Source organism: Peromyscus leucopus, chromosome 8a, assembly GCF_004664715.2.
Source record: "Peromyscus leucopus breed LL Stock chromosome 8a, UCI_PerLeu_2.1, whole genome shotgun sequence".
NCBI lineage: Eukaryota > Metazoa > Chordata > Mammalia > Rodentia > Cricetidae > Peromyscus > Peromyscus leucopus.
In genome coordinates, this window is record NC_051085.1 from 45,812,380 (window position 1) to 45,956,558 (window position 144,179).

General features: G+C 40.7%; 1 protein-coding gene across 1 annotated transcript; it reads right to left on the reverse strand.

Annotated features, from left to right (window-relative positions):
- Positions 1 to 5,316: 5,316 nt before the first annotated feature.
- Nox3 (NADPH oxidase 3) lies at positions 5,317 to 67,122 on the reverse strand. The gene is made up of 13 exons (XM_037200386.1): positions 67,060 to 67,122; positions 66,403 to 66,498; positions 66,178 to 66,288; positions 64,802 to 64,886; positions 55,828 to 55,973; positions 53,155 to 53,336; positions 47,392 to 47,521; positions 42,032 to 42,124; positions 39,725 to 39,978; positions 34,219 to 34,381; positions 20,267 to 20,413; positions 16,779 to 16,903; positions 5,317 to 5,452 (listed from the first exon to the last, which is right to left on the reverse strand). The coding sequence occupies exons 1-13, from the start codon at positions 67,120 to 67,122 to the stop codon at positions 5,326 to 5,328; spliced, it is 1,722 nt and encodes a 573-aa protein (XP_037056281.1). The 3' UTR covers positions 5,317 to 5,325.
- Positions 67,123 to 144,179: the final 77,057 nt, after the last annotated feature.

Consider the following 144,179-nt stretch of genomic DNA (forward strand, 5'->3'; position numbering starts at 1 on the left):
CCAGTGTGGGCCATTCTCATCGGATTGGTGAGCTCCAGTGTCATTGAGGGACCCTGTCTCATCAGGTGGAAAGCCATGAAGGAAGACACCCAAAGTCAACCTCTGGCCTCCACATGCTCACGTGTGTGCTGCGCGCATGCACACACACACACACACACACACACACACACACACACACACACACACACACACACCATATGAAAGAAAGAGGCCAAGGCCTCAGAAGCAGAGTGAGAACAGAAATGTGGCTTGGCTTATGCTCATTTATTTCTTCGGTGCCTTATTGGTGAGTCAGAAACTTCTGAGTGAGAAAGTTTGTTGAAATTCTTTCCCCTTTCCCTTTCTGCTGTCCATGTGTAGACTTGGGAGAAAAGAAGCAAGACAGTTGACTTTCTCTGTTGAAAGAGAGCTCCTGAGAGCCTCTCCTAATGGAGGTGCACTCACTACCAACACCCCTCACCTCTCCTAATGGAGGTGCACTATCAACACCCCTCACCTCTCCTAATGGAGGTGCACTATCAACACCCTTTACCTCTCCTAATGGAGGTGCACTCACTATCAACACCCTTCACCTCTCCTAATGGAGGTGCACTCACTATTAACACTCCTCACCTCTCCTTACGGAAGTGCACTCACTATCAACACTCCCTCACTTCTCCTTATGGAGGTACACTCAGTATCAACACCCCTTGCTTGGACAGAGGCAGGAAAACTCACTGTTGACTGCAGGGTGTAGAATAGGACTAGGTAATCTGGTCCAGTTTAAGTCTGGCTAAAAAAGACAGAGGGAGGGAGGGAGGAGGAAGGGAGGTGGGAAGAAAGAGGAGAGAAAGAGGGATACTTGTTAATATATATATATTATTATATTATTATATATATTATATATTATTTTTTTTTTTTGATTGTCAATGTTAATGGACTAGACATTTTAATGTAATTTGACTGTATATTGCATATACTTATTGAAGATAGATTTTTTTATTATTATAGCTTTTTTAATTTTAGACAAAAAGAGAGGAGATGTGGTTTCAGATATGTTTCAGACATAGTTTCAGATATGATGGGTGCAGAAAAATAATGCACAGTGTATTTACAATATGGAAAAATCAATTAAGTAACTGTAACAACTGGGTAGAAACTGTGACCAAAGTACTATGTCACCATTCATGCTGTGCAAATCTTGACAACAGGTACCTGAATAAGAAAGAGAAAAAAGACCAAGTTATGAAAGAAAGAAATAAAGGGGACAAACCAGATCGAGAGCAGAAGGGACCATGGGCCTCCATGTTCACATACCAAGGCTGAAAGTGGCGTCTTTATACATCCATGTTAATGTCTGCCAACTGTAAAGATAGAATGGGCATCACTGAAGGATGAATTACAAGTCCAAATCTGAAATTCCCAAATGTAAGAAACGATGAAAACAGAGGTTGTATTTGTCAGTTTATTTTCTTTTTGTGGCATAATGTGTTCCGAACAGAGAGAAGCTTATTTATAATTTTTGTTTATTCAACTGAACTTGATTACTAATATTTATAGTTTTCATTGAAAAAAAAAAAAAGGAAAAAAAACACCCTTGAATACTGCCCAGATTCTACTGGTAATGTTATATAGCACACCATATATTTATTTATTTGTTTCTAAAACAGGAACCAGTTTGAGTTCCAACAGTAATAATTTGGGCCAGTAAAAATTTGGAGGAAATGATGTAAATAAATGATACAAAGAGATTATAACCATTAGAATAATTAACAGAATGGAAAAGGGTCCATTATTAAAATAATTGATGGTTCTAAAAGGAGGAAACAAAGGACATACAAATGTATTCAAAGATCTAATATAAGAGAATGTCCTCGAGGTGAAGGAAACCCCACTACCCCCTGACAGCATAATATAGCAAAAAAAATTATTTGAAATGTTTGTCAAAAGTTCCGAGTCTCAGAGATAAAAGAATTATTTAACCATCCAGGCCAAAAATAAAAAAGTAATTTATAAAGTAGAAGGAAAGAAGTTAACTCCATACTTCACCCCAGCAATATGATGACAGAAAATGCCAGAGAGATGTCCACAGAGCCCTGATGGGGACTGACTATGGTCACAGTAGAGCCTGTGAAGACCAGCTAACTGGAAACGGGACAGACTGACAGCTTCACGAGCAAATTAAAGCAGAGACACACCTCACCCGGAAACAGCTTCACACTTTTCTGGATCATCCCAGAAATTAATTAAAAGCTTAGGCTCAACCAAAACTCATGGATAGAGTCACTGTGGTGCGTGCAATGGGCCATTTCAGGTCGCCTTGTCTACTTACTTACAGAACTTAACAAAGGCTACACGCAGCAGTTTTGTCTTTCCAAGCAATGAAAAGACCATGGAATACTGGATTCCAGGGTCCTCCTATCTTACAAGTGGATGATATCTAGTATTTACCTTTCTATTTTAAAAATATTCTTTCAGGGGCCGGGGAGATTGGCTCAGCCAGTAAACAGCTTGCTGTGAGTTGGGTTCCTCTGGCACCCATGTGAAAAAGCTGGGCATTGGGGTGTGTGATTTTAACTCCAACGCTAGGGAAGGAAGGACAAGGAGGATCCCCAAAGCTTGCTGGGCAGCCAGTCTGGCCGAATTACCAGTTTCAGCCTCAGCAAGACATCCTGTCTCAAAAAACATGATGGGGAGCTTCCACACATCTCTACCCCTGCCCTACTCCCACACAATTATTCATGACTAATCTTTTATTGTCCTTTGCAGTCACCATGTAGAGATTCTGACAAAACTTTTTTTTTTTTTAATTTTTTTCTTGGCTCATCTGTGCACATTGTGTCTTGGTAAATTGAACTTCCTCCCTCCTGAAGTAAGTACATCTTCTGGCAGTTACTCTAGAGAGGAGAGGGCATGTCCTATTTGATTCTGTTTGGAAAGTCTGTATTTTTGCCTTCATTTTGGGAAGTTAATTTCATGGGGCCCACAGGTACCTTAGCACTTTTTAAAACAGGATTTTCTTAGCATTAGGTCTTGAGGGAAGTTGTTGAGGAGGCTCTGCCCACACTTACTGTTGTTCACCTTCAGGTAATGCCAATTTCCTCTTTGGATGCTTTAGGGGATCCCCCTCAGGATGATTTCTTCTACACACAGGAAGTTTCTCCCTTTCCCACTTCTCTTGTCTGCTCTTTTTCTCCTCTCCCCTTTCTTCCCCTCCCCTCCCCTCCCCTCTCTCTATCTTGTCCTCTCTCTCTTTCCTTATCTTTTCCAGTTTCCATGTTTCTTCCACACACCAGCTTTTTGCTTTTCTTTTTTCCTATACTGCCCCAAGTGAACTTTAGAGTATATACTATTTAAAATCAAAATCAAGGAAATTTTAATTTAATTGGAGTATCATTTAGCATAGAAATTAATTTCAAATAAATTAATACCTTTAGAATGTTTAATATTCAAATTCAGTTAATACTACCTGTACCCATTTGCATATGTCTTCCCATTTATGTTTATTGATGTACCTAATTACCTTGAATAATATTTGTGGAATGTTTCTATTTTGAATGAATTATTTCCCTTTAAATTTGGATATTGCAATATTACTGAAATCATATTTTTATATTTTTTTTCTGTTTGGATAGGTGAGAATCTCTCTCTCCATATATATATGTATTAAAAAAAGTTGAACAGTATCTACAGAAATAATAAGCGATTGGATTTCTTACATTCTACCAGAAAAAGTTTTATTTTATTAGACATAATTGCATGACCAAACAGTACATTTTATTTTTAAATAGGCAAGGAAAGAAAAGTAGTAACCGAATATGATTAAGAGGAAAAAAATTAATGTATTTAATTTCCTGCCTAAAAGTTAGATTTGACTCTAGAAATTTCTTGCAATAATTATTGAATCAAGGTTAAATGGAAAAATAATTGCATAGTATTGCTGAATATGTTCAATTAGATTTCAAATGATTATCTATCTATCTATCTATCTATCTATCTATCTATCTATCTGATACTTTCAGATACTGAAAACTTCCCAAGTAGAGGAAGTAGAAATCATGTGTGAGATATTATCAAATATACCCAATTATATGAGTACACCTAAACCAATATGAGTGAAATCATACTCAAAATAAAAAAAATAATTTGATAATAGAAAGTAAATAATAAATTTGTATTTTAGAAATACATGAAAAAGCTTAAGTACCTGCTGGGTTTTGTAAAAATCAAAGCATATCAGACAAATTTACTTCTTCTATGATAGTCCACAATGATAAGAAACTTTTGAAAAGCACAGTCTATCCTAATTTCAGCAAATGCTTTTGTTTTATTGCATATAATGTATTATCTAGAAGGTAAGAAAATATGGTATGGTATACAGTTCCCAATGGCTGCTTATTAAACAGTTTCAGCTGGACACATATTAACAGGCATAGGGACGTCAAAGGAGTCTTCTGAAGTCAATACAATGATATAAAACCTGAATAAAAGATTTATTATGCCACTAATGCACCTACTTGCTGCTGTCTGGGGCTCAATAATTTTCAAATCAGTCTTGATATATTTGATGAAATGATTATAAAACATTAACACTGGTGGAGAAGATTATAAGATGTGAGTAATACTTTGCAACCAGCAACAGGGCATGGAAAGACTAAATTGGTGAAATTTTAAAAACATTCCTGGATATTTTATGGGATGGACATTGAGTTGAGCTATAAATATTTGTTAAAAGAGAGGGGGAAGGAAGGGAGGGAAGGAGGGAAGGAGGGAGGAAGGAAGGAAGAAAGGAAGGAAGGAAGGGAGGAAGGAAGGAAGAAGAGAGGACAGGCAAACACGAAATTTAGTTTATGTCATTTAGAATATGTCATGCAAGGTAGAAAACAGTCAGTGGTTCGACCCAGTTCTAACCATGTTGTTGACTAACATTATATCAACATTTTGCAGGTTAAATCTGGCCCTCATCCTAAGTTTAAACACCCATGATTTCTACATTTTAGTTAAGTATTCAATCACTGACCTATATGCTCAATCCTGACTTTTACATTTTTAAATTATCAAAAACACAAATTTCACGACAGAAAAGATTATATGAGATTCACCTTTGGTGGCCATGATAAATTCTTACGACAACAGAAACTCAGCTAGCCCGTTCTGATGTGTTCTCATTTGTGGCTACTTTTAACATCTTGGAACCACAGTGTTGAGCAGATTTAGGTTAAAACCATACTATTGGTGAAGTCTAAAATGATTGCTGTTTGATCCTTTTGGGGGAAAAACATCTCCTGACTCTTGACTTCTCTGATTGCAGCCACTTGCACAGTGCATTAAATTTACCTCCAGCATCTAGAAGTTTTCCTTGTTGTAATAGAAATGAACACCCCGAGGATCCGCGGATGAGTACAAACGGCACATCTTTTGCAGAGTCTTTGACATGGCTTTGGGTCCACAGAAGAACACGCCAATGCTGCTGCTGCAGGGATGGTAAGAAAAGGAGAGCGTGTTACCTGGGCAAGGCCAGCAGGAAGCCATGACCGGCCCAGGCAATTAGGAAGCAGCATGGCGGCAAGGTTATTTATTTATTTTCTTGTCTGTACCAACTTCCCTTTTTCTTAACATCCTTTCTGTTTCCAGTACATTGCTCCCATCAAGATTTCCAGAGCCTCATGATTCCCAGAATCACAGGAGCCAGGGACTCAAGAGGCCAGAGGCCAGAGGGGGCTGTGATAATAGTACAGGCGTCTGTGATACCGTGGGGTTTGGTCAGGTGAGCTTGATCAACATCTTGGATCTGTGGATAAAATGTACATTCCAGGATCAGGCTTTTGACCAGTGTCCTTGCCCTAGGATCTGGCTTAAGTAGACAAAGACTATACCTTTGCTGAAGGAATGAACAAATAAATGGTCATGTTGATTATTGCCGGCATGGTCTTGGGCAGGGCTGGAGGCCTTGTATATATAATCTAAAGATAACAATTACATTGTGTGTTTTAAAGAAAGCAAAATAAGACAGTGTATTCAAAAAGTTTTTAAAAGGGTTAGTTATGACTAATGTCTTGTTCAACCTTGCCATTTTTATAGATAATAAAATTTATATTAAAGCCATAACAACTTGATTTATTTATCCTACTAGAATTCAATTTGGACCTAAACGAAGAGAATGGAAGGGACAAAGTGTTGCTTAAGATGCAGATTCCCAGACATTGTCATCTCTGACCCTTGCACTTCAGAAAATAGTGGAGAGGACATAGCTTTGCATCACATCACAAGAGTGTTCCTATCCCTTGGGACTCTGCTCCTGTACCCACAGGGCACTGGTTCAGGGGTTCATATTGTCTCCTGAAGTCAGGACACACCGACCTCTATTGGAAAGTACAAAGGCCACAGCTCTCCTCCCTTGTATTCAATATTATTGTGCCCTGTGGCATCTTCTCTTCCTAGTCTCCAGTATATGCTGAAGCAGTTGCTCAAGTCCAGATCAGAAGTACCTGTATTACTGTGTATAAAATTGTTAGGCAGACTGTTAAATTGCAGATTCTTTGGCTAGGATCCATGAAGAGTGTGTTTGGTGTGAAGCCAGGTAATATTGAGGCAGATGGCCCTGTAAGCCGTACTGCCTCAGAGAAATTCTTCAGATCCAGGGCCAGTCCACTCTGCTGCCTCTGTTCCTTCCACCTGGCTTTTGTTAGTGTTTGGATAGCCCTTCCCTGCTTCGATTATACAGTGGCGTGATTCTCTACCATATATCAGAGCCCTGTTTTAGCAACATGCTCCAGGACCATGACACCCATGGTACAAGGTGATGGTTTAATCACATTTCAAGTTAGCTTCAAAGGAATTCACCAAATGGTTTCATTTACAAATAAGAATATTTCCAAAATGTCTAAGTGCTACTTTCATAAATATCCTTCCTATGACTTAATTTATGAAATTTTTTTTTCAAAAGATGTTTTGTACTAAATAATTTGACTTGAAGCAATTTTCAGCTGTTTGTGGAACTAGAAGGTGAATGGTTTAAGGAGGCTGATGATGTGGGATGTCTTTCTGTAGGCTGTGAATATGTGTTACTCCCATTGGCTAATAAATAAAGCTGCATTGACCTATGGCAGGGCAGGATGGAGCCAGGCGGGGAAATCCAAAAGAGAAAGTAAAATGAGAAAGGAGAGTGAGGAGAGACGCCAAACCATCATCCAAGGATCAACATGTAATGGGGCACAGGTAAAGTCATGGAGTACATGGAAAAACATAGATTAATAGAAATGGGTTAAGTTATAAGAGCTATCCAGCAAGAACCCTGACTCATAGGCCAAACAGTTTGTAAGTAATATAAGCCTCTGTGTGTTTACTTAGGACCAAGTGGCTATGGTACTTGAGTGGGAGAGATTTGTCCCAACTGCCGGCCAGGTAGAACCAGAGAAGCTTCAAGCTACAGGTTGATGTCTCCATCATTTGGCTACTGTAAGCGTTGGGCACATTAATTATTCCCCCAAAGTCCTATTACTTCATGTATATAGTCAGGAGCATTCGAGACCTTTTCTCTCAGGATCTCCTCTTCACTCCCAGCTTCTCTCTGCAGATGAAAGGAAGCATAGCAAGCCTGCCTGGGCCCTGTTCTTGGTCCATGGTGGTCTCTGTAGCTGTTGGTTCTCGGATATCAGTATCACACGTGTCTGCAGGGCTTCTCCTGCTCCACAGAGTTGAACAGAAGTTGGGAAGTGGGATGTGAATGAAGGGGATTGGTCTTTTGAGCTCTGGACAGAAACATCTGAGTGAAAAAGGTCAGGCAAGGCCCTTCCTGATGAGGAGTCATAGCTTTGCTCTGGGCATGATGTGCAGAGGTATCCTTGCATTCATTTTCAAAGGTGCTGTTATGGGTGGTGATATTTTTCCCATTAGTGTGAATGTCACCAAAGAGGTTGCCACTGGCCTGTTCCCAATGGGTTGTGATTGCCCTTTCATTCGTAGCCACAGTCACTGTTTGAGAAGCCGGTGGTGTGCTTTGAAAACCTGCCTTTAAGACCCCATTTCAAAGCATCCTGATTGTGGGCTGCCAGGTGTACCACTGGTATTCCAGTGCCTCACAGCTCTCCTGCCTCTTTGAAGCTGTGGCTATTGCACAGCACAGCTAAGTGCAAACGTTTCTGTCCTCAGGGTCCATAGCTGTCATGGTTATGCGGTCACCAGAAAGTCTCAGAAAGGCCATTCATTATCCACCCTTGACTGTGACCTAGAGGTCATCCCTTCACTGTCTCTCCTCACATTGCTGTCCCCAAGTAAGGCACAGTCCTCACCTTGATTTTTACCAACCTTGGCATTTATGACACCAAGTCTGGGGTTTCCTGGTCATGAATGCATCCCATAAAGCACAGAGCTGAGAGAATCTGCACAGAACGGTGAAGGCACAGATGTGGTAGTTCCCCCCCCCCCCTTTTTATGAGGCAGTGGACAAGTACAGCAGAGCCTTAATGGGATTGCTAAAGAAAAAAAATTCTTCCATAAAAATTTAATTATCCACAATTGCTTAGAGTTAAAAAAGAAGATTCTGTGCAAAAGAAATATAAAAACACTAGACACCGTTTATCCTCCGGTTTACAGCCTGCAAGCCGCAGAGCTTGCACACGCGTGTGGGGCTGGATCAAGGGGAACATTAATGGCATTGGCCAGTCTGAGGGGCTGACTTTGATGAGAAAAGGACAGATTTCACAGAGGCTGAAAAAAGAATGGTTAACATTCAAGTAATTATTCTGAGCTCTGATAAACAGCAAAGAAGGTTCTTTCCCGGCTACCTACCCCTTGTACTTGTTAAATAACCACTATGCTTTTCTCTGTGGGATTTATGTGGGTTTTTTTCCTCTCAACACAGTTGAGCAACGCCATGCATGAAAGGCATCCAAAATATCACCCACCAGGAGATTTCAGCCTAGCAGATAGATAGGAATGTGGGTGTGTTCCTGGGAGGAATCCCACCACCTCCCCAGATTCGCACATTCTGCTGGCACGAGTCCCTTTCTCTTTAAATTGTATGTTTGTTTTTTATGTGTTGGCTTTTATGCTTGGTAAGTTATAACCCTGTTGGGGCAGACCCTAAACCCTGTTTTAAAAAAAAAATCAAATTACTTTATACCCTGAGTGTGTTCTGCAAATAAAATCGATAAACAGAAGCTTCCTCCGGATTTATGGAGGCTTAGGACGCAGGCACCGAGAGCTACAAACTGTTTCAGACAGTGGACACACAAGTTCTGGTTAATCTTTCTCAGTGAATGTTTTTCATTAGAAATGCCTCCAAATGATTTATCACATAATTATGCTTTATACAACACCATCTTTTTCATAACTACAGATGATAGTCCTGCTGGCCAGCTCTCTCCCTTTGTAACCCATGTCTCAGTCAATGCCCAGCAGCAACTGCACTGATTCTCTCCGAGTGTACAGTGGTCAATCTTGACTGTCGACTTGATTTAGAATCACCTTGGAGTTACACCCTAAAGGGAGGTCTGAGGGTGTTTTCAGAGAAAGTTAACTGAGGAGGAGGGAAGACTCCCTGAAGGGGCTGGGCTTTCACTCTGAACACAAAGGAGGAAGCTAGCTGAGCAGAAACAACCATCTTCTTCTGCTTCCTGACCATGGGTGCAATGTGAGCAACCACCACCTGCTTCTGCCGCCATGATGAACCGCTTCTGCCGCCATGATGAACTGCATCTGCAAACTACCAACCCAATAAATCCTCTCTCTCTGAGTTGCTTCCTGCCAGGTGTTTATTTGGTCCTGGTAATAAGAAAAGTGACTAATGCAGTGTTCCCATTACTGAGTTGTCGTTCATTTGGATCTGCAGATGCCACTAACAAAACGCCTGTGCGCCTCTCCTCTGTCCCACTTTCCAACAACTGTCTCTTGACACACAGGGTGGTGTCCTTAGGATTCTTGACTCTTTTTCCTCTGCCTCATCATCCTTTGCTTGTTCATGCTTACCAGTAGATATGAGAGAATAAAGCTGCTTCCCTTAGTGGGGTGGGGATGGGAAGGAAGTGGAAGAGAAGGAGAAAGAGGAGGAGAGGGGTAGGTAATTCATAGTATTGGATTCCAGAGAATGGGGGGAATATTTTTTCTTCATTCTGTCTTTTCCTTTACCCCCGTTCCACTAAGACATGTAAAGATATAAATAACCAAAAATAAGTTTCCATAACTGTTAATTTGCTGAAATAAAGTCATCAAAAGTAAGTTTGCAGAGTAATAAATCTATCCACTATTTACTTATACCCTTAGTCTCCCTACAACAAACAATTCTAGTAATTTTCATTGAATTTTTACTAGGATAACCAGTGAGCTGGATGCCCTCTGGTGGAAAAGGTACCATTTAGATATGGGGGCAATTTTCCCTCATCCATGATGATGGCTTTATTTTTCTTACAAAGCTATAATTTGTTGTGTGCTAGATTTACATTTAAATTTATTTCTTTGAGTGTTCTGAACATTTTAGTCATATAATGAATGTTTAGGATACCCTGTTAGATAAAGGACCTTGTATGCTATAATCAGAATGCTAATTTCCTAAAAATATCACTTAACAACATTTTTGCACATATGCATGTACAAATGAGAATTGAAGGGTGTGCACACAAGCAAATGTGATTCCAGATGGACACATTTACTCAATTTAGTAAAAAGGTATTTTTTTAAACTTCTGAAAACAATGGGGGTCTAAAATACATTCATGTCAGATGGATTAGAAGCCCCCGCCTCATTGACACCTTTATGTCTGTGTTGGGTTCCTCTGTCCTAACAAACGATGACATTCTTCTTTGGTCCCTCCACCCCCCACTTCATGATTAAAGAAACACTCCTATTGAAGTTTTGAAAACTGGGAAAATCTTGGAAGTTTTTGTGGTAATTAATTACATAAAGTTCACACCTATAAGGCATGGTGAAGATATTAACAGATAAGTCAAAAGCAGCAAACTATAAATATTTTCCGAAGTATAAGATCAAAAACTGAAGCCCCATGGAAAAAAACCTCTTAGTCAATTAACTCACAACAGCTGAGCCACAAGGGTGAGTAGATATACAATGTGTGTTTGTCAAAAAATAGCTAGATATGACAAAGCTTTATTTGTTTTCACTCTGCCTGTCTTCTTGAAGATGATCTCCTGCTTTCCGAACACTTGTGTAAAGGTTGGCAGCATATTGAGAATGCTTACAGAAAATGAAACACAGCTTCCATTTCTGCACAAAACACATTTCTATAGATTAGTAAGTCCCAGGTGTCAATGCATGCATTAATTAGCCCACTGTACTTTAGTGGGAGGGTGACTTGCCTTGTGTGCTTGGAATGTTTTTCTGCACTTGTGTAATTGAAGTAATTGGCAATTGTCACATGTTGGAGAGTTTGGGCACAGCAAGAAATGACCTCTTTAAATATGTGTTCATTTGCTATTTGTTGATTGTCTTAAGAACTATACTGATGTTTTTGTAAATCAACTCGTATAATTACCAAAATTAATTACAGATAAAAACAGCAGAAGATACTTTCCTGTTTGCTTCTCCAGTCTTTGATCTATTTAAAAATTGTCTTTCCTGTTCCTCATTTGTATTCATTTTGATGCCATCAATTTGTTTCTCCTATTACTGTTATTTTTGCAATTTTCTGGCTCCCTTAGAACTTGCTCAATCCGCTTTGATCTGCTTCCCTTCAAGCTTTATTTTTGGTGCTGTTTTTCATGTTCTGTAACTTTTTTTTTTTTTTTTTTTTTTTGCACTCCTCTCCCCTCGGCTCTTTTGATTCAACTCTTTCTTAGGACGGGAACAAACTCCAGCTTTGAGTGAACAGGTAAATGTGATTACAGGGGTTTGCGCTAAGAATGCCTAGCTTTGTGCTGGTGAATAGCAATGGCTGAGAGCCTACTTCAAAGGCTCTCGAGAACAAAGAACCTTTTCTGAGGCCACTAACAAATCCAGCAATTCTTCCTGACCCATCTTTGCCAAGAGATACCAGCTAATGGCAGGACAAGCCTGTCTTGTGAGAGTTGCCAAGCGGGCTTGGGAACAAACATCCCCATGACATAATAAGGGGAGAACATACTGTTTATCTCTCTAATAACCATCCTGAGGAAAATTAATGTTACTTTGTCCTTTGTGCGGAGCGGTGATTGGATTGTGTGTTTCATTTCTATCTGGACAAAGGCCAGCGTATTGCAATACTTCTCAATATTAGATTTTCTTGTTTAAAAATTAGATTTTATTGGCATTCTCCTTCTGTGATTTCTTCATTAAAAGCTTCATTAAGCATAAATCTCCTTTTACACAGAAGAAAAACAAAAAATTATTTTAAGGAGGTCATTTTAAAAGTCTTCTAGAAGGGCGACGCTAAGCTTCACACTGGAGATTTGCCGTGTTCCAGGGACCTGGCATTCCAGAGATGAAATAATGATTGATTTTGCATGGATTTATCTAATATTAATTATATTGATGCTTGAAGCTATTTAATAAGCTGATGTGTTCCAGAGTCTCAAGCTTTACAAATCTGATATTAAATCTTTTTTTTTTTTTTTTTTCCAGGTAGGAAGTAGGCAGCAATGTCTTGGTTCTGAAGTGACTGAATTCCAGGGGTCTCTAATCTCCTCACAGACATGAAGTCATGCACCTGAGTAGGAGAGTTTGCGCAGCTGCCATGCTGAGAGATGCAGCTAGCCATTAAGGGCAACTGTGTGCTCTGATGGTGGGTTCTGGTATGGGGTGAACACGTCCCCAACAACAGTGACAGGGAAAAGCGACGCAGTTTTCCCAACTGAGATAGAACTGTCCTCGACTCGCAGGTCTACAGAACAGCATTTTCTGAGCAAGGATTGCACAGGGCTGCTTTTGCCTTTGACTTCCTGACATTCTGGCTTTCTGGCTTGCACCCTCCAAGTGAAGAGAGACAATTGAATGATCTGATTTGAAAGGCCTTCTCCACGGGGCTGCAAACTTTATACTGTGACAAAGATAAACAATGCAGGATCAATGCAGGACAATCATACTAAAGACCGAGCTATCGACATGAATTTAGAGATGTACGTTTCAAAAGCTCGCAATCTGAGGTTAGGCTAGAGAGCTATCTCACTGACTAATGCTTGCTAGAGCCCAGATGAAAAAAGTCAGGCTTGGTGGAGTGTGCATGTTATCCCAGTTACTGGGAAAGTGAAGGCAGATGAATCTTTGAGGCCCACTGGCCAGCTAGCCAGCCCAATGTACGTGGAAAATGCGGTTTTAGTAAGGAGAGACCCTGTCCAAAAAACTAGGGGTGTGTGCCTAAGGAACAACACCCAGGGTTGTCCTCTGGTCTCCACACAGATGTGTGCATGGCATTGCCCTTCATTTCTCTGTGGTTGTATTCTAATTGTACTGTAATGTGATTTTGATTGTATGTTAATAAATAAAGTTACCCAAGGGTCAGAGCTATTAGAGCTGTAGCAAGAGTGTGGGTGGGCACACTTTAACCCATAATCTCTGTGTTTCAGGATACAGCATCATTGAGACATATGCTTAAGACTAGCTGTACATACAGACAGTGATGAGTAGTCATGTGTTTGGGTTACAACCAATGAAGCAGAATACTATGAAATGACTTACACACAGGAAATACTCTCTTCGAAAGCTAGGACCACCACAGAGAAGGTGAGATTTAGCTCTAGCTCTGATCTCTTGGCTTTCTCATTTACATATAACATGATAATTTCTACATGTAAGCTTTTTAAAGGAATTGCATATGAAATTATTCCATTTTCTCTGGACAAGAACCAGATAGGTAGGTGTCAGGTGAGGGGGCGCTTCCGCAGGCCTCAGAAAGGCTTGAGAGGTTGCCACCCAGCACCCATGGTTGAGTAGGGGCTGAGAGGACCTGAGTTCTGAGATTCCTGGGCTGAGAGGACCTGAGTTCTGAGATTCCTGGGGGTGGGTTTTTGGGATGGAGGCACGTGTTTGGAGACAAGGTGGCGCTCCAGCGTTCAAAGCTGGGTACCCGCAAGAGCCAACACAAGAAGCACAGTAAACAAGTGAGTGCCAGGATGTGATGGCTGGGGAGAGTCCCCAAGGCCACCTGCCCTGGGTTGGCAGCTCTGACAAGTCACCTGTAGCTGAGTCCATGGAGAAGAAGCTAGGTCACCACATTGTGCAATGGATCCCTCCACCTCCCCTTGGCTTTTCAGTTAGAAGTTAAACTGTCTCTGACTTTCTTGTTAGAAATCTGCCTGTCTTAGATGGGTGCAAGTTTCTGCTCACTTCTCCCCTCCACTATATGCTCAGTAGTCTTGAATCACTCACAGAACATCCTTGTGTTGGGTGCAAGGCTTCCCCGGCAGGCAGAGAGCACAGGCTGTACTCTCAGTTTGCAGAGGTCTGTCTCACAGCACATGGGGCAGTGGAAGCCAGGGCGATTTCACATACTGCGATGGATGCTCATGAACCTTGACTGCTACCTGACGACTTCTTTCTCACTTCCCCTCCTCACCCAACGCCTGTCAGAATAGCTGGTTCAATAAAGCCAGACAGACACAGAGGCAGCCAATAAAAATAGAATGGCATAGTTCTGGAACAAAGGAAATATAGAGAAAAATGTGAAAAGGAGCTGAATTGACCAAAAGATGATTTATACTCACCATAAAAGAATTCCAGCATAAGGAAACTACAGAGAGCTTGAAGAAGCATGGCTCCTATGAAGGAAGACCAGTGAGAAAATGCATACGCAGTCATGGAGAATGGAGACGTGGTCAGAAACACAGGAGTAGATTTTTAATTTACAGATAAAGGGAACAGATAAAAACCCAGAACCCCTAAGTGGGCATGATTGCTAAGATAGATAAGAGTAATGCATATTAAACTTTGTAATGCATATCAAACTTTGTAATGCACACATAGAGATTATGGTTCCTCACTCCCTGGATATAATGTATCTTAGGAACCTTGCCATTCTCTTCTGATCATTTATTCTATGAAGGTCAGAGTCCAATTTTTTATTTATTTTTATTTTATGTACATTGGTGTTTTGCCATGGGTGTCAAGTCCCCTGGAACTGGAGTCACAGACAGCTGTGAGCTGCCATGTGGGTGCTAGGAATTGAACCTGGGTCCTCTGGAATACAGTCAGTGCTCTTAACCACTGAGCCATCTCTCCAGCCCCTGATCACTTATTCTAATATTGTGCCTCCATGCACAGTTTACATGTTGATAAGTTCAAATGAAGTTCTCACCTGAAATCCTGCTTCATGTATCACTTGCTGGACATTTGAATGTTTGAGAAGTATCTTACGTGAAACGTCAAAAATGAAGCTTCCCATATCCCTTGTCTACTACACAGCAGTTCTCATGGTCATGTCCATGCTAATGAGTGGAAGTTCATTCTAACTTGGGTCGTGCCTCAGTCCATCAACAAGTCATGCCTTCAGAAAACATTCAGAATCAAACTGTTCCAGTGTTCCTTGCCTACCAAACTGCCACCAAGGCCTGCTCCTCACTGACCCCCCTAACTCCATCCTAGGCCCATTACAGTCTGTTTTCTTACAGCAGCAAGGTGATCCCATGTCAGTCTTGGACTTATACCTCTAAGTGGTTTTTCTCTGGCAATCATATCCAAAGTCTTATGATGACTTGCAGATGTCCCCCGACACCTGACCTAAATGCCATCTCTTGGGATTCTTCCTCTTATGTCCTCTGTTCCACTCAGTGGCCCCTGAAACATGACAGGAACAATGTCCCTTGCCTCAGGACCTCGGCCCTTGCTTCTTTCTAGTTGCCCACACGGCACATTTCTTCACCTCCCTGTAGTCTTTCCTCAAATATGAAGGCAGTGTCAGTGCATGGTATAGATGAGGAAGGTCAGGACAAAGAATGACCTAGTCGTGAGGATGGATAACTCTCTGTCTTAGTGACTTACCCTTTACTAAGCTCTTCCACACTGCATGTGTGTTAACTTAAGAAAACAACTCTGAGCTTGAATTTACCACCTCAGCTTTATGTTTATGCTAAAAAAGAAAGATAAATTAAGCTTCCTTGTCCAAGGCCACGTAGATAGAAACTTCTAGAATCAGGAGTCACAGGTTGTACTCCAGGCTTCTGGCCCCAAGGCAAGGCCCTCCATGCATTACAGTTTGTTCTAGAGTTATGAGAATAGTAGTAACACTTGAAATCAAGAAAACAGCAGCAGTCGAAGGTTGCTGTTTTGGGCACTTTAGATGTTTCACTCTCTTTTGTTGTTGTTGTTGTGGAAGCCCTGGAGGCAAGCACTATTACTGACAGTTTTTAGAGGAGGAGACGGAATTAGCACAGGGTAGTTAGAGGACCTAGCTCTACCAGCAGGAATGGTAGAGCTGGGACCGACACTCATGTAGCCCAGTTCTAGATCTGGGTCCTTTAGCACCCTGCCGAATCCCTGCTTTGTCTGAGAAAACTTTTTCTTTTTGCTTTTCTGCTAGACGTGCTAGACACACTGTAGCGCTGGATAGAATCGAATTCTCCAGTTGGGTAATTAGAGACTAACTGTGCTCCAAAGATTATTTTGAAGGCATATGCTGTTTAAGAAATACCATCTTTAAATTGAGGTTAAGTGTGAAGATTTTCAACATAATCGATAATCGTCTGAGTCTGTCAGGCAGTTAAACAGAGTTTTGTGGTTCCTGAAATATAAGACAGCCATGGCCATATTTTCTAAGGTGGATATTTTATCTTGGATTCTCAATTCTGACTGCAGACAAACTTTTCTTCCCAGCGACAGCTTGTCTGGACTTCAGGGGGATCCCAGCAGGCTAGGGGAAGGGAGCTGGCTTTGCTCACCTGGGGTGATTGTAGGCGATCTGCTTGAATTCATCATTCCAGTTGGGTCTCCCATAGAAAGTCTTCTGCTTTAAGCCTGTGATCACATCCAGACTTTCATCCCAGTGTAAAGCTATGTGAATAGCCTACGTTAAAAATTGCAGTATCAGTTGACATTAAAGAACAACCATAAGAACCACTATAAATAAAAGATGAACTCACTATCATCATTTGTATATTTAAAATATTTTTTAACAGGGCTTGAAATGCTTTATTAGCAGATGTCCCCAATGTGCTTTAGTGCAAGTATCGTGTCTCATCTGTCTTTGTATTTATTCTTGTTGGGACAAAATGCTTCCCTGTATATAGTAGATATGCAAAGATAGCCTGGAAAGGATGGTTTTCTTTGAAAGGATGAGAGTGATGCAGTAAATGTGGTTAAGGGAAAACACTGAATAAGTTAGTTTTCTTTCTGCCAAACTTCTCAAAAATCAGTCTCCCCCTGCTGTCCCCATTCATTTAATATTAACTCTAGGGGACTTGAGAGGGGCATTTCCAGATTAAAGTGCCATGAAATGCCCAGGAGGAAGCTGGGTCTATCAATTGAATTTGCCTACTGAGTTGACATGGTTGATGGACGGTCATTCCCAGATATTAGGACTGCCCCTTCCCCCAGATACCAAAGTCTGCAGAGGCTCAAGAGTATTTGTGTGTAACCTACCCACATCCTTTCATATATTTTAAATCATCTTTCTGGTCTATAAAGCCTTACTGCCATACAGCTATTCGGTAAAGAGTTGTTGTCCTGTATTGTTTAGGGAATAATGTAAAGAAATAAGGATTTATATTTTCAGTGCAGATGTATTTTTAAAGGTATTTTTGGTCCTTGGTTGGTTGAATGTACATATGTGAAACTCAAAGCGATGGAGAGCCAACTGTATAGTATTAGGTTGTAAGCACTGGGTGATATCCTTGATGAAGGTGTGATAGAATGCTGAAGCGTAAGGGGTCTGGATGGAGCTCTGTAAGTGACTGACTTCAAATCCAGTGACCTCACCCAGCCCTTGTGTAATTAGGGGGCTGCAAAATAAGAGCCTGGGACACAATAATCCTTATAATTAACGTACTAAAGCACGATCATTGGCTTCAGCCCCTGTAGATTCTAGAAGCTGCCTTGTTCTTTCCACTTTGGGTATGTGTGCCCTGCAGCACCCCCAAGAACTGTCACCAACCCTGCAGCTCACACACCGATCTTCACCTCACCCTCTAACTCTTGATCATTGTGTCAGTTTGAATGACAGCCCTGCTGCACTCAGCTTGGGCGGCGGCTTCCTGCTTTGAAGGGGACTTGCCAGAATGGTTCTCTCCCTAGTCTAAGAAGGCAGCCAGTGCCAGAGGTTCATATCCAAGTCATAGTGGCTGTCCACAGACCAGTGGATGGGGGCAGACTGGCCTTTGGAATGCCAGGCTACAGGGAATTGCTGTCCAGCAAGTCTGACCTTAGGTAACAGTGCTCATATTGCAAGAGTTTGGGAACAGGACTCCATGCAGCGTGAAGATGGGGAAGGGGAAGAGGATGTGGACCTGTGGCATGTCAGAGAGAGGAACCACCAGGAGCAAAAGACTTGAAAGCCTGAACGCATACAGCAGGATGCACAAGCATCCATCAGTCAACAGCTTTGGGGCAATAGGAAAATAGTGAGGCTCCTCTAGAAACAGGTCAGGCTAAGGAGGCCCCTAAAGTACTTGTTAAGACATTACTGTTTTATCTCATGGGAGAAGAAAGACCTTCCATACTTATGTCTGTGGAAGCGCCCAATCTCTGGTGTTCAAACATTTGGAATTCTATCTGTTCCATATTTCTCAGCCCACTGTTCAATTAATCTCAAACTCTTTTGAGTTGCCCTTCATAATACCTCTCCCATCTGTCCCTTCTGTTCTTGTCAATTTGCCACTTTGAGGTTGTTGGATTCAGCTTCAGAACCGGCTATTTCTAAAACAGCCTCTCAGTGCTTGAGTTACTGACAGAATGCACCAACGATTTCTTTTCCTTAAATGCTGAGATTACTGATTTCCTGCTCAAAATCTGGAAGTGTGAAGAATTTCTGACATGCCATGGGAAAACTTAAGAAGCTACCAACTTTAATTTACTTTCATTTAGGGAAAAAAAAAGTATAATAGGGCAGGGCAGGGTTGTGTTGTCACAAAATCCACTTAGGAGTTCTGTTTAGAGAATCTGAGTCTCATAAATCCCAAGTGACAGGGATAGGCTAAGTGGACGCTTGGGACCAATTTGCCTTAGAAGTGGTAGAGCCACCAAGGGGCTGGGAAGTTAAAGACAAAAACCGTGGCTGTGTTTCACCAAAGGGATCATCAGTCAACAATCCCATTGGGATAGGGAAAATGTCTGTTTGGAAAACATAATTAACTCTATATAATTCATTAAGGTCTATCAAGCCTGGTTCCCAAGAAACCTGCAATTCAAATGATCCCAGAGGGTTAAATATTTAAGGAGGACTAGAATTAAGACCATAAAAATTCATAAAACTTTAGAATTTCAACCAGGGTCTTACTCATTTACAGAAGCACAAAGCCAAGGTACAATGGAGTTGAGGGGGGGCATTCACAAAACAGAGCAATCATTTGTAAATTTGCTGATTGGTTGAAAGTTCTTTAGCTTAAACATATTTCCCTTAAAAGTATATATCAATGATACCGTCTACAAATCCTCTACAGAAAACACTGTTTAAAACACACATTTTATAACCTAATATAATGGCTTTGTTAACTCCCATGTTTGGGGACTCCAATTGGATTCTGATATACTAGTCATCAATGACACACTGATCATAATAGTTCTTTTTTTTTTTTATCAGTATTGGAATAGTGAGTTGATACATAATTTTTGCCAGACTCAATCTTTATACTTCGTGACTATAGTGGCTTGCAGAACACCTGCCCAAGCAGAAGATCATCTCAGCTTCAGATGAGAAGACACACTGAACCTGCTTTCCGAGAACCCCTTAAGAGAGAGAACTCTCTATGCAAATCCTGTGTCCATACTAATTTTCTGGCTTTTCAATTTTCTGGCATGTGCTTTTCAATATAAAAGGCCGGATAAAAGCAATGGGAAATCTTTTCTGTTTTACTCTGAGCAGCATAGAATCAGAACCAATTAGGAATTCAACAGATGATACAGCCAATTAGTGACAGTCACCCATGCCACTCTTAAAAATGACAAATTCAAACTTTAAGATTCCTAATATCTGGGTTGTCATTTATTACCCAGCATGTTTATCTTTTTTTATTCCACAGTAAAATAGCTAGAGGTCTTTTTATTGCTATATCTTAACTAGTTGCTTCCAGTCTAGTTTGGTTCTGTTCTTCTCTCCCTTTTGAAGAATTTTAGAATGATTATTTGGTGCTGCCTGGTAAGCCCGCAGCTCATGATCAGAATGGGTTCTTTGAAGAAGGGAGGCAGTATTAGAGATCCTGGGTTTTACTGGTACCTGGTTTTCATCCCACCCAGTGAGAAATAGATGGTAACTCAGCAAGTCAGCCTTTCCTTGCTCACTCATCCGTGTTTCCAGGGAAAGTAACAGATCGGCAAACCACTCAAATGCCCCGGCATCCCGGCAGATCCAATAGAAGTACATCTGTCAGGAGAGAAGGTGGGGGGCTCATCGGTCCTTCTTTCCACAATGTGCTCATAATCACAGGCTGCTTTATGTCCATTAAATGATTTGAGCCCAAATGGGCAGTTCTGTTAAACCACACGCTTTTCTCTATCAGTGAACAAATCATCATACCATGATTTCTTTTGGGAGAAGAAGAGGAAGAGGAGGAGGAGGAGGAGGAGGAGGAGAAGAGAAGAAGAAGAAGAAGAAGAAGAAGAAGAAGAAGAAGAAGAAGAAGAAGAAGAAGAAGAAGAAGAAGAAGAAGAGAAAAATCCCATTGTGTTTGAAAAGGCCCAGACTGAATTCAAGGAGTCAGGGTTTCTGTGGGCTGTGCCAGCCTCTTTGGATGAGGATCAACTTTCCGCACTTCTGGCTGGCCTTCTTCTGAACAAGATTAATAATCATAACTCACGGTGCCTTTCATTGCTCCCCAAAGGGGATACGCTGCTAGACCAGCCCTCTTCATCTTTACTTATGACCTAAGCTCAAGATTTCAACTCTCTTCTCCAGAGACCCCCGAAGGGTCGGGGGCACTAATCCACTTCACCAATCCACTTCACCGGCCACAGCCTCTGGAGAATGGAGATTATGGTAATTGCAGAAGGAAACCTCACAAGACAGAAATTTCCTCTCGGTGAGACATATCAGTGTCCTCGAAAGCCCGTGAGGAGCGGAGGCTGTGCCTGTGTGTGGACTGATGTAGTAAAACTGTTTCTGGGAAGGGATCTGTTTTTATTTACTTATTTTTGAAAACATTTTCTCCCGGTTGAGCAAATGGCAGGTGACAAGAAGCAGTTTGGGTTTGCTAAATGAAAGGCTTAGCTTTGTGCTTTGAGTTTCAGATAATTGTATCTAGAAACAAACAAACAAACAAACAAACAAACAAACAAACAAACAAACGGAGACTAATTTGTTTATTCTCTGAATTCCACTCCCATGTGTCTACCCCTGATGTCTACCCAAAGGGACATCTGTGGGGCTCAACAGTGTCTGTGGGGCCTTGTCCCCACTCCAGGCACTGTCTGGTGTGTTACCACCTGACACATGCCCTCCAATGGCCAGTGTTTGCTTCCCCCTCTCTCCTGCTCTCTCCCCCTTCCCCCATCAGCTTGCAAGCTCACCGTCATATAATCAGATTTATAGATGAGATTTAATTAGTATCACAAGGAAAAGAAAATCGCAGAATGTATTTCATGGCTGAATATCTTGCCTATTCTCAGATTTAAGCAGGTCTTTTTAAAGTTAGCAGTCAGGAAGAGCAGGAGGTGAGAATCTAAGACCTCCCTCTCAAAAATCAGAGGTTGCATATTTTCTAAATGGCTTCTGCTCAGATGAAACTCAAAATATTAATCCAAGGAGAAAGACCAGTGGGTCTCAACTTGTGGGTTGTGATCCCTTTGTGTGTGTGTGTGTGTGTGTGTGTGTGTGTGTGTGTGTGTTTGCATATCATATATCCTGCCTATCAGATATTTACAATTCATAACAGTAGCACAATTACAGTTATGAAGTAGCAATGGAATCATTTTAACCACAACTTGAGGAACTGTATTAAAGGGCTGCAGCATTAGGAATGTTGAGAACCACTGCCTTACACCTTATGCACAATTACCACCTCTAAAAAACTTCTCTCGTCTTCCTGGCTGTCATCCCTCCCTGGAGTGCATGGTCCACAGTCCCTCCAGGTAGCTTCAAAGCAGAACAGAGAGGAGAGTGCCTCCTGCTGAATATTCCAAGAGTCCTCACGAACAGAAGGCCATGCCTATCTACTCACTCACTGGTTCACAAATGCTTGCACAATAATTCCTATGGGTAGGGACCAGTTTACATTCTGGAATTATGATAGTGAACAAGACAGACAGGCAGACAGGCAGACAGATAGCCATATATGTAAAATGCCCATTCTCAGAATTTGTGTCTTGGAGAAGGAGGTTGATGTGTACATACATAGAGTATAGAATATGCCAGATGGTAATCAGTGCAGTGTAGAAACAAAGCAATCCGAGGAAGGTCATGGTATTGACTCCAATGGCAAAGGCACCTCACTGAGGAGACACTTGAGCACAGCCATGGAGGGGAAGAAGTGTCAGATGGTGTTCTAGTTTCCTTCTGTTGCTGTGATAAAAACACTTGAATCAAAAGAAACATGATGAAGAATAGGTTTATCTGGCTTATACTTTCAGGTCACAGTCCATCATTGATGTAAGATCCATAACCCAAGTAGGATCGTGGAGCAGAAAACATGGAGGAATACTACTGGCTGGCTTGCTCTCTGGCTCTCTCACAGGATCATGCTTACCTAGCCTTTTTTTTTTTTTTTTTTTAAATAAAGTCCAGGACCATCTGCCCATGGTGGCCTGGGCATTCTTGCATCAATTAATCATCAAGACAATTCCTCACAGATACAGTCACAGACCAGCCCGATCTAGGCATTTCCTCAATTGAGGCTTCTCCTTTCGTACAATTTAGGCCATGTCGACTTGACAGTAAAGTCTAACCAAGACACTTCACCCCTTGTGGACACAAAAATATCACTGTTAAATCATATCCCCAAGATCTCATGTTAATATCATAATATAAAACACAGTCTGCAGTTAAAAGTTCCATAATATTTGAAAATTCCAATGCTTTAAAAGTTTAATGTCTCGTTAAAAGTCTAAAATCTCCTAATGGTGGGCTTTTATAAAAATATAAACAAGTTATATATGCTGTTATTGCAAAAGGGAAGAATTAGGAATAAAAATAACCAGATTAGTATATGGAATAAGGGGGGCATTCATTTACTGCTGGTAGGACTGCAAACTTGTACAGCCACTATGGAAATCAGTGTGGAGGTTTCCCAGGAAGATGGGAATTCATCTACCTCAAGATCCAGTAGACCACTCTTGACCACACCATATACCCAAAGGATGCTCCATCCTACCACAAGACACATCTGAGGGATAGTATGGAAACATAATACAGAAGAAAGTTCCTAAAATATACACAAAGATATAACATGTTAAAGTTAAAACCTTCCTTTTTAAAAAAAAAGAAAAAAGGGGAAGTGCTGTGGATATTGTTCTATATAAATAAAACTGATGGCATGACCAGGCAGGAGGTAGTGGACAAGAGAGAGGAGAATTCTGGAAGGAGAAGCTGGAGGAGACACTGCAGCCACGCCAGGAGAAGCAACATGTAGACTCTGGTAAGCCACCAGCCATGTGGCAAGGTATAGATTTATAGAAATGGGTTAATTTAAGAAAAAAGAACAGTTAGCAAGAAGCCTGCCACGGCCATACAGTTATAAGTGATATAAGCGTCTGAGTGATTATTTTATAAGTGGATTGTGGGACTGCGGGGCTTGGGGAATCTGGAGAAAAGCCCTCCAGCAACACAAAGACTCAAAGCCAGACAACTCTCTCTCTCTCTCTCTCTCTTCTCTCTCTCTCTCTCTCTCTCTCTCTCTCTCTCTCTCTCACACACACACACACACACACACACACACCCCTCAAGACTCCTCAGTCTTGCACCTCTTATACCTTTAAAATAAGTACTATGGTACTAGGTGAGTTATCTTTATACTCTGCCATGTTCAGCTGCCAGCTTGAGATGCAGCTCTGACCCTCTGGACCACAGCTACTATGGGCTGACCCTGAGGAAACATTTCCCAGAAGATTTCAAGAATGATGCTGATTTCTTATGAATTGTAGCTGATTCTTTAGTCCCTGATGATCAGCATCCATTGTCCTAGTGAAGCCCAGGGTTGACCTCAGTGGAATCACACCTTTTTGACAATCACAGCTGCTTCTTCAACTCCACATGACCAGCGATCACAATTCTTGGCCAAAATACTACACGAATGGCCCATAGTCCAGTTATTAATTACATCCTTGTTATCTTCTGAAACCTCATGAGCCACGCCTCCACCATCCACATCTCCCTCTGTGTTAGCTTCCACGATCCCATAAGAGTTCATTAAGCTCTGAGCACTCAATGGCTCTTCTAGCTCAGTGTTCCAAAAATAATTAAAAAAAAAAAAAAATCAAACCAAAGCAGACAATAAAAAAATTCCAGTTTCAGAGCCCGTTCCAACCTTTCTTATCTGAAAAAATGCCCACGCCTTAGCTTTCTCCATACTCTAATCTTTGTCTTTTCAAATAGGAATTGTCACTGTCCCCGCTTTCTCATGGTATAGCCTTGTGCCAGTGTTCTTAGAGCTGGAGGGCCTTTCATGCTTTTCCTCCCTTGCTATTGCCTTGTGAGTTTTCCCCTCCCTAATTGACTTATGGGGACACTGGCCTCTTTGGTGTAAGAGACAATGGAAGAAGAGTGCATTGGCCCTGTAGACGTTGCTTCAGGCAGACAAAAGAAAGAGGAGACTTTGAACAGAAGAAAGGGGGGTATTTACTTTGACTCCCTTTCATGTTTCTAATGGTGGGGACACTCACTGTGAAGAGACATCAGAGTTCCACCCCTGCATTTGGCCCAGGAGAAAGGACATGGTCAGTGGAAGAACAAGTGTCCTAAACAATGGACGGCGGCTCTGTGATCTGTGCCTTCCCCTCCTTAGTCTCCAAAAATAAAACAAACCTGGAATCAGCTCCCTGTGCAAAGCATGGCTTTGAGAATTCCACAGTAGGTACTAGAGGTCTAAAATACCCGAGGTTAAAAGATTTTATTAAGTAGAAAGTCAGTAAAATAACGTTCTGAACTTTCATCGCAACAAAAGCTACCCTACATTCTTGTAGAGAGTGTAGGCTCAGGCGTTTTAGGAATTCATTCTGGGATCATGAGATTCTCTGTGCACATGGCCTGATACAGGCTTTCACTGTCCCGTCCTTTGGGGGCACTAAAGGCCTGACCTAACTCAGCTGGGTTTATCATGGAAGTCTAGGTCTGAGCTATAGCCATTATGGTGTACTCTGTCATATCTCAACACATTTTCATGTTCTAAAGCCCAACTCCTCTGTACAGGTCAGTAGCTCATGTATAACAGGTCAGAATGATCTATGGTCAGTAGGAGATAGAGCTTTGAAAAAAAATTTTTTTGAGCAAGTCCTGAAAATAAAAAAGATAGAGCTGCTAATTAATTTTTCTATTTGGCCTCATGGATTCTCCAAGCAGAGTGTACTGTTTTCAGGCTATACCATCTCAGAAGTCCACACAATGGTTCTGTTACATATATAACATGTGAAGCCAAAATTGGTTTCCCAAGAATGAATGGAAAAAGTATTTATTTATAACCCACTGCAGAGAAGGGAAGTGTTCAGGCAGACACAGATGTAGAAATGAGAAGAACACAGCCACTAAATACAATGGACCCCTGGGTTCTGTGACCTGCCCTGAAATCCTGGCTTCGCCATGGAGGCACTGTGGAACTGGGGCAGGTTATTTAGTTCAAGCTTCCCTTACCATGTGGATAAAACATCCATACACATAGCACCACTCATGGGGGTTCTGTGAGAATAAAAAATTCGTCCCTTTAAAGTGTCTGGTCAATGTCTGAGGGATACTGTAGTGCAAAGATGTTTTGCTGCCATTCGGAGCCATGAACAGAATGGGTACAATGTACTTATACCACAGAGCAAACAGGGACACTGGCCTCCCTTGGTCTTTTTCTCACTGTCTACTAAAGAATTTTAGAGATGGCCATTGAGAAGACATAAAGCCTTGATTTTGAGGACCGGTCTTAAAATTGAAACTTCAGTATGGATCAAATGACCTAGTTTTTCAAGATGATCCTTTCACTGTGGAAAGTACACGCCAGGTTCTGTATGTGCTTAATCTGCGTGGCAGCATTCTATGGTTGGTTGTGTTTGGGAGCCAGGGTGGTGGTGGTGGCTGGGGCTTGATCTTGCTACCTTGACATTGCCTCTACCTAAGGAGCAGGGCAATGGGTAGCAGTGTGATAATACTGCTTCTATCCAAGCAGCACACCCCTGTCTCCACACTGTACAGGAGACACAGTAAAGGGATGCTCCATGCCAGTTCTGGGACGGAGACTCTGCATAGTGACAATTGTGAAAAATAAGAATGCTTATCCCTGGAAAGAGAGAGACTGCAAATGCCATTTAGAAAATGTACTATCTCCCCAGGAAATAGAACCTGCTATTATTTCTCAGGTTCTATTTTACTGTTGTTATTTTTGAAATAATCTTGAATGAGTATAACAGTATAGAAGAGACAAAAAAAATATAGAAGAATGAGTTTCTTCTTCCATATGGGACTCTCCAATATTTAAAATGTACAGCTTTAAAGCAATACAGTTATAAAATTATTTTTCTGGAATACTATTAATAAGACTAGATCAGTCACTGTAAAACACTTTTCATCCATAAGATTCTTTTTCTTAAAGCCATTATTCTGCCTGTTAACTACCTCAGAACTTTATTACTATTCTGTCATCTGGTCCATGACGAGACATCTTTGTGACTGCTCTAATTATAGTCAGTAATCCTTACTGACACATTCTACCAGTGGCAGAGTGATTATCTGGATGGTATTCTGTGGACTACTCAAAGGCATCAAAATAAAATGAGATGCAGCCTGGGATACTGGCGCACACCTTTAATACTGGCCCTGGGCAGGCAGAGGCAGGTTGATCTCTGGGAGTGTGAGGCCAGCCTGGGCTACAGGGTGAAACCCTGTCTCAAAGCAAAAATAAAAACAAAACAAAACAAAAAAATGAAACAGATTATTAGATAGTGACACTTCCAGAGATTCAAACCATGTTCCAATGGAGACCCACACCAAAACAAATGGTACAGCTCTCTCTGTCTCCTTGGTCCACACACGTACTTTAGGTAAAAACAACCACTCCATCCATGTACAAGTCAGCTACGTAAAGGTATTGAAAATTAATAGAACGAGGCATGCCTTATGAAGACTCCTTGGGGACTTACAGGTCTATGTCTAATTTAAGAAGTGATATCAATAATGGGAGATTTTTAAAAATTATATATTTTATTTAAATCTCTTATACAAGGAGAGTAATCACCAAAGCTAGTATGGTTAATCTGTCAAGGTACTGAAAGTGCTAGGGTTATCACCTTCCCGTAGGACAAGGGCAAGACCTAATGGGGTACCAGAGTCTTTTGAGGCCACCTAATAAAAGTGGGGCGCCTATGTGTGCTTGGGAGAGGTGACTGTGGCCTGAGCCACCCTGTGCAATTGATTGCTGATTGCTGGGCCTGGGAGAGGTGATCAATTCCAGGCGTAGCCAGGGCTCCAGTGTGAGGGGATGCACAAGTAAATAATTTCTCAAAGTAAACGGATTAAATTAAATGCATTTTTCATTCATTAGGAAAGGGAGCAGGCCCCTCTTTGTTTTATTAATATCTTTAAGTAGAGTATGGATTTTTGTCTTTCTTGGCCTCTTTCCCTTGTTCCCACTGGCCTGCACTGTCTTTTTATTTGAATTATCTGTTTATTATATTAGGTTAGGAACCCAAAGGCCATTTTTACGGGACACACTATAAATACCCATTATCACTGTTATCTATTATTGAGTTGATGAAGAGAGACAATTATGAAGGAATTAGATTATCTCAGCTTTTCTATAATCTATTTTATTGTATCCTGAAGATTACATATGCAGTTAAGAAAATGAACCAAATCTCCCAGTTGGCTCTTCCCTGGGAGCCGTCTCCGCGGCTGTGATATTAAGGAGAACTAAAATGTGTAAGCCAATATATTTATGTCAGCAGTCTTCCCCCTCCTTCCCCATTCACACACACCTATTTCATTCATCATTTTGACAGTTTGCACAAGCAAACTGTCCCAACTTTTTTCAAGAGTTCTTTTCACAAATTGAGTGTGATGTAGAATTAATCATAGCTGTTAGGCCGGAGTTGGAGGACTTTCATCACCACGGGGCGTTTACACTCTCAGCACATGGCTTCCTCCATTTTGCACCAGAGACTTCTCACCCACCTCCATCTCTTCCCTCACCCACGGGTCCTTGCTCTCATCTCCATTCATCTTTGTGACGTTTACGCTTACTTCGGTGCAGAAAATCTCTCTTTCAGGCAACACAACTTTTACTTTCACTTTCGTCAATCAATCCAGCTTTATGCGTGTGGTTAAATTTCCTCCTTGGGTAATTTGTCCCTTTCTCTTTTCCCCTCCATGTATTTTATTTTAAATTATTATTATTGTGAATGATGTGCATGTGCACATGTGTATGAAGGTGCACCTGTGTGGGTTTTTTTTGTGTGTGTGTGTATGTGCCTGAATGCAGATCCACGGGTGTGTGTGGAATTCAGAGAATGACCTTAGGTCTGTGTCTTCACCTTTCACTTTGTTGGACATCAGGGCTTCTTGTTTGTCACTACATATACCAGGCTAGCTGGCCCTTGAAGTTCCAAGGATTCTCCCGTCTCTGCCTCCCATCTCGAAGTAGGAACAATGAGGTTACAGATACACAGTTCCAGGCTTGGATTTCTGGGGCTTCTGGGGACTCAGACTCAAGTCCTCACATTTGAGTGGCAAGCACTTCATTCACTGAATCATCTCCCAAACCCACTTTACATCTTTAAATATAAAGACAGAAACAAAGACATTTAAAAATGTATGCTTCAAATAGACAACGTTTTTTTATCCTGCCAAGAACCGACCTGAACCTTACTGGCTATGGGAGTACCTTTACCTAAAAGGACTTTAGAATTACATGGCAAAGGAGAAGGGTGAAGAAGCTACCGTGTAGCTAGACGTAGCAACCTACACCTGTAGTCTTAGCATGTAGGAGGCAGAAGCAGGAGGATTGCTAAGTGTTTGAGGCTATCCTAGGTCATATAGTTCCAGGCCAACCTGGACTACAGTGACAATCCCTTTCTCAAAAAGCCAATGGAAGAAGGAAGAGAAGGAGGAACAGGAAGATGAGGAGGAAGAGAAAGAGCAGCAGCAGGAGGAGAGATTGTGTACAAGGGTAACAATGGAAGAAAGTTACAGCAATTTCTTTTTGCTGAGGAGTTACAACTTGCAGCTTGAACATAGAAATGTGTACCTTTATGCCAGGGGGTATTTTGCATCTAGAGGAGAAAAAAAAATCCTACCTAATTGCAGTTAACAATTTACACTGAAAACTTCAGCTCTGTATTTCTATGCTCCCGTTCCTCTCCTCTAGTTACGAAAGAGAACAATCTGAAAGCTGTAGCCTAGACCTGAAATTGTGAAGATGCTGTTAGCTAAATGCACACCACTTTGCTCCGCTGCACTTTCAAAATTATATAGACGCTGACAGTTCAGTGGAAAGGAGTAGTATTTATATCTCAAAAGCATGTAGGCGGCTCTGACAAATATTAGTTACATAAGCCTGGTGATAGCACACACACACACACACACACACACACACACACACACACACACACACACACACCTGCTTCAAAGGACAGAAACTTCCTAACCCTGTGACTTAGGAGTCAGGTCTTAAGCATAATTTTCAGCCTAAACTCTGAATAGCCTGAGAAGGCTGCCTCTTCTAACAGGGAGCGCTGAAGTGGACGTTGGAATCGCACAGTCTGGTGCTGACTCCGTGGCTCACCAGTGCACACACATGCTACATATTCACTAATGAAGAGGAAAGAACAGGACTAAGGAGCTCACCGTGTGTTCAGACCAATAAGATGCCTTAAGAATGTCAATATAAAGAAGGGAGCAGGGTAATACAGTAGGATAGCAGAGAGGCAGGGGAGGTGGAAAGAAGAGAGGTTGTCTTAAGTCAGATGTGAGCTGGGTCCCGATGGCCGATTTGAGAGACTGGCCCGTCAGTACGAGAGTCTGACTTCTAGCAGGTGCTGAATCTATGTTGCTTGAGTGAGCAAGTGAAGGAGAGACTCACAGGCTCTGCTTTCTCTGTGTGAAGCATCATGTGACTCAGGTGTCAAGGGGATTGGGAAGCAACAAGCCACCTCTACAGGTGGGTTTCACTTGGTAGACTGCAGGATGAAGATGAAGAAGGCCTTGCTCTGAGATCCGAACCTACAGAATAGTCGCTGTTCTGCTCGCTCTGCTAAACTGACTGGGAAGGAAAGACAGGTTTGGGGCCATCGGGATGGGTCAGTGGGTAAGTGTGCTTGGGGTGTGAGCCCGATGATCTGGCTCTTATCCCTGGGATCTGTGGTGGATACAGATAACCAACTCCCCACAGTTGTCCTCTGACCTCCACAGGCATGCTGTGGCACCCACCCCCACCATACACCGTATAATAATAAATGACAATTTAAAAAGAAACTGGGTTGTTTGGGTACCAGAAGGACCTAAATTCGAATTCTCGTTCTACCGCTCATTTCTTCTCTGTGCTTTGTGTCCTTCATTAGTACAGTGAAGGTATTAGTTATTTTAATTAAGGCACTCCAATAAGAAAATTGTATCATTCTTTTTAGCTTTGGGATTGGTGTGTTTTCTCTTCTGTAAAATGGAAATAAATAGCAATCACTTACAAGAGATTGTGTGATATCAAATATGTAAAATGCCCAGCTCTATACTGGCTGGTAGAGAATGCTTGATAAATCTAGGTTGGTTCTGGTAGCACTAGCAATCTGTTAACGTCTTTGTGGATGTGATTCATATTCATATTGTTTTATGTATGTGTGCACAGTAGTTCTGTATTTCACATTATTCGCCTTTAAAAAACACTCGCTGTTTGATAAGGATTCTTGTTTCTTCATTGGAGGAAATAGGAATCCCAGCCCAAAGAGATGAACAGAAGCATTGCAGGTAGTGTTTCTTTAGTTCCTGGGAGAGCAGGATTCGAGTACAGAGATTCTCTGATCAGAAACAGTGGAGATGAGGAGATGGCCTCGTTAGTCAAGTGCTTGCCTTGCAGGTGTGAGGACCTGAGGCCAGATCCCCAGAATCCACATAAAAACCCAGTCATGACAGTGTGCACCTGTGATCCCAGTAAGACAAACAGATCCCTAGAAGCTCACAGGCCAGACAGCCTGCTAAGGAGCAATCCTGTCTCCAACAGAAGGTAGAGATGCCCGAGGACTGGTATTTGGGTCTTTATTCTGACCCCAATACACATGTTGTGTACACAGGCATCTGCACTTGAAACTTGAATCTACAGGTGCACTTACATGTGTGTGTGTGTGTGTGTGTGTGTGTGTGTGTATACTGAGAGACAGACAGACAGATAGATAGATAGATAGATAGATAGATAGATAGATAGATAGGCAGGCAGGCAGGTAGAGATCCTACAGTAGTGTGCATGTGGGTTGCAGGGACATGTCTACTATGAGTTGACTGTGTCATAGGAAGAACTGGATGGACCTGGATCTGGATTCTTCCTTTGATTGTCTGTGCATTGTTTAGCAAGGTCACTTTACATCTAAACATCAATTTCTGTATCCTGGAAAAGGAACTTAAATTGTTTTACTGTGCTGTAGTCTTGAGTGTGAAATGTTACTCACAGGATCATGCATTCAAACACTTGACCCCCAGCTGTATGATCAGCCAGCAGTAAGATCCAATGAAAAACATACGTCCATCCCCTGTCACTTTGGACCTCATGAAGCAGCCAATTTTACTCTTCTTTCTTAGTGGGGAAGGCACCAGTTTTCGAGCTTTTCAGTCACATTTCCCTCAGCGCATCACAGAACACAATTCCTGAGTAGGTAGCAGATATAGGAAGGTTCTGTAGCTAAATGGGGTTTGGAAGAATGGATGGAACAAGACTTCCTGAGATTCTTTTCTGCAGACCCTGTCTGAGAGGGTAGCAGATACTGTGAATCTTCTGTAATGGAATGTTGAAGGACCATCTCTTAGGTTTTATGGGGCCACAAAATTCTTTTCAACAGATCCTGCATACAACTAATGTTCCACAGAACACACACTGTGTGCCGTGTGAGTGTTAAATGCTCACCACAGACTCATGTGCTTGAACACTTGGTCCTTGGATGTTTTAAGAGGTTGTGGGATCTTTGGAAGGTGGGACCTACCTACAGGAATTGGATTCAGGGGAGGAGCTTAAGGTTTATTGCTGTGTCCTGCTTCCTGTACAGCCTCTGCTTCTTGGCCTGTTAAGTCAGGAGCAACCGCCTCTTGCATGCTCCTCCTGCCACAGAGCCGTCCACGACTATAGCTTCCTTACCACGATGAGCTAAATCCTCACATCATGATCCAAACCAAGTCCCCTGTCCCTTGTTTCTTGTCAGGTATTTGATCAGAGCAATAAAAAAAGATAATGACTCGACACTGGGGTTCACTTAATGACTTCGGTGTCTTCCTTTGGTCCAGTGGGAAACCATAACCAAAGGCTGCCCGGAGCAGGCATGGGCAGGATGGGATCAGGTCTAAACTTGCCAAGTGTTCTGCTCCCTCTTGTATTTCAATGCTCCGTGTTCACACGGTGTCCTGGCTTGTTTTATGTCAACACGATGCAAACTAGGGTTAATCTGGAAGAAGACATCTCAATTGAGAGAGTGTTCCCACTAGACAGGCCCATGGGCCAGTTTGTTGTATATCGTCTTAATTAGTGATAGACATGGGAGAGCCCAGCGCAGGTGGTCCCGGGTGTATAAAAGAGCAGGCGGAGCAAGCCAGGAAGCAGAGCTGCGTGACTTCTGCTTCAGTTCCTGACTCCGGGTTCCTTTGAGTCCCTGCCCTGACTTCCTTACACGATGGACTGTGCAGTGGAACTGGAGATGAAACAAACCTTTTCTCCCAAGTTGTTGCCAGTTGTAGTGTTTTATTGCAGCAATAGAAACCCCAGCCAAGATACATTTTGCCATCTTTGCACTGCTGTTGGAGTACCTGATGCTGGTCCCCAGAGGGTTTGGACCCAGAGAACGAAGGTCTAGAGTTTGACCCATGAGCATGAGGAATTCTATGAGCTGAGGAGAACCAAGGTCTCCCTGACCTTCATCGGCTGCCTCACTTTCTCCCTCCTGAGGGGAGGGAAGGGTCTGTCTCTGTAACTCCCCTGTGGACCTAGAGGCTGGAATCTCCAGAATACAGCCTCACGGAGAACACCAAGTTGACACCATCAGCAGACCACCGATGGGGTTTGTTCCAAGTATTTGCTGTTCAGGCTCCTTCACCTCCCCTAAAAATACGTTACTATAAAATTGCCTGTAGCCCAGGACAAAAAGGCTATTGAAGCTTCAACCCTCTGGCCTCTCTTTGAGTTTTTGTACTTTTGTGTGACGCCCATCATCTTACACATCAATACATTTGTGTATCTTTTCTCCTGTTCATCTGTCTGCTGTTGTTTGCCTTATTAAACTCAATTATCAAACCTTCAGGGGATGTCCAAGAAGGCTCCTTTTACCTTGTCAGGGCCAAAGCATGAGATGATGTCTCATAGCAGACAGGACAAAAGGAGGGATAAACGTCGTCTAAGAGATCGCCAAGAGGGATTTGGTGCTGGGTAGCAAGACCATTTCAAGAGGTCCGACAAGTCCTATTAACAGAAGCCGCCTAAGGAAGATGGCATTGGACATTTGCAACCACAGAATGGATCTAAAGAGATGAGGGGGAAGCCTGCCTGTTAATATGACTAACTGCAACCCAGTCACATAGCCATTTACAGCCTGTCCACATTTTATTGAGATGAGCAATTACATGTCCTGTAATGGCAATGAAGCAATAAAATTTATGTCTTGTCATCTTTAACAAGATTAGACATAACCCCGCTCATAAATGTAATCCTGGATGGAGATTTTTAAGAACATAAGTATAGTTAAGGATCCTTAAGTTTATCCCTCATAGTTAATTAAAATCCTCCCCAGGAATCAGCAGATGATAGATAGAAGGGCGTTGAACCTTTCACTCCACGGGAGGGTGAACTAATGATTTTTCCATACCTTGCTCAGCTCAGGCAGGCTCTGTGACTCACAACACTTGTACCACATGGACTTCAGAAGAGAGGCGAAGGGTGTGACTCCAATCCCCGTTGCAATGCACACACTCACAGGGTAGTGGAACACATCCGTCAGGGAACCTCCGAAGGGCCCGTCCACCGCCAGCCTGGAACCACAGAATGCACTTTGCTTGACCATTAGAATGTCTTGACTTGAACGCAAAGCCATCCCACGCGGGTGGTTTTTATGGGATGAGTCAGCCAATGCAGGCTGAAAGGTTGGTGGGGTGTATCGGGGTTCTCTCTTTGGGGAGGGGAGATGGATAAATTGGTTGGATCAGTGCTTGCTGCAAGAGCATGAGAACCTCAGTTTATTTAATTCCTGGGATGTATATAAAAAGCTGAGTGTGGTAGCAAGTTTGTAGTCCCAGTGTTGGGGAGGCAGAGACAGGCAGGTCCTGGGAGCTCCCTGGCCAGTGAGTCTATCCTAATGGCCACTTTCAGGCAAATCAAAGGATGTCTAAAAATGAAAATAGGGTGGAGAAACAAAAATCAGAGAAGCAACCTGACATTGACGCCTAGCCTTCCCATGAGCATGCATACTCATGTACACATGCACACTCACACGTGAGTACACACATACACACACACACACACACACACACACACACACACACACAGGTATACACACTGCTCTATTTGGAGAGCTTGGAATAAGCTTTAGCACTTGGGGGCCCACTCTACTGGAAGAACACTACCTGGACATCCTGGCTAGGTGCAATTTATGGAAGGCAAAGTGTGCCTTTCCCTGCTGTGGCTCACCTCATCGACATGGCTTGCTCTTTTTAGAGTTCTGACACCTTTCTTAGCTGCCTTCCTGACTTGCTTCCCTCAGCTGCCAGCTGAAAGCGAAGGAGACACTCCACAGTGGCTTAGAAGATTTGCGTTTCCTTTTCACGGTGAAATCCCCTGTTTTCGTTTGTTTGGCCATGTTTTCATACATTTATACCATTTTAGTCACATAGAGGTGATTTGCTTGGAATAAATATAATTTTGAGATGATTTGTCTGTTATGTGCAACTTGTAAAACTCACTATTTATATTTGCTAAAATACAATCTTATAGTTCCTTTATGATCATCACCCCAGGGCCAGTAAAAACGTCTTGCCTTTGCTTAGCATTTTTCTTTATAATGATAAAACGTATTCTTTGAATAAATAAGACATTTTTACATGGATAGGGCACTGGATTCTTCCCCATGTCTCCATGTTGATATTTATTCTATTTCCTAAATGCATAGTAGTATTGTCTCCTGCCATATAGCATATCACATGGACTTCTCAGCTGCGTTAATTCTCTCTCTTCACTTGCTTAAATGGTACCCTTCCTGTAGGGCCTGTCTAAACACTGTTTCTCTAGGGAAGTCCTCCCGGACCCCTTTGACTAGGTGAAATTCCCTCATCTCTCCTTCCTTACTGTTGTTTTAATATTACCATTTATACTATGTGTGCTCATGATTTAGTTATGTCCGTCTTGACCACTAAGCTTCTAGGTCTAAGGATGTGGGAAGCAGGTCTGTCTTTACTCATTGCTTACCTGATGCCTTGCTGACTGCCTATCCTGGAGCTGTTCAATAACAATTTGTTGAATCAATTGTAGAGGGAATATTTAGAGCATTTCAGTACACAGAATGTATTAAATTACTCCAACTATTCCAAAAGTACACATTTACATATGAACAAAGATATGCTAATTAAAAGGTTTCTAAGTCATTCATAACCATTCCCTGAGGAAAGCCTGTCACCTACATGGTGGGGATGGGGGTTAACCCATTTGGGCATTAAATCTGTGTTCATGAAAGTTCAAATGGATTTATTTAAAAATATTCTGTATCCCAGACTTCCTAATAATTCAAATGAACTTTCCTTGAGTTAATCTTAATTACTAAGGCTTAATTACATATTGATATATGGAAATAGAAGAATAAAAATAAAAGGCCATTAACCAGAAAGTGCTAGTATCTTAGCCCACTGTAAGTTATTTTATAAATAATTAGATAGATGATAGGTAGATAGATAGATAGAGATGATAGGTAGAAAGATAGATGACAGATAATAGATAGATGATAGAGAGATAGATAGATGATAGATGATAGACAGATGATAGATATATAGATGATAGGTAGGTAGATAGATAGATAGATGGATAGATAGATAGATGATAGAGAGATAGAGAGATAGAGACCTTACCCATGGATTAAGATGTCATATTGTTGATTATTTTTGTAATTAGTGATCAGTGATTTATTTGATACTAATTAAAAAAGATATCAATCAAATTCAGAGGACACCTGTGTCCCAAAGCCCACAGAAATACATACATACATATATGTATATATACATATATAGAAATACACACACACACACACATATATATATGTATATATGTATATCTTTCTAATTCTTTAGAATTGGGAACCCTTACTTGCCCTGTCTGAGAAATGACCATACTCTTACATCAACCTGCAAGTTTGATATACTGGGGGCAGGTCTAAGTTTGAGATAATTCTTTTTCATGTCTTACTGAAATCTGTAAGGCTCTCACCTTTTGCCTCCTTTAGAGTATATTTACTGTCTTTCTCCTTTCCTATATATCAAGTCTTGATGCCTTAATATTTGTTTTTTTGGGGGGTGGGTGGGTGGGCTACATTTCTCTATTCCTTACAATTAGAATAGTTATCATTTGGACACTTTTTCTTTCTTTCTTCCTTTCTTCTTGTCTTCCTTCTTTCCTTCTTTCTTTGTGTATGCTGTGACTATGTGTGTTCCTGGAATCATGTATCTGCATGTGCACTGGCATGTGTGCCTGTATCTGCACACATATGTGTTTGTGCATGCATGTAGAGGACAGCACTTGATGCCAAGTGTCTTCTTTGATCACTCTCCCTCTTATATATCAATGTAGGATCTTTTATTTGAACCAACAGCTCACTGATTTGGCTAGTCTGGCTAGCAAGCTGACTCCAGGATCACCTGTTTTGACTCCAGGAGCACTGGGATTACAAAGGGGCTGCCATGCCAACCCAAGATTTACGTGGGTCCTGGGGATGGGAACTTGGGTGGTCACACTTCTGCAGTGAGCACTTTATCTGCAGAGTCATCTCCTGATCCCTGGATAAATTCTGGCTTCTGTGTTTATTCACCTGCCATCCCTTTGATCTGGACTTGGTGTTTTAATGCAAAGTAGGAAGTTATTCCTCTCACAGCAGCCGAGTCTTACTTGCTCCTTGATGCTCCACACCATCAGCCTCCTTCCTCATTTTTTCTGAGCTGAGGGTCATTGGTAACTAACATAACCACTGGTATAATCTAGGGTATTTGGCCTTTATGACTTTGCAGCTAATTGTGGTTAAGCCTTTCTGGGAACTCACACATTGTGCCAAGGCCGTTATGGAACCTAATCCTACATCAAATAAATATTAAGATAACTGTGATCTCACTCTTAAGATATAAAAATGTAGTTCTCATAGAATTGGACAGTAGGATGATGGTTGGCTGGGGAGGGTTGGGAATGGGGAAAGGGGACTGGGAGGTGTCCATGAAAGGAGATCTAAGCACAGCCATATAGGAAGGGCACTGGAGAGATCACACAGCAGAGGAGATCACACAGCACAGCAAGGCTACTGTAATCAGTGACGATCTATTATAATCTTGAAAAATGCAAAGGGAGTGCACGCTACATGTTCTCATCGTGGAAGGGCTAACTGTGCAAACAGCTGCTCACTAGACTTAACATAAAGTACATATATAAACATAGTATGCATATATAAACATGATGTGCATATATAAACATGATGTGCATATGTAAATGCAATGTACATGTACTTCGATAATCAGCACATGTAATTTCGTCTGTCAGTTACCAAAAACTAAGAAGATTAGGAGGGTTATATCCATGAAGGACAAAGGAGTGGAGCAGATGTACCCAGAGAGGCCCCAGAGATCAAATCCTGTCGGACCTCCCAGGGACACTCCATAGACAAGAAGCAGCATGCAGTGTTTTCTGTGGGTTGATTGAAAGCTAGCTGGGTGGCGAAGGGAAGAATGTTTGGCAGACTAAGTAACTGGATACACACAGAGCCGAAGCAAGGATAACAAAGAAGTTGAAGGTATAAAACTTAACAAAGGAAGAGAAGGGCAGGTAAGCAAGCAGACATGGTAGGTAATTGTGTTGTATTGTTTGTGTGTGTGTGTGGGAGTTACTTCCTTCTACATTTGTCCCTAATTTTAGGCATTTTCACTTTGTTTTAAATCTTAGAATCCTGTTTCATTGCTTATTCTTTATTACTCATCTTTGACAGGAAGGCATGCATCCATTCCACCCACTGGACAAAACCAGTGTGTCATCCTTATGGTCCACCTTCCCTGGAGAGCGGGAAAGGGGCAAAAGGCTCACTTCATTTCATGCCTTATACTTGTACTGGTGCTTACTTAGTCATCAATAAATATTTGTCATAATTGAGCTAAAGAGTATGCACTAGGTTGAAGGTGTTACTGTTTTCTGCTATGTTATCTTTACGTGTTTGACATTGTTCTTAACCCTGGAGATGCAGCAGAAGGGATAACAGCATCTCACCTGCAGGAACTTCCATATAACTATGCACCACGGTGTTTTATAAGTAAAGTCAACATGTGGTGGCTACTGTCCCCTGAGAAAGGTACAAGTAGACTTTGTTTTTTAATGATTCATTAAAATATTCAGTTTGAAAATTGTTTTTTCTCATCTTTTTCTGTTGTCTCATTTTTTGGCCCTATTCCATGGACTTCATGTACTATTGGATGATTTTATAGGAGTGGGGAATGACCTTCTTGTTCACTTAAAGGAGCCAAGGCATGACCATGCACACAGGGTCTTGGGTCAAATGCCTGGGCTGCTCTGAATAGAGCAGCGGTATGGGCAGAAACATGATTAATATGAGAAAAAGCCCTGACGTCAATGCCTTATACTATGTATTGGAAAATAGGGTTGCAGAGATGAGTAGTCTCTCTAGATGTCTCCTATACATTACCATGTGGTAATGTAGGAACAGTACAGGTCAAGTCCAGCAATGACCAGAATAGAGCATCCTTCTTCAGAAGACCAGCCTTTGCAAATACAGTCTGAAACCCCAGTCTGTGATGGGAGAGAGCTCATGACTCATGGCAGGCTGTACATAATTAGACAAGAGCTGCTTTTAGATCTGGAAAGGAAACTGTTCTTCCTGGATCATCGCCTACTTTTGTTGAACATTTATTTATTTTTACAGAAATGTACTTGCTTCTCTTAAATTATACATTTTATGAAGACTTTCCTTTTTTTTTTTTTTTTTTTTTTTTAACGAACCCAAGCTTGAAGTCTGGTATAAAGCAATCTCTGAAATTGACAATTTATTGATGCATTTAGATATCTTCCTGTTTGAAGTATTGCGACTTGAATGAAACAGTGATTTTTTTTTGGGGGGGGTGTCTCACCTTGGCATATTACAGAGCTCCCTGGGGGCCTGTCCCTCTGCCCCAAAGGCTTTCAATAATGCCTCTGTCCAGTCTCCAGATGCACGGATGTGCACACTGAAGAAGTCCTCCTGGGGAGCGGAGGTGAGTGTGAAGGGGTGCCATTCCAGAGGGGAGATGGATGGGCACTGGATAAAAATGTACTGTCCGGGCGCCATCTTGAAATCGCGCTTCTTCATGTGAAGTTCCAGGACTGTAGACGGGTGGCTCACCACCTACAACAGAGCAAGATAGCTGCAGGGATTCTCTCTCAGGTAAAACGACGAGAGCACAGTCTTTATTCCATCAAAGGCTTGCAAAATCATTAACTGCCTTTTTTTTTTTTTTTTTTTTTTGAGGTATAATTTCCTTAGACCATTGATATTTGTTCCCGCTTTCATGCCTGGACTTGCAACTTGAGCGATAATAGAGTTCACTGTGTAGGGCGCCGCGCTTGACTTTTACTAACTGCACGGGGTGGGGTGGGGGCAGGCAACATGGCAGGCACGTGACTCCGAGCCCCACATGACTCCACGCCCCACGTGACCCCCACGCCCCACGTGACCAAACTTCCCTGAGCCCAGATAACCATTTCTAATTGAGTATAAGCGGGCATGAATGCATAGCCCATAATTTTACTCGAGCTTATTAAAATAATTGCCACACCATCTTTACTTTAAAAAACAAAAACCCCTAGCAGTAATTTGTTATGTTTGGCAGTTACTTGCATGTTTTATCAATCTCTTGAGAATTAACCCTGGAATTTTCTTCATGGTGAAGGAAAAAAATACCAGCCTTCCACTTCTCCCCAAAATGTTTTATTTGTTGCGTTTTTTACTAAGTACTGTCTGGGTTCTAAGTTTTGGGTAGAGGGAAGCCCTGTAAAGCTTCTACAAGGATTTTATGCTAATGACTCATCTGAGGACAGAAGCAGTTGCCCTCCGTAGATATCCAATGTTTCATGAAAACTCTGCATACCTCCACGTCTTTTATAGTAAACACATACAAGAACACAATCCAGTATGTGAATACTGGGATGACACCTTTTCATGTGAGGAGCCCCTCACAGCATTTTATTCTTGAGTTCTGGGCTTCTGCTCTCCCTTCTGACATTGCCTCAGATGGAGCTGCAAAATGGTCTTCCCAGCGACAGGTGTAGTTTCCCATACATGTTCCAGTCTGGGTTGACATCCCGTGGTAATAAACTGAACTCAGCAAGATAGAAACACACTAGAGCATTCCCTTGTTCATCTTCTTTCTATGAGACAGTGAAGGGTTGTAGTGTTCTGTTAAAATTGTACTAGCTAGCACTTGGGTAGATGTAGTGGCTGGTTTTGTGTGTCAACTGGACACAAGCTAGAGTTATCAGAGAGGAAGGAGCCTCTGTTGAGGAAATGCCTCCATGAGATCCAGCTGTAAGGCATTTTTCTCAACTAGTGATGAATGGGAGAGTGCCCAGCCCATGGTGGGTGAACCATCCGTGGTCAGGTGGTCCTGGGTTCTATAAGAAAGCAGGCTGAGAAAGCCATGGAGGACAAGCTAGTAACAGCACTCCTCCATGGCCTCTGCATCAGTTTTTTTTTGGTCACGGTGTTTTGTCATAGCAATAGCAACCCCAACTAGGACAGTAGTAGAGTACTTTGAACTTCTGTCAACCTGGGGGTAATGCTTTTTCTGCCTGTCTGTTCCTATATTCCTTCAGCATGAAGCAAAAATTAAAGAGCCATAAGGATGAATAGCAAGACAGGAAAGTCCTACCACGGTGCATACCACTAAACAGGGTAGAACACTGTGTATGTCCACCCTCTCCACCTTAATCTTCCAGTACCCTTCATATCCTGAACCTGTGGCTTCATCTCAAGCCTGTGCTCAGTACTCCCAGGTAAGACTGTGAATGCTTGAAGCTGTGTGAGTGATACTGGCATGCTTGCAAATTTTCACCTTGATATGGTATCTGAAGCTACTATGGTCAGTGTAAAGCATTCTTAGTAGTTTCCTTGTCTTTTCCTCACTGGAGAGAAACCATAATAAAGAGAAATATAGCTAACTCCAGTGCCATGCCATAAGCTTTGATCAGAATTGCGTGTGCCAGCATGGAGCCTTGATCCCTGTCTCCAGTAAAATTGGTTGTACTGAAAGATGCTCCGATGCAAGCAATTATTAGAACAGAAGATGAGCCTCTAAATTACAGGCCGTTCTGCAATAAAAATGGCAAATTAAAAACTTGGGCTAATAAAAAATTTTCATCTACACTCAGGCTTTTATTCAGACATAAAGCTACAAGCATACCTTGGTAATGACAACTTCTTGTTGAAATCTCCAAGACCTAATTATTCTTTCACATGCGTACAAGACCACAGGGCCCAAAGCCCATTTCCAGGCCTGGAGAGAGAGGAGGAGAGAGATGAAAATCCAAAAATTTCTAATTTGCACCGTATCAATTTATAGTATGATAACTATAAGGGCCTAAGATACTTCCCTTAAGATTGGAGCAGCTATCAACAACCAAGATGTCTCTGTGTACTAAATACGATAACATTTAATTATTCCTTAAAGTCTACAATCTTATTTAGGAGATTAAATCCTCCTCTATGGGTTTTTATGCTTACTTGATCAATGATGCCTTTATGTAATTAGAAATAATTGAATTTTCAAAGAAATAAGAAAGGCAGATTGGTGTTTATGTTATGTATGATAGGGTTGTAAATGCTCCCCAAACCCAGCCAAAGTCAAAGGCTTACAAAAGAGCATTTTTCAGCCAACATAAGGAGTTTCAAATAGTAGTGTTGGAAGCCAATAGTGCCTCACAACTAGGGGATCTGTCTGAATACAGACATCCACCGTCTCCCTGGCCCCATACACACAATGTTATCTAGAATGAAAAAAAAAAAATCAAGCTAGCTTCTTGAACACCTTGAGTCTCAGAGGATCAGAAACAAAGGCATCAACAATTGTTTGGAGAGCTATGATAGTGAACATTTTCATGCTTAAAAAAAACCACTATTACTAAGATATTACTTATTATGTTATTTTTTGAGGATAATCTTCATTATAGATGACCCACTATTTGGCAGCCTCTTCTTATCTTCGGTGCTGTGTATAACATAAGGGTTGTTTCTCCAGTAGATGGGAAGGAATGGGAACTTATAATTTTTGTGGTTCAGTGTTAAACAATCCTTACATTGTGTGTGTGTCAGGCATTGATATATGATATAGCCTCTTCATTTCATAGAAGAAGAAATGGAGGCTCAGTCTGATCAAGCCACTCCTTCGACATGATAATGTATCTGGTGAGGATGTTGGGGTGGGTGGGCCCAGCACACAGGTTCTGTTTTTATAGAATCTCAGCTGCCTCCCTTGAGTACTAACTATACAGCAGACATGGATTCCCACTGCTTCCTGACTAACACTGGAATAGATCCCGAAGCTTGCTTTATTAAACAGCAGCGATTCCTGAGATTATTGAATTTTAGATGTCAAGGTTTTTTTTTTTTTCCTCTGAAATCTTGCCTTAATCTTATAGAAAAAAAACAAAACATAAACGAACTCTGATTTTCTGAGAATGGGTTTGAGTTGCCGACGGAAGCTTGGCTGGATATCAGAGAGCCTCATTGGACCTCAAGGCTTGGAAAATGTTCTTGAATTTCCTTCTCGCCATTCTGAATCTACCATGATCTAAGTTCTTCAATAAGATCTTGGGAGCAGGGAAGGCACACCCTTCTTTTGAGTTGGTGTGTCCTTTGAATGCTTACTACTCATTATGTCCTTACTGGATCCATCTTCAAGACCATAGCTTTTTGATATAATTTTTATTTCTTTTAAATTATCTTTCTTATTTTTAGTCCTTTCCCTCCCTCCCTCCCTTCCTTTTTTTTTTCTGTTAGTCCTGGCTTTGTTTGCATGGTACTTGTCCTCACCTATCAGCCCCTCTGCTTCTTTCCTGGGGGCCTCTTGCTTGCTTGATAAACACGAGGATTTATTCAGGCAACACCAATCAATTTGACCCACTTTTTCTGCCTGAGTGGGATTCAGCAACGTGTTCAGAATAGGAGGGAGGATGAACCCTTTTGTCAACTTGTGCTATGGTGAGGCAGTGAAGTTGACCAGAGGAGGAACACAGAGGACATGGCGGAAGGATGGAGATGGAGCTGGACCAAGTCAGTGAAGCCGTAGCTTCCTCATGCTTGAATAGGCCAGAAAGTATTTTAAGCTGTGGTTTGGATATTTAGAGATATGACAGCAACAATTCTTTCTACACGAGAGAAAGATTTGCAAAGACATTCACGTAGTCTTTGTGTATTTTCATAAATAATCTTCCATAGCCATTTGAAAACACACATTTTAGACATCACAAAGTTCATTTTGGTGGTGTCAAATCAGCCATGGCCTCTGATTTTTCCACATTGATGAAATGGAATGAGTTATTTTTCTTTCCATGGTTAGTCAGGAAGGAGAATGTAAGCCATTAATCCTTGGCTCTAGCTCTATGCTGCTATATAAATTGCTCCAGGAGAAGATAGTGAAGCTTATTTATACTGTGATACTCCCAGAGTCCCTTAGAAGTTCAGGAGTGAGGTGAGATACAGTCAGTGATAATAGGAAAGTGCTCCAGCTGTGGGAATCAGCATAGATGGAGAGATCATGTTCCTGTCTTTTATCCTGTATTTTCAGATACTTCATGAAATGTGTGTGTGTGTGTGTGTGCGCGCGCGCGCGCGCGCGCGCGCGCGCATGTGTACCTGCGTGCATTCCTGCCTGCCTGCCATGGCCAACTTTGGGTATTGTTCCTCAGGAGCCTTCCACATTGTTTTTTGGAATAGGATCCCTCACTGAGACCGGAGGTTCACTGATTAGGCTGAGGTGATTGATTGGCCAGTGAGCCCCAAGGAGCTGCCTATCTCCACCTGCCAGTGTTCGGATTACAAACACACTCTGCTATGCCAGCCTTTTGCGTAGGTGCTGGGGACTGAACTTAAGTCCTCACACCCGCACGCAAAGCTCTTTACTGACTGAGCCGTCTCCCCAGCTCACATCTTGGGCTTTTGTATATTTGAATTTTGCATTTTTCAAACTGGAAAATGATTGGAGAACATTCTTATTTATGTCCCTGCCAAGTTCTTGAATGTTTTGGGTTTATTCACAGATATAAAAATGATGCTGGGAACACAGAAAGGAAGTCTTGGAAGAAGGTCAGAGATTCGGAAGGAATGTCATAGGATGTGGGGAAGAAATGCCACAGGCTGCCACAAAGTCAGGAGGTTGTTTTTTTTTTTTTTTTTTTTTTCATGGTGTGGCTTTGCTTGGAATGAATGGCCTTTGTATCAGAGGCAACACTTTGAAACACCCTCCACCTCACTGTCTCCATCTCTTAAAGGGTCTGAAATGTTTAGTGTATCAGCTTCTTTAGTACTGAAAAACCATATGAATTCTTAGCTTTTCTGTTTCCTACTCCAAAACTGTTCAGAAAAATCACAGTACAGTGAGTGCATTATACAGAATTAAAAACACGTTGATTTAACAGCAGCAACAGTGAAACTTGATACCTCCGTTTTTATTCCTACCAGAAGATAAGGGCAGGCTGGCTTTGCTTTTGTTTTATGTGTGTGGTTATGGATAGAGTATTTTTTATAGACAACGACCTCTCCTTGGGTAAGACTCTTATGCCCAAGTCCTGTGTTTGTCTCCTGATGTGCAAGCAGGGTGACATACCACTTGATGGACGTTTACTGATTGACTCTACCCGGGTTCAAACTTTCCCTCTTACCATTTACATTATTCCTAGAAAGTGAAAAGAACAGAGCCGTATGATTACGATCTGCAGGAAAAAGGAACCAATTCCTTGCTTAAGGAGGACCAAGCTAGACTGAATGCATGAGCAATACTCAAATCTGCAGGCTTGTATGCCTGTGAGCTAGGGGAGAAAAGGGGGCAGGGGATTTCTTTGGACAGTGTATACAAGGTGATGGACAAAAGGTTCTCTGATTCAACATTGCATCACTGATGAATATTCTACAGACAAAATCTTCATAAAAAATGCCCCAGAAAGAGAGGCCAAGAGGACTGAATTGAGTCTTGTTAAGCGGTATTCTGTCCGGTGTAGTGAAGCACGGGACCCCTCGGTGTCCTTGGAATGCCTTTCTGGTCCAGCGTCCATAAGACATCAGAGGGAATATTGTACAGGCCAGCCAAGCGGTAATTGCACAGCCCACACACGCTTTGGATCAGGATCCATTAAAAATAATGGGCAAGAGTGACGCTGTGAGTTTGGGTGTGCAAAGAGGTGTAACGGGGGAGTTAGCAAGAGATGGGGGAAGTTCCCCCCTCTTAATCATAATTAATGCCAACATACACTGCTGGAAGCAGGTCCTGGTCTGTATTCATGAGGTGTGGGAGAGTATTGATTTTTTTTTTTTAATGGAGATGCTGTGGCTGAAAATTTTAGAGAGGTATTCATGTTCTTCATTAATATGCAGGCTGGATAGTGACTACCGAGAGTTGAGTTTAAGACAGAGACAATCTATACCAGCCATTAAAAGAACCACAGTCTAATGGGCACGTCTCTCAGTTTTAAACATTTCTCCCAGCAGTTTCACCCTTAAAATATGACAGTGGATTTACTGTATTCGAGAACTTTAAAAAAAATGATTATTGATATTCTTGGATGGCATTGTTTAACTTCCCCAATCCTCACAATTTATATGCTATTATATTCTATTATCCATTTTAAATGACACACATTTTGGGCGCTTGCTGCCTCCTCATTTTCATTTTCCATTTTTGTTTGTTTTGAGACAAGGTCTCTTATCTTCCGAGATGGTTAGGCTTTGGGGGGACCTCCCGTGTAGCTGATGATTCTCCTGCTTCTATGCTCTGAGTGCTGAGGTTACAGACATGTGCTTCCCTGCCTGCTGGGGTGCTGGGGTTTAAACTCAAGGCTTGGTGTGCACTAGGCAAGCACTCTGCCAACTACAGCCTCCGCTTCCTCCTCCTCCTTTTAATGTAGGTACTTCGTGTACTTCCTGCCACGTGTCAATCATCCAGTTAAAGGTTTGTACTTTCCTAATATATTGGAGACCCAACAGGAGTATTGTTCCTGTTCACTAATGTTACTGACTGCAATGTCTGCTGCATACCCAGAAAACGTCGCTTTCAAAAATCACTAAATTAATACTCAAGCTAATTTAAATCTAGTCTTGGTTAACATTGAGTTTCATTTGAACAAAAGCAATTGGACACCCCTAATTCTTTGGACTGCAAAAAGTTGTAGAAAGAAAGAAGGTAAGCTTATGAAGAGGCTTCGTCCTCTCAGTTACTCAGGAGACAGGCGGAGGGCTAGTGAGGAGGCAGAGGGTGGTGAGTCACCAGGCTAGCTACCTCGGAGCTATTACTCTGCTGTTATGAAGTCCTGCAATATCAGACATCCATATTTAAGCCCGAGGAGCACACATTTCAAAGCCGCATAAAGTGCTTTTGGCAGTAAATCTCTTTTAAAATTATCCATAACTCGATTTCTCCATTAGCCCACTTAATAAAAAGTTGGCTTCACCTAGTGGTGACATGGGCGGCTTCTTTTTTCAAGTCTATAAAAGCTCTCGTTATTTTAACTGTGGGGACAGTTATTTTTAAAAAGCTCCTGGGTTCACTCTTACCGAAGGTTCTTTGCCAGAAAATTGAGGTACCGGGCACAAAGCAGCTGCCTCCCATTCGGCATAGTGCTCTCTGCAGAAGGTGACATTGTGGAGCCGGAGACTCTCTGGCGTTTGGCCTCGAACAATCCGACTTAGAAAAACACACACATACACCACACCAAAACACAAAGCACAAAACATGTCAAGCTGATTTTGTGCGGTGTCTTTGCACAGATTTATACTCTGCAGTGGGTTCCAGAAAAGCACTTCCATCTCTTGAAACTCGGGCTGCCTCTCACTTCCCTCGGCATCTTTAAAAATAGGCATTTAAAAAGCTTTGGATAACTTTGAAGATCCCAGAAAAGAAGTGCCCCTCTGTGGTCTCCTGTGTCACATTGAAAGTGTCTATATTAGAGAATTCATAATGAAGGAAATTGTTTGAACACATCCTTTTGTAGACTGTTGAATTTAATTAGGTTTCATCTCGCTCTGATTGCTGATTTGGGCTAATTGGCTAACTTTGTACGATTGGTTCCTTTTGCAGATTGATTTAACTTCTACCCTTCTTAGCTTGTTTCTGAGCGCTTAGAAGTTTCAAGTGAATAAGTCAAAAGAAGTGCCCAGAATAATGGTATTTTTCCCCCCAGTGACCACTAGTGGGCTTAGCATTTGACAAGGTCAAAACAGGTCACTTTGAAAGGTGTCTTTGAGGCTGTATTGATACATTTAAAAGTAGAAAGAGAGTCCTGAATGAATGGAGCACTGGATAAAGAGTCCGGTAATCCTACTGTATTGCATTTGTTACAGATGCATGACTAACTGACCTTTGCAAATTGCTTTGGCATCAACTCACAGGATGACTTTACATCACTGAGGTAATAGAATCGGGGAGCTGCTCAATTCCTGGGTGCTTTATGAAGAAGATGCATTGGTTTATTTTGAGAAACTAGGTTCTCATAGACCAGAAACATCAGCATCTCAGAAACACATGTCTTGGCTGTGGAGTAGTAATCTCCTTTGGTATTACAGGATGTGTGTGTGTGTGTGTGTGTGTGTGTGTGTGAGGTAGGGAAGCTCTTGGGAATAGTGTGATGTCAGTTGGAAATGATATGTTAGCCTCTGACTCTGTTCCTTGTAAGTCACTCAAACTTGGTAACATTCTTTTGAGTCAGGTGAGCAAGACTATTTGTGAATCCCCAGGGCACAAATGATGGTCAGCGAAGGTGGGTGAATGATAAATGGGAGGCATATTGTAGACACCATGCATTTTGGTACCTTCATCCTTAGATGTTAGGCAACCATCCCCATGCTTTCTACAGGAGGTTCTAGATCATTCCATATGCATATTATTTTAAAAAATAAAAAGTTTAAAATTTCTCTGTTTATACCATTGTGTAATAGGTAGATTAGTGACCTTTAATGCCTTCCTGCAATCCTACAACTACTTGGCATTTTGTATAGAACTTGCAAATCACTTTTGATGTAAACAGTAGCTGCAGAATATGTCAAAATGAGATTAAATAAGGTCCTTATCCCCAAGTAAGCCTTTCAGTAAGGTTGTGATAACTCCAGCATCCTCCTGTGAGATACTGTTTGTGCACAAAAACATCTTCAGCAAGTTACTGACCATTGGGATCCACTTGTGTTCTGACAGAAGGGATGTGGGTGCAGGGGAAATGGGTTTAGAGGATTACAGAAAGATTTTCCATGTTAAAAGGAGGATCACAACTGAAATTTCTTTTTTTGTTGTTATTTTTAATAAATTTTTTTTATTAAGAGATTTTTCTATTCATTTTACATACTAACCACAGATTCCCTTGTCCCGCCTCCTCCCACCCTCCAGCCTACCCTCCAAGCTACCCCCCCCCATTCCCACCGCCTCCAAGGCAAGGTCTCCAGTGGGGAGTCAGTAGAGCCTGGTACCTTCAGTTGAGGCAGGTCCAAGCCCCTCCTTCCTGCACCAAGGCTGCGCAAAGTGTCTCACCATTGGCACTAGGTTCCAAACTATGAGTGGAAAAAGTGCAGAGACAACTAGCCAAACTAGTGGAAACACATGAACTGTGGACCAATAGCTGAGGAACCCCCATGGTACTGTACTAGGCCCTCTGGATAAGTGAAACAGTTGTTGAGTTTGAACTGTTTAGGGGGCCCCTAGGCAGTGGGATTGGGACCTGTCCCTAGTGCATGAGCTGGCTTTTTGGAACACACCAGCAGGCTTCCTACATACTAACAGAAAACAAATTGAAAAAGAGACTATGAAAGTATTCCTATTCACAGAAGCCTCAAAGATGTCTAGAAATAAACTTTCAAAGTGGTGAAAGACCTTTATAGTGAAAAAATTAAATCTCTAAAGAAAGAAATGGAAGAAAATACTAGAAAGTGGAAAGGCTGCTTATACTCATGGATTGATAGAATTAATGTTGTGAAAAACAACCATTTTCACATTACAGACTCAGTACAACCCTAATCAGAATTCCGATGACATTATTCACAGAAGTAGGAAAAAATACTAAAATCAATATAGCACCACAAAAGACCCCAGCTAGTTAAAGCAATCCTGAGAAAAAAAGAACAATGCTGAGGGGATTACCATATCTTACTTTAAAGTACATTAAGAGACATAGTTATAAAAGAAGCATGGTACTGGAACAAATACAGACCTGTAGATCCATGACCCAAAGTAGAAGACTCAAACATAACTACACATCATTACAGCCATCTAATACGTGACAAAGATGCCAAAAATGCACACTGGAGGAAAGACAGCATCTTCCACAAAGGATGCTGGGAGAACGGGGTGTCTACATGCAGAAGAGTGAAATTAGACCCATATGTATTACCCTGCACAAATATCAACTTCAAATGGATCAAAGACTTGAGTGTGAAACCTGAAAACACTGATACAATTAGAAGAACACATAGACGGAATCCTACAAGACATAGGTGTAGGAAGGGACTTTCTGAATAGGTCTTCTTTCACTCAAGAGTTAAGGCCAACAGTTGACAAATGTGACTTCAAAAAACTAAAAATCTCTGTACAGCGAAGGAAACAATTAAGTGAAAAGGATGCTCCAGAGCAGGAACGAATGTTTGTTATCTGTACATCTGATAGGGGATTAATGTCCACAATATGCAAAGAATTCAGAAACCATGATTAAAACAAACAACCAATTAAAACATGAGCTATGGATCTGAACAGGGAGATCTCAAAAGAAGAAATAAAAACAGATAAGAAATACCTCAGTCGAATTTTTGGGATCACTTATGTATACTATCATGTCATCTGCAAATAGTGAAAGCTTGACTTCTTCCTTTCCAATTGTATCCCCTTGATCTCTTTATGTTGTCTTATTGCTCTGGCTAGAACTTCAAGTACTATATTGAATAAGTATGGGGAGAGTGGACAGCCTTGTCTTTTTCCTGATTTTAGTGGAATCGCTTTGAGTTTCTCTCCATTTTACTTTGATGTTGGCTGTTGGCTTTCTGTAAATTGCCTTTATTATGTTTAGGTATGTTCCCTGTATTCTGATCTCTCCAAGACCTTTATCATGAAGGGGTGTTGGATTTTGTCAAAGGCATTTTCAGCATCTATTGAGATGATCATGTGGTTTTTTTCTTTCAGTTTGTTTATATGGTGTATTACATTGACAGACTTTTGTTTATTGAACCACCCTTGCATCTCTGGGATGAAGCCTACTTGATCTTGGTGGATAACTGTTTTGATGTGTTCTTGGAGTCTATTTGCCAATATTTTATTGAGTATTTTTGTGTCAATGTTCATGAGGGAGAATGGTCTGTAGTTCTCTTTCTTTGGCTTGGGAATCAGGGTAATTGTAGCCTCAGAGAAGGAGTTTGGTAATGTTACTTCTGTTTCTATTGTGTGGAACAATTTAAAGAGTATTGGTATTATCTCTTCTTTGAATCTGGTAGAATTCTGCGTTGAAACCATCTGGTCCTGGGCTTTTTTTTTTTTTTTTTGGTTGGGAGACTTTTAATGACTGTTTCTATTTCCTTAGGGGTTATTGGTCTATTTAAATAGTTTATATGGTCTTGATTTAACTTAGGTATGTGGTACATATCCAGAAAATTATCCATTTCTTTTAGATTTTCCAGTTTTGTTGAGTACAGGTTTTTTAAGTATGACCTGATGATTCTCTGGATTTCTTCATTGTTAGTTGTTATGTCTCCCTTTTAATTTCTGATTTTGCTAATTTGGATGCTCTCTCTCTGCCTTTTGGCTAGTTTGGATAAGGGCTTGATGCCCTTCAACTGAAGAATGGATGAATAAAATGTGGTGCATATACACAATGGAGTACTACTCAGCAGAGAAAAACAATGACATCATGAGGTTTGCAGGCAAATGGATTGAACTAGAAAATATTATCCTGAGTGAGGTAACCCAGACTCAGAAAGACAAACATGGTATGTACTCACTCATAAGTAGATACTAGATGTAAAGCAAAGGATAACCAGACTGCAACTTACAACTCCAGGGAGGCTAGCCAGCAGGGGGACCCTAGGAAAGACACAGGGATCGCCTAGCAACAGAGAAATGGGTGAGATCTACATGAGCAAACTGTGGGTGAGGGGGGTAACTGAGGGCAAGGGTCGGGGGAAAGAGAGCTTAGGGGAGAGGGAGGTCCCAGCTGGAATGGGAACAGAGTGGGAGAACAAGGAAAGAGATACCATGATGAATGAAGACCCCATGGGAATAGAAAGAGGCAGAATGCTAGAGAGGTCCCCAGAAATCCACAAAGATGACTCCACTGTAGACTACTAGCAATGGTCGAGAGAGTGCCTGAGCTGACCTACTCTGGTGATCGGATGACTGAACAACATAACTGTCATGATAGAACCCTCATCCAGTGACTGATGGAAGCAGATGCAGAGATCCATGGCCAAACCACAGGTGGAGCTCCAGGAGTCCAATTGGTGAGAGAGAGGAGGGATTATATGAGAAAGAGATACCGAGACCATGATTGGAAAAAGCACAGAGACAAATAGCCAAACTGGTGGAAACACATGAACTGTGGACCAATAGTGAGGAGGCCCCATGGAACTGGATCAGGCCCTCTGGATAAGTGAGACAGTTGATTAGCTTGAACTATTTAGGAGGCCCCCAGGCAGTGGGCCCAGGAACTGTCTTTAGTGCAGGAGCTTGGCTGTTTGGAACCTAGGGCCTATGCTGAGACACTTTGCTCAGCCTGGGAGGAGGGGACTGGACCTGTCTCAACTGAATCTACCAGGCTGGGCTGACTCCCCAGAGGAGGCCTTGCCTTGGAAGAGGTGGGAATAGGGGGTGGACTGGGGGGAAGGATGGGGGTGGGAGGAGGGAGGACAGGGGAATCCATGGCTGATATATAAAATTAATTATAAAATAAAAAATATTTATTAAAAAGGAAATATCTCAAAGTGTTTAGCATCCTTAGCAATTAGAGCAATGCAAATTGAAACTACTCTGAGATTTCATCTTGAGCCTGTCAAAATGGCTAAGATTGAGAAAACAGCTGAGAAAAAATGCTGGTGAGGATGCAGGGGCAAGGGAGCCATCATTCACTGTTGGTGTGGTTGGAAACTGGTGCAGCAATTATGGAACTAAGTGTGGAGCATTCTCAAAGAACCAAAAGTAGATCAGCCACACCACTCAGCTCTACCACTCAAAGGACTTGGCAAATACTTGCTCAACAATGTTCAATGATGCTCTAGTCACAATTTCACAATAGTCAGGGAATGTGTATACATAGCGACGCAGATCTGAGCACCCTGAGTGTAACATGGACTTACCCTCCTCCATGGATGGCCAGACTGATGAAGAAGAAGATGAAAATGTGGTGTGTATACCAGAAGAGCTCATAAGAAGTCCGCCTGATGAGCTCAGTTGAAGAGGTCATAATCAAGATCAAAGCCAGAGAGATCACCAGGCCAGTAATCCCCGAGATTGTCATTAGTAGCTCAGTGGTTGTGCTCTAGGAGATACAAGGACCACCAAATCAATATTTTGGATTTTTGCACTTGGCTCAGGATCAGAACTAGAGGACCCAGGCAAAGAGCAATTTAGAGTGTTTGCTTCAGTGCACAGGACCTCAACAAGGTCCAGGTACACTTCAAGAAACCAGCTGTGCAAATTTTTCTTTCTTCCCCTGTCTTCCCCTGGGTATTTACTTTGCTCAAGTTTTATAAAATACCATGCCATTAAGTACATATTTTTCCATTTGCACGAATTAATTTTATTGTCAAACCTACTATTTTGTATTAGAAAACATTTGAAGAACATTGCTGCGGAATAAGCTCAAATTTCAAGTTTTTAATTTTTTTTAAGATTAAAAACGTGGCTCGCCATGCTTAATTGCATCTTCACATTAATAAACACTTTTTTGGGGAGAGGTTCCTTAGGGGCACTCCTAATAAAGCAGTCGCATGCTCTGTTCCCCTGGTGGTTATGCCTTGCTCTAGCTTTTTAATTGGAAGGACCATGACTTGCATTTCCTTCACATTATCTCAGGGGGGCTTGGAATAAGGCTTGGTAAATCCTCTGTGATCAATAAGGGTACAGCTATTCTTATCTGGTGGGTACTCCCCAAAGGGCAGGATTCTGACCCATGAGTATGAGGGGCAGTTCAGTAGCCTTTAAGAATATTAATTGCGAAGCATTTTGTTTTTATTGTGAGTTCCCATATTCTTGCTTTGCCATTAGTATTCATACCCTGTGTTCCCATCACTGAGCCAACTACCAGCTCAATAAACTCACACTATATCTTTTGTCAGTAAAACCTCATTAATTTAGGCTGCTTTGAGATTTGGAAGTAATTTGGACAGGGACTTCTCCATTGTTTACTTTCTTCTTTTCACAGAATAGAAAAGTGGAATAAAGCTGAAAGAGGGTATATGGAAAACATTTTAAAGATTTTTTTATAAGTACACTCAGAACTTTAGAAGTCAATTTACAGCATTTGATGTGCTAATTTAAAAATCTTTTTTTTTTTTTAAAAAAAAACTGTTAAAGCAATTTCTCCTTGTTTCCATGTGATACATTTATGGACTGGTCTGATTGCCATGAATAGTTTAAGGCAATCCCAGTGCATTGCCTATGAATTGCTTCAATGTATGTTTCGAGTTATTGATAATCATCTCTTCAAATACCCAAATTAGAGGGGCTTCTGAGCTTAATTAGTACTTACATAGTATATTGCTTCTAAAATTTTGAAACAACTGTGTTTGAAGTAGCTTAATTAGCTTGTTAAATTGCTTTAAAGGTTATTTATAATAAATACTATTTATTGCATAGTCTCTTCAAGATGTTGAGATTTATTCTTGAGTCTCTGGTGAGCAGTGAATTTTGTAAAGCCTTAGTAGGGGAAAATGTAGACCCAAACAGGTGGCCAGATAAATTCTGAGATTCAACAAAATGGCATTAAAGGCATTTCTGCATGCTTAGGGCATCTGTAGTTTTGATTTGTAGCTATGAAATTTGTGCTTCTAATTGCTGTCAGTTAAGAAAAGGGAATTCAGTTTATTAATGGCCTGATGTTGTAAGCCTTCATGAGAGAATCAAGAATTTGACTTGGAAGAATCTCTTCCTAACTATAATCTGAATTTTCCTTCTCAGATAAAGGAACATGAGCAAATCCACTGCTTATAGATAGGGCCCAGGCAATAACAGTCAGGGAGACCCCTATGGATGGGGTGTATGGCCTTAAGACTTTTCTTAGAAAACAGATTTTTTTTTCTAGGCAAAAAAAAAATTGGTCTTTGTTCCAATATGTCAGTCCATAGAAAAATGTTTGGATAAACCAGTAAGAGAAGATGTAAGAGTGAGCTGAGAGAGAGAAAGGTCTTTGCCTCTACCTTTACTATAGGATGCTGTGGCTGATTTTACTTTTTTCTTCCCAGAGACACTACTACTCTGTGCCTTTAGATATTAGCACTAATGGAATCACTGGCCATGTGGTTGTCATTCTGAAATGACCTTCCTCGATCAGTATTTGGTTTGGCAAACCAGCTGTTCACACATGTGCCAGAATAGGAGGTGCAGAGAACAGACCCAAAAAATGATTTGCAGGTTGAAAATGAAGCATCCACTTTATCATTTCTGGATTTAGATGCTATATGCTTTATGAATCTAATATCAGTGAAGGAAATATGATCAAGAGCCACTTTTAAAATTCATAATATTAGGGCTTTAATAGGTTTTTGCATTTCTAAAATATCATGTATATACTTTTACTTTAAATTAATTAAGCAGCGTATTGTTTTCTCCTTGCTCATATCCTTCCAGCCACATTAATGGTTGGAAAACTAGCTTTTCAAAAAGAAAGGTGAAATGGATATTAGCATTTGGCAGGAACCTCTTTTATCTAGCTCTTTTATATAAAGCTTTTGAAATCTATTGCTCTTGGTTCAGGGACTGGAAGAGAAGGATTCTGCAGAGGCGAGGCTGGTTAGCATGCACGAACTCACCGTAGACGAGGTGCGGACTGGATTGAGGTAGCTCTCATTTGGTGCATTGCCAAGTTTGGAAAGTGCAGCCAGCAGCCCCTCAGCATCCTTGGCCTGACCCAGATGGTAACGCTCCATGTTGAACAAATGTGCCACAATGTGGATCACTGAGGAAGAAGAGACATCGGACATAAGCTGTATTAAACTCATCCCTTTGAATTCTTTCAAAATATCATGCTGCTACCTTAAGTTTCTCTGTTATGGTTTTGGCAATTGCCAAGGATAAATGACTTATTTGTGCATTTTCCCCAGTGTCTTGAATGGAGTGGGACATATGGTGTATGGTTTACCACATGCATTTTAATTATATTAAAAAATAAAGTAATCTCAATTTGCCATGATTTAATTTCAAATATATAATCATTTTGGAAGTGATGTAAGTCATGATATCAAGACACGGTTATTGTGCTGGTTAGTTTTTATGTCAACTTGACACAAACTAGAGTCACCTAAGAGGAGGAATCTCAATTGAGAAAATGCCTCCATTGGAAGCTGTGAGCCAGTCTACAGGGCATTTTCTTAATTGGTGATTGATATGATAGGGCCTACTCCATTGTTGAGTGGAGCCATCCCTGGGCTGGTGGTCCTGGGTTCTATAAGAAAACAGACTGAGCAAGCCATGGGGAGCAAGGTAGTAAGCAGCACCCCTCCATGGCCTCTGCATCAGCTCCTGGCTCTTGGATCCTGCCTTGTTTGAGCTCCTGCCCTGACTTCCTCAGTGATGGAGACAAACTTTCCTCCCCAACTTGCTTTTTAGTCATGGTGTTTCATCATAGCACAATAGTGGTCCTAAGAAGACAGTTATATAGACAATGTAATTTATAAAGAAAGATGATATATTGATGTAAATAGAAATGCAAAGTTTCCCGAAAAAGTCAGAAAGAATTATTTCAGAATACTATGCATCACACACAGCAATAGACGTTTATTTGACATATAGGTTGATACCAGGGAGATATTGGCTTTGCATTTTTCTCAGACATATTTTCTCTACCTCTCTATATACTTTAACATGTATGTGTGTGTATAGGTACATACATATATATGCACTTATACATCTACACCACACACACACACACACACACACCACACACACACACGATGATTCTCACAGAATTTAAATGAACCAGTGTTTGTGAACCAAACATTCTTTCTGTGCTGTTAAGTACAGTGTGCTATCTAATTCTGAGAGTTGATGTTTAAATTCTAGGTAAACAGGACAAATTCAAGGATGCAGTATGATTTGGCCTGAAGATTCTGCATCCACGCTGCTCTCTCCTAGCTTGAGAACTCTGTTGGGAAGCCAGCAGTCCCGTTATCCCCATGGAGACCAAGGTGGGTGGCCAGTTGACACATGCCATTGTGATCAGACTCACGTGTGAATGCAGGGTTCATTATATAGTTACACAGTTTTCCCACTTTCATAACTTCTTCTGCATCCACAATGGGAAGTAGCTGTGCCAGCTGCTATTATAGTCTATACACATTGTGGGTGTGTTGTAGCATCCTCTATGATGGTTCGCTGTGATTAGAGGTGGGGCAGAATGAAGGGAAATGAAAACCAAGCATCTTCTGAGAGTATTGGGGATGGGGGGAAGCTCAGCCAGGAAAGGGCTTGCCATGTAAGCGTGAAGACTTGAGCCCTGTCTCTAGTACCTGTATAGGAGCTGGGCACAGCAGTGCAGGTTTATGACCTCAATGCTGGGTGGGGCAGAGGTGGGGAAAGAGGTAGATACTTGGAATTGCTGGCCAGCCAGTCTAGCTAAGAAATATGGTGAGCTCCAGGCTCAGAGAGAGACTCTGTCTCAAAAATATAAGGTAGAAAACAACTGAGGAAGACACCCAATGCCAACTTCCGGCCTCCATAGACCCATGTGCGCATGCATGAATGCACACACACAAGCCTTCTGCAAACACTGCTGCTACTTTGGTGTCTCTGGTCATAGCTGTGCACTTATTTAGACATGCCACCTTCCATTTAGCAGAATTATCTTTTTTTCTTACCTGAGCTTCTATCAAAATCAGTTCCTTTTCTGAGTAGTAAAGCTCTGCTTGCTCATGCTTTAAAACTCCATTCAAAAGTTGTTTTGTATACACACTCTTCAGTCACACACACATACACACACACAGAGACACAGACACAGAGACACAGAGACAGACAGACAGACACACACACACACACGATATTTGATTACAGCTTCTCAGAAAGTACTGTTCTGAACATTTATTTGAGCTTGCATGTCTCCAAAGGACTTTGACTCGTCGATACTTGTCCCTCCTTGAAACCTCAGCTTGACACCAGTAACTATTTCATAATTATTTACTAAATGACATTAAGATTACAGAAAGACAGAGGGGTTAAAAATAAAGGGTCAAGAAATCAATTGACTATACTCTGACTGGAGACGTATGTTTATTGATGTATATTTCTGGTGTGATTTTCTTTCAGCTTTAAATTGAAAGTTAAGACAGGCATACTTCTGCAGCTCCCCAAAGAAAGTAAAGCTTGTGATAGTGTTTCTGTAGCTATTATCTTTATTGCCTTCTTATGAGTTCAGTGAGGGTTTTCATCCAATGAATAGTGTGTTTCCTCCTTAGGAACGGTCATGGTTTGTGTGTAGTTTGTCCCTGCTAAGGTTTGCATGGTAACACTGGTTTGGTAATGTTGAGGAGTGATGAGACCTTTAAGAGGTGGTCCTGAAGGGAGAGGTCATTACTAGACCTTCCTGTGCTCTGGCTCCAGGTGTCCCAATGATCTTTCCCTCCTCTCTGTGTGGTCCAGACACGATGCTGTCTGCCCTGATGTAGCATAGCTCGGGGCCGCTTGAAGGAACTTGCACCACATTGTTTAGCGTTTCCACTTTATAAACAAATCTATTTTCTTTATAAAATACCCAGCATTAGGTATTTCCACTGAGGAATGAAAATGGACTATACTCAAAATCCATCACCGGATGTGTCCATGTCTGTAAAGGGGGTCTCTTGCTCAGCCCAGGAATCCAAGAAGAGGAAGGCTCACCTGCCATCAACCTCCTGGTGTAGGTAAAATGGGAACTGCTTGCTAAATTCAACACAGACATCACCCATAATTCCTAAATTTCTGATAATTGGCCTAATTTTTAAAATATTTTTTTTATTTTAATAAAAATAAAAAATAATTTTTAACTAACCTATTCAGAATGCTTACTGCATACCGGACACTGTCGACGATGCTGTATCACGTGATTTGGTTTGCAGGCACTAAGCCTCATTTTACAGACCAGTATTCAAAAGGACAATGGTGAAGGATGGATGAAAACCTGCTTATGTGACCTCAAGGCCAATCTTTGGACATATGGGCTGTATGCTTTATTTTGACTGACTTTGCTATTTATTCTGAATAGTTGCTCCTGTGAACTTAGATCAAGGATTGTCTTACTTGGGTCCTTTGGTGTGGCACCACCCTGTCTCTAAGGGTTCGTTTCCATTTTACCCATCTCCCCACTCACTTCTTTGCCCTTTGCTTCCCTTCATTCTCTCTCCATGGAGACAGGTACCGGGGGCATTCCCATTTCACAGGATTAGAAACTGATTTCCCTATTATATTATGGGACTGGCTTACCAATGTGCCATCGATAGCCAACTGTCAGGAAGACACCGCTTCTCTAGCACTCCTTTCCCTTGTAATGAGTTGTTGATCACAGTCTGTTTCCTATTAGGTTGACTTCCACATGAGAATCTAACAGTGCTACTAAAGTATGTGGAATAGATGAATCAGGACGTGGAGCGGCTGATTCACTTCTGTAGCCATGTGTCCTTCTGTTTGAGCTGAAGGCGCTAACCGAAGTGGAGAAGGAAACTCAAGGGACCCCTCGAGAGGTGACCTCTGAGGGACTATGCTAGAACTGTGTTGCTCGTATTTTTCATGTACGTTAAAGTTTATATATTAAATTTCTTTTGCTTCTGCCTTCTCCACCTTTGGTTTGGTTTAACAAAGTAGATTAAATGCATGATATCTTAGTTATCGAAGGACCCCTGGGTAAAAACCACCTGAGCCCATTTGACTGCATAAACACTTTATTTTCCTCTTCGATTTGAAAACTAGAATTATTCTAGGTTGAAAACTAGAATTATATCTATGAGCTGTTGAACTCAAAACTCTTGGGCCTGAAGGTAACAGGAAAGGTATTGCTTTTGTTCCATTTCAGACATTGTATTTTCTCTCTTTCTTAAAAAAAATACATCTTATTTTTTTAATATGAATAATCAAACCATTGTGGTATGACAGTAGCTATTTCTGACATGGGTTTAAGATACTGGTGTGGTTGGTTTCTGTCCTTCACAGTCACTGAGATACTTTCATCATATTAGATTGGGTGTTAGTATCTAGCAGAAAGAATACCGAAGTGGATGCTTTTCAATTACCTAATTTATTTCTGCCTCTATTTTCTCATCTGTCAAATGGGTAGATTGGGCAAAAATAATACCCATACCCCACATGGCATCTTAGATCTCTTCCATCATGTGATGCCCATGCATTTCTCAGAAGCTCACTGAAAACACTTTCCATTCAAAAAGGATCTACCGATGTGAAATTCGTATGTTAATTTGTTTCCAAAACTTCATAATGAGTGGTTTCAATGGAAGATCTTCAGTTTGCACTGACTTCAATGCCACGGACTGAAAATGAGCTCCTCGTGTGCCCCTGTGGACTTTCCATGGTGTACACTGTTGTGTACTGGCAAGAGCTTGAGGTACCTGGAGCACCCGAATGCACCAGGCTGTCAGCCAGTCTTCCTACAATTCTATTCTCTCACCCAAGTACTTTTGAAGAGACCAGCTATCTTGGCAAGGCTGTGCATGTGCATTTAATTGGTCTGTGAACTTCTGAGTTTAAATGAGGAACATTTATTGAGGAGCAGACAAAAAAAAATTATAAAGGTTACAATTAGAGCCGGTTGCCCCGAGAAAGTGACTTTTACGTATTTCTTTGCCTTCTTAGGTTCCCCCACCCCCGTGGAGATCAAAGGAGATATAATTGAGGGGAATCTTGGAAAGGGGTCAGTTCTAGTACCCTTCTGCCTGCTTGTCAGATATAACAGTGGGTCTGGAATTAGCCACTTCTTAATTAAAGCGGGCATAGAAACGGGGACCTAGGAGAGAATCTTCCCCAAGCTTCTGAAGCCAGAATCTGACTTTCCAATGCCGGGTATGGAAGGGAACCGATCCATTCTGGCACACTGTGAGCCATGTGTTTGTAAATCCCATTAAAACCCATGAGGCAGGACTCGGGGTGGAGCCTTGTTGGCTCTCTGAGTACCTCCAGTGGAACTGGTGACTGATCCCTAACAATTTGTTAGCGGTCAGATCCGGAGGAGCTTGTGCCTTTGGGGCTGCCTCTACCTTGGGAGCTCCAAATCATTATTTTCTCAGTACTTTATTCTGTAGCCTCTTTTCTCAACCTGCCCCTGTTCTGTTTATTGATGTTTGTGAGCTAATTTTAGCAACTCATCAAGAGTTGCACTCAGGGTAATTTTACACCCCTGAAACCTGGCAGACACAAGCTGCAGAATTTGCGGAAAGAGCTGCGTGGGTCACCATTTACAACCTCCGTTGATGGGAAACCCAGGCTCCAAGTACTGCTTTTCAATTGGAGGGGTCTTCAAGGTCTGCCATGGACCAGGGGATCCAGAAAGATCCACATTAATGAGAACGTAAAAGCTGTGAAACTACGATTTTTATACCAGTGGGCTCACAGGGCCCTGAACACGATTTATTCGTGGTTGGAGGGGGCTCCTGCTTATCACAGGCAGGCAAGCAGGAAGGCAGGAAGAAACAGCTCCTGTCGCTGCCTTTTCGGTGATGCCCTTGATTAGAGATAGCATTGTTTCACCTCTTCCCTCCCTCCCTAGCCTACATCCACCAGTCTCTAATTACATCCTTTAATGATCCGACCAATTAGAGCCTGCAGTTCAACTTCTAGAGGAAGGGATGAGAAATTAGAGGTTGGCATGCAAACTTCTCTGCGGATGCATCTCTTCCAAGGTTACACACCTCTATTAAGCCAGTTGGCTATTTGAAAAGCAGCATAATGGGCGAGGCTAATAAAATCAGCTCAGGGACACAGCGGCTGCTCCCCCATGAATACAGCAGAAGGACAAATGAGAAAGCCAAGGTATAGCTATGAAACGGGGACTTAGTGTTTTTTTATTGGCTAGCCACATTTCTTAGTTAATGTGAAATGCAGTAATTGCTTTGTCAAGGATTGGATGAGGGGGAGAATTTCCTTTCCACCATCCTGCCTTTGTTGGGCTGGAAACCACGGCAGTGGGGCTGGTTGCCATGGAAGACCAGACGAGGGTACTTTGCTCCGAGATACAGCTCTGACCCTGCCAGGGTGAGCCCCAGGAGATATTCAGGAACAGAGCAGAGCAGCAGGAGTTCAAGAGAAGTGGGTTGGAAAGAATACTAATGCCCTTTGGAGATTTTTGAGGGGAAGAGGGTGAAAGTACATTCTGGTTTTTCTCCTTGCCGCAGAATGTGAATTTATAATCTTGAATGATTAGTATGGTTTTGAATCCATTCATCTCTCACTCAAACTCCCTTTCATCCACCTAGAGTTTGGGCATTTGTGCCTTGTACCTTTCCTATCAATTCATCCAGCCTCTCTTGCATGTGGCTAGATACCACTTACCGGGGTTTGATCAATTGGTTACAGTCTTCTTATGTAGCAGACCATGGCTGTTAAGATTCAAGAGATTCCCCATGCTTCCAAGGCTCTCAGAAACAGGATCATTACTCTTGTTTAGGGAGTGTAGCATGTAGGTGAAGTATGGGCTCTGACACAAGTGGGTCCTCCTGGTATGGCAGTGTCTTACTCAGGGAGGACCATGAAGAAGAGGGAATTTCAGCAGAGGGAACATCTGAGCAAAGGCATCCAAGACTCGGGAGAATACCCAAGGGAAAAAGTCAATGAGGGTGTGGCGAGCTAGCTGTGGAGTCCATCTGCCATGCTCTGGGGCTTGGACTTGACCTTATTTGCAATTACAGCAAGTGAGCGAATGACCTTGTATTCTTCAGATTCCCGAGCAGATTTAATCTACATATCTCACAGAGGTAGAGAAACTGTATTGCTATCGTGCTCTTTTAATTCCACAGAGTGTTGAGGAGACCTACCCTGAGCTCATACAGCTAACAATAGTGAACTAAAAAAGAAGCTGGTCACATGATCCTAGGTAAATGCTGCTCACATTAAATTTCACATCATCCTGAAATAGCGCCGATCACAGGGGTTTCAAAAGGTAATAGGTCTTATCAGGGTGCCCTGCTCATAGGAGGCATTCTATGTATATTACCTATGCATTCATACTAATGACATATGAGCACATATAAAGAATATATACTCAGAGGTTTAAGAAGAAAGCCTTTCCAACTCATGTTTTCATGTAGCCTTTATGTTTCTTTCTGATGCATTTTGATGCCCCCCCTTTTCTTTATATCCTTACAACTTTCTTACAGAGTCTGAGTCTGCCTTTAAGCTATGTATAGTAAGAAGATCCTTCTTGACTCTTTACTGTGTCCAATCTCTATTCTTAATTCAAAAATAAGGAATTATGAGGATTTTAATACAAGCCCAGAGATTCCTAGAATCCTTCCCACTTCCTGGCCTATGCCTGGAGGCCCCCGCTGCGGGGAGCTCAGTGCTCTCAGGGGGAAACTGATGCTGATTTTTGATAGTTTCAAAGTGTGGAAACGACTTCCATTTCCAAGCTGATGTCTAGTTACTGGCATTGCCCCTCACTTCCAAGCACGCGGGTGTGTTCTGCGGTGTCCTAGGTCCTGAGACATAGCAGCTTGACCAGCCTTGTCCTAACTAACGCTAACCCTCTGTCCACCAGCTGTTTCATCTAGGACTTGATTTTTTTTTTTTACACTAATTTCCTCACAAACCACAAAGACCTTCTGTAAAGCATATCTCGAGTTGGTTTGATGTGGCGTTTAAGACAATCAATGGGGAGAATCTTCTCCACATGTCTCACTGCACACCCAAAGTTGTGTTAATTGGCACTCGGGCACCGTCTGTCATGTCTTGTTGCTTAATTAAATTCACATTTGTTTTGAGTGTTCCTTTTACTCTGCTATTTTTTTATGCATGAGAGAATAAAAACAAATGAGGAAAACATTTTATAGTTAAATTAGTTTGAGAGGAAGAGTCCCGAATCATAACTCTTTATAGTTCCGGTGGCCTTTTATTTCAATGTCTTTGTTTCCCAGCAAAACCACAAGTCAGCTGATTGCTACCTCTCCTTTCCCTTTTTTTTCTTCCTCGTGGGTGACTAACCTTGCATATAGATACTAATTCCTCCTTAAATGACAAGTGTAACAGTAACCATAGCTGTTCATATGCTGATACAATCTGTGTTTTTCATGACCCTTTTATGTCTACTAACTCAATACTATTCAGAACCCAGTTCACATGACCATTCTTTTTTTTTCCTTTTCCTGCCTGTGATGTCAGAGTTAAGAGTAAGGTATCTTCACCACACAAAGAAGAACGCTCTCCTATCTGTATCTAACATCCATTAAATGGCAATAATCATTTTCCTATTATATAATTGAGGTTTTGGCTCTAAGTCGATTTTAGTTCTGGATTATACAAATAACAAAATGCTCATTTAAATAGCATTACATAGTATCTGTCACTGTATTGCAAACAAGCCACTTATTCACAAACAAAAGGAAATCTCACTTCCTTTGATAATTGAGGCATTATGGAAAAACTCATTTAAGTATAGATTAGAAATTGAAAAAAAATGTAAATACAAGGTTTCATGTGGTCAGATAAAGGGTGAAAGTTTCTTTCCTCTAGGGGCAAGACTGGGAGAGATTCAAACAAAACTCTGAAGTTAGACACTGAGACAGTTCCAAACCCGCTAGACGATTAGTAAGCTCTTACCCGCATTAACAGCTATCCCATAGGCAACGAGTTTGTGGAACTTGAGGTTTTTGTCTAGATGCCTTCCCCATGGTCCTCTACAGCACTGAGGTATCAAAATAAAAGAATAAATGAGTTAGGGGAGTGGACACAGATCTAACACGCCACAAGACCTAAGAGGTTAAGACTGAAGGCTTGATGGACCTCTGTGTTGCTTCAGGTGGGAACACAAGACTTAAAACCTGGTGGCACCTGATCACAGGAAAACAAAAGATTTTCAGCTGTTTTGCTGGCATTTCAGCTCAGTCCAAATGCTGAAATTCTTAGCTCTCTGTCCATAACTCAAAGCTCTTAAATAAACCTTACAGCCATGTCTCAGTCAGTATGTTAGTACAGAACAGGGAAGTGGTAACTGCCACCCACGCCCATGTGTTTTAAGTGACCTGTACATTTTTCTTATTATGCAAAGAAGGCCACTCTGCATCTATGACTAATATTCATTAAGCTGTGATGATTCCACAATGAGGTATTTCTCCTGATAAAGGTGACTGGCAATCTTATTTTTCTGCGTGTTGTTTTCATTATCAGAGGAAAGCAGGTAATGGGCATGAAGGAATAAATAGAATTAGGAAAGGTGTTACCACTGATCAGTTAAAATGACCAGATTCAATCTGGGTCCTGTGAGTGTGCTTGTGGTAGGGACTCAGATGTTTCCAAGTGGTGCCCGTCTCAGTATTTTGTTTATCTCCCTACAGTCAGAAATACTTGTCGTTCAAACCATCATAATCCTTTCATCTCCATGCGGGAAAAGGTTGAGTGACAGAGTCCAGTGTCAATGGCAAAAACCAAAGTCAAATTGGGTGTACTTACTTTCAGTTTTAACTAGTGTAAATGCAAACTACTGGGAGTTTCATAGGAAAATACATGTTTTCCAATTACACTTGTATAAACTCTCTGTGTGTGTGTGTGTGTGTGTGTGTGTGTGTGTGTGTGTGTGTGTGTGTAAGTATGTATGATTGTGAGCATGGGGTATTTGTATGGAGTGTAGGTGCATGTGTGTATGTATGTACATGTGTGTACCCATGTATACAGGCTAAAGCCAGAGAACACCAGGCTGCCTACTTTACCACTCTCTGTCCTATTTTCTTGAGTCTGGAGTTAGGTTGGTGGCCAGTTAGTCCCTGGTGATCCTCCTGCCTCCGACTTACAATAGTGCTGGTGTTACAGACACATACTAATACACCCCGTTTTTTCTCATGGCTTCTGGAGATTTGAACTCAGATCCTAAGGCTTGCATGGAAAGCACTCATACCTGCTGGGTCATCTTTCCAGCCTTCCATTGCACTATGTTAGGAAGAAACAACAACTGAGCTTACTTAAAATATTTTAGTACTTACCATACTCGTTCCCCTCACCAGTGAAATGAAGTTTCGACTGACAGGTAACAGAATTAGCATGCAGTTAAAATTCAGGCACACTGCAGATGCTCGGGCCCACGCCAGTGTAGACTGTCCATAAGTCAGAAACATAAAAAGGAGGGATAGTGAAAACATGGAAGCTTGGAAAAATAGAATGCACTTTCTTTTCTGAAACAATAACAGATTGTCATTAAATCTACTTACACCCAGAATAACTCGTGTATAAAAGAAAGCCTCCTCTTCGGCGTACCAACAGAACGTGTCAATAAATAGATAGAAATTTACTGCCAGCCATGAGAGCTAGGATATAACAAAAGGAGACATGATCAATGCGATTGTCCACCATTCCCCCCACTCTGGATCACTTGGGGCTTTTCATCTTTTCAGATGAAATGGAGAGCTTGTCGGTATTCATCAGAACCGCTCCATACATTTATTTCTTCCAGATTAGATCTTAGCAGTGATGACAGATAAGAATAAATGACTGACTTTTTTAAAGTTGTTTTAAATATGTGGGGTCAACTGACAAGCATAGACTCTTCTAAAGCAACAGGGATTGACATGGTGAGGAGAGGCGGACATCTTTAAAGCACTCTAAAAAATGACAACCCCACAGGCTAATTCAAAAACCTCAATTGATAGAGAGCTACACGTCTGCATCATGCAATACATCCTACTTGACTTCAATACTTAAGAATGGACTGAACTGGAAAACAACTTTGCATGATTCTATAAGGGTAAATTAAATATATTCAATGGGTGTCTGCTAACAAGTTTTTAGTCTCATATCTAATGTCACATTTCCAGACTCTGTTTTAGAAATGTCACCCCAAGAATGAGTGACTCTTAGATACAACTAACAGGAGTGATACTCACAACTACCACGGTGGACATGCTCTCGTTCAAAATCCAGCACACCGTCATGACACTTCTCTTACCACCGACACGTTATTCCTTCCAGTTCATGAGAGCCTGTGTGTTCTGTGCTTAGTAAGGGCTCCCTTTGAGATCATTTCATCCTTTTGCCTTGGAGCACCTGTTGGAAGCAGCTCTCAAGGAATTTCTAATTAAGGACTTAGTGCCAAGAGCACATCACCAAGCTGACGTGCTTCATAACCTGGGTAAATACAAGTTTCTGTCTAATGATTCTCTTCTTCAAAGGATTCAAAGGAAAAGAAACTCATTTCATTAAATTGTCTTCATGCCCATGCCCCATTCATCTTCTCCATGATTGCAGTCATGATGATAATAAGTCTGTGTGCAAATTTGAGAGATAATCTTATTTATGAAGGCTGCTGGCATAGCAAAGAACCTCCACCCAGCATTCCCCACATTATTTAAGTCTTTCCTCCTCTGACTCTCTTTCAAAAACCTCTCAATAGAAGGCAGAGAGCAAGAGCTAAGTAAATAGGGACTGAGCCATTTTTCAGAATATTGTGAAAAAGATTCTAAAATTTCCAGATAGGAAAATTCTTGTAAGCTTAAGAAGTGTGATGATAGCCAGGGAGAGGTGGCACATGCCTTTAATCCCAGCACTTGGGAGGCAGAGGTAGGCAGATCTCTGTGAGTTTGAGGCCAGCCTGGTCTACAGAGTAAGTTTCAGGATAGATTCCAAAGCTACACAGAGAAACCCTGTCTCAAAAAACCAGAAGAAAATAAAGAGTTGATAAAGCGTATTGTACACTTCTTTGTGTATGTGTGAGAGTGTGAGTGTGTGAGTGGGCATGTGTATAAGTGTGCATGTGTATTTGGCACCAATGAGCTAAAGGCCCTGCCCCAACTTGGAGCACACATACTTTGGTGTTCCCAGTAAGGCTGGTGATTCTCTGATTTTTGTGTAACTTTTAGTTATTAAATATAGTGACTGTGATTCTAAGACAAAGCTTTCTCAAGTGACATAATGTTCTGGCTAGTTATGGCCCAGACATTTTCATTATAAAGTTTTTAGATAGGGAGCTGGAGAGATGGCCTAGCAGTTAAGAGCAGTTGCTGCTCTTCCAAAGGATCCGGGTTCAATTCCCAGTACCCATATGGTGTCTATAACTCCATTTCCAGGGGATCAGACACCCTCTTCTGGCTTTGGCAGGACCAGGCACACAAGTGGTACACAGACATACACTCAGGCAAAACACCCATACAGATAAATTAAGATTAAATACAAAAAATCTTTAAAATAATTAAAAATTATTTGGAGAATTGCATGGCATTTGTGTTTTCAGAGAGTTGATTTGTTTAGTTGTGTTTAAAGAATGTCTAAAAATTAAAAACCTAATAAGAGGAATAGCTGTGGACTTCTGTTGACTTGCATTTACCTGGACACTTAGTTAAGAGTGTTTGAGTATTTATTGTCCAATTAACTTACACATTGACTCTAAGAGGATTTCATAAGTGTTGCCACACAACTGTGGGGAGAGGATCAAATGAAGTAAGTTGGTGAAGGAATGATTCAGACTCGACTCTGGTTCTGATTCTAGCACTTTTATTTTCAACCATCACTGTATGAAATATTAATATATAGATTTGTGTATCAAAATGCTACTATAGAGATACAAACAGCATTCCTACAAATTGGACATATTTAAGTTATAGGAATCCATTTATTTTAACTTATCAATTACAAACAAATAAGTTGTTATGTGTGATTAGGTATGCGGTTTCTTCAGTATGCTAGTGAATAATTGAAAACTGAATAAATACTTCTGCTGTGTTAATCACTCTTCTTTTATGTTGTAAATTTTGTGATGCTTTGATAGACTAAGCCTTGCTCTGGTTTCAGTGGGTCCCTCACACTTTTTGGAAATCTGATTTTCAGTGACACGAAGTTGAAAGGAAAGACCCACACGAAAGTAGTGACCAAGTCAGTGATATGACTGAATAAATGCCGTAAGTCAGCGTCATGTCCCTAAAAGGACAAATTCAGCCCCATTTCATGCTTTCACTCCCTCTCCTGTCTTGCTGTGGACCGATGAGGCAAGACCCTAACCTCTAAAATTGTGAGGGAATACAATTCTGTAGCATCAACATAGGTCTTATTTATAGGCTTGTGGTGAGGGGAGGACCCTCTCATGTTAGAGTAGTTAGCTAATTCCTAGTAGTTAGAGCTAGCAACTTATTAGGGATAATGAAGAGCTTGCTTTGTGGTCTTTCTTCATGCATAAACCCAGCCATCTCCTTCATTAATCTCTCATATACCAAAACAACGTCTCTGTACTAAATCAGCCCAGGGCCAGGTATACAGCCAGAACCATTCCATGGCCTGAAGAAACTGTTCAAAGCCTCAGATCTTAGGCTGGCTTAGCTGTTCATGGGGACTTGCCTTGTGTGAAATCTGCAATAAAGGCCCTGTCTACATTTTATGCCTTGCTCCTTTTTGCCTTCTGAACATGTGCTTTGTCACCCCACATGGCCCCCAGTGACAAGGTAAATAAAAGTCTATCTCTTTCTCTTTCAGATGTGGCAGTAAAAACAATTATCAAATTCACTTCTTCCTAGAAAAAGAAATAATTTTAAAAGATTTTTTTCTGTGTGGGGATATATAGAGACGTTGGTGTTTGGGGGCAGCATTTGCTTGAGATCAGCATGTAAGTTAGGATCTGCAGTTGCTCTTCAATGATGAGCAATAGGAAGGTGTCACATCTTGGGGATGGAGAGATGGCTCAGTGGTTAAGGGCACTTGCTGTTCTTGTTAAAGGGCCCAGGTGGAGGGGTTGGGGATTTAGCTCAGAGGTTGAGCGCTTGCCTAGCAAGCATAAGGCCCTGGGTTTGGTCCTCAGCTCTGGAAAAAAAATAAAGAAAAGAAAAGAAAAGAAAAGAAAAGAAAAAAAAAAAAGGGCCCAGGTTCAGCTCTCAGAATCTACATGGTAACTCACAACCACTTGTAACTCCAGTTTCAGGGGATCTGAAACATCTTCTGGTCTCTTTAGGTTCTTTCACAGACATGGTGCACATGAAACTCACACAGGCAAACACACATACAAACAACAACAACCTTTAAAAACCTTAAAAAAAAAACAACACCTAAAAAAACCTATAAAATCTTCATATTTATTTTTCATCCAATAATCTTCCATGATTAAATGATTTGTTATTTTTGAGATGTTTAGGATTTACATATTTTAGAGACCTTATTCCGTTAGACTATGAATGCTAATTCAGAAGGAATACATACAGGGTTTTATATTATCTTCAGATTCAGTGAGTACAAGAGTGGGAGCTGTTTTAGTCTTCTGTGCTCTTTATACAATATTACAATTAAGATACATAATAACATTGATGGTAGGAACACAGCTGCCTTTCAAGATTTTATATATATATATGTGTGTGTGTGTGTGTGTGTGTGTGTGTGTGTGTGTGTGTATGCACATCTATGCTTAGGATCTCAAATGCTCCCTAAAGGCTAGATGAAAGGCTTGGGTGCCTGTGGCACTACCAGGGGGCGAGACAATCTTCAGGATATGGGTCTTAGAAGTTCACCTAGAAGTTCACAAAGGATGGCGGCATCCCTTGAAATGGGTATAGGGACCCTAGCCTCTCCATTTTGCCTAATGGCCGCTATGAAGTGAACTGACCTGACCACTTCTGTCCTGTGCTCCCACCATGATAATCTGCCTTAGCTCAGTCTTGAGGCACAATGGCAAATGGCCATGGACTGAATCATTTGAAACTGTGATCCCAGACAACGATGTCCTTATATGTGATGGACATTGTATTAACATATAGCTATTATCCCTTAAGGCATACAAAAATGGTTAATGTTCATATTATGAAGGTTTTCATGGTTTAACTTAAGGATTATCTTTATAATCTTTTTTTGTAGAATTTATGATGACTTTAGTTCACTTAGATCAAAGACTAAATTATATTCTATTTATATTTAATTCTAAATTATATTCAAATTCATTCAGAATTCAACAGTTTTATGGAATTGATGGAAATACATTTTCAAAATTTTCATATTTAAAAATAAGTTGATTACACCAACGAATTAGAATTAAAACTTATACAGCATCAGACATCATGCCTTCTATCACACATCAAAGTCCAAGTTGGTACAACCTATGAAGACTTCCACAGAAACAGTTTTTTTGAATGATACATGAGGGTAAAATTATTGTTTCCCAATTAGCCTTCTGAAAACATGAGGATGCATATAGGCCTTGGATTTTACTTCAGAGAAGACATTTGTACAAGACACGGTTTAAATCAAGACTGACTCATTTTCAAAGAACCTGGGACAAAATTAACAGGAAGTAATTTGCTCAGAATCTAGAGCTACAGTGTATATGCTTAGAATTGGATCTACTTAAATGACTGTTTCCATTGCTAAGAGTTAGCACCATCCTGTTTCCCACAAGTGTCTCCAAGCAGAGAAGGTAGAATCCGATTTTGATTAGTTAGTTCTAAGCTCTTCCTAATGTAGCACTCACACTGATTTGCCCTTTTTGTCCACCACAAAAGATGATGTGTTGTTGGAGTATTGCTCTTTTGGAAAGCTCACCAATAACAGTTCTTCCTTGATGTATGCAAATGGATTTTGAGACAGGGTCTCATGTTCCATAAGCTGGCCTTGAACTCATGATCATCCTGCCTCCAACTCCTATGTGCCGAGATGGTGAGTATGTGTTATTCATTATGCACAGTTTATGCTGTACTAGGGTTTGAACCAGGGCCTTGTGCATGCTAGTTCTATCGACCAAGCTGTATCTTCAGCCTTAACAATTCTTCTAAAATGGAAAAAGCACGAAAAAGAACAATGTTTACAAAGGTAGCTTAATTGTTTTCATATCTGAATGCAAACTCTGTATTAACCATGCTATGCTCCTGGGATTAATTTAATCCATTGTATGTTAGTTCTTTTCAGTCATTTAGCTCATCAGTTAACACAACAAAGAAACACTTTGAGGAAACACTTTGATCCTCAAGGGCGGGATTGATCACCTAGTAGTTCGCTACTGCATGCTAAAATCCAGGTTCCCTGCAGATGTGGCCTAAAAATAGTATTACCAGGATATCTTCTAAGAATTAAACATCTAAATGCACATGTCAGCATCTAAATACTGAGGTGAAAAGAGATGAAAAACCAAAGGGGATAAAAAAGCAAACAACACATTCCATCCCAATCCTTACACAATTATTTCAAGGAGCATTTATGGTGGTAATTATGTAATTATTTTTCATCAATCATGTTTTGGATAAATTCTACTTTTAAAGGAAGAGTGGAATAGAAGGAAATGTTTAAAAGGATACTTATCAACATATAACTGTTCTTAAAATAAAATGTAATCGACTCACAATAACCCAACTTTTGCTGAATTGAGTGTATTGCATTTTAATTTCAGGAAACATAAAATTCTCTTGCTATCATTTTTAAGTGGCTCCAGTCACCAGTTTAGCTCATGAGTCTCAGTTCCAGGTCCCTTCCCTGACCTGTGTCATAACTCTTTCCTTCATCTCATGATCATAATTCCAAACGGAAAGGTGTGCTGAGGTTACTGCACACAGGCTTTCTTGCCACATAGATGGGGAGGTGGCAGGTACCTGTGCAAGACCTGAAGATTCAAGTTGAAGCATCCTGGGTGGCCAGAGATCACACCTGGGGCCTTCAGACAAACTCTCTGCCTGGTTTTCTGGGTCCAGAACACCTCAGCTTTAGTGGGGTCCCTCTTTCTCATCTTCCCACATTTACAATCGGTTTGATCTCTAAAGCCATTCTTGAAGTTGCTTGGGAGAGCCCTGATGTTAGGTTTCCTGAAGTTCCCTGCACAGACGACTACAGAGTGACTAATTTATCATTCCTTGCTCTAAACAAAGTGTCCCTGTTTGAACCACTTGGCTTAGAAATCTGGTTAAGGATAGGACTCACCTCTTTAATCTTACCATGCCCAGCACACATCAGACACCACTTAATGTTAAATAATACATAGAGAACCACATTTGTTTCTCTACTTCTTAGCACACGAGAGGGTTCTGTACAGATCCCCACACAGACACAGTGACAGGGAGTTTCTGGCAGCCAGTGGCTTTCATTAAAGTTTCAAAATGAAAGGGAAGTCTGCCTCTCTAGGAAGTGAATTATTTGACTTCTGTGTTCGGGAAAATGTAAAGTTGAAGAAGGCTAGTCTAGAAATCCCTCCTTTGCACACCCAAGCTGTTCATCTTTCAAAAGTCAAAGTGGATGCCAGAATTCCATAGATTTCATTTTTCAAGATGAACATTCATATTTGAACATATTTCAAGCCAGATGGTTTACAGTTCATGTATTTGTTGGCGTTTTCCTGCCACAACAACTAAATATTGAAGACACATATTTGTGATGAGGAAGGCACTTCCAACCATCCACCCTGCTGCTCTTTCATGCTGTGTGCTCACTCAGCCCCCAGCCTCCTCCACAGTGTGCTGCCCCTGGGGAAGCTCCTTTGGGTCCAACAGTAAATTACATCTCTTTGATTTAATAGACAGAGAAGAAGAGAGGTAACACAAAACAGCAACCCCCACCCCGCCCCAAGACATATTTCTTATAACAGCCATGAATTTTCTGGTAGCAAATAAAAAAAAGCCAATGAACATCTATTGAAATATTCTGTTTTCGCCATTCGTTTAGACAAGCTAGAAAGTTTCCTTCTAATCTTAGTGCTTTATAAGTGAGTTTGCCAAACTGCCAGGCTGTTTGATCTGTTTGATCAGGGTTGAGAAGAGAACAGGGGATTCAAACAAAGGTTATTAAAAAAAAAAAAAAAAAAAAACATCAGGTATGAAAATACCAGCTGCAGAAAGCATTGTGCATTTGTACTTCCGGATGCTGGTGTCACTCACCAGGCTGGCGAGGACCTGTCTTCCAGGATGAATGTATTCATTTCTCCTTTGTCATCAGGTGGACAATTTGTTATTATTCTACCCGACTCTCAATATTTGTATCATTAGAATTGAAAGGCTCCTTCTGTTGACAAAGATCCATTAGGAAACTGGATGAAAGTAATACACTTTTTAAAAAGAGGAGAAAAAGCATACAACTATCATCAGAACTGTCATCCCACAACACAGGACATGTATACAGAAAAATACACATTAGTATAGTTTTTTTAATTGATGGTATACAGAGCACAGGGTTTGAATGGAAATTGCCTAGAATCATCATTTGGAAGAACCAAGGGAAGCCTCAGGGATTATACAGTGCCAGGGAAGTCAAGGCACTAAGCTAAGTTTGTCTTGATTAGTGAAACGGGAATAGAGACGGTATTCCACTCTGTTTTTTTTTTCCATTGTATTATTCCCAACACCTGTTTTCATATCGTTGCAGTCTAGAGTGTACAGGGATGAGACAATGGGCAAAATCCACGATCTTTGTCTCAGGCAATGGAGTCTGAGAAGTTTTCATAGGAAAGATGGTCCTATTTTTCCAAAATCCTGGAGAAGAAATATTTTGGAAGGTCTTTTAGGTGTCCATTATTTCAGGTCTGTGACAGTGAAAATAGGTCACAGCTGGGTTGTGTGCCCATTGTGCCCGACCCCTCGTCCCAGGTGACCTGCCCCGGTTGTGCTGTCTTAAAGACAGATGCACAGGAACCCGATGACAACCACCTGATGATTCCTCACATACTTTCTGCTTTGACTGGCATGCTGAGATTTGATGATGTCCTGGCTGATTAACTTGAGCCAATAAAGAAAAGATGTATTCAGAATGACAGGGCCATTAGCTGTGTTCCAGTCCCCTGGAAAGACAGGATCAGTCTCAGGCTGATCTTCTTCTCTGACAGCGTAGCCTTCATAGAGAGTGTAAGTTTAATGTCAAGTTTTGAAAAGCTCTATCTAAAATGTGAATTTTCCCAAGGGAGGAATATGATTTTGTAGGACAGTTGACCTGAAGAAATGCTGTCTCCCTGATAGGTAATTTAAAACTAAATTTTATTTTTCCCACCTCTGTATTTTTAACGATTCTTTTGGCCCAAGAGTGAAAGGGATCGACACTGTCCAAGACCAAGTTACAGTGCATTGTGAGAATGAATCTTTGGTAGGGACAGTGGACTCTGTAAGTATGTTGACACCTGGGTGTGGTAGAGTCACTTCTGATTTCTGGTCCTAGTCCTGCATTTTTCCCAGGTGGTCTGAGTCCTGCATTTTCCCCAGGTGTCTCAACCGTCCCAGGCAACTTAACCATGACTGGATCACAGGAGTTATAAAACCTACAACTCCTAGCTGTAGCCTTCTGTTTTTCACTCGAGTCCCTTTCAGAGAGCGAGACACAGGCAGAGCACACACAATTTAATTCATTCATACTTTATTGGTAATCCCAAGAAATTTGGAAGCCATAGGACATTCTAGAAAGTCCGATAAGAGAATTAGCCTCTCTCAGGGGTGAGCTTCCTTATTGTTTGTCCAACACAGAGTGGATTGGTCATCCTTGAAACCAACAAAAATGGTGCTACCAACAAAAATGGTTTCAGCAGATTGTATTTACATATTTGTGCTTACACACAAACACACACACGTATGTAGCAATACTATTTTTTTAAAAAGAGGCTATCAATTTGAGAGGGAGGGGCCACGGGAGGGGTTTGAGGGAGAGTGATGGGGAGGGACAGGATGCAGGAAAGGGCGGAGAGAAACTGATAAAATTGTATTTCAATTAAAAACATATTTAAAAAGTAAGCTCAACAAAAAAGAGTGGGGACAACAACAACAACAGAGTACAGTCTTGACTTCAAATTCCCCTGGGAGGCACACTGGAGACTCAGTCTGGGATTGCTAGACTGCGGCATCCAGGAGGTCTCCTCCTACTTGGAAGACCTGAGTTTTGTTCCTCAGGCTTTCAACTGATTAGGGAAGACCAACCGCTTTATAGAGGGCAGTCTGCTTCTGTCAAGGTTGATTGAGGTAGAGGGCAGGCATCTCAAAATACGGCTGTTAGGGCAACACATGATGCCGGTGGACGAAACAATTGGGCACCCTAGCTTAGTTAAGCTGGCCCACGTTACTCACGCTTCATAACCTCAAGCCCCTTGGCGGATCTGTCCAAACATAATCTCTTCTGTGAGATTCCTCCCCCTGAACTAATTTCAAGCCCACACTGCAAGGTGCTAAAAGAAGCTGCTGCGGTAGCTCCGGGGATAGTAGGTGCCACAGAGGGCAGCAGTGAGGGATGAGGAGGGCTCCAACGTTAAACACTCATTGGAATTAAATCAGAGAGAAGCAATGTGGAAGGGTCGCCCAGGCCTGGGAGCAGCAGCAGTGTGGAACTGTTACAAACACAGGCAAGGTGATAACAGGGCGTGTGGGGGAAGACACTGGAGAGATGACTGGGGGCCTGGCTGTTGAGGCCTCTTTTGTGTTTTCTTGGGATCCCCTAACAAATTATCACAAAGGTGGCAGCTTCCAACGAAAGGTGTTTTGTGTTTTTGTCTTTCGTTTTCTTGTTTCTTTGTGTGTGCATGTGTTCGTGCTTAAACCTGTTCTGGAGATTTGAAGTCCAACATGAAGGCGTCCGCAGGATTCTTTCTGTCTCTGGGCTCTTCCTTGTGTCTCTGGGAGCTTTTGTTGGTGTTCTCTTGTGTGGTAGCTAGCTTTGTGTTGCTGTGACAAAGCCTCTCAAAAAAAAAAAGTCCGCTTCCACAGAGCAACCGTTTATTTCAGGGTCTGTGTATCTGTGTCTTCTGTTTTGTCTTTTATGGGGTTGTTCATCGTATTGAAGGTTTCCTTAGCCCAGGATGATCTTATATTGAGATCTTTCATTGTATCTGTATAAGTCCTTTTCCCAAATAGGCTCATCTCTGGATGTTCCGAGTGGACATACTTTTGGGGATACCACAACCCATAATAGTCTTGTAGGAAAGGAACAAACAAACATCCGTTTTGTATCTTGGCCTATATTCAGGGACCACAGACCAAGCCCCCCAAATCCATGTCACTCAGCTAGGAGATGAAGGCACCTGTTGCCTGCTGAACAACTGTATCTGCAGGAATATCCCCTGCTCAGTTCCAAGATCGAGGAACAACTTCATGCTCCCTTTTAATTCTTGAAAGTCAGAGTTCTAGAATGTGATGCCTAATCACCTTACTGTTCAATTTGGGGGAAAATATTAAATGAAAACATGGACAAGATCGATATCACAACCTGAGCGCAAGAAACGTATCTATTCACGAGAAATGACTCGTGGACCTCCAGATTTGGACAGCCACCATAGTAAGACCTGTGTGAATATGAAACACTGGCTGTAGAGCACTATAGTTAAAGACTGTCTGGGGACCAGGGTGGAGGATAAGGTGAAATGAGTGAGCTCAGAGGTTAGAGACAATGTAGGAAGTTGCTGTAATGGACCAGGAAGGGATCTATGAAAGTTAACTCCAGGAGTGGCAGTCTCTAAGGCATTGCCGAGCCATGTCAATGTTTCCTTAATGAAAATATGAATTGCGGGACATGTAAAAAACTGTAAGGTGAGATAATAAAATTTACGTGTACAAATTTTTTTTTCTCATGGAACTATTTGGAACATCAAAGACTTATTTTTTTCTTTCAAGAACCAGATCTAACAACTCCTACTTTGCATTCATTTTCAAATGAAAAATATAACCCTATACATAACTAATTAAATCAATATAGCTTATTATGACAAAAATAATTTCTTTTAACTTTGCAGACAGCACCACATTTTATATTAAGCTGTTAATACTCATAACCATATGATTTCAAAATCAGCCAAGCTTGAAAAATTATTGTCTCTGACATTCCCAGTGATCAAAGCAACCTCAATTATAATATTATATTAACTAAGCTAAAAAATAGTATTAAAATTTCTAACCTTTCTGCACTGTAATTAGTCATCTAACTATGTATCCAAATTTATTTGATATATTTGCATAGTTAATTAATTATAATTTATTTAAAAGTCTTCCATTTATAAAACTTTGCTCTCCTCAGCCTATGAGTATAATTGCCAAGGTATGAACTTAATTTTTAAATATCTTCTTTAAACTGTGGCAAGATTTATATATAAAAAACATAGAAAAACTGTTTAAAAATATATTTTTTTTAAAAAAAATTTATACTTTTAAGAGAGGATAAAGGTTCGGTTTGGGGAACCAGATAACTTAAATACAAAGGCAAGTAAGAAGCCTTGATGCCACTTTCAGAACAAATGACCAAATAATAAACTGGTGAGGTCACACCTGTTTCAGAGTTGTTAAGATTCTGTGCAAACTTGATAGTTTGAATCTGGTCCAAACTTGTTCTCTGGCCTCTAGCACCCCACTTACATACTCACCCACCCACACATCCACACCCACTCACACCCACCCACTCACCCATCCATCCACATCCACTTACACACCCACCCACTTATCCATACCCACCCACCCACACATACTTCTAATTAAAATAAAACATCTAAAGCATGATTTCTGAACCCTAGATGAACCTTTTCAAACCTATGGGATAAATACTTGAAAGGTTCCAGTCTACATCACATGAAGTCACATTATCTGGACTTCAGTAGCCATTGGACTGATGAAAGCTTAAGTATTATGCTCAATGTCAAAACATGACAGAACAGAAATTATACATCCTTTGAAATGACTATCAGAAATTGAATTGGATGAGCCCAAGTGGTTTAGAAAAACTGCATGAATTCAGGCTTCTGGTTAGGGAATGGGATCAGTTGTTTAGGTATTTGTAATCACAGGAATTTCACAGCTTCTTCCATTAGTCGGTGTTATATTTTAGATACAGCTTCAGATTGTCCAACAAGGCTTGTGAAATGTAGCACCAATTGCGAGGTACAAGAGAGCAAAGATACCCAGTAGATCATTCAGATTTTCTCCTCCAGTCTTTCTTCTCATTCATTCTGGTACCTCAACCACAATGCCAGCTAAAGACAAAGAAAGAGAATTACAGATCAGTTTCCTTATAAACATAGATGCAAAGGTACTCAATAAAATTCTTGGAAAATGAATCAAAGAACGCACCAAAAATTATCATTCACCATCCCCGAGATGTAGGGATGTTTTAACATACATAATCAGTGAATGTAACCCACCATATAAACAAACTGACAGACACAGACTGCAAGATTATCTCATAGATTCAGAAAAGGCCTCTGACAAAATCCAACACCCCTGCATGATAAACATCCTGGAGAGAGTAAAGATACAAGGGCATACCTCAGTATAACAATTCCTGCTCTGTTTATTTATTTATTCCTGTGGAATAATCCTTTTGTAGATTGTGAAGATGTGTTGCTTTCATTGCTTTAATAAAACGCCAACTGGCCAATAGTTAGACAAGAAGAGGTTAGTCAGGAGAGCCAGACTGAGAGAATGCTGGGAAGAAGAAGGGCAGAATCACCAGGATGTGGAGAGAAGCAAGATGAGCTTGCTTTGCTGAAAAAAGATACTGCCACGTGGGAGAACATAGATAAGAACTATGGGTTAATTTAAGTTGTAAGGGCTTAGTAACAAGCCTAAGCTGTTTGCCCAAGCATTTATAATTAATAAGACGTCTCCATGTGGTTATTTGGGAGCTGGCTGGCAGGACAGAAAGTTCTGCCTATAATTTATATTTACTTATTTTGTGTGGTGTGTGCATGAGTGTATGCCTAGTCCCATGTGTGTGGACATATGTGTGTGGAGTTTAATGTGCATATGCATTTGGAGGCTAGTGGTTAACCTTGCATATCTTCTAAAATCTCTCTCCAACTTACATACTGAGGCAGAGTCCTTACTTGAACCACGAACTTGCTGATTTGGCAAGCTAGCTTCCTCTAGGGTTCCCTGGCACTGTGTTCTAAATGAATGCTCCAATTACGGGTTGGGCCACCAGGATCACCACACACTACATGTGCTGGGCGTATGAACTTTGTTCCTGATGCTTCAGTGGCAAAGGTTTTATCCCTGAGCCATCTCCCAAATCTCCTGTCCCTACTCACTGCTCTTTTTCTTAACAGGAAGAGAAAAATCCTTACTTCTTGTTATGAGGTCCCTGTAGGTACCAAGGGAACTGTGAAGCATGAGAATGAAAACTCAGTACAGCCAGACTTGGTCAGTCAGACTGTATCAAAACTTCTAGAAAGTCTGATACCGTGGTTTAATTCTCTTACACACTTAAACACAGCCAGACTTTGTGGGGAGGGAGAGTTTCCACATGACAATTCTCGTAACAAAAGTTCAGGGATGGTGACGTAGAAATTCCCTTGCAGAGTAGCAAAGCACCTGTGACCTTTACAATAAGAAAGAGTTTTGTTGGCTGATAAGCACTGCTCAGGGCTAGGACCTCAAGGAAGGGTTTGTAATACACACAAGGATGGATGTTATTGATGGAGGATGCAAAGTATGTGGGGTCTCCTTCCCTGAGAGACAAATTCCAGGATTAGGGCTAAACAAGTCTCAGGATTTGCGGGAAATTCAGGTGGAGGCTGGCTCCTAATAGAATAGCAAAACTTCACCAGGTTGTGTGACCACTTTCATGCCATCATTCCCGTGACCAGGTATCATTCATTGCCTTCCATTGAAGAAAATAGGCCTGCATGATTGACAGTCCTGGTTTCTCCAGTGCTTACTCTAAGCTATGCTTCCTACTGCTTGTAAATCTGGAAAGAATGGCTCATTGCTTATTGAGGAAAGGAACAGAACCATTTGCAGATTGGGACTGTAAATTTATACTGGAAATTGATGAAACATGGAGCTACAAATTAATGTAAAAATGGCTTAGAAATCATGAAATTTCCTAGGCAGAGGCACTAGTAAATGTTCCCAAATAGAGAAAGTCTCCACTTCTGGGTTTCATTAAGATTGCAGGATGAACTTTGATATAAAATTTTGGTAAGTAGATTTTGAGCATATCAAGATAGTCTGTAGACAATGAATTGGCAATTTATATTTTCAATGATTAGAAATGATGGAGCAGTAACTACATAGTTAGGAATTACTTATCCCAAATCATTTTAAGCTTTTTATTAGTGTGTGTGTGTGTGTGTGTGTGTGTGTGTGTGTGTGTGTGTGTGTGTACTTACATACACATGTGCGCCACATCGATACTTGCATGTTGGTCAGTTCTCTCGTTCTAGCACACGGTTCTGGGCATCAACGTCAATCACATCAGTCATGGTGGTAAGTGTTCTTTCCTGCTGTGCCATTTTGCAGGTCCTCCCATTTTTTTTAAAGTAATTTATTTACATTAGATATATTTCTATAGGGCAAAGAGAGGTAAAACAATTTTAGTGGTAATTGTACTTCTAAGTGTTGCCTGTTGAAGGATAAAGAAAATGAATATTTGTATTACTGTCATTGAACACAAAGGTTTTCAGTGTTGGGAGAAAGGATAAAAGTGTGAGATTAATGAGGCTTAGCAGAAACTCTGTAATTATGGATTTAATTAGAATTATCAGTAAAAAGCTGGCATACTTTATCTAAGGGGTTATTTTCTAGTTATGTTCATTGAAAAGTTCTAAAAAAATATGACATCCAAGTGTATATGGGTCATGAGCTTCCCTTGGCTCAGTCCGTGTTTCTAGATGTCATTCATCTATAAACACCATGAGTCCATGGAGGAGGGGCTGAGTCCAGGTTTGGAGCAGGTGATTCATAATTAGTTTAAACAGTCATAAATGTGTTTATAATTTAAAATTAAAACAATGATTACTTTCTGGTCACATCAGAAATTAAGATTGCCATTATAGACTAGACGTTTCATGTGAAGGGCACTTAGGACCAGCATGGGAAGGTTGTCCCTGGTCAGAGGTGACATTCTGAGGCTTGAATATGACCATAGCAGATATGTGAAAGTGCACTGATCCATAAGGTTACTAAAAACGAACACTTTGGTTAGAATGTTTCAAAGCTGTTGAGGCACCAACTCATCCTTTTATAAATGAATAAATAAGAGAAAAGAGCGTGCATTCGGACTTTCAGCCCTATCTTTTTGGGCTGTTCCTAAGGGGATCATGTAATTGATCGTATAATCACACTTTCTTTTTGGAGCAGTGTGTTCAAGCTTGAGCTTCAAAGCAACAATAAAAGCTAAGACATTTTCTCACATCTAAACCCAACCCTAATGCTAAACATAAATATAGGTGGTTTATCACCACTGGCTTCTAACATTACACACAAAATTCTGACTAGACAGTACACATATTTTTGGACTACTTAGCATTATGGAATATTTTTTCTAAACAAAATATAGAAACTTCATTTAATCAGGCTTATAGATCTAACCAATAATTTTCAAGATACATTGAGTATAGATGAATATTTGTATTGGCATGGGAAAAGGAGATTGCAAGTGTTAGGGAAAAGGGTATGGGAATGAAATTAATGAGGCTAAGCAGGAACTCTGTAATTATAGATTTAAAGTAGAATTATCAATAAAAAGAATTATCAAAAAAAAAATATCACATTTTTTATCCAAGGGATTATTTTTTAAATTATGCTACATGGTGCACTTGGACCAAATGATTCTCTGAATGGCTGCCTACTTAACTCAAACAACAAATACAAAAATTGGAGAACAGTGATGGTTGGATGAAGACTTAGGGCTTAGACAGTTGTACTGCATGGACCTTAATAAAAAACCAATAAAATATAAAACTTCAAAACATTTTGAGATAGAAAGGAAAATTCAACACTGTATGGATATAGTTATATTAAGGATTTTATATCTTTAGCGATGACAATGTAAATGCGATTCTATTTTTAAGATAATTAATATTTTATATCAAAGCACATATGGGTACAATACACAATATCTGATTCTAATTAAAAATGATGATAGGCTTGGGCTTTATTACTTTTTAAACCAGAATTACTATGAGATTCATAATACTATAGATACTATGCTTTACAATAAATATTTTTCACAAATATATATATTATATATAAAATTATAATGTTTTCCACAATTGGAAATTATAATGAAATAAATGATAGATGTGAAAGGGAATTTTAAGTAATTATATTTAAAATAGTCAAGAGTTGTGAGAGGAAGGTGGCCAATAAATAGAAACATGAAATGATTAAAAAGTACAAAGAGCATAATAATAAAGATGAAACCAAAGTTTAGAACAATCTAAATGACAGATATTTTTAAGTGTCCAGACATATTGTCAGCAAGCATTTTGAAATTTTTAAAATTTTGAAATAAAAGATGTAATATATGATATTCAAGGAACGTAGGGACAGACTGTAACGTGCTCAAGGAAAATGAGAAGACCTGGGTAGAACTGTGATGGTTAAAGAAGTGAGTTCATAACCAAGGCTACCCTCTCCTTCCCAGATCCGCTGCTCCAGGCAGTTCCCTGTCCAAAAAATGCCGGAGAAGAGTAAGTTAAAAAAAAAGAAACCTGTCTTGTTCCTGTGCTATCGTAATCTTGAGAACCAAATAGATAAAACAACGTAAGCAAAGAGAATCACAGACAAGTCTGTTTTCAAACTTTCTGTAAAATTTCTAAGAAAAATATTAACTAAAAGTTGGCTGTGTAGAAAGTTTTGTTAGGACTTCTTAGTGTTCCCTGAGAAAATGTGAATGTCTTCTTTTAAGATGGAAAAATGTGCTTTGTGTTATTTGCATTAATAAATTCCCACAAATCTTTATGATTTTCTCAATAGGTAAGGAAAGTCCTTTAATACAGTATTCATTTATGATATTTTTTTAAACAAGAAGATTGGGTCTTTGAGCTAGAGAATACCCCCATAATTCATATTGAACCTTATACATGATAATAACATTTAAAATCCTTACCCTTTAAACACTTCATTTGGCAAAGTGTTCACTGTGGTCATCCAACCTTGTTTTCAGTACCTAGTCAGAAAATAAGAGAATAATCAGAATTAGATGTATAGTTTTGTAAAGAAATGTAGACTACAAATTGTGACCTGTGTGTGGGTATACACATATGAGTACAGGTGCCACTAAGCCCAGACGAGGGCTGCAGGTTCCCTGGGACTGTAGTTATAGGCATCCAAGTGGGTACTGGGAAGCAAATTCAAGTCCTCCACGAGAGCAGTGTTCACTGGGCTACCTTTCCAGCCCTGGGACTTTTTATTAAAGTAAGAATTTTATAATCCAAGATACATTTTCTTGTTTAGCTAATCAGTTTGGTTGTCCAGTTATCGGTTATGTTACTTAAAATGGAACTCACATTCTAAGCTATTCCACTTATAATTAATTAATATATTAATTAATATATATTGATTAAATATTAAAGGCTTGTACTTTAAAATTCATTTCCCAGGGTCTATACAACATTTTCTTTTTATGTTTTCTACTAAAACAAACAAACAAACAAGTAATCTAGAGCTAACATTGTTTCTAGATCTGGCATTTTCTCAGTGCATCAGGTTTAAAGGTTTCTTTCCTACGTTTTCCATTTATCTGGACTATTTAAATTTTTTGATGATTAGGTATTTTTCTTCAGCGAAGCACCAGTTTCTTTTCATGGTCCCTGATCAATGTGAAACAGATGGAACATTAGTGGCACTGTTAATTGCTTTCTGGGCAACTCTTCAGCTTGGTGAGCTTGCAGTTTTGTTTCCTGTTTAGCTGCAGCTGTATGGCTGTTGTCCTGTATGGGTTTATAGGCCAAGCATCTTCTATATCAGGTAAATAGAAGAAAATTCTAGAAATCCACAAGAAAGACACAGAATACTTTAGAAAACTAGACCAACGAAACTAGACAACTCTAAGAAGAAGCAACCTTATTGCTTAGGGATCAACGGAAATGAACTGAATCAACCAGGAGAAAAATCCAAGTTGAAGGGGAAAAAGCCTGCCCCCACCCTTTCATTTTGTTGTCAGACCTAAAATAGTGACTTCGTAGGAACTCGTGACTTTCTAGGGGACTGCCATTTGTTATTACCACTTTGGAATTCCAGTGGTGTGCAGTTTGTTGGGATTACAAGCACATCCTAAAGACTAGCAATTCTGATGGGTACCTACCATAAAGAAACTGCCATACATGCACCCAAGGGGCTGTGTATAAATGTACTGTTGTTCATAAGAAAGTAATAGATTTTAGACCACTTCACATTCCATACCTAGAAGCATACCTAAAAAGCCCTTCACTCGGATCTCTGTTCACTGTTTTCATTCTTTGTGGTTATGTTCTGACTTGTTACCAAATTCTTCTCTTGACCTTTGTTTTGTTTTTGATGTGGTGGACCACATGATGTAGTAGACCAAATGATGTAGTGGGCCAAATGATGTGACCAAATGATGTGGTGGACCAAATGGTGTGGTAGATCAAATGATGCATCCTCCCAGCAGCTTCAGTGATTTTTGATAACAGGATTTTGATATTGTGTTGGTCAGTTTTCTGTTATAATGACTGGATTCTTGAAAAAAATCAACTTAAAGGAGACAGCATTTATTTTCAATCATAGTTTCAGAGGTTTGGGACACAATCACATCTTGCTCCATTATTTCTGTCTTTTCCTCAGTTTCTTTAAGGGAATTTTTCATTTCCTCTTTAAAGGCCTCTATCATCTTCATAAAGTTATTCTTAAGGTCTCTTTCCTCTGCTTCTTCTATGTTGTGATGTTCAGGTCTGCTGTTGCAGAACCACTAGGTTCTGGTGGTGCCATATTGTTCTTTATGTTGTTGTATGCATTTTTGCACTGGCATCTGTCCATCTCTTCAATAGGTGCAAGAGGTGTCTGTGTCTGAGGGAGCTGCTCTTGGTCCAATCTGTGCTTGCTGTGTCCGTGTCTCAGGGGGCCACTCTTGGTTCAGTCAGAGCTGGCGAATTCTGTATCTCAGGAAGGCACTGAGGTTGCAGGGGATGGGTGGGTTTGTGGTAGGGAGTGGGTCTTGTAGATTGCAGGGCCCGGTGGGGGTGGGTGTCCCATTATTTCTGGACCAATGGGGGAAAAGAACATCATGGAAAGGAGAGATAGAAATATAAAATATATATTTTTTATATTCCTGTCTCTATTATTGGGACACATCCCTAATGACCTCCTTCCTTTGAGTAAGCCCTACTTTTTGAAATTTCTACCACCTCCCAATGGCCATTAGGCTAGAAATTTGTAAGTGGATTTATGAGATTACAATATCAGAGCCCTCATGCTCCAGTTATTTCTCAAAATCCACACTCAACACTGCTGTTTCAGGGACCAAGCTTTGAAAACACGAACGTTTATGGAAGATTTGTGATCTAAACTGTAACAAATATGTTCTTATGATTGTTTAAATAGTAGAAAAGGCAATCAACACTTCCAGGGAATAGAGGTTTTGGGTTTTTGTTTTGTTTTGTTTTTTGATTTTTTTGGACAATAATTTCCCTGCTAATCCCAAACTCCATAGAAAGGAGAGACATGTGGGGCAGATTGAGGATGTAAAAGGGAGAGGTTGGCAAGGAGACATGTGAGGAGCGCTCTTGCCTCTCCATCTCAAAGTAGAAACTGGGAAACTTCAGTGTGGCTGAACTGGCTTGGCAACCAGAGGCAATAGTCTTGCAATACCCAATTCTATGCCAGGTTTTTTAGTTTTCTGTTTAAAATAAAAGAACGATTGGGAAATTTTTTTTTTAAAGATGCTGTAATCATTAAAATATTTATAAAGCATATATCTCTTTTTAGATAGAGTTCCGTTGTTGGCTTTTGGTATGAATGCTATGAGACTGTTTTCTTCTTTTATGATTGCATGTTAATTAAGTATTCTGATTACATTACATTGTGATTACATCTTCCCTCACTTGCTTCAGTCTCTCCAAAGCAATGTTTTAGCTGATCATGAAGTAGTCGTTCATAAATGATCACTTAATAAAAGAAAAGAAGCGTAACCAATTATAATTAAGTGTTCAAGAGCTAACTCTTATTTTTTTTTTCTTTACAAAAATAAATTCTGGGAAATTTGTGCAGCCTTGTATTCTGAGAGTAAAAAATAAAAAATAAACCTTCAGCCACTGAAAAGCGACATTGTTAAATAAATGAGGTGCAAAATTTGATTTACCTTAATATTGTTACAGTCTGGTGGGGAAAATCTACAATATTCTTCATCTTGTCACTTACAAATTAAAAAAGTATCCATTTGTTTATTTTCATCCTCTCCCACTGTGACCATCAGTGCACCCTCTGCTGCTGTGATGGATCTCAGCCCTTCATCGCTATGATGTCTGTGAGCATTTGTTGTGTACATGCACACGCATGGTGACATACATGGTCTACTCATTAAAGACAAGCATTGTGTGTGTGTGTGTGTGTGTGTGTGTGTATGTGTGCGTACAAGTATGTGCACATGTGTGGATGGTTGGGAGAGTTTCATGCATGCAAGTGTCTACATAACTGAATTTGAGTGACGAGTTACAATTCACTGCATTGGATGATGTTCTATGGCTCACCTGTCTTGAATAATTAATAAACTTTCACTTATCTGCAAATTTAAAACTCTTTATTGTGTAGCCAATTTAGAAGACCAATGTAAACTTCTGGTAATTGCCCTACTAAATCATTATTTGGGTTTATGTCATCGTATCTATTCAGTTTGGGGTCATTTAGGAAGGTAGGACAGAAGTGCCACTCAGGTTCAGGGTTAGCTTAAGCAAAATTAATTATCTGTCATATGCTTTATCTGGATTATGCTGAATCTGGGAATTAAAACTTTTCAGTGCTTAGTTATCCAAGTCAATGATGTACAGGCAATTTGGAAGTTCACAGCATGGTACCCATGATTGCTCTCTACCATACCCTTGGAAGGACAATATAGTTTCTTATTTACTTTCTATGACACAGAGTCTTGGGGTCTCAGTGTGTAACCCAGGCTTACTCTGAACTCATGATCCCAGTGCTTTGGCTTCTCCAGTGTTGGGCTTGCAAGGCCGTGCACAGCTGTTGTTTACTCCTAAATTTTGTTTATGAGTTTCCCCTTTTGTTTTTAGAACCATGGGGATTATTCAGTATTTCCAGTCATGGCACTGCTGTGGTGTGTGTGTGTGTGTGTGTGTGTGTGTGTGTGTGTGTGTGTCTGTGTCTGTGTGTGTCTGTGTGTGTCAGGGAGAGACAACTGATCATGTATAAGCGGATGGCGACAGAGTTGGGTACACAGCCAATGGAGCCAATAGCTCAAGCTCTCCTGAGGGTTGGCCCCACCCTTACCTGCTGGTTAAGACTGGCTAACCTAAATTTTACTTGACCAAAGCATTCATCTTGTAAAGGTTCCCAGAGCCTTATGAGAGGTTAAGTCTAATACTTACCTTATTGGGCTGATTGTATTAAGATCATTTACATCAGTTCCAGGGTAAGTGGAGCTCACACACCAACGCCTATGTCATTATTTATAAAAATCTCTGTGTTGTTACTCTTTCTTCTCCTCCCTTTCAAGAGTGTCAACAGTTAGACAAGGAGACGACTTTAACTTTTTAAAAATTATTCTTCCCTCATATATTGTATCCTGACCACTGTTTCCCCTCCCTCCTCTCTTCCCAGGCCCTTCCCCCCATCTCCCCTCTCCCACAGATCCATTTTTCTCCATTGCCCTTCAGGAAAGGGCAGGCCTCCCAGGGATGTCAACCAAACATATCAAGTTACAACAAGACTAGGCACATTCCCCTCATACAAGACTGGACGAGGCAACCCAGTAGGAGAAAAAGGGTTCCAAAAGCAGGCAAAAGAGTCAGAGACAGACCCTTCCTCTGTTAGGAGTTCCACAAGAACACCAAGCTACAAAACTGTAACACATATGCAGAGGACCTAGGTCAAACCCATGCAGGCGCCCTGTTTGTCAATTCAGTCTCTGTGAGCCCCATATGAGCCAAGCTAGTTGATTCTGTGGGTTTTCTTATAGTCTTCTTGACCCCTCTGGTTCCTATAATCCTTCCTTCTCCAAGGAGCAGATGCAGAGACCCACAGCCAAACAGATTTAACTTCTAACTTGAAGATGACACCCAAGAAATCTACATACCAAACTCTAGTATCTAGCTTCGTCAACTGATTTATTTTCTTTATCTACGTGCTTTCCCACAATTGGCTGTTCTCTGAATCTCAAACCACTTTTCTCTGTCCTGTCATTGCCGTGCAATTATATTGCTCTTACTATTCCCTTTTAAAAACCTGTGTGACAGCTCCAGAGAAGCTAGAAAACAAGGAGGACCCCAAGAGGGATGTGTGGATCACCTTGGGAAGGGGAAACCGAGGAGATCCCCATGAGTAAACTGGGGGTGAGGGAGGGCAATAGAGGGGAGGGGATGGGGGATGAGAACATGAGGGAACGGGATGGTCCAGCTGGGGGAGAGATGAAGTAGGAGAGCAATGAAAGAGATATCTTGATAGAGGGAGACAGTATGGAGTAAAAGAGAAACCTGGAGCTAGGGAAATTCCCAGGAACCCACAAGGACAATCCCAGACTAGACTACTAGCAATAGTGGTGAGGGTGCCTGAACTGACCTACCCTGGTAATCAGATTGGTGAATACCCTAGCTGTCGTCATAGAGCCTTCATCCAGTAACTGATGGAAGCAGAGGCAGAGATCCACAACCAAGCACCAGGCTGAGCTCTGGGAGTCCAGTCTGAGAGAGGGGAGAGGGTTATATGAGAAAGGGGAGTCAAGATTATGATGGGGAAGCCTACAGAGACAATTGAATCAAGCTCAAAAAACTCACAAACTTTAGACTGACAGCTGTGGAACCTGCTTGGAACAGGACTAGACCCTCTGCATACGGCGGCACAGTTGTGTAGCTGGGTCTGTTTGAGGATTCCCTGGCAGTGAGATCAGGATCTATCCTGGTGCATGAGCTGGCTTTCTGGATCCCAGTATCTATGGTTGGACACTTTGCTCACCCTTGATGCAGTGGGGAGGGGCTTGGCCCTGTCTCAACCAAATATACCAGGCTTAGCTGTCCCCCCATGGGAGAACTTACACTGTTGGAGGAGGGGATAAGGGGTGAGTTTGGGAGGGAAGGGAAGAGCAGGAGGAGAGATGAGAGGGGGAATCTGTGGTTGGTATGTAAAATGAATAAAAAAAACCACACACACACACACACAATAAAAAAATAAATAATAAAAAAATATACATATTTATCACACACACACACACACACACACACACACACACACACATATGTATATATATCTGTGTGAGTGTGTTCAGGAGCATAAGTGCACACACGCACAGGCACACAAGTGAAGGTCAGAGGACAACCTTGGACATCAATATTATCTACCTTGTTTGGGGGCGGGGTCTCTGCTGTTTTTCCATTACATATTTTATGCTGACTGGCTCGGGGCTTTCTGGAGCCTGTCCTGTCCCCGACACCTAGCTTCTCATCGAAGCCTTAGGATTACAGATATGAGCTACTGTGCTAGGGTTTACGTGGGTTCTGGGAATTTGAACTTAGGTCCTTGCACTTGCAGGGTGAACACTTTACCCACTTATGTCACCTCCCTCACCCATGCATTGTTCTTTGTCGAAAATGCTCCACAAACTGGTGTTTTTAAGCCGTGCTTTTTTTTTGAGTTGCTTATTCTCTGAGTTTCCCCGCAGGTATGTATGAAATTTACATGTTAATAAAGGTTGTTTGTTTTTCTCTTGTTAATCTCTCTTTGTCAGAGGACAACAGCTGAGAACTTAGAGGGAGAGATTTTTTTTCTTTCTCCCCTTGGGTGTTGATTGGGAAGGAATCCATGTCTATGAGACAGCCAGAAGGGCCCCTTAATCTCCCTTCTACACCATGGGCAGGTCCTTAAGCATGGCTGAAAGCCTGAATCATGTTTGAAATTACAAACAACAGCAGCAAAATCCCCAGATGCCGATTGAATCTCAAAATCATTTAGATCAGAGTTTTTTTTTTTTTTTTTTTTTTTTTCTTGATCTAAATGTCATTTTCTCTGACCATCACTATCTCTTCAAACGTGTTAAAACAACTCTAAAGGTGGTGGTCATGGTTGAAAAAAAAACTCTCTCACAAAGAAAGCTTTTTATGTAAAAGAAATCCCATCTCTTGAGTGCATGGAAACTCTCACCTGCTGAAAAATATCTCAAGAGTAGCCCCGTAGCCCGTGCTTTCATCCATCCGTCTTCTTTTGGAGCTGTGGCCATTGGGTTTATACCCATGCCACAGCACACACCGGGACGGCACTGAGACACAACTCCCTGTCACGTTGACCGCTCCTTTGCTTCTCTGTTCCTGGTTGAGTTACAGCTCCCTTTGAGTCCATTTAAATTCCGTTGCTTGTCTCCCCAGGAGCCTTCATGTATTCTTTCATCTATTCCTTAAATGGTGGGGCTGCAAGGACCTGGGATCTTCGATCCTTTATCTTCGAATGCTCCATGCTCTCCGCTGGCATCACAGCCGCACCTATGGGCTCCTGAACGTGCTGGGGACCCCGGTGCTCTATCTGGGTTCCACAACTTCATCGAGAGCTCTAGCTTTTGAGTCATCCATTTTGTTGTTGCCCCCATTACAAATCGAGATTAGTTCCTGACACACAGAGGAGGTGTTCCTTATTTTTCAAATAGAATGAGTCCTACTAATAGGCAAACGAGGGCATTCAGACAAGGTGGGTTGGATCTCATTCTTCAGGCAAAGAGACCATTGAGAAACGTAGAGTCAACAGACCTAAATAGTCAGGGTGTATTTGGTAAATGACCATTAGCTTTAGCTTAGCATATGGATAATAGAGGAGACAGATCATAAAGGGATAGATAAGAGTAAGGCAAAGCAAACATTCAGTTTGAACGGGACTGGATGCTGTTTCCAAATTTGCTACATTGGCATACAGTTTATTTTGAGCTGAAGGAAATTGAGACTGTAGCTATAGAAAAGTTATAAAAATGTAGACACATATGGCATTAAATGTCTCTTTTCTCCACCAGTTAATCTATGAAATGTCAGTTTAATTCACAGGGCCCAGACACTTAAGGAGATAGAAGAGAAATGTTCTCCTTCTCCTGCAAGTCCATCTTATTTCCCAGGTCCCCAGGTGGCTATTTCCCATGGATTGTGCCATTTATGCTCACAGTAGCCTATTAGAACTGTTTAATTATCATGCTTACTTTGTTGCTTAGGAAAACTGTAGTTTAGAGAGAGAGAGAGATGAATTTGCATGAAGTTACAAGCAAGTGGGCTTGAGGTACTAATCCCAGGAAGAAATTGTAAGGCCTTAAATTGAGGTTTGAATAGTAGAGGGTGTGTGTGTGTGTTTGTGTGTGTGTGTGTGTGTGTGTGTGTGTGTGTGAGAGAGAGAGAGAGAGAGAGAGAGAGAGAGAGAGAGATAGATAGCAGGGCGGGAACTTAATATCATAAAGGAAGTGGGGATGGAAGAGGAAGGAGTTGGCATGGTGGGTTATGAGCTACAGGTTGCCATTCTTGTCCTGTCCATTAGTCTTCTCCGATTTATTGAGCAGAGGTTTCAGTTTTTTATTAAATTTTCTGATCCCAGCCAGAACTTGTCATTTTGTGGAATGTTTCATTGATGTTTTAAGAAGTCTCTGCTTCTACTTTGATATTGTTTCTTCCATTTATTCAGATCATGAAAATCAGGTCAACCTTCAAAGGTCTAGATTATTCTCCTTTTGTAAAATTTCTCTTAGAATTTTAGGGGATATGGGGTCCTTATTTTTTGAGAATGTATTGTTTACCTCTAAAAATTTAGGCAGGTAACCAGAAATATTGGAGCAGGGGCTTACCTACATGGACTTAAGAGCTATGAAGATCATTGGCTGGAGGCATCACCTGATGACTTGGGGGATGTTGTAGCTAGAGTTTTCCTGGTCCTGCCTGGCCCACAGTCAGGACAAATCTCTCTCACCCGCCAGTCCCACAGCCGCTCAGACTCAACCAAGTAAACACACAGAGACTTATATTTCTTATAAACTGTATGGCCATGGCAGGCTTCTTGCTAACTGTTCTTATATCTTACATCAACTCATTCTATTAATCTATAAGTTGCCACGTGGCTCGTGGCTTACCAGTATCTTAACATCTTCTCATGGTGTTGGCTGGTAGCATCTCTCTGCCTCAGCCTTCCACTTCCCAGCATTCTCTTCTCTGCTTGTCCCACCTATACTTCCTGCCTGACTATTGGCCAATCAGCCTTTTATTTATACAGACCGATATCCACAGCAGGATGTTTTGGTCTGAATCGTTATGCCCCTCTCTTGAGTTTTTATGTTGTAATTTTGTCCCCCAAGTGATGGTATTAGAAGGTAAGGCCTTTGAGAACTGATCAGCTCAAGGAAGTGGAGCTTTCATGAATGGAATTAGGGCCCTTATAAGAGAGACCCAGAGAGCTCCCTTGGGCCTGTCATCATGTGAAGTTAAAGAGAAGACAATCCATACAAAGAAGGCTCTCACTAAACATTCATTCTGTTGGGGCCTTGGTTTTTGATGTCCCAGTCTCCAGAACAGTAAGAAATGCCTGTAAACTCCTGGGCCTTGATCTTTTGTTCTAGCAGTGTGATTGAATGGAGACAGTTTGCTAATTAACTGTTTGAACTAAGTTTTTTTTTTCCAGCTATAATGTGGCAGCTCAGTAAGTATAGAGTAGTGAACATTAACTAAAATAATATGAGTAAAATGCTTAGTACCTCGCCTGGCTGCTGGAAGCACTTATCAGATGTTGGGTAACATTACCTTCCTTAGAAAATGTCTCTATTTATCTCCTCTTCTCATAGTGTTTCTCATACTTGCATGCTTTGGCTTTGCAGAAACAATGTAATTATCTCAAGGGCAGGGAAAGCATTCAGCACATCTGGCAAATTACTAAATCCCCAATAAATGCCGAGTGAATGGATGGTTGTGAGCTTCTTTTGCGTTTCTTTCAGTGGGTAGCATATTATCAGATACACACCAGGCACTTCATAAACATTACTTCAGTGTTTTCAAATTATTAAAAAAATGATGTGTATGGTCTCATGCTTGATTAACTTAATTGAATGGAACTCCAAATATACTGTAACCAGAGAGAGTTTCTCTAAATATCATAGCATCAGGACACTGTATTGGCATCTTTTCTTGATACAGTTGCTTTCTGAGTGAGCATAGGTATCTAGAGGTTGCCATTTCCTTCACAGGTACAACACTGTTAGTACTACAAGGATTGTCAGGGTCCAACCCCGACCTGTCGAAGTGTTCTTGGAGAGAGGAGTGAGGAATTGAGAAATAATAGGAAGAAATATAGACGTAGATGGAGAGAAAGACAGAGGTACAGGATGGCTTTGGGAGGGCACTGGGTCAATACCCTGTCACCCTGAGTTTATTCATGATGAGCTTTTTAAACATCAGCAAGGGGATGGGCAAAAGACCCCCCCCCCAAGGTTGAGGTAGTGTAGACCTTTCAAAACACCTGGTAACCACATCTTTGGCCAAATCATCCTATTATGCAGCCCTGCTGGGTAAAGCAAGCTCAGACTTTCTGACCTTGATTAAGGCCTTACTAGGGAGCTTCTGTGGGCCACCACAAAGGATAAAGTGGCATAGCTTGTCAAGAGATTGTGGTGGCTGGAGAGGTATCTCAGTGCTTAAGAATATGCACTGCTTTGGGAAAAGGCCTGAATTTTGTTTCCAGAACCCATGTTAGAGAGCTTAGAACTACTTGCAACTCTAGCTCCAGGGGGATCCAATTCCCTCTTTTGGACTCTGCAGACACTGTACTTGCATATGTATGCACATATACCAGTGGTTCTCAATCCATGGGTTGAGACCCCTTTGAGGAAGGCCAAACAACTCTCTCACAGGGGTCACCTAAGACCATCAGAAAACACAGACATTTACAATGCAGTTCATAACAGTAGCAAAATTACAGTTATGAAACAGCAATGAAAATATTTTTAAGGTTGTGGGTCACCACAACATGAAGAACTGTAATAAAAGGTCACATCACCAGGAAGATTGAGAATCACTGTACACAAATACACACATATATACATAATTAAAGAGTAATAAGGATAAATGGTTAAAAATTTAAAAAGGGGTGGCAGGGAAGAATTCCTCCTGTCTCCCTTCTTTGTTTATTCCTTCTTTCCACTCTGGATCTGTCCTCCCAACCTGACCCTTAATTCACAAGTGTATATCACATGCCTACTGTGTGCAAAGTACTATGTCCAATTGGAAATCTAAACAAGAAGCTGAAGGAATCATAAGGAATAAGTTATCATCACGGTCTCAAGCTGCTCATTATGGAGGAGGGTTCAGGCCAGTAAATAGACAATTGCAGAGTAGTTTGACAGAAGAAAACCCACTGTGTTATAGGGCCAACATGAAGACCACTAACGAGATTTATTACAGTTTTCTGTCATTCAACATGTATTCAAGATATAATTCTTTGAGTGTACTGTTAATGTGAAGAACACATCATGGTGACCTTCAGTCTAGAAGACGTAGGGCAAATTCAGCTGGGGCATCTTTTCCTCTTCTGACATTAAACATCTGATTTCACTGAAATATAGTACACAATTACTTCAAATGAGTGCCTATAAAAGTCCATAAAACCAAGTGACCTTTGAAGAGATAGCAAAGGTAAAAGGTTACTGTCATCACTCTCCACGAATCACCTCATTATCAATACTTCAGGCTGTGACGTGAAGTATTGGAAACGACTTAAAGCAACGGCATTGCATAATGAAGCCACTTTTCGGCACGTCATACTCTTTTGTGGCTGGAACTCTACAGCATTTCCAGATGCACATATACTTACCAATTTGTATTTGCCATTCTTACTTTTATGCCAAGAGATTTCTTCTGCACGAGTAGGAGGAACTCTGTTCACAGTGTAGACCATGGTGTCATTCGTCATTTGACAAAATTAGGGCACAACTGCAGGATAGCGGATGTAGCAGCAAAGGCAAGAACTGCCAATTGTTTAAGAACATTTTGTTTATCTGGATGCAGTATTTCATTGTCTACTATATTTACTCCTTACTTAATGTTTTAATGTGTGCTATTATAAGTAAACATTCCTGAGCATTCATAAATACAGGCTGCGTTGTTATTACTGGAGGACACCCATTACTGTATTTGACTTATTAAAAGTGAACAGCTACGTGTGTACTTGGTGCTGCCACCCGTATGACGGACTGCAAGCTTGGTGTCATTACAGTAGCAGCTTATGGGAAGTGGGATAATTATAATGCTGTTTTAAATTACAAGGAGAGTTCTCATTGGGACCATAGACTGCTAATAAGGGTTGCATTCATTAAGGATTTATCAGGTTTCCCTCTCTGCTATGCGCTGGCATTTAGATATCTGTAGATTCATTTACATTTACATAAGACATTGGAATCAATTGATTCAGGGTATTCGAACAAGACCTTTCAAATCTCAGGATTGTTACATGCATAGCTGAGACAGAACAACTCTAAATCAAGTTTAGTGAAGCATTCACACTTTTTACCTTAAGTGAAAACAACAGACAAGCTTCCAGTAACAGCACTTTCGAAAAGATAATTTTGAGGAAGGAGAAGCTGTAAAAGAAAGTCCTATGAATGAGTCAAAAAAAAAATGGCAAGGAAAAGAAAATGGCTAATATTTTCATTACAACAAGGCAATTTGAGTTTCAGTTGGTTGGTTTCATTAAAAAAATATTCAAGAAGAATTTTATTATGATGATCATGGAATCATTCAAGTCATCACAGAAGGATATAAAATAATTCACATCCAACAGTCTTCCCCACATGGCTTTGCTTTTTGAGGTCTCAATTACCTGCAGTCAACGGTAGTATAAAAATACTAATAGAAATTTCAAAAGATAGACAGTTTATAACTATCAAACTGCATGCTGTTCTGTATATCATAATAGAAACACTGACCTACTTTGTCCTACCCAGTATATAAATAAGTCCTTTGGCCAGCATATCCACACTGTATATCATATGCATCTGTCTAAGACTTACTTACCATGTTGACTGTCCTGCAATCACTATGCATGTGTTCAAGTGACCCATGCTTCATATACATGGTCCCAATGTTCAAGAGTTGTAATGCAAAAGGAGGTACCAGATTGTAAAACATTGAAGAGATTAAATCTATTACCATACCATCAAACTATAGGTTACAGAGGAAAACAACATATTGCATTGTAGTCAGAAAGTTTCTCAAGTCCTGCCTGGTTCTGCCTGGCCCCCTGTGGTCCTGCAGCCTGCTTATAAAATAATCAATATTAATTATAACTGTTTGGCCATTAGCTCAGGCTTATTACTGACTAGCTCTTACACTTAAATTAACCCATAATTTGTATTTATGTTTAGTCATGTGGCTTGGTACTTTTTCTCAGTTCTGCCTTGTCATCTTGCTCCCTCTGTGTCTGGCTGGCAACTCCTGACTCTGCTCTTTCTCTTCTCAGCATTCTCCTGGTCTTCTCACCCTGCCTATACTTCCTGCCTGGCAACTGGCCAATCAGTGTTTTATGAAACCAGTATACAAGAGCATTATCCCCCCCAGCATTGCATGTATAGGATTTGATACTGCCTGTGGTTCCAAGCTACACAGAGCTTCGTAGAATACACTGACAGATGTAAGTTGCTACTGTGCACACTGCTTCTTTGGTTTCCTTGATCAGGCAGATATGATGCAACATGGGAGAAAAGAGCATTGTAGTAGAAACCAAAAGTTTTGCATCCTGCCTTAGTCTTTTTCTCACTTAACCATTCAAATTGTCCCATGTGAAATACATGTGCTGGGCTATATTATGTCTTAGGTCCCTTCCATCTCCCATGTTCTATAAGTAGGGAAATTGCTAGAATGTCAACACAGATATTTGAAAATGCAAAACCCCGAAGTTCTTGTGTGCTGGATATTTTTTCTATAGTGTCCTGATGTCTGGCATGGACTAGTTTATGTTCATGCACTGGCAGCATGGCTTTTTGCAGTGGGGTTAAGAAAAACTGTCATACTAGAAATATCTAACACTATAGTCTATTTAAAACAATTAAATAATAGGTCTGTGTTGTGCTCTTGTGTTTGCATTTAGAATAAAATAGCTATTTAATCTGCGTAGCAATTGGAAGCTAATGATGGTTAAATCACCTAATGCTGCCTGATACCCAGGCATATTAATCTGAAATTTAACTCCATTTATAGGAAGCTTAGTGTCTCTAGGCACTTGCATTACATCTCTTCTAGAAAATGATTTAAAAGATTCTGACATCAAATTCTTCTTGACTTTGGAGCCTGAGTTTCAAAGTGCAGGAAAATTTCATGTTGGGTCATAAATCTTTTGCATAGGAACTTCTGTTTCTTAGATTCTAGAGCTTGGTTTATGCTTCCAAAAAACAATTATACTAATAAAAATGTCTAAACAGAAGATAAGCGGAAGGAGCAAAGACATTATAAGCCAAAACAGGATTTTTTTTTTTCTGAGTGGAATAGATACTTCTTTGGCATTCACCATTGTAAAATACAAGATTAATGCAGTCCTCAATGAGAAGGCTAAGTGCATAAAATAAATGCGCACAGCTATTATCCATCTCAATGAATATGCCTCCAACCTGCAAATTCCAACAATCCATAAAAAATACATGATGTTATTAGGTGGTGGAGGCTTGCAATATATTGTCCATAACTTATTTATATAAGCTGCCCTGAGAAGCAGTGTTTAACTGCTGGCTAGGCAGACAGGGGATGGGGCTTGAGTGGTTGTTTACCAAGTCTGAGGGTAATCCGCAGAGGAGTGCAAGTGCTTCCCAACAAGATAAGAAACTGGGGACACTTTAACCTCTCTGTCATGAACTGCCAGACCTGTTCTCAATTTTCCCCCAAGTTTATGCTGGCCTCCCTCACCAAACAAGGACTGTTGGTATCTTTTGGTCTAGCCTCTGAGTTTGATTGTTTACTTCATTGGTGGATCTATTAAGTTAGCGTGGTGGTTTAAATGAAAATGGCCCCCATAGGATCATATATTTGAATACTTGGTTCCCGACTGGTGGAACTGTTTTGGGAGGATTAGGAGGTGTGGCTTTGTTGAAGGAGGTGTGTCACTGGGGGCTGGTCTTTGAGGTTTCTGAAACCCGCCCATTCTCAGTTTTCTCTGCCTTGTGGTTGTGTCTTAAGATGTAAATTCCCAGCTACTGCTCTAGTGCTGTGACTGTGAGCTTGTGACTGTGCTCCCTGCCATGATGGTCGTGGATGCCAACCCTCTGGAACTGTGAGTCCCACATTAAATGCTTTCTTATATAAGTTGCGTTGGTAATTAAGACAATTTGGTAAATGTCACCAAAATTGGAAACTGGTAGTAGTGCTAGTTAACAAGTGATTGGAAAGAGCTGCTGCTGTTAACTGATTTACTGGAGTCACATGACAAGATGCACTGGCTTTGAGGAGGAGGTATGCTTGGGATGTAGTCTCTAGAGAGGGGAGCTGCAGGTTATCTGGGTATGTCTATTAGCACTGATAAGAAATAAGTTCAGCTACTGGGTCATGAATCTTGAGATTCAAGTGCCTGTGGGTTCCTAACAGAGAGAGCGTGTGAATCCCGAAAGGCAGATTCATTGGTCATTTGTGACAATCCCCATGTACACCTTAGGGAGATTCTGTTTGTATGATTAACTCTAAAGTTTTGTTTATGTACAGACTACTTTTACGTTTACAGAAAAAAGAAGTGCACTGTTTTTTTTTTTTAAAAATCAAGATTGCAATTTAATAATTACTCCAATTTTTATTCAAGTAGTCAAAACAAAGAATAAGCCCCAAAGAAAGCTTATAAAAATCACTATATATTTGTGCAGAGACCTGGTTCTCAGTATTCATTTCTTCAACTGTACTTCACAATAGAGATTCAAAGGTTCCCATTAGGACATAACAGGCCATCACTGAACTTTGAACAGGGAAGTGTTCGTCAGTGTCTTTGACAGGGATAACACACATTTTTTTTTTTTTTTTTCCAGATCACCAGTTTATAGGCAAGTTAGACCATCTTTTATCCTGGTACACCATGCAATTGATTTCTCAAAGGTCACCAATGAACTCCTTCAAGTGAATTGAATTTAAAATTTACTTTAGCCTGAAGGGCACTGGGGTTCAAGGGTCTAAATCAGGGATTAACAATTAAAGTTCCCAACTTTAATTTTTTTTTTTCTCTAGCAGATGCTGACATGAGGCAGTGTACGGACACCCAGTGTTACCAGGGCTACAAACTCCTACTTCTGCTAGGATTCGGGTATATTTTTCTTGCATTTGATACAAAATGTTTTTGTTCCTTTTAAAATCATCTAAATATGCTTGCGGATTTAAAATAATCACTTTATAACTGTAGGCTCCAATCTTGTATGCTATTTAGGGCACCTTCCTTGCCAAATCCAGTAGTATAAGGACAGTCAATAATTTTTAACTTTAATCACTAGTATTGTATTATTTTCACAATTTCATGTATGTACACCTTACATACTGAACACTCTCACCTACCACACCACTACTGTTCCTACCCACCTTTCCCTCTCTCTACAAATCCCTCTCCCATTCATATTCGTCTCTCTTAGTTTTGCTTTGTGATTTACCAAGATTAACGAAAACCCTGTGTGATCGTGGGTTTGGAGCGATCTGCTGGAGCCTGGTGGGCTCAGAAGAGAGAATGCAACCAGAGGCAATGATTCCCCCTCTCTCCCAGAATGAATCAGTAGAGGACAGGTCGTCTTAACTAATAGTACAACTCCCATCAGAATAACCTGTTTATGAATACAGAGAAGCAGACTCTAGTCAGGGGTATTCTGACTTGATAGGTCAGGGCTAAGACCTTGCACACTGTGTTTTGTAAAAGAAAGCAGACATAAGAACACATGCATGTGTAAACATATGTGTATATATTGGTTTTTACTTAAGAGCACACCATGGGAATTTCAAAGCATTAAAGCATGTGAGCTTATTTCTCTGACGGCTGCACTGACTCATTAACTTGAAGAACATTTTATTTAAGACCTACCCTCCTCTTCTCTGGTCCTTACTTTTTTTTTTTTAATCTTATAAGTGTGGATAATAACCTCACTCCGGTTGTTGTGAGGATTAAGTCTGTTAATATATGCAAAGAGCTTAGTAATGTGTCTGGAAGGTAACAGGCATTATAAAGGAGGTTGAATGATTATCATTGTTATGATTTTGAACACAATCCAAAATAGTCCTTCTGAGGGATATTAAAGAGTGCATTCAGACTGTCTGGTATTTTTGATCCTGATGACTGTGTGAGGATCAGATCATTTTTTTGAGACCTTTAGCATTTTACCACTTAAGTGGACAGGAGAGTGGATGAGGTTGAGTCTAGAAAAGTCCCCTAGAAAGTGGGAGATGCTCTGACTTTATGAGGCTATGGAGAAATGTGACTTTGAATAGGTTGTGTAAATATTTTGAGACCCAGGTTCTCCACATCTACAGTGAAGGTGTAGAGAAATGTTGTCTCTAAGAGTTCAACAGCATCAATGGTGATTTGGTACCATGGACACTAGAAAAATGTGCATGCAATGCTGTTTCCCTCAGAGTGCAAGCACTCTTTGGGAAGGGTCTTGATGCCTTCCTCAGAGTTAAGTCACACTGTCCAGAGTAATGCAGAAAGAAGAATGGATAGCAAGTCCATCACTGGTCCCTGGCCATCACTGGTCCCAGTCTTTTATTCTGTAGCTGATCATCTGACTTCTGTATCGAAAGCCTCTTTAGGAATTTGACCAAGATGCCTGGTTGCCTTTGAACCTCAAAAACAATGTTACATAGATTTAAACTTACTGTTTAGCATGTCAGCATGTATCTATTTCTGTTGCAATATTGCAATACTCTTATTGAATTTGCTAACAATTTTCAAATAGTCTATTTAGGATAATTTGAAAACTAAAGGATGATCCAGCTATATACACCTGTACTGCCAGCACCCAGAAGTCAGAGCGGGATGATTTGGGGTTCAAAGACAATCTGAGCTACAATGTGAAATCCTGATTCAAAAAACAAACAAAAATCCCTCTGTCCCCTCACTCCCCCCATCAATCAGCCCTTCTTCCCTAGAACCCAGACAGCAACAATTACAACAGCATTAAAAATGAAATGAGTGGAAGGTGCAGGTCAAAATTTCTTATGCTTAGTGTGTAAAACATTTGTGGATAGACTAACTCTTCGGGAGACATATTTAAACACAGAGGGACTGGTTGTGATGTTTACTGGGTAGATGCTTTCCATGTTGATGAGTGAGGTGGGCTTCTGCAGAGTGGTGTGATTCAGTGCACTTACCTTATGCTTGATAATATGAGCATTCGTTGTATCTTAAGAAAAGAGATAGAGATGTTGGAAGATGGAAGGGTGGACCCTTTGAATCTGTTTGCCCTACTTTCTACTTTCTACTAATAGGAGGCTTGTACTTCCAGAGATTCTGAGGGATATTTCATGTGCTGCATCTCAGAGACCTCTATAACAGAATTAGTTTTTCATGCTGGAGTATGGATTTTTAAAATGCCAAGTTCCGTTTAATTACACAAGGAAACTAAGCCACATTTCTTCATTGAAAATATTGTGTGTATGTGTGTGGGGATGGGGAAGGGAGCTATAATAAGTAGCAGCAAGTGAGTTTTAATATGAGACTCATGGAGAGATGCAACAAGCCAAGCAATCTATGAACCTCTGGAGGGTAACAAGACAGTAAACTTGACATTGTACAGTATCTGACATCCTGTGGTATTTGACATCCGGTGAATCATTATTTACATTTTATCCAAAAACATTTACCTGAGAAAAGGTCATGACGTTAAATTTGGAGACATTTACAGCAATTGCCAAATGTTTACTATCTACATGAATGTCATGCTTCTCAGTCAAAAGCAGGTTGATGCGCTAAATGTCAATTACTTCAACTTGTTTGATGGTAGCACAGATTGCCAAGCAACATAAAAAGAAGTTTAATAAATATTATATACACTGCTAACCATTAATCTTGGCTAGTGGAGGCTCAAGTTTTACATATACAGGATTTATGGCAAGCAATAGATCAGGTTATTAAAACTCAATTATTGCCATCCTGGAGGGTGGCCCTATCATCAGTTTCTGGAAGCTCACCTTACCTCTTCTGCTGTGGCTGTCACTGTTGTGAGGACTTTGGAAGGGTGGGATTATTTCAGGAAATAGCATTTTGATGTTTCTTTGCATTTTTTTTTCTGGCCCTTTCATAGAATTAGCAAGCAAAGGAGGGCCACCTAGCATTATCTTTGTTGGAATTGAATTGTTCCATTTTTTCTCACCAGCTATAAAGCATAATGACAGCTTTGTAGCAATCCCCAAACCGTTAAGAGGACAGGATAGAAATATAAGAGGAGTTAATGCAAAGCCACCAATGGAGGAGCCATGACAGATGTGAAGCAGTGTCTGTCCTGGCTTATCAGCTCAGAAGCACAGTGAAAGCAAGTTATGAATTCTTTTCCTTCTCATAGCAAAATGTGTGTGTAAAAAAGATGCAGTCATATCACCACAGAAATCTCTGGATCAAGCACCCACCCAGAGCCAATATTCTAAAAAGCTTTTATATATACATATATATTATTTATAATATATATAAATGTATCTATGGTATATATCCATGCATATGTATGTGTATGTATATATGTATCTATAATGTATATATATACACTATATGTATGTATGCAAACACATACATAAATATAACATTTCACTTCTCTCTATATATATTACATGCATACAGATCACCTTTATCTTGGAACTTAAATTCCTGCATAACCTCCCATTATTGGCTGTGTTGACTGTTATTTGATAAACATTTATTGATCATTACATGATTCAAGGTCTAGAACTAGTCTATTATATAAGAGATCAGTATAATGGGGAGGATCATAGGACAATGCAAATTGGGCCATGGAAGTACTTCAAGGAATGCAATAAAAACAAAACCCAGTTCCATGAGGGTTTAGGAGATACTGTGAGCAGTAGCAGAGAGCCTGGAGAGGAGCCTGTGCAGATTCTGAAGAACAGATAGAACTGACTCATTTGGTAGAAAGTGGTGAGGGGCAATCCTGGTAGAGAGTACAGCCGTGACTATGCCAATGTCTGTCTGTATGGGTCCAGGCATAACGGTCATCTTTGTCTGTGTTCAAGGTCTACGAAGAGACTATGGGAGGCTGATGGAAAGAGGCAGGCTTAAGATGGCTCAAAAAGAATTTGGCTTACCAGGTGAGGGTTTAACTTTTATTCTGCATGAGAATGCATCTGTTGGAGTTTCTTTGAGCAGGTCAGAGCTAGCATGTCAAAGATTAATCTGGCAGGAGGGTGAATGCTTGGAGTCAATCAAACCCATGGCTTTGTACCTGCCAGGCAAATATTTCACCATAGAACTATATCCCTAATCCACTGGATGTATCTTTAAAGGCTGTGCTGGCAGAGGTAAACACAGGAAGCAATGTCATTTCCTTTCTGGGAGACCTTTAATTTCCCATCAGTCAAGAAGGAGGAAGTGGCCTTCCTTCTTCATAGTCAGCTGATGGGGTCCTTCTCCATCTACATGATAAAAGGTTTTTAGAGACAAGTACAAAGAATTAGCCAAAAGTTTCTGTCCTTGAGCATGCTTAGGACTTAGTGCTTATGGTAGGCGTTTACTTCCCAGAGACAACTGCAGTTTCGTGGAGCTGATTGCAGAGCCAGCCGAACACGCTGAGTCATCTTCCAAAAACAAACGACAGAAGTCATTCTTGAAATGTAGGTTTATTTTAGAATCTTAGACATATTGCTGTTATTCTCACCGTTAGACACAGCGAGGACTCCATCTATGGCCTTGCAATTTTAACAGATAATAATTATGTGTATTTATGGAGTACAGTGTGACATTTCAATATGTGTGTACAGGTATAACAAGTAGGTCAGGTGAATTGATATATCTATTACCTCAAGAATTTGTTGGTTCTTATGTTGGGGGACATTCAAAATCCTCTTAGCTAGCCACTTTGAAATGCATAATCAATTGTTGTCACAATAATTACCCTACTGTACTATAGAATATTCAGAGTTGTCCATCTTATCCCACTGGACTCCTCTGTCTTTTAACCACCCTTTCTCTGTCTCCCATCCCCAATACCTTATCCAGGCACTTAAACTAGTTGCTCATTCCATACTTAATGAATGCTTTTACTTCCTGACATCAGCTGGGTCTTAGGGATCCTCGGTGACTTTAGAAGTTGTTCTCAACATTTGATTGGAAGTATATGCAATAGGCGGCTTTCCATTTGACCTTCAGAGCACAGAAAAAGAGTGCTCCACACTCCACAGAAGCACAAACAAAGCAAACAAAAACCTCCAAATAATAAGAAAATAGATTTTGCTCTTCAAATGTAAAGGGTTAGCTAGTAAGTTGTTGAGTCTCTTGAAGGCTGAGGGACCGTTTGGAGCTCTGTCTGTGGGTCTCCTGGGTAGATAAGATTTGGATATCACTTGTGTGGTAGGATTAAAGTGACTTTTAAAAATACCTCCTAACTTTGAGATCTTTACACAGAAGAATGCTGGCTACAATAAAGAGATCACATTAAGGATTTGAGCCTGAAGAAAGAGGCGGAAATAACTCAATACGCTGTATATGTCTTAGCTAAGTGATGAATCGGAAAGGTACAATAACTCCTGACTGCCATCCGAAGGGTAAGATGAAGGGTAGGGATATATATTTTGCCAAGAGGAAATATAATGAGAAGTAATGCCATGGAATTTAGTCAAGGAAACTGTGGGATCTGAATTAGAAACATTTTTTCAATTCAGAACTTCAGAACCTAATGTGTTTTGGCATTCTCTCCCAAGGGCAGCTGGAGAAGGGCTTTTGAAGAGCTTTGCACAGTCTTGGTTGGAATGATTTAAGCAACATGCCCTTTAGGAAATAAAAGGCTTTCTAGAGGACAGCAGGGGAAGGATTGGACAATTTCTTTTCAACACAAAATATTGTGATGGGAGGATTTTTTCTTAAGCTTTATCCCCTACAGATCATTGTGTCTATAAACAGGCTGCAGGCAGATCAAGCTTACTGGTGTCTGTCACACAAAGGCAGTATATTAGGAAAAGTCTACTAGGCATGTCTGAAATGGCTCTCAAAGCCTGCTTCCTGTGGAGGTGACTCCAGCCATGTCTTGGGATCATCTCCAGTCTTCTTTCCTTTTTGAACTGCCTTTGGAGGAAGTGTAGGTACCTCTTTATTGTTTCCATCACCTCTTCCTATAAGTTGGCGTTTTGAATTTTTGTCTGGAATTTATTAAATCAGTAGAGGTAAGAATAGGCAGGGTGTCTTAGTTAGGGTTTCTATTTTTGTGAAGAGACACCATGACCATGGCAACTCTTATAAAGGAAAACATTTAATGGGGTGCCTCGCTTACAGTTCAGAATTTTAGTTCATTATCATCATGGTGGGATATGGCACCATGCAGGCAGACATGGTGCTGGAGCTGAGAGTCCTGGATCTTGATTGGTAGGCAATAGGAATTATTCGGAGGCACTGGGTGTGGCTTGAACATATATGAGCCCTCAAAGCCCGCCTACACAGTGACACATTTCCTCCAACAAGGCCATACCTACTCCAACAAAGCCACACTTCCTGATGATGTCATTCCCTATGAGCTTATGGGGGCCAATTACATTCAAACCACCACACAGGGAAACCTGGCCTTTCTTAATTTGATTGGTGTTTAGCTCTTCTGGTGTATTCATCCCATTGGCCTTATCTCCTCTCCATTATCCTTGAATCAGATCTGCTTTTCATACCTTGGGAAAGTTACCTTTTGGATAGAAAATGGTCTTGTTCCAGCACTTGGTTCCTAGGTAGTGGAGCTATTTTGAGAGGTTGGGGAAACCTTTGGAGGAGAGTCAGTTGGATTTTCTTTGAAGGTGGTATCTGGGCTTCAGTCTCTCCCTCACACTCTGGTTCTGACTCCAGAAGACAGCCATCTTCCTTTCCAACAATTCTATGATATTCAGCTTTGCACCAGGTCCAAGGTCATGGGAGCCAAAGCCCTCCTCCTGAGATGTTTGAAACCATGAACCAAAATGATATTTCAGACCGTCTTTTATTTAAAACCAAGAGGTAGCAGCTAGAGATTTCTGAACAATACCTGGGACCAACCATACCTTAGTCAATCAGAGCACTGGCGATTTGAGTTGAGAAGCCCAGGTGTAGGTAAATCCATGAAACTTTCTGAAGCTCAGATTTTGTGTTTAATTTAAAGATTTCCTGTTTTCCTGACCTAAACCCTAGTGGCAAAGCAATGGTATAGTATATGTATATGTGTACATATGTGTGTATATGGATTTCTTGGTAGTAAATTTCCATGTAAATGTTAGCTTCAATTACTAAGAAAATAGACAACTCTTTCTTTGGCCCATCATCTACAGGATGACTTCTCTGAGAGTAACTATGTCTTTCTGGACAAGATCTAGGTTCTGAAAGAGGGAAGGGATATTTTCTGCTATCTTTTAAACCTGCAAATGCCATGATTTCTGGGATAGAGGAATAAGGGAAAAGCTGGGAGGTTTACCAATTTTTGGTGAACTTTGATGGTGAAGGGAGTGGATAGTAAACCTTAGGGGGACCGGCGATAAGGAGGCTTTAGGGGTCAGTTTTAGAATGAGTTTTGTGGGGTCTCTTCTGAGAGAAGCTATTAGGGACTATATTGTGTCCTCTCTCCCAAATGTGCACATTGAAGTCCCACCATATGAGATTTCATTTGGAAGGAGTCTTTAAAGACACAGTTAAAGTCAGGTGAGCTATAACTCAGTAAGACTGATGTTCTTGCTTGTAAGAACTAGAAAGAGACTCAGAAGAGTACAAAGGAAATTCCCTATGAAGATGTAGGAGAAGAGAGGTCTTGGCAATAGTTTAATATTCTCCCTGTAGACCTAGACCTCATAACCATAAAAAACAAACTTCTTTTGTTTAAGTCACTTGGTCTATGATGTTTTGTCTGCAAATGGAGCAGACTAGTATAGAAGTCTTGGGTTGTTGTGGCTTTTAACTCTGGCTGCGAAAATCCTGCTCTTCTCCAGTGATTCTCCCCCTCCAAAATGAGTTGCTGCCAAATAATTGGAAGGTACCATCACTTTTTAGATTGGCTTAATGTCTGGAGATGTACCTGAGACTCTAGCTTATAATATGGGGGAAACTAGTCTTGGAAACATCCTGCCCACAGTGTTTATATCCACATGTCTATAAGGGCAGCATTGTGTTCTAGATACAATATAGTAAAACAGAGGCTATTAACTACTGTGTAGTGGCCAAATCTATATGCTCACCCGATTCATGAGGAAAGTCTTTAAAGACATAAACATCATGGTTTTTTTCTATTGACCTCTATCCCAGAAAGCATAGAATTTATAGGTTTAAAAGATATTGTGTCTTTAAAGACTTGAAAGACCAGAACGCAGTCATTATAGGTTGATACTAGGCAATGACTACTTCCATGCTACAGTGGCAGAGCTGAGTAGCTGTAATAGAAGCCAGATGGATGGTAAAGTGCATGATACAGTTGTTTTCAGAAGAAAAATCACGTATAAAAAGAAATATTCTGAAAACGGGCATGGCTTTGAGTTGCATGGGACATATGCAATTCCCATTTTCTGGGGTCTTGTTCAGATAAATTTTCTTTTTATATCTGTTTGAAGTGAATTTGCTGTTGTCTTTCTTGCAAATAGAAAGAAAGAGTCCATGACATTTAGCCTTAAAGCTCCACTCTGAGTTTGCCCTTTATGAGCACTGGGTGCAATTTAAGAAATAAACGCTGAACTCAGTAAAAAAAAAATAACTTTTTCTCCCTGAAATTTCCTTGGTGTCTCTTCAGTGGCATCCATAGGTTGTACCTCTGAGACAACATTATTTATTTATTTTTTCAGACCTTGCTTTTATGCATTGTGATTGTGTATGCCACATTGTGTGTATGGGGGCTGGAGGGGAACTGTATAGTTTTCTTGTCTCCTCCTACCATTGCATGGGTTCTCAGGATCCAATTCAGGCTGTCAGATCCATAGGCCAGATTCATAGGCCCATTGGGCCATCTTGCCAGCCCTAGACAAGTTCTTAGAGAGTTTCCAGTACATTTTTCTATTCTGGTTTTGCTACTGTTGCTGATGACAACCAGACTGTAAAAATGTTGAATCTGGATAATCTTTGGCTCCTGAGATAGAGACATTTGGCATAGTACAATCTGTAACCTCTAACCAGCCACTGTACAGTTACATTAAGAGAGAAAGGTTGTAAGATACTGTGTGAAGAGCTATTCTCCCACAATGACCTTAGAGTGAGTGCATCTCCTCTTTAGGAGTGTTGACCAAAGCTGTCATATAGATGTGGTCATTCTGTATCACTCACTGTACCCCACAGGGTGTCATCTCCTAAGTTCTTGTTTCTTTATTAACATTTTTAGAGTTTGCTCAAATTCTTACTGTGAGTTATAGAATAGTCATTTACATTATTATATTATCACTTTTCCAAAGCATGAATTACAGTACTCAAATCTGAAGTCTAGACTAGTCAACGGGTCTTATTCTCAAAGAGAAGTTAACTTCAATCACTCTAAGAAGAAAAGTCCTTTCAGAGGGATTAGGTCATTTGCTGGGCAAGATGCAAATATTAACCTATTCAATCCGCTAACCCACAGTGGCCTCCTGTTCAGTGACTGAAGATTAATCCAAAAAAAGTCTTCTCATCCTTGCCGGTTGTCATAGCCTTGACATCGTGGTCATAGTATAAGAGTTAAATAAATTCACAAGAGAATATTTATTTAAACTCTGAGGCAATGAGCTTCCCATTATCCTTTGTCGTTGAATAATTGAAAAGGTATCAGATAGCAAAGTTTCAATTATTTATCAAGTTATTTTATTTACTTGGCTAATGTCTGTAGGCAAATAACTGACACCTGAATTTATAACTGGCAACATTTCCTTAGCTTTATTATTGGGTCATCTCTGCTGAAACCCTCAAATATAAAAGTAGTCATGCAAATTATCCCCCTGTGCTTACAGAGGGAATACGGGATTTCTGTTAATTTTCTATTTCTTCTATGACAAATAGTCATGCTGTTAGTACTTAGAACAATGCCAGTATTTAGAGTCGTGTAGTTCTGTGGGTCACAAGTTCAGGGATACTTGAAAACAAGCTGGATATACTGTCTAGAGTTTCCTGGACTGACCTCTTCTGGAGATCCTAGAAATGAATTTACCACCTTAGCTCACACATATTGTTCCATGTAGTTGTGGGACTGGGATCTCCTTTTCCTTGCTGACTGTGACCTGGGAGCCAATCTGTGCTCTTATAGGTTGTGTGTGTGGACCACATGAGGGCCTCCAGCAAAGGTGGGTGATGTCCTTCTCTTGCTGCCATGGATCAGGGGCAGGGGGTTGCCTCCCTCTCCTGCTACAAATCTTTCTACCTTCCCTGCTGATGTGTCTCTGTCCCATTTTAAGAGTTTTTGCATTTAGATGAGTTTCACCCAGATAATCCAGGATAATCACCCCCATTTTAAGGGCTATAACCTTAGTTAAATCTGCAAGGTCTTATTTTTATTTTGTTACTTTGTTTCCATCATCTTTCAGTTATTGAGAATTAAAACATGGCCATTTTATGGGACTATTATCCTGCCTATGACAATGTTAAATAATAAGGCAGAGCTGTGGTGATATTTTATTTGTGCTCCAATAAATAAAGCTCGCCTGGAGATAATAGTGCAGAGCTAGCCACTAGAGGCCAGGCAGTGGTGGCACACACCTGTAATCTCAGCACTTGGGATCTCATGCCTTTGATCCCAGTACTTGGGAAGCACAGGCCTTTAATCCCAGCACTTGGGAGGAGGAAACAGGAAGTGATATGGCTGGATGGAGAGAGAAAATGATAAGGTGGGTGGAGACAGGAGATCAGCCCTTTTCAGTCTGAGGATTCCTAGAGGAATCTAGTGGCAGGCTGCCCTGCTTCTCTGATCTTCAGCTTCCACTCTGTTATTTGAGTCTGGGTTTTTATTATTCAGACCAATTGGAATTTGCACTACACAGAACTTGTTTTTGTTTGTTTGCTTTTCTTTTAAGGAACCAATGACATTGTGCGTGCATTTCTCCAATTTTATAAGAACTTATTCTTTCAGAATTTTGTGCTTTGCTATTTGTTCCTGTAAAGTACCTTTCTAATCCCCCATTTTGTTCTAGAATCATAGGTATGTTACAGGCACTTCGATTGTTTCAGGGTATCTCAAATAAAGATACAGAACAGTTTACACATAGAGCTACTTAACTTCTGAACACTGCCCCTCCCTCCCTCCCTCTTCCCTTTTTCTGTTTTGTCCTTTGTTTATCCAAGTCTGGAGAATAGACTCATACCAACTCTCCCAGTTACTTCCTGCCAACTTCTTTTAAGACCTGCAGTCGTTAGTGTAAGAAGATACATACAGCATGGCCATGAAGTCAAAATACTGTGTTCTGAAATTCTACCTCTCTCACATTCTTTTGGCATTTCTGTCGTACCTTACATGGGCAGCCCCTGGGAACCCACACTAAGTGTTTGGTTATGTGAGCAAGGGCCAAGTCTCCTTACAATCCCCATTTTGTGTCATTCAATCCTCCGCTGACATCTTCAAACCTTTCTTGCTACATGGGAAGATATTTACCTGAAAATGTCATCTCAGTGTAAATGTTACAGCTGTCAAGGAAATATGAGGGGCCTGAGATTTCATCCTGTTTGCAAGCTATTAAGAATGTGTGTTAGAGTTTCATGAGTGCCTTCAGAAAGATACAAGACTCCTGGGTTATAGACAAAGGACATCATTACTCATAGTCTAGTAGGAAGCATAAACTCCATGTATGCGATGTCCCTCCATCACCCTGAGAACCATGAGTGTGACACGTATCATATGCCATATGCAGTAGGGTTATGAATTGGAAATGTTCCATACTTGCTCATGTTTTGTGTGTGTTCCCAAGCTGGTGGCATTGTTCTGGAATGCTGTGGATCCTTTCAGAGATAAAATATAGCTGGTCCAGGAAGGTCACTGAGAGTGGGTCTTTGAAGGTGATATCTGACCTCTGGTTTTTCTTTACTCTCTGATTCCCGGTGTTTCCCTTGATGTCAACAAACTCCTCCATATGCTGCAGTGACATCATCTGCTCCACCAGACCTTCCCCAGTGTGGTGGGCAGAAACCACAAGCCAAAAGAAAGGTTGCCTGCTTTCATTTTTTTTCTTGTTAAACAATAGAGCCCACAACAATGCCAAATTTATTAATACGAGTGGGTTAAGGTCAAGGTGAGGTAGCCTTGGCATTTTAGGGTTTACTCCATGTTTATTATGTTTGTATGTGTGTATAGATGCTTGAAGAAGCCAGAGACATCAGCTCTCCTTGGAGCTGAGTTATGGGTGGCTGTGAGCTGTCTGATGTGGGCGCTGGGAACTGAACTCAGGTCCTCTCAAGAGCAGTATGTACTCTTACCCTCTACATCTCTCCAGCCCAACCTTGATGTTTTAAAGTGTCCAGAAACCATTCTTTCAACTGGGGCTGCTAGCAAATCAGCCCTACCTTCACCTTACAAAAAAACAGTTTCTTTGTATTGTATCTTTGTACTGGACCAATTTTCCTAAGTTTAAAGAATAAATTTTAATCATTTAAGATAAGGTAAATTACATGTACATACTTTATAATTACTTATAGAAAACAAATTACATATATTTGCAATGGGAGCAATGTAAGGTCACTGGGAGCAGGTCCTCTTGGGAGGGTCTCTTTTCCATGTCCATTTCTTGTCCTGCTCTGTGCACCTGAATTTTCCAAGAAACTATTAGAAAACAAACAAGAAAATAATTACTTCTAACATTTACAAACCAGAATAAATGAGATGAGGTACCTGTTCAAAGATTGAGACACAGCTTGGAGAGCTGTGCTCACATATTTAAGAAAAGGATTCTGAGCGAAAATAAATTATGCTTCAAGCCATATAATTCAGGGTTTGTTTTTCAAATACAACTGCTGGTTGCTGACCTATGATAAAATATGTCATTGACTAATAATTTGGGGACACTGTATTTAACATGTACCTCTCTCTGATGAGAATCACAACGTAGATCTGCGCATGAAAGATTCTGAGAAGTCCTGACAGGGGAAAGCACTTTTACTTGGTTTAATTCAATACTGTCCTAATTGATTTGATAATGAAATTTTGTGTGTGTGTGTGTGTGTGTGTGTGTGTGCGCGCGCGCGCTTGTGCATGCGCATACATGTATGTGTCTCCTAGTGCCTTTATGCCCAATATTTAAACCTGTAGAACACACACACACACACACACACACACACACACACACACACACCACACACACACACACACACACACACACACACACACACACACACACACACACACACACGCCACTTCAGGCTAATTGTAATCTGGACTTGCCAGTGTACCCTTCTTATCCAGCATAGCCCCTTTTCAGCCTTGGAATAGACCTTTCACATTGATTCATTCTGAACATCACACATTTAAATAGTACATTTTTACAGGGCTTGATTACCTGAAAGTGTTGTTAACTGGTTCTCAGCATCCTTCTGCTCCTCTGGTCTATTTATAAGGTCATTCCCTGAAGTTTAATTTTCATATTGACGAGGAAATGTGCTCAGTGTTACAAGATAGATTACAACACGTTTGGAGGCAGAGCTGGGAAAATCTATTCCAATCAATGAATTTGTTTTTCAAATTTTGACAAATCAGTTTAGAAGTAAAACTTCAAAAGGGTAAACATCATATTATCCCAATGCTGCTTTCATTATGATTTATAGAAAATGAATGACACTGATTAAAAAATTAGAATGCTATGAATGAAATTATAATCCAGATAAGGTACTAAAGTAACAGACCCTGCCATTTCTGTGTGCATACCAAATACTGATTCCACAATCGAGCTACAGTTATGTGTATTCTTTGCATTCCAAAATATAACCATTGGCTAAAAACTTATCAGGTATTGCATAGCCATGTTTGTTGTTACATACATACTTGTATTCCCAACTCCAGGGGAGCAGATCCTGGTGGATCTGGAGTTCTAGGTCACCCTCAGCTACTTTTGCAAAGTTGCCAAACTTATGATGTGTAGTGATAGGGAGCAAGAGACATTTCTCTTTAATGCTCATGTTTGAATAAATAATGATAATTTCATTTAATTATATTTATTTGACTTTCTGTTTTACGAAGTAAATTTCAGGGGAATAGAGAGATGGCTCACAGGTTAAGAGCATTTACTGTTCTTGCAGAGTAACCGAGTTTGGTGCTCAGCATGTACACATTGGGTGACTCACAACTGCCTATAACTCTCGCTTCTGGGGACTCTGATGCCCTCTTCTAGCCTATGTGGGTACCTGCACTCCCCCACCCCCACAGATGTATACCACATACACATAAATTTTTTAATGTAATATTTAAATAAATAAGTAATACATTTCATTGAGGTTTATCATGCATAGAGAAGGCATATAAGGTCACTGGGACTAGAGCCTTTCAGGGAGGGGATCGGTTATTCGTGCAATGGATGGATAATGTCTTTTCTAAATACAATAAAATGAATCCTTTTGAGTCTTTTATTTGGTTGGTTTTGACAAAAATTTAAAGCTATGCAAGCATCATCACAAACTAAACACAAAATGTTTTATCATCAACCCCAAAGGCTTTCCCATAGTCCTTTGTGTGGGAAAGGCTGTTCCTTTGCCCTGGATTCTTGTAGCTACTGATATATTTGTTACCTCTGTATATGAAGTGCCGTGTGTCTGCTTCCTTTCCTGTGTGATATTCACATAATACCAGTTACACTCTCGGGACTGTTAGTGGGGTATTTCCTTTTGTGTCTGAGTGGCATCCCTTCCAATGTCAAGACACAGAATCTTGATATTGTCATTGTTATGATGAAAATCTGAGGGAAACAGGGAGGAGAAATTTGTTTGGCTCATGAGTTCAGTAGGGCAGCCCATCAGGCTGAGGAAGGCGAGGTTGAAGGAACATATGGTGGCTGGGGCCTTGCGAGCACGAGAGGCTATGGACATTATGTCAGCAGCCGGGAAGCAGAGGGGCTTGGCCCAAATTGGGGCTGGGCTGTTTTCTTTTTTAATTGTGCTTTTTGTTTTCTAGAAAATCTCCGTCTAGCCTGAGGCCACAAAAGTTTTCTCTTGTGAGTTCTTCCAAAAATATGTGTTGGTGTATGCTTTCTTTTTGAGTAAAGCCAGAGGCTTTATTCAAAGTGTTTCACTTTTGCATATGGATCTCTAGTTATTCTAACATCATTTATTGAGGGGTAAGTCATTTTCCTGTTGAATTATCTTGGTGTTTATGCAGAAAGTCAGCCAATTATTCATGGGCTATACTTTTGGATTTAATTTATTTCTTGGTTATGTATGTCTGACATTCAAGACTCATTTAATGATTATTATAATTTTCCAAAAAGTTTTAAAAGTAGTGAGAGATTTTTTTGTTTGTTTTGGTTTTTTGTTTTCTTTTCTTAATGCTAGAGATTGAACTGTGGGCCTAATGTCATCTGTGCATGTATGTAGTCTACCACTGAGCTACATCTCTGTCCTGAAATTAATTAGTAAGTTCTTTATTAGTTTCTAGTTCTTTCTAAAAATACATTTGAATAGTCTGACTTTTTTAGTTCCATAGAGTCAATTTGTCATTATTACCCAAAAGCCCGTTTAGATTTTAATAGTTTGTTTTGTGCTTTTAGCCAAAGAAGACAATTTTATTAGAGTTTAAAAGAAGAATTCCAAGGCAGGGCAGGCAGGCAGGTAGGCAGGCTATGAATCTCAGTAGCTGCCCTGTAAAGGAGAATGGAGGAGAAAAGGGGTGTGAGGGAGGGAGGGAAGGAGGGAGAGAGAGACACACACACAGAGACAGAGACAGAGACTTTGTAACATTTAACCCTAAATGGGGTGTCTCCATCAAATCCCTCCCCCCAGGGCTCAGGGCATCCCTTGAAAACGAGGCAGAAAGAGTGTAAGAGCCAGAGGGGATGGAGGACACCAGAACCAGGCTCTCTACATCAACACAAGCAAAGCTGAGGCAGCATCCACAGGGTCTGCACAGGTCTGCACCAGGTCCTCTACGTCTATATAATGGATTCCAGTTTAGTGTTTTAAGGATATTTCTGAGTGTATGAACTAGTGTGACTCTGACTCTTGTGCCCTCTCTTGGGCTCTTTTCCTTCTGTGGGTTTGTCTTGTCCTACTTCGGTGTGATAGTTTTTAATTTTATTTTGCTTTATTGTATTTTATTTGTTTTTATTTTATTATATCTTACTTTGCTATTTTTTTTAAATAAATGAATGAAACCTAGCCACTAGGGTAAAGGTTAACAACCAACTGTCACTTATACCTGTGGGCGAGGGAAAATCGGATTTTCTCCAATGGAGTGATGTTGGGTATACCAACTACTCTAGGACAGGCCTTATTCAGTAGCTGACCAATTTATAATGGACTCCATGGGTTTTTTTTGTTTGTTTGTTTATTTGTTTGTTTTGTGTGTGCTTTTATGTAGTTGCAGATTTTTTTTCTTTTTTGGGGGGGCTTTACTTTGTTTTCTTGGTTTTGGGGGCTTTTGTTGTAATGGGTTTTTTTTTTTTGAGAAAGAACTTAAAGTTGGATGGGCAGGAAGGAGAAGAGGATCTGGAAGGACTTGGTGGGGGAGAAGAATGTACTCAAAATATAATTAAATTTAAAAGTTGTTTAAGGTAATAAGAATGTAATAAGAAATAAAACATGTAACAACTCTTATATTGACATGTGTTGGAGTGAACATACAGCACCGTTTTATTTTTTTATAATTATCTCTCTAGTTCTGTCTCCTTACTAGACTCCAGACATGATCAAGCCTTTGACGTTGTGACACGACATTGTCATCTACAGTGTTCATACCAGAGGACCATGCAACATATATTAAAAACATAGCAACAAATATAATGTTTTAAATAACTTTAGAATTTGTGTTGAGTCTTGTTTGCAGTGATCCGGGTCCACAGGCAGCTCCACAGGCTGTGAGGTGAATACAGCGGGCACATGGACGATTGATATTAATTCCAGTTGTCCATATGTTTTGGTTTAAACATGTACATCTTGTTAGCTGTCATCTGTTTGTGTCATCTTTGCCCCCTGCGTTTTCTTCATTAAGTTTTCACCACACTGCTTGCTATCTTTGCCCTGGCATTCTGGACTCTTACCTCTCACACGTGTAGAACAGTATTCTGGCAGTGCTTTGAATGGACACTTCTGTAGGTTGTTGTGGTCATAGTTGGCTCTTTGAGCAGTATCCCGTCTCCAGTATTCTGTTGTGCAGAGTCTGGAACTCGGATCTCTCCAGACAACAACACTTGTTCCTTACAAGGAGGTCTCCAGCCTCTTTGCCTTTTGTTTAACTGCTTTGGACCTTAAAACTGCTTCTAGGCTGTAAGTGGGGCACTAGAGGGAGTGTCTCATCTCCTCCTTTCTCTCGGAATCATTAGCTTATACTTGTTCCCCACTACTGGAACATTCATTTCATGTGCCTTGCTAATTTTATGTTTGTTTATAGCAGGTAGCAATTCCTGGATCAGAAAGTCCTTCATGGGAGACAGCTTTGCCAGTTACTTCTTTATTCTATAGCAGTAGACTCTGTCCATATAAAATTCTTGTGGGATTTTCGATGTGACTGGATGGTGTTCACCTTAGAAACTTGTCCCCACTGTGAGATCTGAGCTTGCTTTACCCAGCAGGATTGCATAAGAGGATGGCTTGACCACATGTGTGGTTACCAGGTGATTGGAAGGGTCTGCACTTGGCAGTGCTAGGGGAAGATCTTTTGCTCCGCCCCTTGGCATTCCTATAAACGGCCCTTTGGAAGAGATAGGAGAGGCCAGTGGATAGTGATCCAGGCCCTCCCGGGGCTGTCCCGTGTTTCTATCTGTTTTTCTCCCCTCTATCTATCTAAATATTTCTCCCTCCTCCCTCCTCAAGAGTACCCTGGGGAAAAAGTGGGAGAGGGCCTTCCACAGAGAAATGGGTAGGCCCCCCCCACTCCACTTTAAAAATATAACTCCCCTCCCCTCCTTAAACATCGCTCTCCAGTTCTGACTTATTTTCAGTGAAGAACTGTCACACTAAATGACTTTCATAGGCTATAGATTTTTCTCAAGACAGAGATATTTAAAGTAGACAAAGATTTTCTAGAATCATTAATTTGTTCTTTGTTAGGTTAATTTTTAATTACACAGAGGACTTTGTGTTGTTGTTTTTGACATCCACAGGGTAAGATTTAGAACCAATTGTTTTCTCATTTACAAAACAACTTAAGGAACAAAAAATACTCTTTGGGAGATTTTTAAGAGATTTATTATTATTATTATTATTATTATTATTATTATTATTATTATTATTAATGTGTGTGTGTGCACACACACACTCATGGAGGCCAGAATCACGTGTAGCTTGAGTTACAGGTGGTTGTGAGCTACCCAACATGGGTGCTAGGAATCAAACTAAGGTCGTCTGTATGTGCTCTTAACCATGGAGTCATCTCTACAGCCATCTTTGGGGGAATTTTTACTGAAACTAGCAAAACATGTGAAATAGGATGCATGTGTGAAGTGGGGGGGGGGGGAAACCCAGTCATTCAAACCACCCTTTGATGTAAACAGCATGCTTGTTTCTTTGGCCTGGGAAATGGATCTTAGATGTTCGTAAGGAAAAAATTGAAGAATTGTGCAAGCCAAATGAGAAAGTACAGGAAAGTCATTGCTACACAAACAGAAAAGGCAGAGTCCGTCCTCGTCTGTGTGGGAGACAAAGCAGGGGGAAAGTTGTTGGGTGCCTCGCCCCAGGAGGACAGGAGAGTGACAGCCGGGTACCGTCATCACAATAGCCACCAGGAAAAGCATATGACAAGAGCCTCCTCACGCTGTCCCATCCCAGCCCGTCTGCAATGAGCTCCACCCCCTTCTAGATCATTCTTCTCTGGAACAGGCAGAAGGATGGCTAAAGAGAATTGCATTCTCTCCCCCTTTTCACCCAGCACGGGGGAAAGGTGTGTCTGTGCAAGCATCAAGCTCCACATGCTGGAGGAGGTAGCTCTTTCTCCAGAGACACAGCCAGCTGACATTGCCAGTCCCCTGCCTTGAAGACTCTAAAGAGCCTCCTCAATGGCACTTCCACCACAACACACACTTTATAAATCAAAAAGTTGTAGTTTTTGCTTGAGGAAGCGAGCTGCTTAAACAGGCCATTTTAGAAAAGCGTTTCCTGAGAACTCTCTTTTTTCACTCAATCATTTCAAGTATGAAGCCTAGTGATTTGGGCAACCAGGGTATTTATTCAATTTCTTTTCACACTGTACTGTAAGAAATGAAAGCATTTGCGCTCATTTCCCCCTGTTTTACTAGGTGATAAACTATTCCCATTTCCACAGCTCACAGTGATGCACTTTGATTGCCTGTGGGCATGGCTGGGTGGAACTTCACTCCCCTTCTACGCACGCCTCCCATTTTGGATCCTTTTTTATTTTGTACGCAGACAATCTTAGGAGCTCCCACCAAACATTGGTTATGTTTCCTGGGTCCTCAGATGAGAAGAAAATGGGGGGGGGAGGATGAACTGTTGGGAACAGCGGCTTAGTCAAATGTCTGGGGGCCTCATTATTCTGCCTACCTAGTGAGCGCATGCCATGTGGCCTCCTATGTGAGACACATGATTGTGTGGATGAGGAAATGAAGACCTGCTATTTCTGCTCTCTAGAGGCTTGTCATCTGGTCACAGGGGACCCAGATGAGATTAGTGGGGTATGTGCCATGCCAGGAGTCGAAGGACCTGTCAGAGGAAGTCGATACCCCAGACTGCTACAAAGCACCCTTGGAAACAATTCTTGACATCACTGGAAGCTATAAAAATCAGGAGTGGGATGTGTAACCTCTTTCTGCAGCCTTCCAGTGTGGAGACTGAGGCATATAGAGAAGGCATGCAGCCATAGTGTGGCTGCCACAGTGTCATTGCCAAGGAGCAGGTAATTGTCAGCTTCACAGAAGTGTCTGAGGGACATCATATCCAGGTACGTAAAAACCGAGCCTTTAGAAATAGTTCTATTCTGATAATTCCTATTCATCTCTGAAAGTTCTGAAACTTGCGTTTGATTGTAGTATGACATACTGAAACTTTCCCCCTTGATTTTCTATTAAGCATTTCCAATAATTCTGCTCTTCTGAATCCCACTGCAACTCACAAAATCAACTCATGGGGACTGACAACTTCCTTCTGATAAGAATGCAAATACGGCTTTGCGCAAGAATAAATTTGGATTGGCACCTCTTCAAGGGACCCCCCATTTGAGATATGGGACCTGCAGCAATTATCATTTTTCTAAAGGGCACTTTGCATCTCATACATTGTAAGACCACCTTGCAGAGAAAACCAGCCCCTAGGAAGTGAGTCCAGTTGGCCGTGTGTTGCTAGCTTCGTCTGTCAGCTTGACATTGCTCAGAGTCACCTGAGAAAAGAATAGAAGCTGAAGGGTTTCCCAGTTAAGATCAGCCTGTGGGCATGTCTGGAGGGGATTGTCTTGATGGTTGATGTATGCAGGAGGGTCCGGCTCACTGTGGATAAAGCCATTCCCTGGGTTGGTGGTCTGGGGCTGTACAAGAAAACTAGCTAAACTTGAGCATGGGAGCCAGTCAACACGCAGGGTTGCTCCAAGACTTCTGATTCAAGTTCCTGTTTGCATTCCTGTCCTGATAGGATGGACTTGTGACCTGTGTGCTGAAATAAACTATCTGCCCTCATAAGTTGCTCTTGGTCACACTGTTTTTACGCACAGGATGAAACTAGAACACCACCTCCCCATGAGGATGATTTTCTGTGTTGCCAGTAATAATTGAAGTCACCTTTCTCTGAAAGGATCCCAGAAATCACTGGGCTTTGCTTCATGTTATAGGAGAACTCATAGGCACAAGCCCTGTGTATTTTTCTGTGGGTACACAAAGCTTTCGGGATCTTTCCCTTTCACAATATCAATAAACTTAGGACATTTGAATTTCTTAACAGTAGGTATGTGGAGTATTATTTTTGTTTAGAGTTTGATTCTTCACACTTGAAGAACTTCTGAAGGGGGTTTATATAACAATCTTCCTTTGGGAAGTGGCTCCTAGAATAATCAAATCACGAAACAACAGTTTTATTGGGCTTTTCACCAGGGCAAATAAACTGCTAACCCGGGTGTTTCTTCTCTAAACCCTTCCTGTTCTGGTTGCCTCAGTAAGACTACTGGTTCTCAGACTATAGAACATGGCTTCTTTGTATCATTTGGAAAAGAATGATTTACAGTAAGAAGATGATGCCTGGCCAGCAAAGGAGGGCATGGTTGTTTGAGTAGGTGTCTCCCACATGGAGCACAGATTTGGAACAAGTTTTTTTTTTTTCCTGGAAGATGTTCTCCTTGCTTAAATGCTTGCAAAGCTGGCCGAAAACAGCTAGCTCCTATGGGTGGGTTTTGACATTCCTATGGATCCAAGGCTACTTTGCAAAGTGGCATTGTGGACATCTAGTGTAGGCTACTGTCACCTGCCTCTGCCCAAAGCCGATCGCTTCGCTAAGAGCTGTTGTGCTGTTAGAGATGGGCTGAAGTTATGGGATGGGACTCTACACATGCAAGTCTCACCTACCTTGCAGTTAAGGTTACAGCTGCAAGATGGTACCGCCTGGCTAAGCTATGCTAAATTCCTTGCATGGGGGGTATTACAGCTCCACTCTAAATAAAGCAATCAATCAATATTTCTTCTCTGCTTACACTCCAATCTTCGGAACTGCTTGTTACGCTAGCTAGATGGATTTACTTACAGCAGTGAGAGACATTCAGCAAGTCCATCCAATTTCTTGATTTATTTGCTATTGATGCATAAAATAAGCTTGTCTGTGAAATAGCCAGGTTGAAATTGCTGTTCTCATGCATTTTCATTGTTATTATTTGGCTAGACTGACTCTTGAGGGTCAAATTAAAACCCATTCATCCAGAGCTACATGAGTGACAATAGACAGCTTCTTCAGTTAAAATCAGAACCAGTACTGTGTATGGGGGGAAGAGTGAAGATGGATCATACAGAATAACCTGGTCCTACCAGTTTTCTGAAATCAAGGTAGTAGCATCTGCATGGATTCTTCATTCCGGAAACCTATTTGAATTGAACATTTTTGTTTTACTCTCACTAGAAATAAAGAATTTTAGGTAGTAAATGTGAGAATGTCATGCTGGTATATGTGGAATTTTCTGGTACTAACAATAATGGGATACCTACGATTTATGTTGCCTTACAGTAGACAAAAACTACCCATAGGGATTGTACATTCTGATGTGTTTTTAAAATAAGCTCAAGGTATTTTTAAAATGTGTGATTGTCAGCCTGTCTGAGGAGTGAATGATTTAAAAAATTCTTAGAAATAGTCATAATTCTTATCTGCCTTCTGTATTTTAATAATGCAAAATTCTTCAGAGAAAAAACTAGATGTTTTTGAAAAATATAAAATATAAAAAATAATTTCAAAAGGAAGTGGTATTTATTCAATTTTTTACCATTTCCAAAACACATATATATGTGTATAAATATACATATACATCATACATATTTATGTGTGTTTTATTCCAGTGCTTAAAAGGCATATTCTTTTTTGTATAGAGCAAGAACTCCCATGTATGGATGGGTAAATTAAGACACACAAAGTCTAATCACTTTCCTAAGGTCATTCACTTGGCTTTAGCTAGCATTGGAACTTATTTGCTTTTAGAACACTAAATTGCCTTCAAATTATTGTCTCTTATCTCAAAGTGTGATTCTTTTTTTTTTTAATTGAAAATAGATTCTCTCATACAATATAGCCTACCCACAGTTTTCCTCCCTCCACTCCCCTCCTCCCCGGTCTCCGATCCACTCCTTTTCTGTTTCCCACCAGAAAAGAGCAGGTCTCTACGAGACAATAACTGAACACAATAAAGCAAAATACCATAACACAAGACAAAGCCCTTACACTTGTAGCTGGACAAGGCAACCTGACAAGAGGCAAAGAGTCCCAAGAGCAGGCAAAAAAAAAATTGTAGACACACCCACTCCCACAGTTACGAGTCCCATGGAAACACCAAGCTAACAGCTGTAATATATACACAGAGGACCTGGTACAGACCCATGCAGACCCCACGCTTGCCGCTTCAGTCATTGGGAGCCCACATGAGCCCTGCTTAGTTGATTCAGTGGGTTGTGTCCTCTTGGTGTCCACCATCACTTATAGCTCTTACAATCTTTCTGCCTCCTAATTCCTGGAACTCTGATGGGAGGGACTAATGAAATCCTTCCATTTAAACTCTTTCTCCACATCATGTCTGGCTTGTAGGTTTCTGTACCCACTTCCATCTGCTGCCAGAGGAAGCCTCTCTGATGATGACTGGACAAGGCACCAGTCTGTGAGTATAACAGAGTGTCATTTTGTTGATTTCTGTTTTTAGACCAGTTGTGTTTTGGTATAACCTTAGGTCTATGGTCTATCCAGTCTCTGGTTCCTGGCCATCCAAGCAGTGTTGGGCAAGAACTCTCTCTCCTGGAGTGAGCTTTAAGGTAAATCAGACATGGGTTGGCCATTACTACAAGTTCTGAGCCACCATTGCTGCAGCACATCTTGTAGGAAGGACAAATTGTTGGTCAAAGATTTTGAGGCTGCGTTGGTGTCCAGGTTACTCTTTTGGTAGCCTGCAGAGTACCTTCCCACACCAAAAAGTAGGGGTGAAGGCTCCATACAGGCTCCAGCTTGACCTCTCCATGTTCAATGAGCCATGTGGATGTGTTCCTCTGCAATGGGGCCCCGCTGTCAGTTTTTAGAGAGCAATCCTCTGTCCTAGCATCAACCTGGGTTGTTTGTGGATCTCTGTGGAACACACTCAGCCAAAAACTCAACTGAATGCAAACCAGCCCCACCACTGGAAGCCTTGCCGGGTTACAAGAGATGGCCAGTGCAGATTTCCTATCTCACATTACAAGGAGTTCTCACTAGGGTCACCCTCATAGATTCCAGGAAGTTTCCATTGTACTAGGTTTCCACACCATTCCCTCAAAGCTCCCCCCCAACTCCAGCTGTCTCTCTCTGAACTCTCTCCTTCCATCCCATCTCCCCATCCCACCTGATCCATCTAGCTCCTGTCCCCACCCATCCCCTATAGTTCACCAGTAAAATCTATTCTATTTCTCCTTTTCACGGAGATACCTTCCCCCCTCCACAGACACCTCAACTTTATCTAATCTCTCTGGGTCTACAGATACTGTGTAATCCACTTATAATAATAATAATTATAATTATAAGTGGCTAATATCCACTTATAAGTGAATATATACCATATGTATTCATATCATATGTGAAATATATACCATGTCTTGCCTTAATCAGGATGATTTTTTTCTAGTTTTATCCATTTGCCTGAGAATTTCATGATGTCTTTTTTTTTTTAAACAGATGAGTAATACTCCACTGTGTAAATGTACCAGATTTGTTTATCTATTCTTCAGTTGAGGGACATCGAAGTTATTTCCTGTTTCTGGCTATTATGAATAAAGATATAATGACCATAGTTGAGTGGTGTCCTTGTGGTAGAATAGAGTGTCCTTTGGTGTATATGCCCAAGAGTGGGATTGCTGGGTCTTGAGGTAGATCAATTCCCAATTTTCTGAGGAACCACAATATTGATTTCCATAGTGGCTGTACAAGTTTGCACTCCCATCAGCAACGGAGGAGTGTCCTTCCCCCTTGTTCCAATGTCCTCACCAACATAAACTGTCACTTGTGTTATTGACCTTAGCCATTCTGACAGGTATAAAATGGAATCTCAAAGTAGTTTTGATTTGTATTTCCTGATGGCTAAGGATGTTAAATATTTCTTTAAATGTTTCTCAGCCATCTGAGATTCCTCTATTGAGAGTTATCTCTTTAGCTCTGTATCCCCTTTTTAAATTGGGTTATTTAGTTTTTTGATATCTGACTCCTTGAGTTATTTATATACTTTGGATATTAGTACTCTATCAGTTGTGGAGTTGTAAAAATCTTTTCCTATTCTGTAGGCTGCCATTTTGTCTTGCTGACAGTGTCCTTTGCCTTAAGCTTTTCAGTTTCATGAGGTCCCATTTATTAATTGTTGATCTTAGAACCCGCACTATTAGTGTTCTGTTCAGAAAGTCATCTTCTGTGCCAATGCTGTTCCCCACTTTCTCCACTACCAGGTTCAGTGTGTCAGGTTTTATGATGAGGTCTTTGATCCACTTGGACTTGAGTTTTGTATAGAGCAAATAAATATGGATCTATTTGCATCCTTCTACATGCTGACATCCAGAACCATTTGTTGAAGATGCTTTCTTTTTTTGTCAGTGTATATTTCTGACTTCTTTATCAAAAATCCGGTGCCTGCTGGGTAATAGGGATACCTTTAATTCCAGCATTTGGGAAACAGAGACAGGTTAATCTCTAAGTTCAAGGCCAACCTAGTCTACAGAGTGAGTTCCAGGATAGCCTGGATCACACAGAGAAACCCTGTCTCAAAAAAACTAAAAGAAGAAGAAAAAAAGAAAAAGAAAAAAAAAAAGGAGAAAAAACCCACCAGTGTCCATAGGTATGGGGTTTTATGTCTGGGTCTACAATTCACTTCCATTGATTGATGTGTGTTTTCATGTCACTACCATGCAGTTTTTATTACTATAGTTCTGTGGCACAACTTGAAATTAGGGATGGTGACACCTCCAGCATTTCTTTTATTGTTCAAGATTGTTTTAGCTATCCTGGATTTTTGGTTTTTCCATATGAAGTTGAGAATTGCCCTTTTAAGATCTGTTAAGAATTTGTTGGAATTTTGGTAGAGGTTGCATTGAATCTGTGGATTGCTTTTGGTAGGATGGCCGTTTTTTACTATGTTAATCCTACCAATCCATGAGCATGGAGATCCCTCCATCTTCTGATATCTTCTTCAATTTCTTTCTTCAAAGAATTGAATTTTTTTTTATCATACAAGTCTTTCACTTCCTTGGTTAGAGTTACCCCAAGATATTTTATATTATTTGTGGCTATTGTGACGGGCATTTCCCTGATTTCTCTCTTAGTCTATTAGTTGTTGTGTGTATATAGGAGGGCTACTGATTTTTTTAATTTAATCTTTTATTCAGTCACTTGCTGCAAGTGTTTCTTAGTTATAGGAGTTCCCTGTTGGAATTTTTAGTGTCACTTTTGTATACTATCATATCATTTACAAACAATGATACTTTGACTTCTTCCTTTCCAATTTGTATCCGTTTGATCTTCAGTTGTCTTATTTCTCAAACAAAAACTTCAAGTACTATGGAGGGAGTAGACAACTTTGTCTTGTTCTAGGGGAATTGCTTTGAGTTTCTTTTCATTTAATTTGTTGTTGGCTATAGGCTTGCTTTAAATTGACTTTATTATGTTCCTCTTATCCCAATCTCTCCAGGACTTTTGTCATAAAGGGGTGTTGAATTTATCAAAGGCCTTTTCTGCATCTAATGAGATGACCACACTGGTTTTTTTTTTTTTTTAGTTTGTTTATGTGGTGGACTACATTTACTGGTTTTCATATATTGAGCCACCCCTGCATCTCTGGGATAAAGCCTACTTTATCATGGTGGATGTCTTAGTTAGGGTTTCTATTGCTGTGAAGAGACACCATGACCACAGCAACTCTTATGAAGAAAAACATTTAATTGGGGGTGGCTTACAGTTTGAAGTTTAGTCCATTATCATCATGGTGGGAAGCATTGCAGTGTACAGGTAGACATGGTGCTGGAGAAAGAGCTGAGAGCTCTACATCTTGGTCTGCTAGGCAACAGGAAGTAAACTATGTACACACCGGGCATAGCTTGAGTATGTGAGAGCTCAAAGTCTGCCCCCACAGTGACACACTTTCTTCAAGAAGGCCATACCTACTGCAATAAGGTCATACCTCCTAATAGTGCCATTCCCTAAGGGCCAAGCATTCAAACACATGAGTCTATGGGGGCCATTCCTACTTAAACCATCACAGTGGATGATCTTTTCTATGCGTTCTTGGATTTGGTTTGCAAGTATTTTAGCATCTATGTTCATAAGGGAAATTGTCTGTAATTCTCTTTCTCTGTTGGTCTTTTTTTTTTTTTTTTTTTTTTCTTGGTTTTTTGAGACAGGGTTTCTCTGTGTAGCTCTTCGCCTTTCCTGGAACTCACTTGGTAGCCCAGGCTGGGCTCAAACTCACAGAGATCCGCCTGGCTCTGCCTCTCGAGTGCTGGGATTAAAGGTGTGCGCCACCACCGCCCGGCCCTCTGTTGGGTCTTTATGTGCTTTGTGTACTAGGGTAACTGTGGCCTCATAAAATGAATTAGGTAATGTGTTGGCTGGTTTTATCTGTCAGTTTGACACATGCTAGAGTCATCAGAGAGGAAGAGGCTCAGCTGAGCAAATGACTCCATGAGATCCAGCTGTAAGGCATTTTTTCAATTAGAGGAGGGCCTTGCCCATGGTGGGTGGTGCCATCCCTGGGCTGGTCTTCCGAGTTTCTATAAGAAAGCAGGCTGAGCAAGCCATTTGAATTAAGTAGCACTTTTCCATGGCCTCTGCGTTGTCTCCTGCTTCAAGGATCCTCCTCTATTTGAGTTCCTATCCTGATTTCCTTCAGCGATGAACAACAATGTGGAAGTGTAAGCCAAATAAACCCTTTCCTTTCAAACTCACCTTTTGACCATGGTGTCTCATTGCAGCGATAGAAACCCTAAGACAGGCAATGTTCCTTCTGTTTCTATTTTGTGGAATAATTTAAGAAGTATTGGTGTTAACTCTTCTCTGAAAATCTGGTGGAATTCTGCTCTGAAACCGTTTGACCCTGGGCTTTTTTGGTTATGACACATTTAATGAGTGCTTTGATTTCACTAGGGGTTATAGGTCTATTTAAATTGCTTATCTGATCTTGATTTAACTTTGGTAAATGATACCTATTAAGAAAATTTTCGGGGTTGGGGATTTAGCTCAGTGGTCGAGCACTTGCCTAGCAAGCACAAGGCCCCAGGTTCAGTCCTCAGCTCCAGAAAATTAAAAAAAAAAAAGAAAAGAAAAGAAAATTATCGATTTCCTTTAGATTTTCTAATTTGGGGGGAGTACAGGTTTTTAGAGTATACCCTAATGACTCTGGATTTCCTCAGTGTCTGTTGTTATGTCCCCCTTTTCATTTCTTTTTCTTTCTTTTTTTTTTTTTGTACTTTGTGTATTCTCTTTCAGTCTTTTAGTTAGTTTGGATAAAGGTTTGTCTATTTTGTTGATTTTCTCAAAGAACCAACTCTTTGTTTCTTTGATTCTTTGTATTGTTCTTTGTTTTCCTTTTATTGATTTCACACACACACACACACACACACACACACACACACACACACACACACAGAGAGAGAGAGAGTTTGATTATTTCTTGCCATCTGTTCCGCTTGGGCGTGCTTACTTCTCTCTGTCCTAGAGCTTTCAGGTGTGCTGTTGAATTCCCAGTATGAGAACTCTCCATTTTTTAATGTAGACATTCAGTGCTTTGAACTGCTCTTTTAGCACCAGTTTTATTGTGTCCCATAAGTTTGGGTATGCTGTGTAATCATTTTCATTCAGTTCTAGAAAATCTTTAATTTCCTAATTTCTGCCTTGACTCATTTTTTTTTTATTCAGTAGAGAGTTGTTCAGTTTCCATGAGTTTGTAAGTTTTCTGTTGTTTTTGTTATTGTTGATGTCCTGCTTTAATATGTGGTGGTCTGATAGCATGCAGGGGGCTGTTTCCATTTTCTTCTATCTGTAGAGACTTGCTTAGTGTCAAAGCATGTGGTCAGTTTTGGAGATATTTCCATGAGGTGCTGAAAAGACGGTATATTCTTTTGTGTTTGGGTGAAATGTTCTGTAAATATCTTTTAGGTCCATATCATTTATAATATCTATTAGCTCCAGTATTTCTCTGTTTAGTTTCTCTCTGGATGACCTGTCCACTGGTAAGAATCAGGTATGGAAGCATCCCCCTATCACTGTGTGAGGGTCAATATGTGATAGAAGCTGTAGTAGTGTTTTCTTTTACAATATCAGGTGCCCTTGTGTTAAGAATTAAAATGCTATCTTGGTGAATTTTTCCTTTGAGCGTGATGTATCCTTCCCTATCTCTTTTAATTAGTTTTGGTTTCAAGTCTATTTTGTGAGATGTTAAATGACTATACCAGGTTACTTCTTAGATCCATTTGCTTGGAATATCTTTTTCCAACCTTTTACACTGAGATGAGGTCTATTCTTGATGTTGAGGTGTGTTTCTTGGGTGAAGCAGAAGGATGGATCCTGTTTTTGCATCTATTTTATTAGTTTGTTTCTTTTTATTGGGGAATTGAGACTATTGACATCAATGACCAATGATTGTTGATTCCTGTTATCTATCATCTTTATCTATCTATCTATCTATCTATCTATCTATCTATCTATCTATCATCTTTGTTGTTACTGTTGGTGGTGGTGGTGGAGGAGGTGGTGGTGATGTGTGTGTGTCCCTTCTTTTTGTTTTGCTGGTGTGAGATTATTTCTTGTGTTATCATGGGTGTGGGTAACTTCAGGTTGGAGTTTTCCTTCTGTAGGGCTGGATTTGTAGATTAGATGTTGTTTAAATTGGACTTTATCATGGAATATCTTGTTTTCTCCATCTATAGTGATTGAAAGTTTTTCTGGGTATGGTATTCTGGGCTGGCATCTGTGTTCTCTTAGCATCTGTCCAGGACTTTCTGGCTTTTAGAGTCTCCACTGAGAAGTTAGGTGTAATTCTAATAGGTCTGACTTTATATGTTAATTGATCTTTTTTTCTCTTGCAGCTTTTAATAATGTTTCTTTGTTCTGTATATTTAGTGTTTTGATTATTATGTGGCAAGGGGATTTTTTTCTTTGGTCCAGTCTATTTGGTTTACTGTATGCTTCTTGTACCTTATAGGCATCTCCTTTAGGTTAGGGAATTTTTCTTCTCTGATTCTGTTGAAAATATTTTCTGGGCCTTTAAGCTAGGTTTCTTCTTTTTCCTCTATTATTCTTAGGTGTGGTGTTTTCCTAGTGTGCCAGATTTCCTGGATGTTTTGTATCAGGAATGTTTTAGATTTAAGATTTTCTTGGATTCTGTATTCATTTCTTCTATTGTTTTTGGAATGTTTGAGATTCTCTCTTCTGTCTCTTGTATTCTGTTGGTGAAACTTGCTTCTGTAGTTCCTCTTTGAATCCCCAAATTTCCAGAATTCCATCAGTACGTGTTTTCTTTATTGCCTCTATTTTCAGCTCTTGTGCAGTTTTATTGATTTTCTTCACCTGCTTGTTTTTTTTCTTGGTTTTCTTTAAGGGATTTGTTAATTTCCTCCAATGGAATTTATATATATTCAAATTGGTGTACATTTTAGACTACAAATGCTGTTATATTAAATAGGTTCTCATTATGTGCTTTTCCTCTGACACTTCAGAGTTGATTCCCTTGGTTTGCCAGTGTCCTTCATGTATGCCACCTATTATTACAGAGAATACAAAAAAGGGGGTGTAAAATATTAACTTAAAAAAGACATTTAAAAATTGAAGATATGTGTGTGTTTAGCATATTTTAGTCTTGGATACTTTGTTCTTTAGATTCAAACAATATGATCTCCATGAGCTGAATATTCCCAACTCAGCCTGCACCTGTTTGTTATGGGGATTTAAATTTAAGGTACCAGCCTGCACCACAATACATTGGTGTATTAGATGGAAGTTCTAGGGCTCTGGTTGAGGGTCAAGTGGAAGATTGTACTCACGGCCTCTCAGGAGCTTGAGGCTGCTGGTCAGTGATCATGCATACATGATATACTACTGTCTTCCTCCTGGCTGTTAGATACACATAGGCTATATGTCTGTAGTCTAGTATGAACTCAGGATCTGACAAACAAGTTTGTGCTCTGATTACATAGAAAGCTCCTCTCCACCATCTCAGCACAAGGACTTACCACTTAGGCACTTAGACATCTGTGGGAATGAAATTAGTTTAGTAATTAGACAGAGTTCCAATGCTGTGGTCACCTTAGGGATTTTCCCATCATGGGGTTCCTTTCAAGGCTGTTCCACAGGGGCACACAGGTACCCAGTACAGTCCACACACACCAACTCCTTTTGAGGATTTTGTCTACTTGTTCCTTTCATTTAATTTAAATATATTTCCTGTATGTCTACGTACCATTTTTTTTTTCTACATTATCTTCTTTCACTATTACATCTTTCCCTTGGTAAAATGCATTTTTATTTAAATCTTTTAAATATTTATTTTTTTTACTTAGGGAGAAAAAGTCCTTTTATTTAAGAGTTTGGATCAGGAACTTGAAACATTTTGTATTTTCTGTTACCCTGGCAATAACATTAAGTTTGAAGTGAAGGAACAGAGTAACCTATAGCGTATCCATTTATCAATGTACCGTCCTCAGCAGCACACTTTAAACTTTTAAGCATATACATTTTTAAAAGATTTCCCTATAAATAGCTAATGGGGATGAATCCTAATGTATGAGAGCCCCAAGTCATCTGTCTCACTCACTGCGACTGTCATGAGCTTGGGAACAGAATTTGTCATCAGTGGTTCAGCTCATGGGGCCCTTCCTTTCAAATCTGCAGATGGTTATAGCTCTCTGTAAATACCACTGCAGTACAGGTGACTTAAATAACGTGTTTGTGAGACATGATTCTTTTATCATAACAGAAATAAAAATTAACCAAGGTGAATAAACATGCCAGTGGGCATTATGGAACACTTTGAGAACTGAGATGTGGCTAAGCCCTTCCATCATGTATTTGTGCCAATAGATGCCGTGAGATGACCTGAAACAGTGGTTGGCTAAGCAATGCCACTCTTGGACATCCATGAGATGTGGGTGACTGCACAGTCCTGTCAGAGTTCAGCGTCTTTATCCAGTTTTCTTGACTCTCATGGGTAGGGAGGCTGGGGGCTTGCGTTTTTGGTCTGTTTGGGCATCTCATGAGTTGGTACTGTTCTTTCTTTACCTTGTGGCTTGTTTGCATCTTGACCCTCCCTAAGGCACAAAGGAGGAACCCAGGTCCCTGTTCTTGATTCTCTTTCTACACTAGAACACCATTAATGCATTGTTAGGGTGTTTAACCCAGATATGTGATTTCTATTATTAGGAGGGCCCGCCACGGTGCTGACAACACAGTATAAGATGTATAGCAGGTAATCTTAGCCTTTTATTAATCAAACTTTTTCCTTCAGGTTTCCTTGTTTTTTTTTTATAAACTTCAGAAGACCAAATTACTGACTATATTAAATATTTTAAACAACATGGAGATACTTACAGTGGAAAATATTCTTAACATGATATCCCCAATTATCCTGCTCAGAGAGACACTATTTTTTCCATACTCCTCTAAAATATATTTATAAGCAAACTTCTGTATCTGTCACAGTCCTTTGTTTACTCTGAAATAAATGGTATCACATCATACTACATTTTTAATTTTTTTAGAAAGTGTTTTACTATTCAGCCCTCACTGGCCTGGAACTCATTATGTAGACCAGGATGTCCTGAAACTCAGAGATCTGTCTGCCTCTGCCTTCCATGAGCAGAGACTAAAGGCATGTGCTACCATGCCTGCTGTACTTTGCATTTTATGTGACAAATATTTTTAGGTAATTTTATGTTGGCAGCATAGAGCTGATTCAGTTTTTGAAGAGCTGCATACTAGTCTAACATCTAAGATGTCCGCAATCCACTCAGCAGTCAGCTTAGAAACAGATACTCAGTGTTTCCAGTGAGCTTCTACTTCAATGTATCTCCATGGGAACACAATTGAAAGCTTATTTTTGAATTAGTAAGTGTGATGGTTAATAATAATAACTTTAGTGATTTAAGAAACACCTAGATCATTAATGAAACAAGCTCTGGGTGTGTCTCTGAGGCTGTTTCTAGAGAGGTGTAACTTAGAAAGAAATATCATCATTAATGTGAGCAGCAGCATCCATGGGGTGAACCAAAAGGTAGAAGAGGGAAGCCTCTGAGTAACCATGATCCTGGCTCTCTTGTTCCTGGTCTGCCTATATACGAGGAGTTCTAGCCTCATGCCTCTGATTCCATGGACTCTACCACATCTTCTTGTCCTAAGGAAACCAAATAAACCCTGAGCAACAAAAAAAGTAACTCCTACAACATGTATTTAAGTTCTCTGTTTTAGAATCATCTTCTTTCCCTCTACTGCCAAATCCTAGTTAGAATATTGGCGTATCATTGACTAATTAGGGGAAATAATGCTTTACATATCATAGCACAGTGGAATTTTAAAACTATGCCTACCTCTGTGCACTGACAGTCTTATTATTATAAAGTTTTTATATTTATGTTTTCCATTGAAGCCTGTGGTTAATGTTGAGATAACTTTTATATAAAGCGTGAGTTTTAGTTTTCTATAGAGAGCCAATTGCCCTAAAACCATTGGTTGACAAGCTTAGCCTTTCTCTGTTGAATTTATTCTACACCATTGTCAAAAAGCAGAAGGACATATTTGCTATTTCCAGGTCATCCACTGGTTCTAATCTACTGAGTAATTTTTAGAACTCATGAATGAGTTCTGTTTTTTGCAAAATACTTTTTCAATATAATTAATATCTTATGTTTCTTTAGTCTGATACTTCGGTGAGTTATATCAACAGATTTTTTAAGACTACTGAACTGTATTGCATATATGATATAAATTCTAAATGGATATAGCATATATTTCTTAGCGTAAACTTCAATATTTGTTTTGGGTTTTTTTTGAGAATTTTTGAATCTGGGATTTTGAAAGTTACTGGTTTATGAATTTATTTTTTAGACTTCCTTTGCCTTGAGTAGCAAAATAATAATCTTATTTGGGAAATGTTTTTCTGCTTCTATTTTCCAGAAGAGATAATATAGAATTAGTGTTTGGAAGAATTCTCTGGTGAACCAAGCTGACTCTAAATAGATAGTTCTTTGCAGTTGCAAGTTCCATCTCTTCAGTGATCACATGACTCTAGATTATCCACTTCATTTAATTGGCTGCTCCTTTATGGCTTCTGAGAAATTGCTCCACGTCTTTGATGTTGTTGAGTTCATGGGTGTGGCAGTTTTTGAAGTGTTTCCCCGCTGCTCTTTTAATAACTATGGGTTCTGTACTGTTTTCTCCTTCCTCACTGGTGATTGGTGCCATTTCTCTCTTGATTGTATTTAGTTGATTTTCATGCTATAGGTTCTTTTTATGTTTTCTTTGTTCAATTTTTATTTGTTGACTTCTTCCCTCTCTTTATGGCTTTGCTGCTTGGACAGAATTTGAGTTTGCTTTCTTCTCTTCCTGTTGTTTCTTGAAGTAGAAGAGCACATAATGAATTGAGGCCTTCCCTCTGTCCTAACATGAGTGTTTGGTGCTATACAGCCTCTGTCAGCACTGGGTTGGCTTCAGCCATGTGTTTTGATAAGCTATATTTTCATTCTGATTTAGATCTCTGTGTTTTTTAATTTTTCACCTTGAAACCTCCTCTTTTACCCATATATTCTCTTCTAATGTGTGACTAATTCCCATCTGTTTGGTTATATTTCTGTCACCTTTTTGTTATTTACATACATTTGATTCCACCTTGGTTAGAGAATAATCTTTGTACATTTTCAATTTTAAAAAAAAAATTTATTCTCTGGTTCAGGATGTGGCCGATGCTGGCAAATGCTCCACCAGCATATAAAAAGCAATGCGCATTCCTGTGTAGGATATTCTAAATAGGTTGATTCAATTGAATTACTTGGACTTCCACAGCTGGATAATCTAATGTCTGGCTTTCTAGAATGTCTGTTAGTCATTGAGAGTGGGGATGTTGCCATTACTGTGAATTTTTAAAGTAGTCTTTCCATTTCCATCAAGGATGTAAGTGTTTCACCATTCAGTAGGTGTGGATTTGGGATTAGTATGCATTTATATTTTGATCACCTTACAAAGTCTTTCTCTGTCTCCGTAATTTTCTTTGCTATCAAGTCCACTGCACATGACATTTATGTCACTCTTTTCTTTTAAATTAACACTTTAGTGGTTTCTCTTTTTGAATTTGAAATGACTTTCTTATAAGAATTATGTATTTTAATCATTTATACTTTACTACTTTTTGCCAATTCTTTAATTGTTGTATTTATACTATTTACTCTTAAGCTAATTTTTGATATTCTATTTTTTAATTTCTGACTGCTTCTTATTCTTATGTTTCTCCTTGCCTATAGGTTACTTCAACATGTTCATTGATATATGTCTTATACTTGGTGTGTGTGTGTGTGTGTGTGTGTGTTATGCACACATGTATTTGTGAGTTGACAAGCCTATGCATGCACAGAGGACAGAGGAAGACAGCACCATTTTATCATTCTTTGCTTTTTTTCTTTGAGATTATTTCACTGAATCTGGAGCTAGGCTGTCAGTCAGTAAGCCCAAACTATTCTCCTGTCTCCTCCCGACTGTAAAGGTTACGGGTGAGTATGGGGCCTTGCCATATAAATACAATTATTATATAAATACAAATAATTGGGTTGCTAAGAACTGAAGTTTGGGTTCTCATTCCTGCACAGCTCTGACTCATTGATCCATCATCTCTCCAGGTCCCTAGTTCTTATACCTTTGAGAGCAGTACTATTGTCTTGATGGATCCTCTGTATACTTCAATATACATATATGATTTAGTAAAGATTACTGGTATCAATGTTTTGTGAATTCAAGTTAAAATCTTATTCCCTTTTATCCTTTGTCTTCTCTACTTTTGAAAAGGTTTTTTTTTTTTATTTGTTTGTTTTTGTGTGTGCATTTGTGTGTGTGTGTGTGTGTGTGTGTGTGTGTGTGTGTGTGTGTGGTTTTGTGTGTGTTCCACATGTGTAGGTATCCATTAGGGCCAGAAAAGGTTGTTGGAGCCATCCATTATGGGTACTAGAAACCCCACCCTGTTCTGGAAGAGCCTCAAATGCTTCTAACAGCTGAAGTATCTTGTGGGGAATGTGGGAAGTCCTGAGAGAATGTGTATTGTTGACATGGGTATGGCCATGTCAAGGACCTAAATGCGACAGCTCATGGCATTGGATAAGATGTCCCTAGGGCCCAGAGCGATGGCACAACCTTCCTTGGGCCTGAGAATGAATATTGACAATGCGTACATAAAATGTCTACCACAGCTTTCTCCCCCTCCTCCCCAATGTTTACAACCTGAAGACTGTTCCCTACAGAGACTGTTCCTACTGAGATTAGCTAAACCTGCCTCCTTATCAGCTGTATCAAATAACCCAGCCTCCTTGTTTATCTTCATGCAATAACCCTGCCTCCATGTTCAGCTGTGTGCAATGACCCCCCATCTCTCTGAGCTCCCAAGTGCAACTGTCCTTCCATCAGAGAACCCGGGCCACCTGATCCCAGCTTTTCTGTGTGTCCGTCCTTTCTTCGTTACCTCACCACGCAAGTCAGGTCAGTCCCTGGAGCAGGATGTGATACTGTCTCTCCTATCATTCAGTTATCTGAACTACAAAACTATGCTGGGGTTTTTGTCATCGTTGTTGTCATGTGTGTGGTGTGAGTCATTGTACAATTTCAGGAAACTCAGGAGGAGACAGTGACTCTAGTCTGTCATACTGTTTTCCTCATTGTTGTTTTCATCTTTGTCTGTGTTCGGGTGGTACACTCCCCTTTTTTTTTTTTTTTTTTTTTTTTTTTTTTTACTTCACTTCTGTTTGAAGAACCCTCTTGGGCTATTATTTTTGCAGATGTCTGGGGTTTTTAACTAGTCCCTAATGGCGCCACTTGGTAGGTGTAAAAGGCCACTGCCTTGTCATCTTCAGTGAGCCTCTGGATGAGGAAATGGAGTCTCATGACTGTGGGCATAAAGCCAGCTTCCTGGGCTCATTTCCGGTTTGGGGAGGTCATCCTTCTTGCTGGCCAACACTCCCACAAGGTGGTGTCTGGATGGAAGAGGGGAGATTGACAGAGAAGGAGGCCGGCCATCTTACGTGCCCTGTCTACCATCTGTCACTATGGCTTTAGCTCCACCAACGCCATGGCTCTTCTGGGCATCTTGGATATTGTCCTCAGATCTCCCATTGGGCTTTATTGTCACTGTGATGCCTTTCTGCTGTATTTCAAGGATGTGGCATGCCTAGGATACATCCATCTGTGGGACAGGGACTGGGAGAGGCCCTGGTAGTGAGCTGTTGTTAACCCTCAGTCTTGGAGTCCCAAATCAGTTTATCTCCCTTTTACCATCTCCTGATATCTCCCTTGGTTCACTTATGCATTATAATCAGGCATTGCTATTGAATGTAAAAGGGAGAAGCTAGGGGAGATGTGTCTAAGCCGGCTTTCACTTTCGTTACACATTTTGAAAAGTTAAACTGGATTCTTAATTATCCTTTGGTCACTATAAAACAAGAGATTTCTCATAGGCCAACTACCCCTTTGCAATACTAGCATCTTGCCTTTGCCCTTACAGCTCTATACTAACCTACTCTCTCGGCTTTCTAGAGAGCCACACATTCTCAATTATATAGGAAACTGTTCTCTCCAGCCCTTAGCCTACAGTCCTGCTCTGAGCCTCTTTGTCTGTCTCAAAGCCATCCATGGGGTAAGGGGAACAAAAGAGCCTTCTGCACTTTTGGCCAGCATAAAAGCTAGGCAGAGCCCTAGGGTAAGGATCTTTCCTTTCACAGCATCCTTTGTCCTTTGAAGACATTCCCTGTTTTAAATAGCATCTTCTATCACCCCTGTGCATTGCTAATGGTGATGGAACATTTGTGCTCCACCTTTTGACCAAAGCCTATGATCTCCTTAAAGGTTGGGATTCCATCCCTAGTACCAAGCGGAGTGCCAAACACAGAGAGGGTCTATAATAAATGTGTGTTAAGTGGTAAGAATAAAAGGCAAGCTGTTAGGCCCTTTCTTCCACCATGTGAATAGGTTCAGCATGACAATAATAGGTCTGGAGGGACTCGGAAAGGTCAATTAGTTCATCTTTTGCTTCTGCCCAAGAACACATACCGGATAACTAGGTAGCTAGTCTGATTTTAAGTGCTCTGAAAGAAAAGAAAATTACAGTTTCCTCTAGTAATCCATTCCAGTGTTTAACAACTCTCATTGTCAGAAAGATTTTCTTTATATCTAGCCTAAATGTCCCCGATTGCATGCTTAAATTGTAATAGGTAGAAATGTGCAGCCAGGATTTGGATTTTTTTTTTTATTTCTTTAATTACTTTTGAACAAGTGAGTGAGCATGTACAAGCTAGATACTTGCTTTTCATGCATTGATTCTCAGTCTCTTTTATCACAAAGTGTCTGTACTCACCTGTCTCCATCACTTGGCTCCGAATGGCCGGTGCCCTTGTATTGGCTCCCACTGTGGGACACTGATCGCATTAATGGTGTCACTTAGCACCAGCATTCTTTGGCACTGTCCTCCCCCACAGACTCTTGGAATTGGCATGCCTTGCTTTGGTTAATGGAACTACTGCAGATTAGATATTATCAGACTCAAGGAGACTCTTGCCTACTTCTCCCTCTTTCCTTATACCTCACTATGTTATCGTACCTCAAAAGCTCTGTACGGTTCTTGCCTCTTTTCAGGTAAATCACTATGATGGTATTCCCAGGATAACCTGCTGCCAAGAGAGCCATTTGGAGAAGAATTGACTCCAGCAAGGCGGGGCCACCCAAGACGAGCGACACTTCCAGCTAATGAGAGGAAGCTCTTGGCTCCGGGGAACTTGACCTTCACAACAGAGCCACAGATGTGGCTCCAGTGTCTGCACTACCTCTGTTGTGCCAACCTCCTCTCTGGTAGCTCAGCTCTCTCTTGACCAGGATTCTGGTCATTTCTGCACATTTGGAATATGCCAGTGCCTTTCAATATTTGTAAGTCCTGATTTGGCCTTCTTACTTTGCCTTTGAAATATTGTTAGAACATTGTCCATTGCAACAGTATCGCTATGTGATGGGGTTGTGTTTTGATTTATAACTATAAATTAGGTAATTCAGGATAATCATGCTCCCTTGGGAGTTAACTAAGACAGGTTGAACATGATATTAATGACTCCACATTTGTAGGCTTAATATCCATATTGTCAACTAGCTTTATACACACATACACACGCACACACACATGCACACACCACTATCTCATTTAAACTATACTCTTAACCATGTGAAAACTTGCATAAATATCTGGGCTGGTTAACTTTTTCTCAACTTCCCACAAACTAGAGTCACACAAAATAGAAGCAATTTCAATTGAGAAAATGCTCCCATCTGATTGGCAAGTCTATGGCAGTATTTTCTTGACTAATGATCAATGTGGGAGGACCCAGCTCACTCATGGATAGGTGGTCTTGGTAAAGTATAGGAAAGGTAGTTAATATGAGGCATGGGCTATAGCTGAGGAGCCCCCATGGAACTGGATCAGGCCCTCTGTATAAGTGAGACAGTTGATTAGCTTGAACTATTTAGGAGGCCCCCAGGCAGTGGGACCAGGACCTGTCCTTAGTGCATGAGCTGGCTTTTTGGAACCTAGAGCCTATGCTGAGACATTTTGCTCAGCCTTAGTGTAGGGAGGAGGGGACTGGATCTGCCCCAACTGAATCTACCAGGCTGAGCTGAATCCCCAGGGGAGACCTTGCCTTGGAGGAGGTGGGAATGGGAGGTAGATTGGGGGGGAAGGCTGGGGCCGGGGAGTAGGGAGGACACAGGTATCCGTGGCTGATATGTAAAATTAAATTAATTATAAAATAAAAAATCACAAATCAAAAAAAAAAAAATGAGGCATGGGGAGCAAGGAGTGTTCTTCCATGGTCTCTGCTTCAGTTCCTGCCTCCAGTTTCTTATCCTGCTTGAGTTCCTGCCTCCACTTCTCTTCATGATTGATTAAGCTGTAAGATGAAATAAACCCTTTGTCTCCAAGTTACTTGTGGCCATTGTGTTTATCAAAGCAATAGAAACCCACATAGAACAGAGACTGGGGTATTGTTGTGGCAGACATAATCATGTTGTTTTGATGAGGACTGTGGAAGTGTTTGTAATTTCCATCACAAAGGATACTAAGAAAGATAATTTGGGTTGTTTAGTGCCTAAAATAGATAGGATCAAGATACATATACAAACACATATGTCTTGGTGACTAAAGTGCAGAAACCAATTCTTATGTGCACAGAATATAGATACACACAGTTACATTAAAGGCCTTCTAAGAATTGGCCTGTGTACTCTGTAATTCAATGCTCGTATTATTACTACTCCAAAATTCATGTAATGAAATCTTCACACTTAAAGTGATGGTATTAGGAGATGGGGTCATGGGGATGGAGCCCTGATGAATGGTGTTAGTGCCTATATGAAATAGCCCTGAGAGGGCTGATGCTTCATCCATTGTGTGAGGACACAGCAGTGTGGGTCCACTCAAGAGACAAAAACCAGATCCTCCCCCAGGTACCCATTCTGCTCTGGTATTGGACTGGCACCCTCCAGAAATGTGAGGAAATGTCTGGTATTCACAGCCACCTTGTTTGTAGTGTCTTCTTCTGACAGCTTTGAAGTACTTTATATACTGCTATAGAATGGATACCCAGGAAGTCCATCTGCATGACAAGGTCTCACATGACCATCATCAGAATCATTTCTGAGAGTGACTTTGGATAACATTATTGAATGAATGCTTAAAACCTGGTTAGACATCCCCTTGGCAAACCCTCTTCCAATATATCATTACCAAATAGACCAAATGATGGAAGAACTCAGTCTCTGTTGCAAGTCTAGCTCCACAGGGAGATGCAGTTGAATTATGAAACATTTGTACCTATGACTGGCTATGTGTGTTTTCCTTCTAAAGATAGGAAGCTGGTGGGTTACAACTGAGTGATGATTATAGTATTGCATTGTTGAGTGAGGTAAAGAATGGACTCGTTGGCTGACACAGAGCCTTTTCTTGGCCTCTTTCTTATAAAATGAATGTGAGAAATCTGTGTAGAAAGGGTTTTCTTCTTAAAATTTTCAAAATTACATTTTAATTTTTAAAAATTACTTAGTGTGTGTGTGCGCTTGCTTGCATGCATGCATGCATGCATGCATATGTGCATGCTCGAGCATGTAGAGGTCAGAGGACAAATTGTGGTAGTTGATGCTCTCCTTCCTCCAAGTGAATGCTGGGAGATCTGTGATAAGACTGAGATCCAGTCATAAGGCTTGGCAACAAGTGCCTTGACTCACCGAGTCATAACACTTGGCACTAGAGAAGTTTTTGGTAACGTTTATTATGGGTGTACTCGGGTAGATGCAACTAACCACCTAAAGGACTCAAAGCAGTAGGCATTGCTTCTATCAAGTGAGCTAAGATGGCATCAATGCTAAGTTCTATCAAACCCACAGGTACTTTTGTTGGAGCTCAGCAGTCTTGGTAGTTTTCTGTTGCTAGTTCCCCAAGGACTACTCAGGGAGTGCACCTTCCTGATCTTAGCTCCAGTCACACTGGGAGCATGCTTTGGGGGATATGTATTGTCCTGACCCCTTCCTGTACTGCCCTTACCTCTGCTTCTAATCTGCCATTAAGAAGCTCCTTCCAGGCCTGGAGAGATCTTCCAGTGGCTAGGAGGGCTGGCTGCTCTTGCAGAGGACCGGAGCTCAGTTTCTAGCACCCACATCAGGCAGCTCACAACTACCTGTAGCTGCAGCTCTGGGGGAACCAACACCCTCTTCTGGCTTCCTTGGGCATCTGCATACCCTTCCCTTCACCTCATGCTCAGTTGGTCATGATGCTCTGTTTCAGCCAATGGGCCTGGAACCATGCAGTCAGGTGACCTTGGACTGAACCCTCTGAAGGATCAGCTAAAGTAAATAACGGCTCCTCAAAGTTGTTTCCCTTTGTCATTTTGTCAGATCTCTCAGAAAAATAATGAATGCACAGTTCAACCTATTACAACCTGTCTACACATCCACAGAGCGTTTTCTTCAATTTTCGGGCAAATCATAGTGACTTGACAATTTCTGAATAAAGAATGAGGTCCCCATCCCACTTTTTCTTTCTTTTAACTAAATGTTCAATTTGGTGTGCCACAGCCAAAATAATTTTGTGGAGAACTATGATACTACAAAGCCCATGGATGACGTTGTGTTATTTCAACAAGCACATGACCCCAAGGGCAGAGGCCTGTGAGCTTTCTCTTGCTTGCAAGTGGGTGATTTGCTGTTTCTGGAATGTGTCTCGTTGACTCAGGCTCACTCATCTGCTCCGTGTGCCATGGGGGAAATGACTGCCTGACTTTGCTTTGATTTTTTTTTTGGATGCAACACAAAGGGGCATGCCAGGAGAACTCTGTGGGAAAAGCTCCACACGAAATGAATTTTATTCAAGTTCTGAATTTTCAGCAAGCCGGAGAACTTTTTATTTGATATTTCCACCTGACTAGGCTCCTCCGCATAATCAGCTCCTTTCTTTGGTTCCCGTTGTTAACTGCACAGCCTCCTAGGTTGAATGTGCCCTGGGGAGAGACTGCAGTGATCACAATGGCCCAGCGTGGGGCTTGGCACTTGGTGTGTGGGGGCAAGGCAGCACCAAGCTGCGGGGCTCCTGGAGCTCCACTGTGCCAGGCCTTCCTGGGAGCACCATCACACACCATCCATCCCTCTTCAAGGCTGAGTGGGACGAATCTGTCCACACAGACTTCCAAGGGAGCTTTTATTCTTCTCAGGGTCTCAGTGGCTCTCTCATTATGTCAATCATTCGGACCACGGAGTCTCCACAGTGCCACTGCTTATTCCGATTTCTTTCTTTCTCTCTTTCTTTCTCTCTCTCTTTCTTTCTTTCTTTCTTTCTTTCTTTCTTTCTTTCTTTCTTTCTTTCTTTCTTTCTTTCTTTCTTTCTTTCTTCCTATAAACATATAAAGGGCTTAAAAGAAAACTTACCCCACAGCCCTGGAACTCAAGCGGTGAAGACTCATGGCCAGAAGCCCACACTAAGCCAGAACACTAGTGGTGCAGGCCTGTGAGAGGAAGGGAGCATGAATTATAGCACACTAATAAAATGGCGATCCTGTCCCATAATGCAATCACGGCTATATCAATAAACTAACCATGAACTAAAGAGGACTCCAGGGCATCCTACAACCACTATTACATAAACTGCTGTGGGTGCCTTCTTTCTCATCGTGAGGAACGAGGTCTTTGGTGTCAGCATGATCTAAAGTATTCCTGCTGAAAGTGTGGGCCAGACCAGCAGCATCTACATCTCCTGAGGTGTGGGTTCTATAGCTATGTGTAGGATTCCAAGTCCAACCTCAGCCCTTTGAGCAAAGCTTGCATTCTAAACTGGGATCTTTCATAATACCTTGTGCTTTATATCCTGAGGTATTGAATCCATTTGTCTAAATTTCATTCATTGACCTTTCACTCTGTAACTTTTCCTTCTTGTTTTATTCTTTTTTTTTAAAGGAATAATTTAAAAAATAATCTATAACCCTAGGACATATATGGTCATGTTCAGAACTTTGTGATTGTGCTTCTCGGCTTTCGATGAATAAGACTGTTTTTTAATGATCTGAATGCAAGTGAGTGTGAAGCCATTTCTTAGTCACTTACTGAACTGTTTGGCAGTCTGATTCTAAACAAATGTTTTCTGTCCATCTCCTCTGTCTATGTCAAGTAGAGAACTGGCTAAACATGCATTTGGGCTATCTTTAAATTAATTTAGTGATTATAGGAGTCCCAGATATCAAGAATAGAAATAGTTTGGATACAACTTTATTGTTAGATAGATGATTTAGAAAGGTTATTTATTTCCCTATAGATTGTTATTCTTACAATGATATCTAACTCAGAGAAAGAGAGAGAGATTTGATTGATCAAATTCAAAACTACAGCTCAATACAATTAATTAGGCACAAACCCCAGGATAAGTCTCAAGATAAGCTTATTGGCACAGAAAAGGCTAAGTGTTGTTGACAATAGATTGCTTAATGTATCCTTGCTCGTCTCCATCTATACAAGGGACTCTTTAGCTGGGATTGAAAATATTAAGTAGATCCTGGCCTTTCTCA

Bases quoted from the DNA above. Each gene is read 5' to 3' on its own strand.
- Nox3 (XM_037200386.1), bottom strand. From the start codon at position 67,122: ATGACGGTGTGCTGGATTTTGAACGAGAGCATGTCCACCGTGGTAGTT. The intron at 66,289-66,402 runs GTAAGTAGATTT...ACTTATGGACAG, and splicing joins ATACACGAGTTATTCTGGGT to TCTACACTGGCGTGGGCCCG. The intron at 64,887-66,177 runs GTAAGTACTAAA...TTGATACCTCAG, and splicing joins TGGTGAGGGGAACGAGTATG to TGCTGTAGAGGACCATGGGG.